Here is a 144,179-nt window from a genome sequence, read left to right on the forward strand (position 1 = left end):
ACATCACTTTGCATTGCTAGCCCTTTATAGGCTTTCGGGCGGCACATTGGCGCAGCGGTAGAGTTGCTGCTTTCCAGCACCGGAGACCCGGGTTCGATCCCGACTGCAGGTGCTGTCTGGATGGAGTTTGTGACGCGCGTGGGTTTTCTCCAGGTGCTCCGGTTTCCTCCCACACTCCAACAACGTGCAGGTTAGTTGACGTTGGTAGAATTGTAAATTGTCGCCCGTTTGTAGGATAGTGTTTGTGCACCGGGTGATCACTGGTCGGCACGGACTCGATGGGCTGAAGGGCCTGTTTCCGCATTGTATCTATAGAGTCTGAAGTCCTGGCACCTCACATGATTTCTAGTATATCTCTGGACATTGCTCACTGATCCTTGCATGCTTTAAATAATACAGCACACAGCTGTATAACATTTCTGCCAGATGATTAGTGTCAACTACATGACCCAATTTGAGATCTTGGTCTCTTCTTAAAATAGACACCCCATGTTTAGGAACTCTTTGAGAACAATTGTGGTTCTCTGCAGCATGTGGAGAAGCACTATGAAAGAAGCAGGGATTTAAGGGTGATGCCAGAACTATGCAATTATTCCACAGCAAACACAGAACAAGGATGTGATCTCTGTTCACCATAGTAGAAAGTTATGTGGCGGTGTAATAGTTATCTTTAAGACTACAGAAGTGTTTGACAGGATAAACAAACGATACTGTTTGTTTATTCACAGGGAAAGGACAGACAACAGGCCAACAAAAGAGCTTTGCCAATAAATCCAAGAGGAAATTTGGTAGCGAGTTCCAAATTCTGGCTAAAGAGTCGTTATGGATAATAAATCCGTTTCATGCAAGGGGTAACTAGGCAGGTACAAATGTGAGAAAGTAAGAAACGCTGACAAGATTCGAGGAAGTTGGTTTGCGTGGAGTATAAATATTGACATGGGCTTTGGCCCGGAATAGTCTGCCTCGCAGAATTTACAGCGTTAACAACGTGCTGGCAAGAGGGGAACACGTCTCTGAAGAAGGGTCTTGACTCAAAACGTCACCTATTTCTTTTCTCCAGAGATGCTGCCTGACCCAGCTGAGTTACTCCTGCATTTTGTGTCTATCTTAGGCCTTCCTCCGAGCTTAGACGTTGCCTTATCCTGTATCTGCACTGTAAATGGCTCGATTGTAATCATGAACAGTCTTTCCGCTGACTGGTTAGCACGCAACAAAAGCTTTTCACTGCACATTGGTACACGTGACAATAAACTGAGCTGAAGTTCACCATTTTGATACAAGGAAAAGTCCAGACTTCAAAGTAATGACCAACCAGACCATACTTTAATGTTGATATTTAAGCTACAATTACAAAAAGAAACCATTAAAAGGCGAAATTGTGATCCATAAGGTGCAGAATGCAAATCTCTGCAGCATGTTTACAGTATGAATGAGATATATTCTACGTCCCTTACAGACTGCTGCAGTATGTGATGATGCACTTAATTTAGTTCCAATACATTTTGTATTCACTCCCATTCTGCTGCAGGTGCTTTAGAAATCACACTATTTACATTTTACAGCAAACGCCCGCATTACTCAAAACGCCTCGCAAACACGCACTTTTTTTTCTCTTCTTAAATGTCACAGTTATCATTCTGGTACAAAATACCAACAAAAGAATAGATTGCTGCCACCACTGCCACTGACCTGCCCTTGCAATGAGGTTAGAGTGCATTTAAAGTCATGTGTTGTACAGTGAGTTAGGGGAACACAGATAGCAAGTTCATCACCTTTCAAAAAATAAAACCTTAGCACTTATTACATACAACAGCAAGGCCCAAACCTAAAATAAAACAAATCTTTTTTCTCATTAAGCATATTAGCATATACATTTCTCGATTGAAATGAGGTAAAGCATGGTGCCAAGTGCAATGCTCAAATCGTGCTACATGTATACAACAGCAACAGGACAGGAGGGGGGACGACTGCGTTTTGTGTCTTGACAAAGACAGGGAGGAAATAAGTTGCAGCATTGATTAGGACTTTAAATCAGAAGGCTGTTACAGTGGAAACATAGGATTTCATAAATGAATATAAATGATAGAAATAGCCCACACATCTCTGGATTGTTTTGAAAAGTGTGATGCACTGTCAATACTGAAATAATCCCAAATTGGTGACATTCTGTTTGATGTCAAATCCTTTGTGACATTTCTAGCAGAGTGTGTTTCGTTTGAACGTATGATACGTGGAGACGAGTACTTGCCTTGGTCGATGCCTATACGACGGGGATATTTAAAAAGGGGTTTGGGGTAACAGTGTGTGGAAACAGGAACCGATCCATTTTCTGGACCATGGTGCAGATTAAAATGAAATTTAGGAATGGATTGCCATTCCGTACATGTGTCAGCAGTGTTAAAAACATTTACTCATTTTCCCCAGTTTGTACATTAATAAAATGTAGCTATATTTCTTCAGTTGTTAACTTTGACAGATTTAAAAGGCTTTACTTTTGCAAGTGACAGGAACGATGCAGCCGGGTGGGATGTTAAAACCGTACACACGCATGCCTTTCACGTTCATGCCTCCCAACTCACATTAACCACAAAAGCGAGAAAGACGTGCTTTCAAATGTGTGCACCTCATCGCGGTGGTGAAGGTGGGTAACAATTGTAGGGGACTTGAGAGAGGATTTTTCTGGAGAGCATTGAGACAAAGATCCCAGATGTAATTATTTTTAAAGTAAAATTAAAAGAGGTATTATAGTTACAGTGCAAAAACAATTATTGAAACATTTCAAGCATAATATAAAAACATAGCACCAAAAATAACGAGAAATCAAAAACGCATGCAAATAAGAACTGAGGTATTCAAAGGGAAGAACGCCTAATTGGTTTCTACTGAAAACATAACCACGACCTCGAGCTGAGCCAAGTAGGATGCATCCTCTCTTTACAAGCTTGAATGCTGAAGGCTGATTAAACAAGATCATGTTTTAATCACAGGATTTTCTGTTCCTTGCCTGTGCCATGTAGGTTTTAACTTTTATAAAAAACGATGCAAACATGAACAGGGTTTCTTCACAAACACACAATTTTGGTGTAAAAGTTAGGTGCTTTTGGCCAAGCACAGAGGACGTGCATGTGCTGCTCTGTGCGTGCTTGTTTGTGTGTGCGTGCGCTCTTGCATATACACATTGTGCGCTGCATGGACTCGCGCCTGTGTAGGTTTGTGCACGTGCACCTGTGCATTTTTACTCCAGCCCCATCTCTTAGAAATGGAAAGGTGCTGGTCAATAATAAAATAACCCTTCCGATATTTTACAAAAACATTCTGCAGCATATTTTACGAATGATACGTCTAAAGTCACCGTGTCGTCAGAGCGACGGTTCCTGTACTGCAGCACCAAACTTGTGTTTGGAAGCACCGCACTCACACCGCCAGCACAATGCACACTTCCCCTAAAGACAACCAAGTGGAAATACAGCCACTTCTTGCAGCGAAACGAAAACTGTCAACACTTCAAATCTAAGTATCCGAAACCATTGTATCTGTATTAAAATATACGTGTAGCTCCCTCTCGCTCGACAATAAGTTACACAACCACAGCTCCGATGGAGGTCAGTCGATGGCTGCAGTTAGTTATCATACAATGTGTATTAAATGGGAATGTAAAATCAGCCATAAAAATGTATCAAAAGGTTCAAGAAAACAAAACAAGTGGGGGTTATTTTTAATTAAGGCAAAACCCTTTTTGATTAAATGCAAGAGACTCATTGTGTGGCATTAAGTTGAACATATGCTACTCACTGTAAATGCCAGTTGCTTTAAGTGAAACCTGTTCCTATTTAAATTAAGTGCAAAAACAAGGAATGGGAATGTCACCTCTAAATGTGAATGGATGACAAGGAAACAGGACAATACTGGCACACTCGTTTGCTCTCACCAGCTCATACAAGACAGTTTTACACACTGCTGCTGGACTGGCACTAGTGCACAGGTCAAGAATTTCAAGATTACTAAAAATGTGCAATCTAATAACTAATCACTTTTCCAGCATAAGCTTCCTGGCTCACTAAACACCAAGCAAAAAGCTATATTAAAAAAAAAATTAAGTAAACATCATAGGGAAACCTGACAACTGTTAAAATGCTTGCAAAAATGAATATAAAGCACTCTTGTGATTAATCTAGCAAAATAGGGCAGGAGGGAAGGATTGTGTTCGCGCAAGAGCTTACTGTAGTCTACAATTAATCCTAAATTATTATACTACTGTAGTACAAACACTTTACACCTTTATAGAATAACTGGCTCACGCTCGACGACCCAGTCTTGTTTTCTCGTGACCCCAGGTGAGCTTGTGGAGAGGTGCGGGCCGGGCCGGGCTGGGGTGTGGGAGTAGGATGGCTCCTCAGCTGTTTTGCAACGGAGACTGGTTTGCCTTCAGGCTCCTTAGTGCTCTGCGAGCTGCCGCAGACTTGGCGATCCTGTAACTGCGGCCGACTCCTTTAAACTTTCCTTTGCCAACCACCTCCACCGTGACTCGGACTTTGCCATCGTACGTTCTCTCCGCGGGGCTTGAAAAGGGGACGTACAGGTCAGTAAGAAACCCATTTAAATGGGGACATTTCAGTCAAATCACCAGCAAAAATATTTGGGAAGAAGAAACAAAGAACTGCAGATGCGTAGGAAGGAACTGCAGATGCTGGTTTAAATCAAAGGTAGACACAAAAAGCTGGAGTAACTCAGAGGGACAGGCAGCATCTCTGGAGAAAAGGAATGGGTGACGTTTCAGGTCGAGACCCTTCTTCAGTCTGATATATAGATAGATATAGATAAATAGATACAGATGGATATATAGTAGATGTAGAGGGGGTAGAGGCATGTTCTATAACATCATTTAAAAGACAATTCCTTCTCTCCAGAGATGCAGACTGTCCCGCTGAGTTACTCCAGCACTTTGTGCCCACCAAAGAACTGCAGATGCTGGTTTACAAAAGAGTCAAGAGTGTCTTAACTGTCACATGTCCCAAAAATGAAATTCTCACTTGCAGCACAACAGAATATTTAAACACAGTACTCTGTAAACAATATAACAAAATAAATCTGTGTGAAAATATATCTACACACACACACACATATGTACACATACAAACACACACATAAAAACAAACAAACAATAATAGTGCAAATAGACAAAACCAATGGCCCCAGGTCTATGTAGTTCAGAGCTTATTTGGAGGTTGTAGTCTTTAAGACTGAGTGCTGGAGTAGATCAAGCAGGTCAGGCAGCATCTCAGGAGAACATGGACAAGTGACACTGCAGGTAGGGACTTTCTTCGGATAAAAATATTAAATATTTTACTCTGGAATAGTATGAATATAGTGCAGGATTATGTGTGATACGTGGAATACAGCGGATACAGCGTGGAAATAGGCCCTTCAGCCCAACATGTTTCATCTACACTAATCCCACCTGCCTGAGTTTGGCCCATATCCTCTGCCACAGAAGGCAGTGGAGGCCAATTCACTGGATGTTTTCAAGAGGGAGTTAGATTTAGCTCATGGGGCTAAAGGAATCAAGGGACGTGGGCGAAAAAGCAGGAACGGGATTCCGATTTTACATGATCAGCCATGATCATATTGAACGGCGGTGCTGGCTCGAAGGGCCGAATAGCCTACTCCTGCACTTATTTTTCTGTGTTTCTATCCCGTCAAATCTGTCCGATCCAACTGTCTAACTGCTTCTTAAACGTTGGGATAGTCCCTTCCTCAACTACCTCCTCTGGCAGCTTGTTCCATACACCCACAACTCTTTGTGTGAAAAGGTTACTCCTCGGATTCCTATTAAATAGTTTCCCCTTCACCTTGAACCTATGCCCTCTGGTCCTCAATTCACCTACTCTGGGCAAGACTCTGTGCATCTACCAGATCTATTCCTCTCATGATTTTGTACACCTCTATAAGATCTCCCTTCATCCTCCTGCGCTCCATGGAATGGAGACCCAGCCTACTCAACCTCTCCCTGTAGTTCACACCCTCTAGTCCTGGCAACATCCTCGTAAATCTTCTCTGTACCATTTTCAGCTTGGTCTAGCTCAAGTCTGTGCTGCTGTTCAATTATTTCTTGAGGTTTAAAAAAAAAATCATTTGATCACGGGATATGGTTGCTTATTGGCAATGTAAATAAAACTATGTATAAGTATTTATAAAAGGCATTTCTCAAACATGAAGTTTATTGTGATGGGATTCGAGCTTGATTTGCTGTCTTGGCCTCTGGAGACTAGTCACGCAGCTGTACAACACGGAAACACAGCCTTCAGCCAACCTCATCAATGACCCAGCTGCCTAACCAAGCTAGTCCCACTTGCCTGGGCTTGGCCCACATCCCACCAAACCTTTCATATCCATGGACTTCTCCAAATCTTCATCTCCACTGCTTCAATCTGGCAACTCGCACCCTGCATGCGAACAATGTGCTTCTCTTGTTCCTTTCAAACCTTTGCCCTCTTACCTTCATCCTATGCCCTGTAGCTTAGACGTCCCTGCTCCAAGGAAAAGACGGCAGCTATTCAACTAGTTTAACCAGCATAATCGCAGACCCACACCACCTTGGCCACACACTCATTTTACCCCTGCCATCGAGAAGGTGGTACAGGAACCTGAAAACTTGGTTCAGGAACAGCTTCTTCCCTACGACCATTTGGCTATTAAACACTACAAACTCCAAATAAGCTCTGAACTACATAGACTATTAATGTTATTATTGCACTATTATTGTTTATTTTTCAGCCCACAATGTCCGTGTCAAACATGATGTCAAGTTACACTAATCTGCTCTGCCTGCATATGATCCATATTTATCCATTCCGTGCATGTCCATAGAAACATAGACAATAGGTGCAGGAGGCGGCCGTTTGGCCCTTCAAGCCAGCACCGCCATTCATTGTGATCATGGCTGATCATCCACAATCAGTAACCCGTGCCAGCCTTCTCCCCGTATCCCTTGATTCCGCTAGCCCCTAGAGCTCTGTCTAACTCTCTTAAATTTATCCAGTGAAATTGGCCTCCACTGCCCTCTGTGGCAGAGAATTCCACAAATTCACAACTCTCTGGGTGAAAAGGTTTCTTCTCACCTCAGTTTTAAATGGCCTCCCCTTTTGAAGGAACTTTAATCTTTGTGTGTTGTGTTGCTTGAATAATAAAATGATCGCTGATTCCAGCACACGATGAAACCTCCGAAATTAAGTCTGGATGCAAAGTCAACAATAAATCTAAAGTGTTTTCAGTGCCACTTGCATCATCACATCTGGTAGGGAAATTGACTTTTTGGGACAGGTGATTTTTCCAGAATAAGGTGAGCCAGGGCTTGCTGAAGAGTTCCTTTTGGTTCACTTTGGAGATGAGGAGGGAAAATCTCAGCAGATTTGATTGCTGGGTCTAGCCAAGATTCAGAGCCGATAAGGATATCAGGATTTTCAATTTCAATAAATGAATTTATAGCAGCAGATTTTCCTTTTATACTGGGCTCCCACCACTCTGTGTAAAAGCTTGCCCTGCACACCTCCTTTACCCCTCCCACTTTACCGCCATGTTCTCTCAGCGTTGACACTTGCACCCTGAGTAAAGAGGTCTGATTGCCCACCCTATCTATGCTTCCCATAATTTTATCTACTTCTATCAAGTCTCCGATACTCCAGGAAAAAAAAGATAATTTACCAGGAGAATATATTTAGACCTGACTAAGTAGCCCCTTAGTGCTGTGAAGCTGGAGAAAATTCAAGGCTGGAAACTTGAAATTAAAAACTGAAATGCAGAACTGGACTAAAAGACATCCAAGAGAAGGACTGGAATGTGGCTGAAACACCACCTCAACCTTTATTTTAAATATTCATTGCCTGGCTGTTAAGTAACTCTAACCTCAGTGGTTTGTTTTTGTTTCATGAAAATACTATTCAATTTGCGCATTTAATCAGGATCACACATCAGCCCTTTGGCATATCGGGTCTGCACCATTAATTTCTTCTACGGGCTCTCAAGTTTAATCTCATTCCCTTGCTTGTCAGCTCTTAAACAGCAGATCCTATTTTAGTCAAAGGTTGCAGCAGAACATTCCACATTCTATTCACCCTCGGCTTAAATACTTATTTTGTTTGATATTTTAAAGTTGGTCACTTCTTGCCATCTTGTCCACAAGTACCGGGTACCGGATTAATTAATATTAAAATAGGAAGAATATCTATGAAGAGCATAATCACCATCAAACTGGTGGTTAATTTGCTCATTTCAAATGGGAAGTACCTTTACTTTCTTTCAACAACTCATTCCTGATGCTCAACTCAGAACCTTATCCGTTGCTTTTCATAATGCAAGAAGACTGTACTAACCACAAGTTCATATACATTGTCAGCTTTGTATTTCAGAACTTTTTCCCCCCAGCGTGGAAATATCAGACTAGAGGGCACAGCTTTAAGGTTTAAAGGGGCAAAGTTTACAGGAGATGTGCGGGACAAGTTTTTTTTACACAGAGGGTGGTGGGTGCCTGGAACATGCTGCCAGGGGTGGTGGTGGTGGTGGTGGTGGAGGCAGATACGATAGTGTTTAGGTAGGCATATGGATATGCAGGGAATGGAGGGATTATAGATTACGTTCAGGCAGAAGAGATTAGTTTATCTGGGCATCATATTCGGTACAGACATTGTGGGCCGAAGGACCTGTTCCTGTGTTTTATGTTCTATGTATTCAGAGGCTATACAGAAATGACATTAATATCTTGTATGAATCCTGAAGCACCTTTTCTTCCAGCCGTTCATATTTTTCCATTTGAGTCGAGTCCAAAACTTACTAAAAGATGATGTTTTAAATGTGTTTGAATTTGTCTGTAGTTCCAACTGTCCTTGGAGATGAAAAAGTGCAATAAAAATAAAAAATAAATTGCGTAAGATTACATAATTGGGTGTTTCGTTTCCTCTTGACAGTTGTGGTCAATCAGATTCTTCGCTTAGCGAAACACATAGTGCTGGAGTAACTCAACAGGTCAGGCAGCATCTGTGGAGGGAATGGTTAGGCAATGTTTCAGGTTGTGACCCTACTTCTGACAGATGCTGCTTGAACTGCTGAGTTCATATGGTGCAGGAGCAGAATTAGGCCATTCAGCCCAAGCCTACTCCACCATTCAATCATGGCTGATCTATCTTTAACTCTCAACCCCATTCTCCTGCCTTCTCCCCGTAACCCCAGACACCGGTACTAAGCAAGAATCTGTCAATCTCCACCTGAAAAATATCCATAGACTTGGCATCCACAGCCGTCTGTGGCACTTACTCTAACACAGTGTGTTTTACTCAAGATTCCAGCATCAGCAGTTCCTTACATCTCCAGACTCTTCACCTAGGTACTGACATGCAATACATCAGTCTCACTGTTTATTGCACAATTTGACGGCGTGCATCATCTTTCCAACTCTTTACCTAAATTTGGCCGTCTCTGGCTCCATCTCCAACAACTCACGAACAGGAGAGCGTGGTACATTCGCTGAAAACTTCTCTGAAAGGTGAAACACAATAAAAAGCATTAGTGTTGAACCATGTCGAATGCAGGAAGATGTCAACAAGAAGGAATTACCTATCAGGGGTCTCATCATGGGGTAGTACACCTGCCAAACCGTCTCCAAGGACATCCTGCTGTCCATGTAGATGGCTCCAGCCAGAGATTCAAAGATATCCCCCATGGCCTTGGGAACCTCAATATCTTCTTCTTTTTCTTCATCCTCTTCAGATCTTCTTAGCTTTTAAAAAAAATTAAAAAAATAATGTTAGACATTCCAGATAGATGAGTAACTTGGTGCGTAGGAACGGGAACTAGTGGCTAATGAAGAGTTTTCGTTAGTCACTTATTCCCATTTAGTTGAAATGGCAAAAAAAGGTTTTGATGTGGAATTCACATCCAGAGTTACATACAATGCTGATCGTCCTGTCAAAATTATTTCCCCTCAAGAAGACATTGCAGGTCAGCCAAACTATTCACATTTGGACTCTTGGGTGTCCCAGCATGGTGGAATTTATTTCTTGGTTCATTCAATTGCAGAAGAAATGGCAGCCTTTTGTGCCTTGGACAGCTGACTATTCATTTCTGATAATTGCCTATTCCTTGCCCACATGCTATTCATTGTAGTTAGGGTTGCCAACTGTCCCGTATTAGTCGGGACATCCCGTATTTTGGGCTAAATTGGTTTGTCACGTAAGGGACCTCCCTTGTCCCGTATTAGGCCCGCTATCGGCCGGGACAGTGTAGGCTAACGGAGTGTGTTCGGGGAGCGGGGCCAATGGCATGAACATTGAATTCTCCAATTTCAGGAAATCCACCCACATCCCCCACATGAGGGGGGGGGACGGACCTAAAGTGATGATAATGCCAGGGAACGTCAAGTTGGTTATACTTTAAGAGATGATTATACTATTACAGATGGTTTTACTTTTTGTTCGAGATGGCCATTGTCTTTGGGCTGCCCTTTGGACCAGGGCTGTAATGGGGGCTGGAGCTGAAATCCAAACTGGCCATTGGTGACTAGGTGCCACATGATAGCATTGTCAATGGCAGCTTCTATTGCTTTCGTGATGATTAAGGGTAGTCTGGAGGCTTTTGGATAGACACATGAATATGCATGGAATGGAGGGATACGGATCACGTGCAGGCAGAGATTAGTTTAACTTGGCATCTTGTTCGGCATGGACACGGTGGACCGAACGACCTGTTCCTATGCTATACTGTTTATGTTATGACTGACTGGGTGGTGCTTAGCCAGAACTGATTTGTCCTGCCATTTGAGAACAGGACACACCTGGGCAATCTTCCATCTTGTCAGATCGATGCCAGTGTTGTTGCTGTATTGGATCAGCTCCACAAGAGTCGCAGCTAGTTTTGGAGTGCAGCTCTCCAGAACTGTAGATGAAATGAAACTGCCGGTTTCAATTTCCAGCCTGATGCAAAACAGACTGGAAACAGTCCATGTTCACACCCAGCTAGGGGTGAGGAGGCAATTGGAGTCTATTTCAATTCCATAACTCTGAGTGAACCAAAAAAGCATTACGCAATTGTTTCTCGAGACTACAGACAGCTGGACTCTTGACCCTCATGCCTCCTATTTTTGAAGGGCTGCAATCCATCAAAGTTTTTAATTTTCACTGCCAGTCTTGTGAACCATAAGCCATATTAATTGAAGAAAGGCCATTAAAGCAATATGATCAACAGCACAAATGCACTATGATAAAGATAGGCACGAGAATGGATATGTGTAGGAAGGAACTGCAGACGCTGGTTTTAACCAAAGATAGACACAAAAAGCTGGACTAACTCAGCGGGTCAGGCAGCATCTCTGGAGAAAAGGAGTAGGTGACGTTTTGGGTCGAGACCATTCTTCAGATCCAGAATGGGTATGTTAGTTTAGTGGATCAGTATCCAGAGTATTCAGTGATGTGGACACAAGTTCACATCTCACCCAAGCAGCTTGGAATTCCAATTGAACTAAATAAATAAAGCTGGAATATAAGATTAGTATCTGTGGCCAGATTGCCATCACGCCCTCTGGTTTACTGCTGCACTTCAGGATATCTGTCATCCATGCCCTTTTAATGTGACCACTTTGGCAAACTCTTAAACTACTTAATTCAAGGGAATTAGGGTGGAGAGTGACATCATGATCCCAGGAATGAATAAATATAACCATACAAATTGAGAATTACTGATTTTTGATGGGCAAAGTGGCCTACAACAAGGAAGCAGCAGTCATTAAATCATGAATTTGATCCACTCTATGGGATTAGCTTCAGAGACAATTATTCCACCAAAGAATAATCAGTGATTTGGAATAAAGACCATTTAGAAAGAACATAGGTTATGCAGAGAAGGCAAGAGAATGGAAGATAGAGGGGAAGATAGATCAGTCATGATTGAATGGCGGAGTAGACTTGATGGGCCGAATGGCCTAATTCTGCTCCGATCACTTCTGAACATAAAAAGTGCAGCAGAGGAATCGGCCCTTTGGCCCACAATGTCCACGTTGAACACGACACCAAGTCTATTTCACTCCTTCCATCAGGAAGAAGGTACAGGAGTCTGAAAACTGTGACCTCCAGATTCAGGAAAAGCTTCTTCCCAACAACCACCTGGTTCTTGAACATTACCAGCTGCAGCTGCACAATGAACTGCAAATTGTCTTGGTCGCAACTAGGACTTTGGACATTTTTTTACACTATTATTGTGTTTTTTAAATGTATTGATTTTTTTGTTTATTATGCTTTACAATAGACAAGATTTACAATATTTACAATAGACAAGAGGTGCAGGAGGAGGCCATTCGGCCCTTCGAGCCAGCACCGCTATTCACCATTTTCATGGCTGATCATCCACAATCAGTACCCCGCTCCTGCCTTCTCCCCATATCCCTTGACTCCGCTATCTTTAGGAGTTCTATCTAACTCTCTCTTGAAAGCATCCATACAATTGGCCTCCACTGCCTTCTGAGGCAGAGAATTCCACAGATTCACAACTCGCTGGGTGAAGAAGTCTTTCCTCATCTCCGTCGTAAATGGCCTACCCCTTATTCTTAAACTGTGGCTCCTGGTTCTAGACTCCTCCAACATCGGGAACATGTTTCCTGCTTCTAACATGTCCATTCCCTTAATAATCTTATATGTTTCAATAAGATCCCCTCTCATCTTTCTAAATTCCAGTGTATAGAAGCCCAGTTGCTCCAGTCTTTCAAAATATAACAGTCCCACCATCCCGGGAATTAACCTTGTGAACCTACGCTGCACTCCCTCAATAGCAAGAATGTCCTTCCTCAAATTAGGAGACCAAAACTGCACACAATATTCCAGGTGTGGTCTCACTAGGACCTGTACAACTGCAGAAGGAACTCTTTGCTCCGATACTCAACTCCTCTTGTTATGAAGGCCAACATGCCATTAGCTTTCTATGAGTACCGTGTTTGCAGACCTGTTATACAGTTGCAATAAGAAATTCATTTTTCCATTTTCGGTACATATGACAATTAAAAGCTCTTGACCAAGTTAAGTTGAACTATAATATATAAAGATATTATCCATATCTCCCCATTCCCTGCAATAATAAGATGCCTATCCAAAAGCCACGTAAAACCACCAACACATCTGCCGATATCACCACCCTTGGAGGACGCTCCTTGAACCCGCCACCCTCTGTCACTAAACCTGCACTGCTCATCTCTCCTTTACACTTTGCCCCTCTCACCTTAAAGCTATGCCCTCTAGTCAATAGACAATAGGTGCAGTAGGAGGCCATTCGGCCCTTCGAGCCAGCACCGCCATTCAATGTGATTATGGCTGATCATTCTCAATCAGTACCCCGTTCCTGCCATCTCCCCATACCCTCTGACTCCGCTATCCTTAAGAGCTCTATCTAGCTCTCTCTTGAATGCATTCAGAGAATTGGCTTCCACTGCCTTCTGAGGCAGAGAATTCCACAGATTCACAACTCTCTGACTGAAAAAGTTTTTCCTCATCTCAGTTCTAAATGGCCTATCCCTTATTCTTAAACTGTGGCCCCTGGTTCTGGAGTCTGTGACATTTATCATTTATAATAAATAACCAGAGTAGGATATTCCGAGTGAGTTCAACATCTCTTCACATGTTTAATACTATCCCAAATATCCACTTTTTCCTCAGCCTGCATCGAAACTACCAGGTCTCAACTCAGCAACATCTCACAGCGACGCATCTAGAGTGAAAAGCCCTTGGTTCACCGCTACAATAGCCAATGCACTGAAATCGGCTTTCATAGTCTCACCGGGTTTTCTCGTGTTTTGCAACTCTTCCAATATCAGAAGATCGCTGCACATTTTGATCTTTGGCCCTCCATCATTGAAACATAGAAAATAGAGGCAGGAGTTGGCCATTCGGCCCTACGAGCCAGCACCGCCATTCAATATGATCATGGCTGATCATCCAAAATCAGTACCCCTATTCCTGCTTTCTACCCAATATCATACCCTTCGATGTCTTTCAAACCTAAACTGACCACCATTTTCACTGTTCTATTATCTCCTTATGCCTCAACAGCAATTTTAATTTTGATTGACACCCAGCCTTTCACCCTAAATGGTCACCATGTCCACTACCTACACTGAGTGTGTGCCATCTACCAAATGCACTACACGCAGAGAGTTGTGAATTTGTGGAATTCTCTGCCTCAGTGGGCAGTGGAGGCCGATTTACTGGATGCATTCAAATGAGAGTTAGATAGAGCTCTTAGGGCTAACGGAATCAAGGGATATGGGGAGAAGGCAGGAACGGGGTACTGATTGTGGATGATCAGCCATGATCACATTGAATGGCAGTGCTGGCTCGAAGGGTCGTATGGCCTCCTCCTGCGCCTATTGTCTCTGTATCTATGTATCTAGCAGCTCAAGTCTTCTTGAACAGCTCTTTCCAAACCTGTGACCACTACCACCGAGATGAGCACGAACCATAGGCATGTAGGGCGAGTGCACATTTACTTCAAAGTCACACCTTGTCCTGACCTGGAAATGCAGTATTCTTCCTTGATTGTCACTTAACCAAAACACAGGAGTTTTCTACTCAACGGCACCTACAGCTCACGGCCAGCAGCACATAAGATGCCGGCTACACCATCACCTCCTCAAGGAAAGTTACAGTTGCTTTATAAATGCAGATTTGTTAGCCATGGCCACATCCAGTAAACTTAAAGAAACATCCATTTTCTGAAGGATCCCGACCCAAAACATCCTCTGTCCATTTCCCTCCACAGATGCTGCCTGAGCTGCATAGTTCCTCAGCACATTGTGCTTAGTCCTTTGGCTTTGCCCTGCTGTGTTTTACTAAAACTTGTGCTTTTTTCAAAACAATCCTCAAAACCCTTCCCCCCAGAGACCGCAGTTCTCAACCCAGCACTTGTAGATGATACAGAATGCAAGTACTAACCTCGGAGTCCATTCCTTGCATTTCGTTCTTTTCCAACTGGAACTGGACAAAGTCGTCTATAACATGGAACAACTCGGGCGAGATGGCTTTAAAGTACTTGTGGTAGTCGTATTTCACAGCTAAAGAAGCGAAGATGGTGTTATTCACAAGAGCTGAACGCAGGTCTGTCAACACTCCAGGGGAATGCTGCCGGGGATCTTCGTAAAGGTGCTTGGTAATGAGGTAGTCCAAAATTGCATCTCCAAGGAATTCCAACCGCTGGTAACAATCTGAAAAACAAACATTTAAACGTGTTTCAAATAGAATAGAAGAAAAATAATGCAGGTGAAGAAAATCAATTAAACATCACAGTCTGGTTTGGGAACAGCTCTGCCCAGGACAGGAAGGCCCTGCAGAGTAGTGCGTTTGGCAGAACGCACCATGGGAACTACACTCGCCCCCCTGCAGGACCTAAACATTAGGAGGTGCAGATCGAGAGCAAGCAAGATTATGAGGGACCCCTACCACCCCAGCAACGGACTGTTCCAGCTGCTACGGTCAGGCAAACGCCTCCGCTGTCGTGCTGTAAAAACGGAGAGGATGAGACGGAGTTTCTTCCCACAGGCCATCAGGACTGTTAACTATTATAACTCCAGGGACTAAATTTTGTCTTTTTTGTATTAACTTTAATTTATATGCTGTAACTGTAATTCTTTTTTTGCACAATCCGCAGGCATTGCCACTTTCATTTTACTGCACATCGTGTATGTCTATGTGACAAATAAACTTGACTTGACAACACATGGGTGGAACAAAGGGGCAGCACAGTTCCGCAGTCGGTAGACGTGCCGAATGCGGTGAGTCAAAGAGCCTATTTCTGTGTGTATGATTGTATGACAGGCTTAAACAAAGATGTCAATGTCAAAATAGGTTTCTGTAGCTAAAAAGCTTGGCACATTTAAAACTATTCACTCAATCACCATGCCTTAGCTCATGGTGGAGGTGAGAGAACAACTTATGGTTAACTGATCTACCTTTTCCCATTGTTTACAGAGGAGGTGAGAGGAAGAGAGATTCCCATTGCAAATAAACCAAATGCCATCTAACTTTATTTAATGCGTTTAGACCTTGCCTTTTGAGCATTGGGCCAGGTTTAAATATCGCCAGTCTAAATCCCCAAGATATGCTCAAATGAACTATGCCCTTGAACAAAACACAAGGACTGGAGCAACCAGCATCTGTGGAGGGAAATAAATAGGTGACATTTCGGGTCGGGACCCTTCTTCAGACTGAAGTTCCAACATCTGCAGGCCCTTGCGTCTCCACTGAACTATTCTTTAGTCAGAGGGTGGTGAATCTGTGGAATTATTTGCCACAGAAGGCTGTAGAAGCCAAGTATTTTTAAGGCGGCGATAGATGGATTCTTGATTAGTTCGCGTGTCAGAGGTTATGGGGAGAAGGCAGGAGAATGGGGTTAGGAGAGATAGATCTGCCATGATTGAATGGCAGAGTAGACCTGATGGGCCGAATGGCCCAATTCTACTGTTCCTTATGACTTTATGTCCTTCACTGAAGATACACAAAGTGCTGGAGTAACGCAGCGGGTCAGGCAGCATCTCTGGAGAATATGGATAGGTGACGTTTCACAGAGTGCTGGAGTAACTCAGTGGGTCAGGCAGCATCTGTGGAGAACATGGATAGGTGACATTTCGCAGAGTGGTTATAGTAACTCAGCATGTAGGCAGCATCTCTGGAGAACATGGATTGGTGAATTTTCAGAGTGCTGGAGTAACTCAGCGGGTCTGGAGAGAAGACTGGGTGATGTTTCGGTTTGGAATCATTCGTCAGACTCCTTCACTGGTTCCTTAACAACCCTGTACACCTCCACAGCAGCACGGCAAACTTATACAGTAATGGTAAAAATAGGTAGAATAAGTAGCAGAACTTTTTACCTGTGATTGTATTGTAGTGGTAGGAGGCATGAGTAAATGCCTGCAAAAGGTAGGCCTTGTTTTTGAATCTGTAGTTTATTTTATTTTCAAAGTTTTCATAACCCGATATTAGGTGGCCCAGCGTTCTGTCGGCATCCGGGTGATCAAACATGCATCTTGGGGGAATCTGAAGGTGTCCGTATTCCTGACCTTTGCAAGGAGATTTCAAGTGGGACAAAGTAACAATCTTAATCCCTCCTGCCTTATCGTTCAAATGAAAGGTGCCCTGCTCCTCTGGCGGCCGTTTTCTCTCTCCCCCCTGCTTCTCTTCTGCTGGAAGGACTTTCAAACCCAGTGAGCAGAGGAAAAGCTGGGCAGCTCTCTCACCGCAGCTGGTCAGGTAGCAGCCCAGTAAAGCCTCCACGCAATCAGCAATGCTCTTGTCTGCTATGCATTGCTCCGTGTGCAAGTCGTAAGAGATGCTCTGCTTGCCCGTGTCAACGCCACCATTCTCTTCGGACGGGTTCCAAAAACCCACAACAAAATCATCTTCGTCTGTGGCCTTGCTGGGGTCCAGGTAGCACATGGCATCCCACGAGCTGTAGTCAAACTCATCACCAGAGAAAGAATGGCCATTTCCTGGGGCAGCTTTTTTCGGAGGCTTCCATTCGAAGGTTGGATCAGCGGGTGGGAAAGCAGGCAGAGAGATCTTCTTCCCAAATGCCCCGGACCCCATTAGCATATTGTCGATGAACTTTATATGCTCCTGATCGTACTCTGAGAAGTCATCGTCGTATTCTGCTTCCTCCTTCTTTGCTTTCCACAACAGATCTTCAGGGAAATCAGGGTCATCCTCCTCCTCTTCCTCTTCCTCATCGTCATCATCATCATCATCATCATCATCATCATCATAGGGATCACCATTAGCCACTTGCCCTGTTTCAGCCTAAAACAAAAATAATATCGTTAGGCAGAAATTTTATTTGTTTCCTATGTCACGTAGGCAGGTGGAACTAGCATAAATGGGACATCTTGGTCGGCATGGGCTAGTTGGGCCAAAGAGCTGGTTCACGTTCTATATGACTATGAATCTAAGCCATACACAAGTAACGCAGGGGGTGGGATGGAGGAAAGAGCAGCAGAACACGAGGTAGAGGGAGACTAAGCAGTGGAAAGATTTGCAAACAGAATTTCCAAGCTGTGTTTATCTGCAAAGACATGCTGGCCAGAAGGGAGTTAGCGAGGCAGCTTGTGAGCAATAAAATTGTATACGAGCTGGATGCAAGGAGATTAGGTTAGCAAAGACACTAAAGAATAGGCTAATGATATGGATAAGAATCAGAATTTTACAACATTGAAGGATATTTGGTTCGTCTCATTCGATTGTTTTGCAGGGCAAAACAGTTAGTCACATTCCATCATTCTTTCCCCACAGCCACATAAATACTTCTACCTTCTGATATTTATACAATTCCCTTTCAAACAAAAACATAACCTGCAATCACCACACTTTCAGGCAGAGCAATCCAGATTGCAGAGCTCTAGGGACCCAGGGTTCGATTTTAATCTCTGGTGTTGTCAGTTTGGAGTTTGCACATTCTCTCTGTATCTAATAGAGAGTTTCCTCTCTGTATCTAACAGATGTGCTCAAATTTCCTCCCATGTTCTATAGTTGTACTGGTTGGTTAATTGGCTAAATTTTGTCTTAGAATAGGTTTACGGCAAAATGAGTTAAAGGAGTGTTGATGGACATGTGTGAGAGAGAATAAACTACAGGGATACAAGGAAATTAGAGAAGGAATATGATTCAAGAAACTGTAGATGTTGGAATCTTGAACAAAACACACAAAGTGCTAAGGGAATTCAGCAGGGCTGGCAGCATTTGGAGAGGGAAACTAACGGGTGACATTACAACACCAGAGACTTGGGTCCGATCCTCACTACAGGTGCTGTCTGTACGGATTTGCACATTCTCCATGTGACCGGGTAGGCTTTCTCCGGTGCTCTGGTTTCCACCCACACTCCAAAGACATACAGGTTTGTAGGTTAATTGACTTAGTTTAGTTTAGAGATACAGCGCGGAAACAGGCGCTTCGGCCCACCAGGTCCGCGCCGACCTGCGATCCCCGCACATTAACACCATCCTACACCCACTCGGGACAATTTACAATTCTACCAATCCAATTAACCTACAAACCTGTACACCTTTGGAGTGTGGGAGGAAACCGAAGATCCCAGAGAAAATTCACACAAATCACGGGGAGAACGTCAAACTCTGTACAGGTAGTACCCGTAATCAGGATAGTTCCTGAGTCTCTGGCACTGTAAGGCCGCAACTCTACTGCTGCGCCACTGTGCTGCCCCCATAAGCTGTAAATTGTCCCTAGTGTGTAGGATAGCTCTAATATACGGGGTGATTGCTGGTCAGCGTGGACTCAGCGGGCCACGCTGTATCTCCAAAATCTAAAGTAAAGTTTAAAATCAACCTCGTATCTTTTGCCAATCATGTTAAACCCAAGCCGCGGCTAATGCAAAGACTCTCACTTCATTTACTCTATCCAAATCAATTAATATTTTGAACACCTGCTTCAGAACTTCTCCCAAGTTTCTCTTATCCAAGTAAATCCATCCAGATTCGCTGGTCTAACCTTTCATCCAAAACCCCTTTCACTGTATGTCAAGTAACTTAGGTAAGCGTGGGAAACTTCTATAAAAATAGAAGTCAGGAGTATCTATTATGAACATCATGGGATGGTTATAATGTTAAATATATTCTACATGAATGCACGCTGTTTTTGTGGGCAGGATATACATTGGAACCAGCTTTGGGTGGAGCGCAGATGCTGTGTAAACACCTGTAAAACGTGTTTCTGCACTGGAACAGGAGTTAAAAGCAACTGGACATGTTTTTCACCGGGGCCTATTGCTGCAATGTTTTCTACGCACACGGACTTCCTCCATTTATTCCATATTGGGAGAGTGGAGTGCAGGAGGGAGCTGTCACATGAAAGAGACCTGGGAATTGGGGAAAAGAAAGATTTGGAAGTTCCCCCTTTTCTTTATCAGATACCTATTTGGTCAACCGATTTTTTTTCAAGAATTCCATTCTAAGGAACATTTACATTATCCATTGGGAAGGCGAGGAAAATTGCATTGTACTCCAGGCATGGTTTTACTAGAGCCTTGTACAAGCAAATGTAACCATCTCTACAATTACTAATACTTATCAACAGAAAGCTCTCAAACCTGCAGATGAAGATATTGCCAAAATGTTGCTCAGCAACAAAATGTTTACTGTCCATTGTGAATTCAGGCACTGGTGCAGATTCAAATAAGTTGTTTTAAAGTCGATGTGGAAAATATTACTTCATAGTAACATGGATCTGGGAGGCCCCCTAACCCGGACAGATCCTGTTCTTTTTAAAGAAGTGCTTTATGCACCTCCTTTATCTATAGTAGGTTGCACTCACCATGTCTTTCATTTCGCTCTTGTCTGCATTGTACTTGTCCTGGTTAACCACGTAGCCAGGAGGGAGCCAATTAACGGGTGGGTCAAATATCGAGACAACCATTCGACTAGGAAGACCTTTCTTCTTTCCAAGGCGATAGAGATTGCAGTTACTGACCTGATGAAATGCAGCAAAAAAATTGGTTATTAATTTTAACCAACAAAGCTAAAACCACCGAGAAAATTTTATACCAGAAACGGAAATACCCAGAGCCATCACACAGTGGGCACTGATTTCTTTCAACTGCTTGCCTTAAAGGAATGGGGATATTATTAGTTAAGCAACTGGTCCTGCATTAAGACAGTTAAATTGACTGCAGCGTTCAAAAATTACTCCAAAGCAATTTTCTCGCAATCCACTGCAAATCATTTCAATACGTTTTGTACAGCTTTCTATCGCCTGCTATCATTTCAGACGTTTACTAGCATTTCAGTCATCAGCTGTCATTTCAGATGCCTGCTGCCATTTTAGACGGGCAAAATGATCACAAAACCACTTCAAAGTTCTAATTTAAAAAACAGTCAAGCAAACAGGATAGGAGACACTGAGCAGCTTTAACATTTCACAACTATATAAAATGTGAATGTTCAATTACATATCACAATATGTATTTATTGGGGTCATGACAGTGCCCTCATCTGAGTGACCATTTGGACACCCGTCCACTCACTAACACAACCACACCACTTGCATTTCTGTTGGACACATTGGTGATCTGCACCTCAACTTCATCTGCCACACGACTGCCCATTCTACCAGACCGTTATATGTTCTGCTGTAATTCACTGCTACTTTCTTCACAACTGCATCGTAACCATCATCTTGAAATAAAGATTAAAACCAGATGGACCAACCATTGTCCGCCACGGTTACAATATTGGTGCAAAGTTGCCCCCAGCCCATTCAACTTTGCAAAGTTCTCCTGTGCAAACAGAAGAGGCATGAGTCATTGAAATAGTATGCAGGGAAAGATGGAGATTTGTACCACGATTTTGAAATAAATACAAGTGGGAATAGGGGCCAATCAAAATGGAAAGGACGGGAATTAACTTAAAAAGGAAGCTGTTTTTAACAAGTTTCCATTCCAAGGACTTGCTAACAACATAGGTGTGGACAAAAGTAGTGTAACCATTATACAAATGAAAGCGGAGCACTTGGCCACGGTTAGGTCATCCAAAGTTCAGGGTGCATTCCAAAGGCACTAGGAAAAAGTTAGCAAGGGCTGTGAGGTAAGGAGTCCTCGGAAAAGGAAAGCAAGAGGGTGTACACGTTGGCAACCGCTGAAATAACAAAATGCTAAATCTTTTTGCATTTTGTTTGGAGATAAAACTGAAGGGACAACTGGTGCGAAACACAGCGGCAGAATGAGTTTAGAATCAGAAAATAAAAATGACCGAGCCGCATCGGCAGCAGACAACTGGTGCAGCAAAATGTCAGCGGTTGAGAACTGGACTGGATAAAGCCTAAAGAACAAAAACTTTTATTCAGATGATGCCAGTTCAGTGATTTTCCACAATGCAAACGCCAAATTGAAAACTGCACAAGAGCGATTAGTCACTGGACAGATCTAAACCAGGCCAGACTTTAAAATCCCAAGAGGAACAGAATCTTGCCATTAGACCTATTCCTCCAAAAAACTTTTAATGAGTGTTGAAATAAACGAACTCAGGCTCAGGCTCAAAACGTACCTCATGGAAGATCTAATGATTATTCAGAAGAAAGAAAACGGGGACAATGTAATTAAAAAATATAACCATGCAAAAGAAAGACCATGCCATTTCTGCCAGAATCTTACTAACATTAGTTACATGTTGTGACTTGAATACTTGACCTTCAGTCAAAAGGCGACAAAATGTGGCCACATTTATTGTGTGTGATGGCGATATCTGGGTGGCACTCAGAGGGTGGTGAGTGTATGGAATAAGTTGCCAGAGGCAATAGTTATACAGTTACTATAGCAACATTTAAAATTAATTTGGACAGGTGCGTGGATAGGAGAGGTTTAGAGGATTTGGGCCAAACGCGGGCAAATGGGAATATCTTGGTCAGCATTGACGAGTTGGGCGGAAGGGCCTGTTCCCGTGCTGTACGACTGACTGCATCCATGTGGATTTCTACTCCCTTTCAGAAAGAAATTCTGTAAAAACCATGCTAAAATGGCGCTGGTTCAGCACCTGCCACAGCACAAGTTACTATCAAAGAAGATATCCTGACTACGGGCGCCGTCTGTATGGAGTTTGTACGTTCTCCCCGTGACCTGCGTGGGTTTTCTCCGAGATCTTCGGTTTCCTCCCACACTCCAAAGACATGCAGGTTTGTAGGTTAATTGACTGGGTAAATGTAAAAATTGTCCCTGGTGTGTGTAGGATAGTGTTAATGTGCGGGGATCACTGGGCGGCGCGGACTTGGTGGGCCGAAAGGGCCTGTTTCCGCGCTGTAGAATCTAAATTTAAAAAAAATCTAAATCTAAGATGCACAGCGACTATCACTAATCCTAGTTCGGCCACACTTTTATACAAGAGTAACTGCATGTTAGTTCCAAAGTTCCACAAATAGGAACTGCTTTAAAATGCTCCAGCAGAGCTTCTCGAGCAGCGTTAGGAATTCCTGTCACAGTTTTGCTGCTGTTTTAAGTTTAAGTAGAAAATCAGCTTTGGAATCAGTCACTATACATTTGGGATGTATAAATGGGATGTACACCAAGCAGAACAAAATGGACAGAGCAATATGTTCAGGAGCAGGTAAGGCACAATTTTTAAAAAATGACAGTGAAAGAATAGAGAATACATGGATCTTTATTAAAAATTGTCTTTTTAAAGGGAGATAAGAACATTTTGGAATGAAGCAGATGGGGGGGGGGGATGAATACTGAATTAATACATAAATTAGAGAAGCATATTCAATTAAAATGGAATCTTGAACCTTCCTGATATTCTCCCCTTGCTGTAGTTAAAATGTATCCCTTTTTGTGACGATTTAAGAAAAGCTTTCACATTAATTTAAAAAAAACAGAAATTGTATGAGCTTTCAAGCTGATGTGAATGTGTGGAAGTAAGAAAATGACAATAAGGCATTATTGCCTTTGGCATAATAATGTAAATGGACAGCATTTTAAAAAGCTGAAATCAGTTCCAACTCATTCCTCTGAAATGTAAGAAAATAACTGCAGATGCTGGTACAAATCGAAGGTATTTATTCACAAAATGCTGGAGTAACTCAGCAGGTCAGGCAGCATCTCAGGAGAGAAGGAATGGGTGATGTTTCGGGTCGAGACCCTTCTTCAGACTGAAATAGTTAAAATCCTACTATCGCCTTTCATTTAAACTATGATCTAAATGTACCAAAACATCCTGAGGTACATTAGAGAAACTGTTTGTTGAACTTTTGTAACTTTGTCGGCGTTAGAAATGTGGCAAATCCTGTGTACTGCTTACGTGAGGTCTGCTGTATGATTTTACTGGGTTGTAGGGGAAACTAAGCATTTCATCGCATCTAGGTACACGTGACAATAAAGTATCATTGAATCAATGAATATAACGGAGTAAAAGGAGAGAATACAAGCAGTGACTAAAAGTTTGAAATAATTAGTTTCAAGAGGGAAAGAATTGGAGAGTTCAGACTAATAGATATCCTGGAACTTAAATCATGGCCACTTGAAGATCCTCCCAGACACAAAAAAAAGATCAGCACCCAGTTAAACTTGTTTACTTTTCAATCACCCAAAGTAATACCAGGAATCATAAAGAAAGCATACGTTTTCAAGAATAAATCTTAAAACTTTAATATGCAAACATGCTGACCAAGGTCACACAAGCACATGACACAATTCAATTCAACTGCTGAATGCTAACTCTATTTAGTTTTTTTTATGTAGGAAAGAACTGCAGATGCCAGTTGAAATCGAAGATAGACACATTAAGGTAGGAGTTACTCAAGCATTTTGTGTCTACCTTAGTTTCTTTTTAGATTAGTTTGGAGAAACAGAAAGGAAACAGGCCCTTCGGCCCACCCAGTCCACGCCGACCATCGATCACCCTAGCACTAGTTCTGTGTTATCCCACTTTCTCATCCACTCCCCACACACTAGGGGCAATGTACAGACACAACAAACCAACATGTCTTTGGAATATGGGAGAAAGCTTCACACAGACAACACCCAAGGACAGGGTCGAACCCAGGTCTCTGGTGCTGTGAGGCAGCAGCTCTACCAGATGTGCTCTGGGCCACCCGTGCTTTGAGAGTAGATTTAGTTTCCAGTTCGAGGAGGAGAAATTTGCAAACTATAGATCTTTCACAACGGGAGCTGTAATTTTTTCATTCAATATAGTAAAAACCACAAATTGTGGAACAAAAAGTATCGTTACAGAGCTGGACACTGCCAGGGGTTTGCCAGTAGCCTACAACGTTAACCTGTCTCTTCAGAACTTCCAGTCTTTTGAGTTTTTATTTCACTGCATCCTTGTGACTGTGTCAATTTAGTTCAGTGCATCAATTAACTAACAGCACACCCGTCATATTTAAAGCCAGAGGCGACTATTTAGGCAGAAACTGGTAATGTTTTCCAGGTGCCCCCCTCTCTATTTTCTTTAAAATTGATTTATTAAGGAAACAGCTGCAATTACAACAATATAATTTAGAACACATTTCCTGCTAAATCATCCATTTTATTCTTTACACACCACACTCTGAAATAATTAAACACTGCAACATTCCCCCCAATCTGAAATTATTCTGTCAGAACATGGGCTTCGGAACATTATTCCCAATGTATTACAGCATAATGTATAAATATGCTTCTAACAATCTGTCATTATGGTGACACCTAGAAGACTCTCCAGGATTGATGCTGGCAGACTCTGTAATCATTCAGTAACCCAAATGAAAAGTACAAGTGTCGAGATGTTTGGAAATATTGCATTGCACTTATGAAATAATAATTACTGTTATGACATTTGATTTCTTTTGACAATTTGGAACCGATGGGATTTTTAAAAACATTCTCCAAATCTGATTTCCTTACATTTTCCTGTCGTGTGGCTCAATGTGCATCAAAAGCCTTTTTTTATCCTCCCCTTCTCCCTTTCTATTGAGTCTAGCAATTTAAGACGATGGACAGGGTTAATTGTCCCTGGCGATGCTTGCATGAGCACAAAAAGACTTTCGCGGGAAGACCATGAAACCTGACATTTAATTTCACTTGCCCAGATTGGCACTTGTGACAATTAAACAGTACCTGTCATTTCAAAAGTGCTATTTATTTCTTAAAAGGCCGATAACCTGCTTTAAAGTAAATCTTAAAAATTACACACATTAGCTGCAATTCAATATTTGCTGGAGGAATGGGCCGAGAGCTCCATTTGCAAGCTTTTAAGGGTGCTGCACTTGATTGACTTAACAAGTGAGGACCCTGTTTGGATGATGTTGAAATGATAGGGCAATATTTTCCTATTCTGCAGCAATCTGCAGCAACAATTTCAGAAATAAAAAGTGTAAAATACTGAAATTCCAATATACTGTGATTGTTACAACTTGGAATGTGTAGGGGAATCGCCTTCCTGCAAAATTCTTCTTCAATAACGGTGAACATTAAGTGCCGTGATTTATAAGTTCGGGGGAAAAATAATACATGGACGCTCATGAAGGAATAATCCAATTGCTAATCATGTGAAAATGTGCATTTAAACAGAGAAGCAGCTCATTACTTACATTAGTTACTGTTCCTTGTCTCGCCACCAGGCTGGATTGACATCAGTAACTACTTTAAAGGTGTTCACAGCATATTCTCCTTAGACTGGAATGTGATGGAACTATCTATTCTCTCTCTTTAGACAATAGACAATAGGTGCAGGAGGAGGCCATTCGGCCCTTCGAGCCAGCACTGCCATTCAATGTGATCATGGCTGATCATTCTCAATCAGTACCCCGTTCCTGCCTTCTCCCCATACCCCCTGACTCCGCTATCCTTAAGAGCTCTATCTAGCTCTCTCTTGAACGCATTCAGAGGATTGGCCTCCACTGCCTTCTGAGGCAGATAATTCCACAGATTTACAACACTCTGACTGAAAAAGTTTTTCCTCATCTCAGTTCTAAATGGCCTACCCCTTATTCTTAAACTGTGGCCCCTTGTTCTGGATTCCCCCAACATTGGGAACATGTTTCCTGCCTCTAGCGTGTCCACCTTTGCAAGGTTACGGTTGATAGTTAAACGGGAAAGGAGGTTTCAATCACAGTAGAAATCTAAACATCCCACCCACGATCCTGTGCTCGAATTCTCTTTGCAAAATCATCCTCCCATCTCCCTTGGCTCCCTTGTTACTAGAAATCTATTGATTTATCTTTAAAATATCCAATGACTGAACATGCACAGCCCTCTGGTGTACTAAATTTACTAAATATTTACAGAGAAAGTTCTCATCCCAACCAGATAACCTTTATGAGGCTTCAGTTCTGGGCACCCCAATACAGGAAGGATGTGGAGGCTTTGGAACCTCCCAGAGGAGGTTTACCAGAATAGACAATAGGTGCAGGAGTAGGCCATTCGAGCCAGCACCGCCTTCAATGTGATCATGGCTGATCATTCTCAATCAGTACCCCGTTCCTGCCTTCTCCCCATACCCCCTGACTCCGCTATCCTTAAGTGCTCTATCTAGCTCTCTCTTGAATGCATTCAGAGAATTGGCCTCCACTGCCATCTGAGGCAGAGAATTCCACAGATTCACAACTCTCTGACTGATGCCTGGATTAGAGGGTCACGACAGACATAGATAGGGCAGACAGTCAGAACCTTTTCCCTCCAAGAGTGGAAATAGCAAATACTACAGGGCACAGCTTTAAGGTGTGAGGGGCAAAATTTATGGATATATGTAGGACAAGTTTTATTTTTGCACAGAAGGTGGTGAGTGCCTGCAACATGCTGCCAGGAATGGCGGTACAGGCATTTAAGGAACTTTTGTAAAGGCACATGGATATGCAGGGAATGAAGGGTCATGGATTATGGGCAGGCAGATGAGAATTGGTCATGTTATCATTTTCAGCACAGACATTGTGGGCCAAAGGGCCTGTTCCTGTGTTCTACATTCTAAGAGCCTGTGGCTATCAGGCACACATAAGGTTATTTAAATAGGATTCAAACAATTATTGAAATTGTAAGTAACTGTGGCTTACTTATATTCAATAATACATGAATGTAAGAAGAAATGGAAGAGAGAAACTAAAGATCTGCAAGCAAAGAGATTTCCTGACCCTGGCTATAGTGATTACATTTCACATTGCAGAAGGCTACATTTTCACACACAACATTCATATTTCAATCTTTGAGTATTCAGATGCTAGTAAGCGAGGGGGAGAAACAGCAGAGACCACGGCTGGCACTAAGTTACAATACGCTTTTCAATGCCCGTGCCTTTAGAGAGGAAATGTTTACACTTACCTTCTTACTCCTCATGTAAGACAACCGCCCTTCGTGGGCATCTGGGTATGTACAGAAGAGATACGTTGTGATGGCGTGCTTCAGAAACGAATCGCCAAGCATCTCCAGGCGCTCCAGGTTGAAGCCATCACTGGCATTTGACAAGGTCAGGGCTTGGAGAATCAGACCAGGGTTAGGGCCGAGGGTTTCAGTTGTATACGTGTCAGGGGGGCAGTCACCCGAATCCAAAATCCATTGCGGAATTGCCAGAGGCTCTGAGGAATTGCAGGAAACTGCCTCGTTTGAGCAACAATCTGAGGTAGATTTGTTAGTAATTCCGTCTAGGTTATTACTTTGTAGATTACATTCAAAACTGGGCTTGGGCTGGTTCTCACTGCGATGCGTGTTATGCTCGGGAACTGAGGTAGCTGGTTGTACGAATAGGTCATGCCTGTAAGAGTTCATTTGATTCTGATGGCAAATGCACCCTTGGTTTAGCAGTTCAGCACTTCCGTTGGTTAGGCTTTCGGTACAAACGACACCATTAACTGGCGTTGTGCTCTTGGTGACTTTGTCAGCACCGAAGAGCTTTTTGGGCGACAGGATCTTGGTGGTTTTGTTCACAGACATCTGGTGAAGGTTCTCAATTGAGGAGCTCTCGTCGATAGCACCTCGATGTGCAGCATCTTCAGGGGCTACAGTTGTGCTGTGCTTACAGTAACACTCATTCTCATCTCTACAGGAGCTGGCAGCCAGGATATAAGCTTTGCTGTCAATAGACTTTTTCCACCCAAAGTCTAGGTTGGAATACCTAATAAAAAAGATCACAAGTTTACAATAATAAATTGGTAAATTCCACAGAGAGAAGAAAATTATAAAAATGTACACAGGTAAATTAAATACAAGTAGAAACAAGGAATTGCAGATGTTGGTTTACAAGAAAAGAGACATCAGTCTGAAGAAGGGTCCTGTCCCAAAACGTCAACTATTGACGGCACGGTGGCACAGCGGTAGAGTTGCTGCCTTACAGCGAATGCAGCGCCGGAGACCCGGGTTCGATCCTGACTAAGGGCGCCGTTTGTACGGAGTTTAAACGTTCTCCCCGTGACCTGCGTGGGTTTTTTCCGAGATCTTCGGTTTCCTCCCACACTCCAAAGACGTACAGGTATGTAGGTTAATTGACTGGGTAAATGTAAAAATTGTCCTTAGTGTGTGTAGGATAGTGTTAATGTGCGGGGATCGCTGGGCGGCGCGGACTCGGTGGGCCGAAGGGCCTGTTTCCGCCCTGTATCTCTAAATCTAAAATCTAAACTATTCATGTTTTCCTGAGATGCTGACTGACTCAGAGTTGCTCCAGCACTTTGTCTCTTTAAGAAAAAAAATTAGATACAAGCTCATCTTTCCAGGAGCGGAATTCAAAATCCTACTTGTACATTAATGATTATGTCTTAGAATTTACCACTGTAATTCATTTCAAGTAAGGATTAACCATGTATACAGGAACGTATTCATGTGTCAGAATCAGCAAGGCAGCTCCCTGGGAATGCACAAGTTCCAAGTTGCTACATTTATCAAATTGAATTTCTCACCTTGCCATGCCAGAATTTTAATGTGTTACTTCTAAGTTGCTGGACTGTGGTATGGTCATTCTTCCCAGACCTGTTTTATTTTATAACACTCTAAGCTCTTCACTCTGGCTCTTATCCTATCAGAGAAGCAAAACTGCACAAACCCTTTGTCTTCCTTATACAATCTACACGATTTAAAATCCAATCACTGCTATTTATCCCATCCTTTTCAATTTTGATGTTGTCCTTGATACTTACAACAAACCAGTTTTTTAGAAAGGAGATGTAATTATAATTGCTGCCTCTTGGATAGGGTTAGACACTCAAACCAACTTACGTTTGGATAGAAATGCATGCTTTCAGTTTTTGGAATGCAAAAGGACAGATTACATTTCCAAATTAAGTATAAGAAAATAACTGCAGATGCTGGTACAAATCGAAGGTATTTATTCACAAAATGCTGGAGTAACTCAGCAGGTCAGGCAGCATCTCAGGAGATCCAAATTAAGAACGGTATAGAAACATTTATTTAGACATAAAATGCTGGAGTAACAGCGGAAAGGCAGCATCTCTGGACAGAAGGAATACTCCAGCATTTTGTGTCTATAGAGTCATAGAGTCCTACAGCACAGAAAGAGGCCCTTCGGCCCATCAAGTCCGCCCCGCCCGTTACCAAACACAGTCTAATTTTAATCCCATTTTCCCGCATTTGGACCGCAGCCCTGAATGTTGTAGCATTTCAAGTGCCCAACCAAATGCCTCTTAAACGATGTGAGTGTTCCCGCCTCCACCACCACCCCAGGCAGTGAGTTCCAGACTCCAACCACCCTCTGGGTAAAAAAGTTCTTTCTCACATCCCCCCGAAACCTCCCTCCCTTTACCCTGTATCTATGTCCCTATCTTCGGTGTAAACCAGTATCTGCAGTTCCTTCCTACACATAGAACCATTATTTAATGTTTTATAAAATGATTCTGGGTTTTACCAAACTAAAAATCTAAATTGAAACTAAAATTCTTTGTGACGTTTTTCAACAACCCCGTGCACAGAAGAGAAAAACAAGGACAACAAAGAAAAACAAGCTTTGCGTTTTTCAACAAAGGCATTGTGTTTTTGAAATTATACACTTCTCATAAGACAGTTTAACTCAATTTGCAAACTAAAGTTCATTATCCAGTTGGCATAAAACACATTTTCTAACGATACTCAAACCTAGTCCGCATTTGATATACAGATCAAACTCCCCAAAATAAATTAGCGTTAAAATAGAAGATGCTGCTAAATAGAAACGATTAATGTTTCGGGATCTTTGACCATTAAAACAAATAGTTTCTTGTTCCTTGGACGTTACTAACATGCTGAGCCTTTCCAGAATAAAAAAAAATCAAACTGAGCATCTGTGGTTTATTAATTTTCATTTACCTAGAAACTAGGCCACCGGGTAGCGCCAGCAATGGCTGCCTCGCCAACAGTCTGTCTTGTCCTTTCCTTCTTTGTGTTTTAACAGTATGTGTTAAATGTATATTTTTAGTGTTCTTTAGCTTGTTTTTATGTGGAGGGTGGGGGGAACTTTTTCTAATCTCTTACCTCGAAGGAGATGCAATTTTTCCCCGTATCGTATCTCTGTCCGCACTGTGGCCTAAAATCAAGGAGTTGGCGGCCTTTGCTGGAGACAGACTTTTGAGAGCTCCACCGCGGGGAGCCCACAGGATTTTAACATCGCGGAGCCCACGATCTCTTTGCCAGGGACCGACCTCGAAGCTCCAACCGTGGGTGCTTGCGGAATTAACATCACGGAGCCCACGCGCGGTCTCTGGTCAGAGACTGACTTCAGGAACTCCAAGCTGCAGGAACTTCGACCGCCCCGACGCGGGAGTTTCGACCGCCCCCGATGCGGGAGTTTCGATCGCCACGACGCGGGGGCTTCGACTGCCGGCTGCGGGAGCTTCAATCGGATGGTTCGACTGCCCCGACCGTGGGAGAATAAAGAGGAAGCAGTTTGGACTTTTTTTGCCTTCTATCAGTGAGGAATGTGGGGAATCTGCTGTGGTGGATGTTTACGTTAACTTTTATGTAGTTGTCTTCTTGTTGCTTTTTTTCCCTCTCTGGTGTGGCTGTATGGTAATTCACATAATCCCGTCTGAAGAAGGGTCTCGACCCGAAACGTCACCCATTCCTTCTCTCCCGAGATGCTGCCTGACCTGCTGAGTTACTCCAGCATTTTGTGAATAAATCGATTTGTACCAGCATCTGCAGTTATTTTCTTATAATCCTGTACCTTAATTGGTACATGTGACAATAAAAGACCTTTGAAACCTTTGTTCTCATGTTAACGATGCATGAATGAGGCGACAGCTGTAGGAGTCTTTAACAAAACTACAACATTCAGAGACGATGCAGTTAATTAGCAGGAGGGGGAAGCAGAATATTGTTGCCTGGGGTGTCAGGCAGGAACTAATTTGCCTCAGCTCTGCAAAACCGGTTGGCACTGTTCTCCAAATGAAAATACCTTCTTCCTACCATTGAATGGAAAGCACTATGACATCTACACCTCACTCAACATTCAATGAACCCACAGCCTTCCACCACTGTCACATTGACTGCTCAGCCCTCAGGGGCACTTCAGTGCAACCACTTAAGTGAGCAAACATTTATACAAGGAGTCAGGATTTCGCTGTAATACAATCTTCAGATTGGATGACTAGATGACATTGTGTTATTGCCTCAAGCTAAACTGTATAAATGCCACCGATAGATCCTTCCTGAAATTTGTAGCAAGTTATTCACAAAATCATTCTCACACGGTCACAAAGATGAAAACTTCTCAAACCTTACAGCACGAGGACACAAATTCATCCAAAAGCTAGTATTTCTAATTTAAAAAGCATACCTTACGCATTACATAATCAGACAAAGGATGAAGTTCAAGAGTGCAATCAAATCTCAGGGTTCAGATGACGTTATATACCACTTACTATTTGCCTTCACAGTTTCATGACATCTGAACCCTTTCTATTAGATTAGAGCTTGTAAATTCCTTCCCAAGAGAGTCGCTATTTTGTATAATGCAATAATCACTGTAAAAATGATTGCATTGCTGGTGTTTACTCTGGACTGTTACCAGCATTCCTGATCTGAACTTCACCTCTTATGTCAACTGTATATGATGTTTCGTCCAAACACAGTTACTACGATGTGATCCGATATCTCCAAAAGCTGCAAGTTAGATTCATAGTCTCTAAAGGATTCAGGGTTGACTAAATGAAGCGTCCTACTAATTCTGTATATACATATGGTCATTAATCCCTACTTGGAAACCGAATAGACAAATATGGCTTTTTAGAAATTTAAAGGCATCACTGTTTATTCTCTTCACTCAAAGCACTTGATGACATGAAATCCTCATTCTTTATTGCAGTTTCCATTCATGCCAAGGGAACAAATATCAACACAAAGTGCTCGAGGCACTCAGCAGGTCAGGCGGCATCTGTGGAAGGAATGGGCAGACGGTGGTTTGGGTCGGGACCCTGCTTCAAACTGCATCCCAACGCGAACTGTTGCCTGTCCATTCCCTGCACAGATGCTGCCTGACCCACCGAGTTCCTCTAGCACTGTTTCGTTCAGCAACCAGCATCTGCATTTTTTTGTGTATCTCAGTGTAGGTTTACTATTCTCACATATACTAAGGTGCAGTGAAAAGCTTTGTTTGCATGGTATTCAAACAGACCAGATCTACCATACATAGATACAATCAGATTAAAATCAGGTACAATATACAGAGCAAAGGGGAAGATACAGAGTGCAGAACAGTTCTCAGCATTGTAGCGCATGAGTTCCATAGACAAAGTCCAAGGTCTTCAATGGGATAGAGATTAATTGAACAGTGCCCTAGCTTATAGGAATGACCTTACAGAAGTTGAGGTCCTGGCAACATCCTCTTAAATCTTCTCCGCACTCTTCCCAGCTCATGCAAGCAAGGTGGTGGTGGGAGTGAACGTTTTGTGCGCCCAAATAAGATTTGCTTGTCACTGTTCATCAACAGATCTAGTCATGGGTTACAGTAACCTCGGCTACCCCAACATCCCCAGATGATTGAATGCAGCAGCATTTATTTCTGATCCAAAATCAACGTCTCCAAGATCTAGATACATTGGCATTCACTATTCTGCACCTCACAAATAACAAGCTTTTAAATCTGATTGAGGTTTAACTTTTTTAAAACACGTGACCTGGGTTCTGGGTCTGAAGAAGGGTCTCGACCCGAAACGTCACCCATTCCTTCTCTCCTGAGATGCTGCCTGACCTGCTGAGCTACTCCAGCATTTTGTGAATAAATACCTTCGATTTGTACCAGCATCTGCAGTTATTTTCTTACATGACCTGGGTTCTGTGGTTGCAACAATGGTTCAACTACTAATGATCGCCATTTGTGTTTCATAAAAAGAACAGCAATTTGGGGTTTAATGTGGAAATCCTGATGCCGCCAGTGATTCTGCCCTCCTTGACAGGTTCAGTCATATTCTCAGTCAAAATGTGTTGAATTGATGAATGACGTGTAGTCTCGTCTCAATGAAAATGTCGTCTCACTGCCACACGAGTTCAGTGAGGGTTACTGGCAGTGCGGCATAACTACTGGCTAGCAAAATAGCCAGCTTTTGAATTCATTTTGCACTGAGATTGCAATTCCCTCAGACACAATACTAATCTTATTTCAAAATATAATCACATATAATAATCAACTATTAAAATCAAATCTTAAATTTTATTATTCATATTTCTGTATCTGAGTTCCATGTAAAATATTTTATGAAACATGCATAAATTCCATTGATTTTAGACTCTAAAATGTTTTAAAAGTTAATGAAAAATTGTGCTCTCTCACTCATGGTTTACTGTTTATATAAAGAGTCTTTAACGGGAATTGTTCAACTTGCTTGATGTCATTGCAGCTGGAGGCTAGCAGTTTGCTTGAATAATGCCCGACAGAAACAACAATGGATAAAGGAGCGGGTAGTTTTCAGTAGGTTAATGCCAACCTCTATTGCTTTGCACTGATCACAGAATCCAGACAATAGGTGCAGGAGGAGGCCATTCGGCCCTTCGAGCCAGCACCACCATTCAATGTGATCATGGCTGATCATTCTCAATCAGTACCCCGTGCCTGCCTTCTCCCCATTCCCCCTGACTCCGCTATCCTTAAGGGCTCTATCTAGCTCTCTCTTGAATGCATTCAGAGAATTGGCCTCCACTGCCTTCTGAGGCAGAGAATTCCACAGATTCACAACTCTCTGACTGAAAAAGTTTTTCCTCATCTCAGTTCTAAATGGCCTACCCCTTATTATTAAACTGTGGCCCCTTGTTCTGGACTCCCCCAACATTGGGAACATGTTTCCTACCTCTAACGTGTCCAACCCCTTAATAATCTTAGACGTTTCGATAAGATCCCCTCTCATCCTTCTAAAATCAGGTGGCAAGATATTTCAAATTAAAACAAAAAGGATTCAGAGATTGAAAGGTAAAGGGAAAGGCACACTAAACACCAGATCCTGCTACCTGATGTGAAGGAGTCTGCGTAAGCAGCTCAAGTGAACGTGGTTGAGCTGTTTGGCATGTCTGCTGTAGACAGTCCAGGTCTCACTGGCATAGAGAAGAGTGGTGAATACCACTGCCAATATACGACCAATTTGAATAAAATTTGTTTTGAACAGTCGGCAGGAGAGTGGTAATTAAGGTGGCGCAAACATTGTGGCGCTATGGTTTACCGTTTTGGCTGTAGGTGCACATTTTCAGACATATATATATATATATATATATATATACATACAAATATATATATATATATACAAAATGCTGGAGTAACTCAGCAGGTCAGGCAGCATCTCGGGAGAGAAGGAATGGATGACGTTTCGGGTCGAGACCCTTCTTCAGACTGAAGAAGGGTCTCGACCCGAAACGTCACCCATTCCTTCTCTCCCGAGATGCTGCCTGACCTGCTGAGTTACTCCAGCATTTTGTGAATACCTTCGATTTGTACCAGCATCTGCAGTTATTTTCTTATACTTATATATATATATATATACATACACACACACACTCAAGATCTGATATATAGATAGACTACACAATTGCAAGTCTTTCTTTTTACAATAAACATTCACACACCTGAAGTTTGATGGGAGAGCTTCGATTCCAACACCTGCTTCTTTTGCTGTTTGGGCTCGCATCTCCTCTGCTGTTAATAGACAGTGCAGTCGATAAAGAATACTGGGAAGGCATACGGCCTTTCTCCACAAGGAAGCTGGGATAGGATGAATAGCGCAGAGTTCTGGGACAAGAATCTTGCAAGGAGAAAACAGATGAGTTAACTAAGCATCACATTTTATCTCCAACTGAACAGTGATAACCGATTACTGACTTATCATAACTGAGCAACATGAGGAAAAATTAGACGCACATATGATCGTTCACATGAAACACAAAGTGCTAGAGTAACTCAGCGGACCAGGCAGCATCTGTGGAGGGAATGGACAGGCAATGTTTCAGGTCACGACTAGAAACATTAACTGACTTCTATTCCACAGATGGTGTAGGACTAGTTGGGTTTTTAACCTCAGCCATTTTTTGTTTTTGTTCAGTTATCTAACATCTGCAGCATTTTAGTTTTGCTTATCAACAAATCTGAAAGGCGACAGAAAGCAAATAGTGCTGTGCTAATGGGAGTGTGTCTACAGTGCCAACATATCTGCTCCTCATTCCTCTGTAACTTTTTTCTAAAGAATAAAATATAATTTCAAATTATGCCTTTGTTAAATCAGTAATCTTACGAACATACAAATTAGGAGAAATCGGTCATTTAGCTGCCAGGGGAGGTGGTGGAGGCAGATACGATTGTGGTGTTTAAGAGGCTTTTGAATAGGCACATGAATATGCAGGGAATGGAGGGGTATGGATCACATGCAGGCAGAGATTATTTAACTTGGCACCCAGTTCGTCATGAACATTGTGGGCCAAAGGGCCTTTTCCTGTTCTGTACTGTTTTATGATCTATGAACGCCACAATGATGCTAGAAAGGACCCAGAATCTTTCTTGTCCTATGTTAGATTGAACATCTTGGCGACAGAGATGAATATCCAAGGAGAGGAACATACCTGCTTGTTTTGCAGACTCTCCCATTTGGCCTTGCGCTTCTCCGCGCTACTTAAAGGAAGTGCTTTTCCTTTCTGATTCAAGTGGCGAGGGGTGAGAAGATTCAGTCTGGAGGGATAGAAATGGATCCGCTAGTTTTGTTTTTAAGCGAGTTGAACTCAAATATAACCGTAAAGGCATAAAATAATGCAATACATTAACCATTGCACATTTGACTGGATCCCATGAGATCCAACCGTCCGGACCAGCCTACCATGTGGAATCTTGTCAAATGAGGGAAGTAAAGCAGCTAAAAGTCATGTTACTGAGATGTCCTTTGCTCCATTTTGTGACATGTGTACATGGCACTCAATGCACCACACAGCTCACACAAAAGGAAAGAAATGCTGGAGACATGATACTAGAAGAATGGAGGCTTTGGAGAGGATGCAGTAGGTTTTGAGAATGCTACCTGGATCAGGGGATATTAGCCTCAAGGAGAGATTAGACAGACTTGGATTGTTTTCTCTAGAACACTTGAGGTTGAGGGGAGACCGGATAGAAGTAAATAAAATGATGAGAGGAACAGATAGCATAGATAGTCTGGACATTTTTCCCAGAGTGGAAATGACGAAGCCTATAGGTATAGGGCATAGCTTTAGGTGAGAAGAGCAAAGTTTAATAGAGATGTGTGGGGCAAGTTTTTAAATAGAGTGGTGGTTGCCTGGAACACACTGCTGGGGGAGGCAGATATGATAATGGCATTTAACAGGCTCAAGACAGGCACATGGATATGCAGCAAATATTGATCATGTGCAGGGGGAGATTAGTTTATCATGGCATTATGTTCAGCAAAAACATTGTGAGCAGAGGGCCTGGTCTTGTGTTGTACTGGTCCATGTTGTGTGACACACTTTTACTTCATGGCAGTGAGTGCATAATTATCCCACCACTGGGTGGCTCCAGTGGATTCTCTAAACGCCTCACAGCAACACTTTCACAATCCTGTTCCAACAGTGATCGGAAAAAGCACAGGCGGCTTCGCTCAAGATCCTTCTTACCTGGAAGATGTGTGGTCCACGTCCAGCAAAGGCTGGTTCAAGTTGGTCAGATCCAGATTGTACTTGGTTTTATAATACTCCGCAAATGTTTCATACTCGGGAGATGGGAATTTACTGAGAGGGGTGAGATCTGTGTACACATCGGCCACGTAGAAGCGATGAGGCTGGTCAAAGTTTCGATATCTGTCCCACATGGAGGGGAATTATACAGCTGGTTAGAAATCTAGTATAAAACAGGCCAAGGCACCCCCCCCCCCCCCACAACCACAAAAATGCACAGCATAATTTGACTGGATAGCATGCAAACAAAACTTTTCTTAATATCTCGGTACATGACAATAATAAACCAATACCAACACAAGTACTCGATCAATTATAATTCAAAACGGGCTTTAAGCAGTCACAAATTAAACAAAATGTGCTCGAGTAGCTCCTAGCCCATAAGAACAGAACTTGGATACCCTATCCTGGAAGTTAACGATACGATACAATACAATAGAACTTTATTCATCCCGGAGGGAAATTGGTCTGCCAACAGTCACAACACAAAAGGCACACAAAAACTTCAAAGTAAAATTAAATTAAAAGTGAAAACACAAAGAAAAAGACAAGCGACTGCCGGCAGGCTGCCGTGTGCATCGCGCCTTCACCGGAACAAACAAACAAACAAATGCAGGCTTATCCCCTGTGTAGGGGATTCTAAAACTAGAGAGCAACCCCCCTCCCCCCCACACTGGGCCCCCCTTTGTTCTCCCACCGTCCCTCGCTGCGGTCCCCCCACGCCGGGTCCCCGTTGTTCTTCATGGCGATTCCCCCCCCCCCCCCCCCCCCCCGTCCCCATTGTTCTTCACGGCGATCCCCCCCCCCCCAGTCCCCATTGTTCTTCACAGCGTTCCGCCCACCGTCCCCATTGTTCTTCACGGCGAACCCCCCCCGTCCCCATTATTCTTCACAGCGATCCCCCTCCAGTCCCCATTATTCTTCACGGCGATCCCCCCCCCCCCGTCCCCATTGTTCTTCATGGCGATTCCCCCTCCCCCAGTCCCCGTTGTTCTTCACGGCGATTCCCCCTCCCCACCAGTCCCCATTGTTCTTCATGGCGATTCCCCCCCGCCCAGTCCCCATTGTTCTTCACGGCGATTCCCCCCCCCCCAGTGTTCTTCACGGCAATTCCCCCCCAAACAACAAAAAGTTTGTAACTTTGTTTGAGTAACAAACAAAGAGGGTTTCCTACCTTGGAATGATAACTGCATCCTGATAATCTTCCAGATTAAAGGTAAACGGCTTGTCCTTTGTGTACTGCGTATTGGGAATGCCTGTGCGAGCTTCTGACCTTTCTATATCTTCCATAAAGGTGAAGTCAATATCCAAATGGCTGGAACCATCAACTACAATGGAAACATTTCACAAACATTCCTTTTAAGATGAGTCATCCAAACTCCCCAATCATTGAGCGCATGGTATAGCAACTGCCTCAAAGTGCCAGAGACCCGAGTTTGATCCTGACCCCGGGTGCTGTCTGTCTTTGCACGTTCTCCCTGACCGTGTGTGTTTCCTCCGGGTGCTCCAGTTTCTTCCCACATCGCAAAGATGTGCAGGTTAATTGCACTCCGTAAATTGTCCATAGAGTGTAAGGGGTGGATGCGAAAGTGGGAATGACATAGAGGTAGTAACCAGGTGACCAATGGTCAGTGTGGACGCACACGGTGGGCCGAGGGACCTTAACTATCTCTAAACTAAACGCTAGTATGAAACTGTGGACATTTAGCTTTAGGATTTAGGATTTAGCTTTGAATGATCAGAGATGAGAGTTATGCATGAAAGCATTGGGGAAAAGCTATGAAGGCAGCAAAGCAGATCTTTTTAAATGAATATGTCCTTTACCATGGAGAGTGTATCAGGGAAGCAATCAGGGGTTCTCTATGCTAGCCGTATTATATTTAGATCACCCAAGCATCCTTTTTGTGGATATTTAATTTGATATCGAATTCTCCCATCTCACGGCCAGTAATACATCTATACTCAAGGCAGCACATTGGTACAATGGTAGAGCTGCTGCCTTACAGCACTGGAGAGCCAGATTGATCCTGACCTCGGGTGCTGACTGTAGAGTTTATACTTTCCGTGATAGCGTGGGTTTTCTCCGCGTGTTCTGGTTTGGTCCCACACTCCAAAGATGTACAGTTTTGCAGTTTCATTGGCTTCTGTAAACTAGTCCATAACGTGTAGAGTATGGGTGATTGTTGGTCGGCATGGACTCGGTGAGGTACAGGGCCAGTTTCCACACTGTATCTCGAAACTAAACCACCCAATTGTAAGCAGAGCTTGAAGAGCAGAGTCAGTAATTGCAAGATAAATTGCTACAATTGTTCAATAAAAGGACTATACCCTGAAATATCCCACTTTATCCACCCACCATTACGCTTTATTGAAAGACCAATGGCAACAATGGTTACCTATATCGAGAGGTAGAACACAATAGGCTGCATCAGCTTCTGTAGGCTTGAATTCTAGTGCAGGTTTCTCCAGACGAAGAATGTGAGAGAAGATATACTGGTGTAGCCTAGTGATCAGCTCCAGCTGCTTGGTACTCAACGTGAAGTCCAATTTGCCCAATTCAATAGATATGGTAACCTCACCAGAACGTGTATATACCGGAAAATGTGGAATCTGCCAAATGAAACATGACATGCAAATAGAATTAAATAATTATTCTTTATAGAATTGTTTCTTAGCGTTTTGAGATTCATTAAAACTGTAGACTTTGCAAACATGATACTTTCAAAAGGTTAGTATCTCCTAGCCTTGTACAAAAAAACACAGAGTGCTGGAGTAACTCAGTGTGTCAGGCAGCATCTCTGGAAGACATGGATAGGCGATGTTTCAGGGCGGGACCATTCATCAGACTGATTTTTCAGCACTTTGTGTGTTTTTAACCAGCATCTGCATTTCCTCATCTTCAGCCTGGAACAAGGCAAGAGATTTAGAGGGAGTTGGATGGCAATAATGCATGAGGTGCTGTTCTATTTCCATCCTCCCCAGGGCATCCTCCTTTGCAAGAAATGGATCTGAACTGCAGGAGGTGGCATTGAGGGTTTGGAGACGTCTCCAAATTGCTTACTTGAACAATTTTATCTTGCTTCCATCATAAAACATATAACATGTGGTTCCTCTTCCCACACATATTATATGTTATTTCACACAAAGAAAACATTTTAAACCATCTTTTACACAAGTTATTTTGTCTTTGTTTTTTTAAATTTAGAGATGTTGCAAAATAATAGCACCATATCTTTTTGGAATTTCCTGATGCAATCCTAAAGTCAATTAGCTTCTCCCTCCAATGAAAAATATGTAATTACACTTTTCCTTCTCTGAAGCTGAAGAAATAATTCAAATTTGCATCAAATAACCAAGCCCTGAACTATGGAATGCTAACACACAGCGTTCCTTTCAATCAGATTTAAAAATCTGTAATCCTTTACCATGACTGTCATAAACACATTTATGCCAATATAAAAATGGAAAATTTAATATCAGATCTCAACATTTCTATTACTTGTGATTAAATCTAAAAGCTTCCGATGAAAGGTCATTGACCTGAAACATTAACCTTTATGTTAATTAACCCCATTGAGATCAGGCCCCGTCTCCAAGAAAAAAAAATCAGTCTATATAGATCCCTCTTTATAACTCAAAATGAAATTTGGAAATGTTTAGACTTGGATAACTGAAAATAATTGTTCACCCATAAGCTCTCCCTACTCTTGCCTCTTTTCTTGTGTCAGGGCAACACAGTGGCGCAGTGGTACAGTTGCTGCCTTACAGCACCAGAGGCAGGGGTTTGATAATGACTCCAGTTGTCTGTGCGGCATTTGTATGTTCTCCCTATGACTGCGTGGGGTTTTCTCCGGGTGCTCCGGTTTCCTCCCACATCCCAAAGACACGCAGGTTAGCAGTTTAATTGGCTTCAAAAAAATTTGTAAATTGTCCCTAGTGTGTAGGATAGTGCTCGCATATGGAGTGACCATTGGTCGCCGTGGACTCAGGGGACTGAAGGGCCAGTTTCCACGATGTATCTCTAAAGTCTAAAGAATTGTTCATGGGTTTCCCAACCAGCTGCAAGACGCCTAAACCTGAAGTGTAATGAGATGACGAAAAGTACCTGCGGTATTGGTTTGGCAGTCAGAATCCCGAAACATCTGGTTGTATCTTCTGGCGGGTACAGCTTTCTCCTTCTGAAGTTGAGCTCATCAGGAAGAGGAGTGGTCAACACCATGCCAATCACGTAAAGGTAGCAAGGTTGATTTGCTTTGGGGTAACTGTTCCTCAGACATTCAGGAATCTAATTGAAGTGATAGGGAGGGATATAGACAAGAGAAAAACATCTGTAAGAAACAAATGATTTGCAATTGATAGTAACGTTTTTGAGGCAGAGGAAGGACACTGCTTGTAGGTACTTAAAAGCTCAGAGAGATAATAGGTAGCTAAACACCCGACATGCAAATCTCAAGGGAATCAAGGTTTTTGGAGAGAACGTGAAAAATGGCATTGAGGTAGAAGTGAAACCATGACCATGATGAATGGCTGAGCAGTTCTAGGGGTTCAGGGTGGTTCACTCCTGCTCATCCTTCTTATACACACACTCATAGAACAGGAATGTGCCCTTCATCCCACAATGACTGTGCCGAAGATGGTGCCAAGATAAACTAATCTCCTCTGCCTGCACATGATGCATTTCCTTTCATTGGCTGTATTTCCAGGTGCCTATCTAAGAGCCTCTTAAATGCCACTATCATATCTCCCTCTTCCATCACCCCAGGCAAGGCATTCCAGGAACCCAGCACTCTCTGAGTAAAAATCTTACCCCACACATCTCTTTTAAACATTGCCATTTTCGCCTTAAAGCTATGTCCTCTAATCCTTGACATTTCAGCCCAAGGGGAAAGGTTCTGACCATCTACCCTATACATGGCCCTCATCATTTTGTAAACATCTATCAGGTCTTCCTCAGATTCCAACGCTTGGAAATTAATCAAAGTTTAACCTTATAGCTAAAATACTCTCTGTCTGAAGAAGGGATCTGACCCGAAATGCCACCTATTCATGGCCTCCAGTGATGCTGCCTGACCCGCTGAGTTACTCCAGAACTTTGTGGTTTGCTCAGCATTCTAGTAAGCCTCTTCTTTCCAGAAGTGGATTTACTCACTGCTTTAGGGTAGCATTGTCTCCGTTTTGTGGAACCGGGTCTCCCAGGAATACTGGTTTCTTCTTCGTCATGCAAATCAAGCTCTTCCTCATACTTCACGGTTTCTTTTCCGACCGGCATCAAGTGATCGTCTAGTTCACCTGCATCAAACGAGAAGCTGTAATACCGCAAGCGTTTCTTCCAGGGGATCAAATGCAAGAGAACGAGTCTGTTTATCACTTACCTATTTTGTGCAGCCGTTCACAGCAAAGGAGGGCTGCTGCTTTCTCAGCCAATCTCGTACAGGGCATTGGAAGACCCTAGGTTTCAAACAGAAATTAATGAGAAACATCATCTTGAACGGATGTGGTTGATTGGAAGAGCTACAAGTTGACATCATTTTAGGCAGGCCAACTCTTGCAATTTCAATGCATGGGGAGTCGGGGGGGGGGGCAAGAGACGTAGTAGGGAAATCAAACAAAATTAATTAACCTAAGTGGCTGTCAAGGCTTAGTTGCAGCACAATCACCTAAGCCTTGAGACAATAATCTAGCTTTTACCATTGGGGGAGTGCTGAACTGTCAGTAAGTGCAACTGTAAACTGAGATACCATTTTTCATTTCTGATGTCATGAAAGGTCAGAAAGTGTAAGCTGAGAGGAGATTTCCCGGGCGCTGTTACCAATATTATCTCTCCAATCAACATCATAATTACCTCATCTTACCCGACTGTTGTGTGCGACTTAGCTGTCACTTTCTCTACACTGTAACAGTGCCTCTACTTAAGGAAGCCCTGAGGTCATAAAAGGCACTTTATAAATCAAAGTTCCTTCCAATACAAACAAAATGTAGGAACTATATAAACTATACAATAAGTCATCATTTGAAGGGGAAAGACAAGCAAGGGCCTGTCTTTTGTCCTCACAGATGCTGGTTGATCTGTGTATTTTCAGCACTTTGTGAAGACTGATGGGTTTCAGATTTATTTTTGGAACTCGAGCCACCCCCGTAATGGTGGCAGAGGGGTTACATCTTGCAGCAATAGTATTGATTATAAAGCTGGAATACACTCCATCAATGATTCAGCTCACAGCCATTTAGAAAGATGTTTACGCAATAGGACTAGTTCCTTTTCTGAACATAATTGCTTACTGCAGTTTCATCAACTAAAGGATGGCATGGTGGCGCAGCGGTAGAGTTGCTGCATCAGCTTCTGTAGGCTTGGACTCAATGGGCCAAATGGCCTGTTTCCACGCTGTACCTGTAAACTAAACTGGTTAGATTGGAAAAACTGCTGGGATATTTTTTACTGGAATGCAAATCATTAAAATAATAATAATAATAATACATTTAATTTATATAGCGCTTTTCTGGAAACTCAAAGACGCTTTACAGAGCAAACAAAACATAAAAACAAACAAAAGATTTATCCAGACGGAGAAGCAGGAAAGGATAATCTACAGTTGAAACTATGAGCAAGCATGGCAATCTAAAGGTCCACATTATGCAGTCGAGAATATTAAAAATTTAATGTTTACTCACAGTTACTGGGATGCGGAGGGGCGAGTTGATTGGAAGGTAGAGAGTTGACTGAAAAGTGCCATCTAATAGTTCTTGAGTTTTGCACTTTGGAGCCAGATGTGTGAAGGGATCACTGGGTAATCTGGCACAGTATCTGTAGGGAAAACGCAAGTACATTTACAATGAGCATTTATTCAAAAGACCAAATCTGACACTTAGGGGAAAAAATTGGAAGTTTTGGAACACAGAACAGTACAGCACAGGAAGAGGCCCTTCGGCCCACAATGTCTGGGCTGGACATGATGCCAAGTTAAACTAATCTCCTCTGCATGCACGTGATCCATATCCCTCTATTCCCTGCAAATCCATGTGCCTATGGAAAAGCTTCTTAAATACAAAGCACTACCACATTGCCTCACCATCACCCCTGAGCAGCGCGTACCAGGCACACACCACCCTGTGGAAACATGTACCTCGCAGTTCCCCTTAAACTTCCTACAAAAGATGTTCCCTACATTTATTGTTTTATTTGTATCATGGCACAAAATAGATGAATATATAAAAACACACAGCCTTAAAAACCATGGAATGGAATGGATCATAAAATAACAGAATTGGTTCAATGGTAAAAGTGTCAAAAAAATAATTTCACAAGCTATTTTATTCAATTTATATTTCAATCACCCCCCCTCCAACTACATGCTAACTTCAGATGATTTAAATAGAAAATGTTTCAACCTTTGAAAATGACAACCAGAAATATTTTGGGTCAAAGGTTAACCTTATTTGTAAATCTACGTAGCTTTGTTTTAAAATTATGGTCATTGTGATAATTTTGGGTACAAATCTACCCATAATGTTTCCATAGACTAGTGCAATCAGTGGGCCATTTCCAGAGCAAGCAGACTGAAAGGTAAGAATATAATGCACAGTTCATCTTGGACTTTCCCATTCGGTTTCTGAAGCTCAGATTATATATTTTTTAATTCCTCTCTCTTGCCATCTCTACCTCACTAAAATGACAACTACATGCTAAATGAACCATAGCCTCCCTAGAGTCATACGGCACAGAAACAGCCCCTTCGGCCCAAGATGTCTGTGCCGAGCAAGTTGCTTATCCCCAGTTAGCCCCATGTGCCTGCATCAGGCTTATATCCCTTCAAACTTTCATATCCACCTACTAAGTAACTTTCAATTGCCATACTTGTAGCACATCTACCACTTCCTCTGGCAGTGCGATCCATGTAGACACCATCATCTGTGTGGAGAAGGATGCCCCTCAGGTCCCTTTTAAATCTTTTCCATTCTTGCTTTATATCTACGACCTCTAGGTTTTCACCCCATACCCCCTGGAAGACTGTGACCATTCACCTTATCTGTGCCACTTGTGATTTTATGTACCTTTATTAGCCAGGGAAAAAGAGACCCAACCTATCCAGCTTCTCCAGGGAGGAACGGCCTAACGTATCCGACCTCTCCTTATAACCCAAGCCATGCAAGCCCTAGGTCTAAGCAAAAAATGTTACTCAAAGCAATGAGGATACATTATTGATGTATATATAACCAATGCAAATTCAATGAATATTAAAGTCTTTGTCTTGCATGCAATCTAACGTTGCAACGCAATGCACTGCACGCAACAAAAGCTTTTCATTGTACATGGGACAATAAACTAAACTGAAACATTGAAACATTCAAGGGCATAAAGTACAGATTATATTTTGCTGACCACTGGGAGATTACTCAAGTGGGCCTCTCTACATTTTCCACCTTTCTTTGTCCTATGCTCATGGAAAACCATGGGAAGATTTAATCTGACATGCTTTCATTTAAAAGGAACTTTAAAAAAAAAACCCCACTGAAATAAAATAGTTGTGTTTGGGAACACTGTCAAATTGAGGGAGAATCTCTGGAGTGCTCTATCCATCCTGATCATGATATAAAGGGCACAAGGCTCACCATTATTTATTCTTGGTACAAGTGAACACTGTCATAGTTGCAAAGTATTGTTATATCTTTGTTAGAACTTAACTGACATGAACTTAAGAATATGTGGAACCTGTCCACTTTTATAATGAAAACTGGCTGTAGTTTGCTTGGCCTAGAAATTGTTCAGCGCTTTTCAAAAGGACATTGAAGAATTCTTACATTGCACATCAATGACAGTTTTGGTTATGGACCTGCTCCTGATGAATGCTCATTGTGCAGTTTCCTTTGTGCACTGATGTCTGGCAGGCAGGCAGGCAGGCAGGCAATCAGGGGCCTGACTGAAGCACGAAAGGGAGCGGCCAGATCCCTATCGGTTGTGTTGGGATGCTCAAGTAGCAAAGCACTGGAATACCCCTCCCTATCGCCAGCAATCTTCATCTGTGGCACTGATGTGGAATGTATTTGTGACTAAAACTGTGAGAAGAAACTTTTTCCCACAGAGAGTTGTGAATTTGTGGAATTCTCTGCCACAGAAGGCAGTGGAGGCCAATTCACTGGATGAATTTAAAAGTGAGTTAGATAGAGCTCTAGCAGCTAGTGGAATCAAGGGATATGGGGAGAAGGCAGGCGCGGGTTACTGATTGTGGATGATAAGCCATGATCACAATGAATGGCGGTGCTGGCTCAAAGGGCTAAATGGTCTCCTCCTACACCTATTTTATGTTTCTAAAGGTTCCTGCTCAAATTTCCAGATTGCAGCAATTTGAATTAACAGTTATAATTGCTTTCTACTTCAGAAATGAACAATCCTCCAAGTCGCTAGAGTGAGAAGCTTAGAGTGAGAAAGTGTTTCCGAGTTTTGTTGGAATTAAGAAATGTGGTAACTGTGGCACTATAGCACCATCACAGGCACGAAGTTGTAATTGCAATAAGTTTAAAATACGCATACAGGAATTTTGTAAACGGAATGAGAATGGCGGTGGTCTGGAAATGGCCAGTCCAGCACCGTCCCAAATGTGCTGGATTAGGGGAATTTCCAAATGTCCATTTAGGTCACAATTTAGGGTGGCACGGTGGCACAGCTGGTAGAGCTGCTGCCTCAATGTGCCACAGACCCGGGTTTGATCCTGACATCAGATGCTGTCTGTGTGGAGTTTGTACGTTTTCCCTGTGACTGTATGGGCTTCCTCCAGGTGCTCCGGTTTCCTCCCACATCCCAAAGATGTGCAGGTTTATAGCTCAAGAGGCTTCTGTAAATTGCCTTTTGTATCGGGAGTGGATGAGAAAGTGGGATGACAATGAACTAAAGTGAAAGGTGGTCGGCGTGGACTTGATGGGCTGAAGGGCCTGTTTCCAGGCTGTATCTTTGAACTAGATACTTTTGGGGTTGGGTAATTTGGGTGCCTGTTTAGTGCTTTTATTGTTGGACTGTGGGTGATTGAATTAACATTTTGTTCAAGATGGCCGCGCCGTTGTGTTTGGCTGCCTGCCACTGTATGTTTCTTTTTTTCCTAGTCAGATGTGCAGCACTTTGGTCAACGTGGGTTGTTTTTAAATGTGCTATACAAATAAATTGACTTGACTTGACTAGACTATAATGCTTGCAAGCTGTTTGTGTGCTTGGTTATTAGTTCATTTTAGATACAGTATGAAAACAATAAAACATAAGCATACACATCAAGAGAAGTCATTGAATGCTTGAATACATTGTGTAATGAATGCTTAGCCTCACCTGTTCACATGTCCAATGGCAGTGTTGATAGTGACTCGCGGGCTGCTGTCTTCTGGTCTCAATACATACGGAGGAAGCAGTTCATCGTCATCAGTTACAGGTTCTACCTCCACTTCAGCGGAATTCGCAGACTTTGAACATTTGTTTCGGAGAATCTTAAGAAAGTATCAATAGAAAAATGATCCTTCCAGAAGATAAAGATACAGAGTAATGTTTTACTGTCACTGTTAAGTCATTATACATTTTTGGTGATAATTGCCCAAGGCTTATTCTCCCCATCTTTTAGAGGACTCTGATGATTGGCTTCCCATGTCATGGTCATAGAGCACGGAAACAGGCCGTTCCAACCGACTTGTCCATGGCAACCAGGAAGGCCCATCCACACTAGTCCCACCTGTCCGTGTTTGGCCCATATGGCTCCCAATCTTTCCTGTCCAAGTACCTGTCCATATGATTTTTTAAATGCTATTATAATAATAATTATAATAATGCATTACATTTACATAGCGCTTTTCAAGCACTCAAAGACACTTTACAGGGATTACCAGAACATAGAGAAGAAAATAAATAGATAAATAAGTAAGCGAACAGAAAAAGGAGACAGAAGGTGAGGTGACGGTCAGTGGTTGAAGGCAGTGCTGAACAGGTGAGACTTCAGTGATGTTTTGAATGTGGTGAGTGAGGAGGAGTCTCTGACGGTTTGGGGTAGTGAGTTCCAGAGGGTGGGAGCAGCGATGGAGAAAGCCCTGTCCCCCCAGGATCTGAGTTTGGTCCGGATGGGGGGGGACAGAAGGTTGGCAGCAGCAGAGCGGAGCGTGCAGGTGGGAGTGTGCCTGTGGAGGAGGTCAGTCAGGTAGGATGGGGCCAGGTTATGGAGGGCTTTGTAGGTCATGAGGAGGATTTTGTACTGGATTCTCTGGGGGATGGGGAGCCAGTGGAGCTTGCAAAGGACGGGGGTGACATGGTCACGGATCGGGGAGTGGGTGAGTAGACGGGCAGCGGAGTTTTGAATGTATTGAAGTTTACTGATGATTTTTGAGGGTGAGCCATAGAGGAGGCTGTTGCAATAGTCCAGACAGGAGGTGATGAAGGCGTGGATGAGGGTTTCTGCAGCTGTGGAGGAGAGGGATGGACGGAGGCTATTATAGCCTCAACTACCTTCTCTGGCAGTTCGTTTCATATACCCTGTGTGTGAAAAAGTTGCCCCTTAGGTTCCTATTATATCTTGTCCCTCTCACCATAAACCTATGTCCTCAAGTTCTTGATTCACTTACTCTGGGTAAGTGCCGAAGGGCCTGTTTCCGCGCTGTATCTCTAAACTAAACTGTGGAGGCGAAGGGGTGGTTGCTGTTTTGGATCAAGATCCTGCACTTAGGACTGGGATCATAGCTGCAGATTTGACTACAGAGGTCACTCGGTAATGAAGAGGAACATGAACGATCCGGTACTGAGAACATTGGCAACCTGTACATGTTCAGCTGCCAACATGGCTAAAACCAGCTTACTTTGGATTGCTGGAGAAAGAGTTCTCATTTTCCTCTTCAAACCTGTCAGATGAAACTAGTGGGGGGGGGAAAAAATCTAAAATGCTCAAGTCAGCCAGACCAGAGCTGTCTCTGCAAATTTGCTGCTTTTAGTGAAAAAGAATAAAATCACTGGCCCCAACTTTCGTGGGCTGGGATGTGCGTGCGGCAGCTCAGCCTGAATTCGCCTCCAGATGTTACCTAGGGACATTCGCTGGAAGGGCCATGCGAGTGTCGGCAGAGGTTGTACCAAGAAACAATGAGTACCAATTAACTTGGCTGAAACTTGAAGAGCAATCAATTGTGATGTGATAGCGCAATGGACTGGAAACCCAAAAGTTGTCAGTTCAATTCTAATCATAACAATTGGAATAATGCAAGCAATTTAGCAGTTGGTCTTCTACCGTAAGAATATATTGTTATCACTAACAAGAATTCAAAAGCAATACACTGTAGATGCTGGACATCTAAAATAAAAAACAAAAATGCTAAAAACAATGTTTTAGTAGCATTTATGGAGCGATCGAGCTTAAGTTTTGGGCGAATATTTTTCAAAATACTGATGAATAAAGGTAAAAGAAAATAGTAGAAAAAGGCAGCTGTTTCGTGCACACCAAAATAGTCGCCTGGCCAGACTGACTGCTGCAACACCAACTGCATCTGGACAACAGACCATTAAGGTCAAGTTAAGACACTACATTTTTAAGAACTTTGAAACTTGAAGAATACAAGATGGTGCCAGAAACATAATGATTCCTATGCACTGCCTAGTGTCATCGACTATTCTTACACTCTTGTACTCAAGCATGATTGTGCTGATGATTGTGCAAGATTTTTACTGAATCGTATGGAAAAAAAGTAATTTCATGTATCGAGGTACATGTGACAATAAAGTACCATTGAACCATTTCATTCCTTCACCTTTCCACCCTTGTACTTCTAGTCTAACAGATCCTGTCACCAGTGTAATAAATATCGATTTGGCATTATGTCCTTCAGCCCAAGAATAAAGTTGCTAAAGGACACCAAGTGCTGGAGTAACTCAACGGGTCAGGCAGCATCTCTGGAGAACATGGACAGGTGATGTTTCGGGTAGCGTCCTTTCTTCAGACCAAAAACGTCACCTACCCATGTTCTCCAAAGATGTTGGCCGACCTGCTAGAGTTGCTCCAGCACTTTGTGCCTTTTTGTGTATGTAGCAGCATCTGCAGTTCTTTGTTTCTACTGATAGAAGTTGCCACATGTTTGTGCCTGCAGAGGTTGCATCAAAGAACCATTATGTACCAATTAACTTGACAGGAAGTTAGACCATATTTTCCTTCCCTATCTAGGTTTATTAATGTCATGTGCACCGAAGTACAGTGAAAAGCTTTGTTTTGCATTCTATTCAATCAGATCAGATAAAACTATACATAAATGCAATCAAGTCAAAATTAAATAAATAAGTAGAGCAAAAGGGAAGATGCAGAGTGCAGAATGTAGTTTTCTTTATTGTAGAGCACCAGTTCCAGAGATAAAGTCCAATATCCGCAATAGGGTAAAGGTGAATTGGACAGTACCACAGCTTTGCAAAATGGTGTAAATTAGTAAAAAATTATTTATAACCTATTTTTACTGAACGTTAAGTTGCACTTATGAAACAAATAGCCAATGGTTGGTACCTTTTCAATTGCTTTGTAGGTTTTGAGATCCTCTTTGAAGTCTTCAATTTTGTCAGAATCTGACAGCATGATGTAGTTTGAAATGGGAGCTCGCGCTCTGCCTTTAGACTGCACGTAGGAACGATATTCTGTTGGCAAATCAAACCGAACTACCAGATTGCATTTTGGAACATCAACTCCCTCCTCAACAACGCTAGTTGCGATGAGTAAATTGGTTTCGTGTGCACGGAATTTTCTCAGCACCTGCAATAATGTTTTGGAGAAACAATAATTATATTAAACTTTGTGGCAGATTTTAAGGGTCAACAATGTGGGAGATCACAATTCTTTCCTTTTATCAGAAACGAGTTCGTGAAACGGTTCACAAATAAAAATAGTTACAAATACCTTCCCCCTCCCTCCCTCCTCTTGTCGTAAGAATACATTCCAGTTTGGTATTGGCTTATTATTAAAACTTACTGATAAACAAAAAGTCCTCATGTTATTTCTTTTACTGATTTAAGGTCTTTGACTCTTTTGCCTGTCATCTTAAGTCTATTAAGGTTACCAAATCTGCCACCAAATAATTTCTCCTCGTTCACACTGTTTTTGAATAAATTCGCACAACACTTAAATCTCCTGCTTACTTTTGCCGCTCTGCTATCTTTTGCTCTTAAACAATGACTAGAAATTAATCTAATATTCCAACAAAATATCAAAACTCAATCGGAAAGATGTAAAACTAACAGGGTTGTCGTAAAGGGTGACTTCTCCAATTTTGATTGGGAATTGCTCAGTGCAAGAGGCTTAGGCGGGACAGAAATTATCCAAGAGGCTTTCATGAAACAGAATGGGGATAGTCCCTACTACAGGGAGGTCCATACCAGGCTTGCACTGGGAAATGGCCCTGGCCAGGTGACTGGGGATTCAGTGGAAAATTTGTGGAAAAGTGATCGCAACGCTTAAGTTTTTAGTTACGAAAAAGGATAGGTTTGGACCTTGGGATAAAATTGGGCAGGACAAATTACAATACTGTTAGGTAGGAGCTAGGGAGAGCAAACTGGGTGCCGTTGTTATTGGGTAAGTGCACATTAAACATGTGGGCAGCCATTCAAAGCGGAACATTATAGCATTTTCCAATGCTGAGGAGGAACAAGGATGGCAAGGTAAGGTAACCCTGGATGTGAGTGGTTGTATCTGGACTCTGGATGATGCGGACATGGATAAAATTAGGTTTTGGGTTGGGACACTTCTACAGGAAGTTCTAACCTGACCTGAAATGTCACCCTTTTTCTCCAGAAATGCTGCCTTCCCGCTGAGTTACTCCAACATTTTGTGCCTATCTGCAGTTCCTCGTTTCTACAAAATCTATCCTCATGTTCCTGCCTCCACACCAATTAGATAATTGCGAGTCTTCTACAGTCCAGAGTGCATACAAGTCTTGCTAACTTACAATATTCAGTGTGCTGAACTCAGTGATTGAGACTTACTGTTACTCCACAATAGCCTCCAAAAGATTGAATTTCATTATTTCATCCATGTGTTTCCACTGAATCTACTGACAGGTCTACTCAGTTTATACACTTCTGCATCATTGAGAACCAAGGGTGATCTGATTTACAACTCTGAGGTCGTGCCCAGTGGGAAAGGCAGCACATTGCATGGCCGCGTTTTGAAAAAGTTAGATGATCGTACCTCTTCTTGTTTCCTGAATTCAACTTCCATCTGCTTATTACGAGGTTGGTTCTTTCCGATTCCATGACCAGTTATAAAATTACTGCTGACATAAGACAACTCCAGATCTTGTTTACCAGCTTCCTTTATTAATCTGAGGATTAAATAATTAAATTCAGTCAAACTCTTAAAAGTTTTACATGGAAGGGAAGAAAAAGATCACAATGGGAAGAATTATTTGAAAAACTGTTACTATCATTAACTTTAAAACTGCCTGCCTCCCCATCTCCACGCTGGTAGGCACACGATTCTCCCACCAGTCCCGTGATCCTGCTCCTTCCACTCCTCCATATGCCCATCTCCCACCCCTCCCATCCTCGAACCTCATTTCCATTATATTCTCCCATATCCCTCCCTCCAGCTTTACATTTCATTCCTCTTCTTTCCTTATCTGACATCCTTGTCCCCTTTTCACTTCTGGCCTTTGACACTTACTCCACTCACCTGCCAATGCAGGCTTTGTGTCAGCCCCACTAACCTTTTCCAGCTTTCTCCCCCAATCCATCCGTCTAAAGAAGGGTCCTGAACAAAAGTGCTGTCTGCCCATTTCCCACCACAATCACTGCCTGATTCACAGAGTTCCTTCAGCACTTTGTCAATAGACAATAGGTGCAGGAGGAGGCCATTCGGCCCTTCGAGCCAGCTCCACCATTCAATGTGATCATGGCTGATCATTCTCAATTAGTACCCCGTTCCTGCCTTCTCCCCATACCCCCTGACTCCGCTATCCTTAAGAGCTCTATCTAATTCTCTCTTGAATGCATTCAGAGACTTTGTCATTTTGCAAAAACCAAACTACCGCGTTCCTCCAGAGGTTTTTTTTGTTGTTGTGCATTTAAAAAACACGCACAGACCTTCATTCAATTCCAATACTGAGATAATGTAGGAAATAAGAACAAAGTCAAGAAGCATTTAAATTTGCAACGTTAGGACGGGAAATTATACGATAGGATAGAACTTTATATTTATCCCAGGAGGGATATTGATCAGGAAGGGAAACCAACACAAAGACTAACGACCGATTTCCCAGAGTCAAAATCTTGGACTCCACAGCATTAACTCAAGTATAAGTGGCCCATAGATAGACACAAAGATCTGGAGTAACTCAGCGGGTAAGGCAGCATCTCTGGAGAACATGGATAGGTGATGTTTTGGGTCGGGACCCTTCTTCAAACTGACTCCAGAAGGGTCCCGATATGAAGCGTTACCTATCCTTTTTCTCCAGAGATGCTGCTCGACCAGTTGAGTTACACCAGCACTTTGTGTCTATCTTTGGTATAAACCAGCATCTGCAGTTATTTGTTTCTACACAATGAGTGGCCCATGCTACTTATAATTGTCCACAAAAACCTACAAAATGCAGTCCCACAAAATGCATGTTGTGAAGTCATTGCATATGCTCCGTGGCAAATGGGCACATGTTACATGCGCAGACACATTTATCTTTGGTTGGTGTAGAAACATTTGGAAATAATAATATGGGACAAATGTAACAATCGGTTTGACAGGACAAATTAATTCAAATCAGCAGAGATTTCGAAAAGGCAAATCATAACTGACTAAGCAAAGTTAATCATCTAATGAAGTAACAGAAGATTGTTGTCATGACTTCCAAAAGGCAGATAAATTCCAGGTTAATGAGTGAGATTAAGTCACTCGAGATGGAAAAGGTTAAATATTAAATGCTCAAAATTATTAGTAATTGGTAAAGGAAGTTAAGGGGGTAAAAATTCAAACAAGCCTGACAAAATTACTCTGCAAAACATTAGAGACGTGCGGGTTGATAGGTTAATTAGCTGCTGCAAATTGTTCCTTGTGAGTAGGTAAGTGGCACAATCTGGGGGGTAATTGATACCAATATGGAGAGAATAAAATTGGATTAGGTTAGTGTAGGATTAGTGTAATGGTCAGTGTGGACCCGGTGCACCAAAGGGCCCATTTCCATTCTGTACCTCTTATCAAAAATAACTTCCATATGAAACTCTGAAAGCATGTTACAATTAGGGTGGAGGGTGGAGGATTATTTCAATGAATTTCAAGGGGCTGAATGGTCTTGCTCAACCATATCTGTCTGGGAAAATCTACTGAAACGTTTTGTACTGCTGGACATTTTATTTTTACTCTAATAAAATCTCAGGAACCTTTTCCCAAAGTAATTATTTTTACGGATATTTTTAAGGCAGAGATTGACAGATTCTTGATTAGTACGGGTGTCAGGGGTTTGGGGGAGAAGGCCGGAGAATGGAATTTACACATGCTCCCTGTAACTGAGTGTTTTCTCTGGGTGCACCTGTTCCACCCCATCCCAAAAATGTACTAGGTAGTCTGAAGAAGGGTCTCGACCCGAAACATTGCGTATCTATGTTCTCCAGAGATGCTGCCTGACCGGCTGAGTTACTGTGTCCTTGATTTAAAACCAGCATCTGCAATTCCTTGTTCCTCTCAATCAGTTGGTTAATTGGTTAATCCGAGTTACGACTAACCTGGTGCTTGTCAAAAGAACCAAGGGGAGGTTGGTGTGCGTGAAAGAGGAGCAGCTTATCAAGGGGTTGAAAGGGAAAGATAGATCAGCCATGATCGAATGGCAGAGTAGACTTGATGGGTCGAATAGCCTAAATCTGCTCCTTTCACCTATGAGTTTATTCTCAGCTCACTCTTGCCATTCATCTCTGGATTCTTTCTGAATACAGGGTTTAACGAACTGCACACAAGATTGCCAGCATGCTCTTACCTGTTTAGAACAACTGCTGTGTAGCGTCTCTCCACAAAAATAATCCCACAAAGTATGTTAGTAAAAGGAGATGGAAAGTTAGTGTCAGCCTTTTCTTTCTCCTCTATTTCTTCGTCTTCATCCTCAGAATCACTCCACGACACATAATTGTCCTGGTTCCTGTTGTTGTACCACTCGACACTTTCAAACTGCTGCCGCTCAAAAGGTTTGTACTCGTGCAAGATTTCCAACAGTTTGCTAACTTTCGGGGTCACGTATTTCAGATCGAGAGTAGCAGGTGAGAAGTGTTCTTCACAGAGTGCATGAATTTTCCTCAGAAGAGTATCTGTAAACAAAAGGAACTTCCTGTTCAACTCCTCCTGCTCATGTTTTATGTATTTCTGGAGTTCCCTCACCATCATCCCAGCCACTTTATCAGCACACCATGGCCCCAGAACGGTTAGCACAGCACGGCAATCCACCAATACCTACAGTGAATATAGAAACACAAAGACTCACTGGATGAACTGACAATTCATTATTCCCTTTAAGTAATAAACCATACAGATTAATTTAATATTCATGGTGTACAAAAATAATATCACATGGGTCAATGCTGGATATCTCATTCTAGCCTAGTAGCATCTCACAGCCATGGGAGCTGACTAATTGTCTCAGGGGTTTCTCCCATATGAAAAAAAAACTGTTTTTGACACAACATAACCAGTTAGCAATCATCTCACCATGTTGAGTTGCTGGGAAAGGTTACTGATTTTATAGCATGCTGAAATTACTGAACCCATGCGCGCCGCCGGTCTGCAAAAAGCCGACTCAACCTGCTACTGAAATCTCTATCGACAGCAGACAGATAATGGGAACGGTCTCCTGTTACAACGTGGGTCACGAGGGAACTGCTGCTGGGGATTAGACCAGAAGGCTCGGCCGACTGGGAATATATCCTTCGGTGGGTGTAGAAGGGCGGGGCATTGAGAAGGCATGTGCATAGATTTACAATCTTTTCCTTCACTGAAACTCTGAATCAAAGCCCCGTAAAACTATTCACTGAGGTGATATAAAACCAATGCATACAAGATGTCCGTTCAACACTCCCTGTTCAAATGTCTTTGTTGATTTGGCGTATACACAAATAGGGCAAGTTGCCATTTCATTCAAGTCAAGGGTGATTGGGTGACTATCAAATGGTGGTACTAAGGGCCATGGGGAGGAGGGTGATACTAAAATGACCAATTGTAACAAATATTTAGTAAGCACACATTAAAACTAAGATCTTCCATTTTGTTTGGAGGGCATCTACAACACACGATGCCTCAGAAAAGCCACCAGCATCCACAAAGACTCTTCACACCCCTGCAACAGTCTGTTCGAACTTCTACCATCGGGCAGACGATACAAGGCCTTCTACGCCCGCACCTCCAGACTCAGGAACAGCTTCATCCCCAGGGCCATAGCTGCTATGAACCGGTCCTGCTGAGCCCGATGGTCACATTGCACAGTGATCCGGCACAGATCTACTTGCACTTTATTCTGTTTTAAAACTGTTACAATTTGTTTCATTGGGTTGTTTAAATTAATACTGACTAGCTAATTAAATTATTGCATCGTATGGGAGGCGCATTCCCAATCTCGTTGTACCCCTGTACAATGACAATAAAGATATATTGTATTGTATTGTATTTGTTTCGACCTCAATTGTTCTGGGAGAAAACATTACAATTTATTGTACAATTACTATTGAATTTTTATAATAAACAGGCAAATTTACTTCAATTAATGTCATAAATTTAAATTTGTAATGCAGTTCATCATTTAGTAAACAATAAAAAGGCAAAACAGCACAGATGCTGGAAACCTGTAAAAAAAATAAAAAATGCTGAAACTACTTAACAGGTCATCAGTAATTATTCATCTTTCCACAGTTGCTGCCCAACCTGCTGAGTATTTCCAGTATTCAATTTATTAAAATCAACTAGTTCCCAGTGGGATCAAAAATTAAAGTCATGAGTATCCAAGAAGGTAAAGGATTTAGAAATTATCCAAAGTTATACTGATAAACTAAACCTTATCGTGGTAGTTTCGTAGTACACTAAACATAAGCTTGGCTGTTAATAAAAAAATATCATCAATATAAATGAAAAAATATCTGCATCTGGTTAGCTTTGGTTAAAATTAAACAAAGTTTCACATTAATGGATCTCAGAAGTGATTTGGATTGTCAAGCTGACCTTCCCTGCTAAAAAGAAAAGCATTGCACCATGAATGTACATTTTACCTTAAGGAAAAAAATAATTGCCTAAGACCCAAACTCACCAGCTCACAGCAATCTTCATTCCACATGTCACGTAAAGGTTTCCCAGGATATCCCACTCGACTCAATAACTAGCTATGTTAACAGCAATTGTGGGATGCACAAGTGGTAGTTCTCAGAAAACTAATTTAGAATGCAAAAAATGACCTGGTTTTCATTAGGTACCCCTGCCTCCAGCACTAAGAAGTTTGATGCTTTTTAAATCCCCACTGAAGTGTCGTGCCTCCTTCTTCAAATCTAAACAGGGCTCTCAGAAGCTGGTGCCTCTATCCGACTGGAAGGGATTTCTCACAAACACATCACAGGAACCTGCCAGGCTTCACTCAGCAACTTCGCTCAAGTAAATAATGTTTGAAACCTTGTCAAGTGCGACAAATTTGTAAACAATTCATAGAAAACCGCAGAACTGGAACACAAAGAGTACAAACACATACCTGCTTAGGGACTGAAGTTGGGCCTCGATCATCACAGTGCGCAGATACATTATTGAAGTCATTAATAAAATTAAGTGCTTCGTCCAATTCTTTTAAAAGCTTTTTATATAATCCACTTTTATCCTCATATGGGCCACAATCGAGCACAACTTCATGAGGCTGAGAAGAATACCTATTAGGTAGGAGAGAGAGAATAAATGAAGCATAAATTAATGAATTAAATTAAGGGAGTGAGTATGGTGCAGTAAGAATGTAGACAAATTGAAGACAGGTAGAATCGGCAATAAATGCTGGCCTAGCTGGGAGGACCCTTATCCTGAGAAGTGAATAAATCTGCAAAAACAGGTAAAATTAGCAACAGAAACAAAGCAAATGGAATATAATGAAGCCAACTGTGAGAACAGAAAGGCAGACCTATTTCAACTGTGAAAGGTTAATGAATGCTGATATGAAGAGAAAGTTGACTGCTTTCATGCAAGAAACATTGAAGGTCAGCAGTAATAATGAAGTGTAGGATTAGCATGTCGGGTGGCATCTGTAGAGAGGGAAAGAGTTAACCTTTCAAGTTGATCGAGTCCAGTAGCTTTCACCTAAAAAGCTGACAGTTCCTCTCCCTCCACAGATGCTGCTCGACCCTCCATGTTCCTCCAGTAGACTGTTAGAGATATGAGGGACTGCAGATACTGGAATCTTGAACAAAACACTAAGTGCTGGAGTAACAGCAAGTCAGACAGCATCTATGGAGGAAATGGATGGGGATATTTCAGATTGGAACCCTTCAGATTGTTTATTGGTTAACATTAGCTAAAATTAGCTTAACGTCAATGGGCAGTGAATCAAACCAGTAGTGGCCATCTAATCTTGCAGCAGATCAAATAATTATGTTTCACACTGGACTACGTTCATAACCAAGTTGAAGTTCAGAAGAGTTCAGGTGAGGGTGAATACTTGCTCTCAGAAAGGAGAGTTTTCATTTAAAACAAAGTAAATATTTCAGAAATCAGTTTATAAAGGATGGCACTATAGCACTGCAGGGAGTCTCAGGGTCAGTTCTGACATATGGGGACTTTACACATTCTTCCTGTCACAGAGTTTTCTCTGGGTGCACCTGTTCCATCCCCTATTCCAAAAACACACTAGGTAGTCTGATGAAGGGACTCAACCCGAACGTTGCCTATGTTCGCCAGAGATGCAGCCTGACCTGCTGAGTTACCCCAACACTTTGTCTCTTTTTGTTTTAAAACCAGTATTTGCAATTCCTTGTTTCTCCTAACTAGCTGGTTTATTGGTTCGTCCGAGTTACCACTGACCAGTTGCATGCCAGGAGAACCAAGGGGAAGTTGATGTGGATGAAAAAGGAGCAGCTTATCAAGATGCAAGTGGAGGCAAGGGATTGCTGAGCCTGGTCCGAGAGCTGGCCTTCTGTCATTATAGACAATAGGTGCAGGAGGAGGCCATTGGGCCCTTCGAGCCAGCACCACCATTCAATGTGATCATGGCTGATCATTCTCAATCAGTACCCCGTTCCTGCCTTCTCCCCATACCCCCTGACTCCGCTACCCTTAAGAGCTCTATCTAGCTCTCTCTTGAATGCATTCAGAGAATTGGTCTCCACTGCCTTCTGAGGCAGAGAATTCCACAGATTCACAACTCTCTGACTGAAAAAGTTTTTCCTCATCTCGATTCTAAATGGCCTACCCCTTATTCTTAAACTGTGGCCACTTGTTCTGGACTCCAACATTGGGAACATGTTTCCTGCCTCTAACGTGTCCAACCCCTTAATAATCTTATACGTTTCGATAAGATCTCCTGTCATCCGTCTAAATTCCAGTGTATACAAGCCTAGTCGCTCCAGTCTTTCAACATATGACAGTCCCGCCATTCCGGGAATTAACCTAGTAAACCTACGCTGCACGCCCTCAATAGCAAGAATATCCTTCCTCAAATTTGGAGACCAAAACTGCACACAGTACTCCAGGTGAGGTATGAAACAGGAAAACAATTATGAAAATAGCAATGTATATTTACAACTCACTTGTCCAACACCACTAGGTCAGTGGCAGTCTCTGCACTGCTCCTGAGAATCTTTTCCAGCTTCAGAATCTTCTCCTCCAGTTCAGAAGGGTCACATTTCCCGTTTAAAATGGAGGCAGTTAATCCCAAGATACGAGGGCACGAGGGATTTTCCTCGCACATCTGAGAAGCAGGAAGATAAAGTTAGGATAGTGCTCACACAAAAAGAATGAATCAATCTAGATGTTTATTTACTTTTAATTATCAAATTCAGATCATGAGAGTCACCAGTTGTAAAGTTAAACGTTGATTTACAACCGGCTGCAGTCCTTACATTGAGGGAAGTAAAACAATCCATTGAACCCAGAGCCCTTTATTCAGCAGCTATTCCATGAAATATCCCAGTAAACCCATTGATAACAGACATGGAGAGGGCCTGGCTGGTTTGCCATTCATCCAGCACCATGCAAAGAATGACCAGCAGAAAGATGCCAAGGAAGAACATATCTTCCCAGTAGCCACAAAATGCTGGAGTAACTCAGCGGGACACGCAGCATCTCTGGAGGGAAGGAATGGGTGACGTTTCGGGTCGAGACCCTTCTACATATCTTCCCAGTATGCAGCCTGCTTCGGCTGGTCATTTTCTAAAGAGGAAAATATTTTCTCCTGAAAAATCCACTTTTAGCTGTCAAACATATCCTTTCAGAATTTATAAAATCTAGTACAATAATAATTCCAGCACTTAAAAAAACGAAAATTCCGAAGTAATAGTCATATCGAATTCCTAAGTAATAATCATCTGAATTCCAAATTCAGATTACAGATGAAACAAAATATTTTAACGATGCAGCATTTGTTATTCAGTTTAGTTAAGTTCAGAGATACAGCATGGAACTAGGCCCTTCAGCCCACCAAGTCCACACCGACCATCGATCACCCATTCGTGCTAGTTTTAGGTTATCCAACTTTCTCATCTACTCCCTATACACTAGGGACTTTTTTTTAAATAGAGAGGCCAATCAACCCTGAAATCCTCACATCCTTGGGATATGGGAGGAAACTAGAGCAGCCAGATAAAACCCCTGCTGTCACAGGGAGAACATACAAAAGTCACACAGACAGCAACTGAGGTCAGGATCAATCCGGCTCTCTGGCACGATGAGACAGCGGCTCTACCAGCTACAACATCATGGCACCATTATATGGTAGTCTCATTTGTTTTGGAGCTGCTTAATTTTTTATGCCAGTAGTGACATATTGGGTAGCATCCTCATTAAGTCAAAGGGTTCTGGTTTTGTGCACTACCCCACTAATGTAGACACAAAAAACCCACACTGACATTATAGTGCAGAAGAAAGAAAATGCTTTATTGTCAGATTGGGTTGTTTGGAAAAGAGACCTGATTAAAACACAAGATCTTGAGGGGTCTTGATGGGAGGGATGAGGCAAGGATGTTTCCTCTTGTGGGGAATCTAGAACTAAAAGGTCACTACTGTATTCAGAAATAAGGAGCTTCCCATCTACTAAGGTTCTAGTCTTTGGTACTCTCTCCCACAAAGGGCTGTGGAAGAAGTTGTCATGCAGAGGTAGGTAGATTTTAGATCAATAAGGGATGAAAGGTTATGCAAAGTAAACAAGAACATAACAGTTGAAAGTTATAAATCAGATTAATCACGTTAAACTCCAGAGCAGCAACAGGGTCCAAGTGACCTACCCCCTGGTCTTAATACACACGGTTGCATGTGCTGACGTTCAGGTGAGGCATTAAACCACCAGTCTTACTGACGGGGCCCAAATAATGTCACTAGTTCACTTTTCCCCTCATTCTGGCTAAGATTTACTACTCTATTGATGTAACCAAAAAACTTTTCTGCTGCTGTCTGGGAGTGCTCTGTGTAAATTGGCTGCTAGATTTTAAAATTTCAAAAGATTTCATTGACTGTAAAGCACGTTAGGATATTTGGAATGAGACCAACAAAAGGCACCATTAAAATCAATCTCTATCCTTCTACTGTTTAAGCCAGGCAGGGTCAAGTAACGAGTAACGTATCCACACCACTGATGTAAACTTTTACAAAGTAATAAACAGTTAAAATTACAAGTTCTACATGTCAGATGGATAATGGTAAAACTGCAACATTAGCAATTTTACAGATGACAGCACTTGTCATTCCAAGATCTCTTATTTTTAGAAAAGTGAATGGTGAACACTCTTTGGCACAATACACCATGTCATTAAAAGTTCAACATGTGACCCTGCCAGCAGCGAACCGATCAAAATTTCCCGACTTAAAGATGACTTTTAAGTGCATCTGAGTAAAAATGTCATTTTACAAATATTTAAATCGTTTAGGCTTTATCAGAGGAAACACAAGTCTCTGCAATTCTTGCCAGATGCAATAAAAATTCCAATAAATACTCCATAGCCTCTCCACCCACAGGATTAGACAAATCAATCAAGTTGACAAGTTCAATAACACAAATGAACTCCACTTTTAACAAAGAGCAATAATGGCGAACAAAGCTCAGTACGAAGCCTTTCGTCTGAAAAATTGCCTCCATCATGCCACAGGGAGGTAGCGTGGAGAAAGTAAAAGAGAAACAGCTGCTACATTTCTATAATCAATTTGGACATTTTCACTATCGAACATATTCATGGGATGAGCTGAGTGAGATAGAGATACAGGTCTAGATTGGTGCCATACACTCCATAGATAGGCATTCTATTTTCATTTTACTTTGACATCATATATCCGTGAATTTGTGTATTGTTCATCTAGAAGATTTGACTGCTTGACTAATACTACACCAGACAGCTAAAAGGAAATATGACTGACAGTGATTTGTAGAAACCAGATAATTACGTTGTCACAATATTTAAAGAAAGTATAAACAATACTCATGCATCACACACAAGTATTTGTTGCCGTCTTACGTCAATCTGCCTTGGAGGAACAATTGAATGAAAAGAGAGCCCTCAGAACCTGCAGGTGGCAATGTTTTTTGGGGGTTAATGGTTATTGGTTACTCCTGTAGGTGGATGCTGGAAAAATCAGGGGGGATTCGCATAGGCAATGGAGCCAAAATAAGTTACAAGGAAGAAATGAAATGATGGGCTAGCTGAGAGTTGACTTCAACAGTTGCCTTCTATGTCACTATGAAATTATGAAGATGAAAAATTGTGTACACTTTCTTCATTGTTAAGTCCCAATGTTTACTGAAAAAAAGGAAACAATGCGAAACCATTGCAGGGAGTCACACAGACAATAGTGTTGTTTCAATACCCCTAAATCCCTCTCAAACATTATTTAAACCTGAATTTTAAAGAAAACAAATATAGGAGCTGGGAACATCAAATCAAATTGCCCAGTACCCACCACATCACCACCCCCGCGGAAACAGGCCCTTCGGCCCACCGAGTCCGCGCCGCCCAGCGATCACCGCACATTAACACTATCCTACACACACTAGGGACAGTTTTTACATTTACCCAGTCAATTAACCTACATACCTGTACATCTTTGGAGTGTGGGAGGAAACCGAAGATCTCGGAGAAAACCCACGCAGGTCACGGGGAGAACGTACAAACTCCGTACAGACGGCGCCCGTAGTCAGGATCGAACCTGAGTCTCCAGCGCTGCATTCGCTGTAAGTCAGCAACTCTACCGCTGCGCCACCGTGCCGCCCATATCATGGCCGATTTATTTTTCCTTCTCAACCCCATTTTCCTGCCTTCTCCCCATAACCTTTGACGCCCTTACTAATCAAAGAACCTGTCAATCTCTGCTTTAAAAATAAGCAATGACTTGGCCTCCACAGCAGTCTGTCATACCTTCATAATTTCCTGATAGGGATGGTCTTTAATTGCAAGGTGACATTCATCAAACACCAGCAGGTTGATATTCGAGAGGAGAATGTAGCCTCTCTTCAATATGTGCAAGAAGATGTGGCAAGTCATAACTAACACCTGTGCAAACACAACAAAGGGAAGAACAAGATCAATCTCAGTGGATTTTAGATAAAAAAATCATTAAGCCCAGTTAAGATAGGCTACTCGCTATGCGACACAAACCGCACTCTCTCAAAAGTAAGAAATTACCAATTGTATTGTGTTTTTATGGATGGTCAATAAATACTGGCCTTCCCAGCATCATTCAGGTCCTGACAACGATTAAAGAAATAACACGTCAGAATACCTGCTGTCCACTGAAGCGTTTACACCATTCTTCCCTTGTCCATGACTCAACGTTCTCCATAACAGAATACTCCCCAACCTTCAGATCAGAATGAGTCTTGACAGCTGCTGCTAGTTGAGCCACAGAGGATGCTAGGATACAAAATCCTCTGTGTTACACACTGCACACTCTTTCCAGAAACACAAATATCATCTCTATTTAATTTCCCAACGTACAGTTGTATTAGTCATAGAATCATATCGCACAGAAACAAGCCCTCCGGTCCAACACGTCCATGCTGACCTAGTTGCCCCATTTATGTTGGAAAAGGACAGACTGTACAATTTAAACGTTGTCATTTCAGAAGGTTGAAGTGGCTGCACTACTAGATAAATGATACTTACTTGAACTAACTAAAAACACAGTCTGTGAGCCATTCTTGTTGAACTGTCCCCTGATCTGATGAGATAACTCCTTTGTGAGTAGCACTGCAATAAAAGTCTTCCCTGAGCCAGTATTTAAACAAACGATAGTATTATGTTCCAAAGCTGCTTCTAGAAGTTCAACCTGTAAAAGACAACAAATCTTTCAGTTTTCAAGCAAGATATAATGGCGAAACTTTGTTAATGTACTCTCCATTCTCGGCAGTGATTCCTCAGTTGAGTTCAGTACAGTTTAGTTTATTGTCACTTGTACCGAGAGGTACAGTGAAAAGCTTTTGTTGCGTGCTAACCAGTCAGCAGAAAGAGAATAGATGATTACAATCGATCCATTTACTGTGTATAGATACATGATAACATTTAGTGCAAGGTAAAGCCAGCAAAGTCCGATCAAGGATAATCCGAGGGTCATCAAAGAGGTAGATAGTAGTTCAGCCCTGCTCTCTGGTTGTGGTAGGATGATTCAGTTGCCTGATAACAGCTGGGAAGAAACTGTCCCTGAATCTGGTGGTGTGCGTTTTCACACTTCTATACCTTTTGCCTGATGGGAGAGGGGAGAAGAGGGAGTGGCCAGTGTGCGACAACAAACAATTAAACAACTAACAGTCGGCTTCCCATGCCATACTTGAGCAAGAGTCAGAATTGCCAAGTCCTTTTGGTCATGGTATGCATTGTGGCTGAGTATAATCTTATGCCCAAGCATAGTCTACATGGAAAGACCATTTGGCCTTATTTCTACGCTGTACAATTCTATGACTATCAAATAGTAGTTTGGCTTGCAATGACAGTACTAAATGGATTGCAACGACTGTGTGTAGTTCTGGCTGCCACATGGGAAGGATGTGATTGCACTGGAGTCTCAGAGTCATAGGACACAGAAACAGGTCCTTCAGCCGACCAAGATGCCTCATCTACACCAGTCCCACCTGCTTGTGTTTGGCCCATATCCCTCTAAACATTTCCTATCCATGTACCTGGCCAAGTGTCTTTTGAATGCTGTTATAATACCTGCCTCAACTACCTCCTCTGGCAACTTGTTCCACAAGCCCACCATCCTCAGAGTTAAAACTTTGCCCCCCAGGTTCCTATTAAATATTTCCCTTCTCACCTTGAGATAAAGATTCTTGATTCTCCTACTCCTGGTAAATGAGGGCACACAGAGGTTTAGCTTAGTCTAATTTATTATTGTCACGTGTACCACGGTATCGTGAAAAAAATATTTTTGCATGCTATCCATTCAGCGAAAAGACTACATGACTTCACCAAGATGTCGCCTGTGAAGAGTTAAGTTGAGGGAAGATGAGATAGGTTGGGTTTATGTTTTTTGGAACAGAGGAGGCTGAGGGGAGGACCTGATTGAAGCTTTAAAAAATTATAAGGGGCATCCATGGGGAGAAATCTCTTGAGTACCTCCATCTAAATGGAATCTAAAACCAGAAGCCATGAATTTAAGGCAATAGCTAGGAGATTCCGAGGATATCCATGCAAGATGTTTATTTTACCTCACGAATGGTTAGAATCTGGAATACATTGCCTGTGGGGCAGAGACTCTGAACATTTTAGTATTTAGACGAGCACTTGAATTACTACGGCATGGAAGGCTATGGGCCGGATGCTGGAAAATGGGATATTTCCTTAATGGACATGGTAGGATGAGGTGTTTCAATGCTGTACGAATGTTTTGACTTTGAAGTCACACTAGCTCCGGTGGGATGCAAACTCATTTACAGGTCAAGAATCAATTACTCTAGACACCAGTCCGGTTTCATATCCACAATGCTAATGGAAAAGGGATTGAGGAACAAAACAAAGTCTATAATTTAACTCATTTTGTCTGTTCAGGGCACGAGGTTTAACGATTGGTCTTAGCAAGTTTAACAAGGGTTTACTGCTTTCCTCATTCTATTTTGCATCATTTACATTTGCCATGAAACAACACATACCTGATATTTCCTTGGTGTAAAAATGTTATCATGGATAGCTTCCTGTTGCCACGGCAGTCCAAAAAAAGGGCCCATTGGTGATGAAGCAGGCGTCATGAGCTGTAATCCTGCCATGCTGAGATTTCACAAGACAAGTCCTCTCATACATCCAGTGTTTCTGTCATTTCATTTGTTCCAGCAAAGACTGTTGGGGTAACCATTCAGAACAATGAATCATCCATTGTCAAAGAAAACTTCTTTACAATCCCAAAACATGAAGTGCCAGTGTAAACTTCAAAATCGACTAGTACCACTTTATTTGGAGATAGAGCCACACAGCAGGAAACCAGACCCTTTGACCCAACTCGTCCATGCCAACCAAGATGCCCCATCTAAGCTAGTTCCATTTGTCCCCGCGTTTGGGTCATACCGCTCTAAACAGTTCCTATCCATGTAGGCCAAGTGTCTTATGAATGCTGTTATAGTACCTGCCTCAACTACCTCCTCTGGCAGCTCATTCCATATACCCAATGAGTGAAAAAATCTTGCCCATCGCACCTTATACCCGTGTCCTCCGGTTTGATTCCCATACTGTGGGCAATAGACGCTCTGCATGTATCCTATCTATCCACCCCCCCGATGTTTTTTTAAATTCACCTCTATAACTCCTCAGCCTCCTGCGCTCCAAGGAACAGAGTCTGCCCAACCTTTCCCTAAAGCTAATCCCTCGAGTACTGGCAATATCCTCGTAACTCTATACGTTGGTTCCAAGTGTCTGATAAGAAACATAATTAGAAGTATGGTATTCGTCCACACAAGCTTGCTCTGCCATTCAGTAAGAGCATGGCTGATCCAAGGAATACAAGAAACTGCAGATGCTGGAATCTTGTGCAAAACACAGTGTTGGAGGAACTGGTTGGGACCCTTCAAACTGAAGAAGGTCCTGACCTGAAACGTTGCCTATCCACATCCTCCAAAGATGCCTCCTGTCCCGCTGAATTCCTCCAGCACTTTTGTGTTCTATGGATGATCATCAACATCATTTGGCCTCAACAACATTTTCCTGCATTCTCCACATACCACTTGATAATCTTTGGCACAGAGATAATTTTTCTGCGCTCTCCCAATATTTCTTGACTCACTTGTAATTTAAATGTTTCAGTCTTTATATTCAATGACCATCTTGCACTTCTCTGGAGAATCCTTTTAAAAAATAAATTCCTTAATTTGCCTGAAATTCAGGTTGAGTCCAGCCTGAAGGAGGGTCCCGACCTGAAACGTCATCTATCCGTGTTCTCTAGAGATAATGCCCAACCTGCTGAATTACTCCAGCATTTGTGTCTTTCTTTGGTATAAACTAGTATCCGCAGCTCCTTGTTTCTACAGTTGTTTACTTCTGGTGACACGGGTTAAGTCAGGAACAAAAAAAGAGCAGCATAACTTTCCAAGGCATGGATATGATCTTTGCCCAGATTTCTTGTCAGTTCCTGGTAATGACAGGGATGACTTTTAAAAGTACCATCATTGGTTAGGATTTACTTGAAAAAATCCAAAAATCTTCTAGCATTCCTGACACAATGAGCCTCATCTATTGTAACCATTTAAGGACACAAATAAACTAGCAAGGTTACATCTGAATTTTCAGGATCTTATTAGTTGATATCAAACCAAATTATTGAACTGAAACAGTTTTGGTTTGTCGATAAGTGAATGCTCCTGATAATGCCCCAGAACTTGAAAAACAATCTTTGGTTGGTTTCTGTAATTGTATGAGAAAGTAAAAAAGTGGGTCCCTTTTCTGTTCTGCCTCCCACTGCACGAGTCATTTAACCTTACTGCCTAATCGGCACAACTTTCATCTCTCCCCGCAGGGCGTTTGATGACTATATGGACTTTAGTAAGGCATTTGACAAGGTCCACATGGTAGGCTGATCCAGAATGCACCTAGGGTCCAAGGTGAGTGGCTAATTGGATCCAAAAATGATTTTCAATAGGAGGCAGAGGTAATGGCCTAATGGTGCTTTCTGATTAGAAACCTATCACCAGAGGTACACGAGGGATCAGTGCTGGAATCCTTGTTGTTTGTGATGTGCATTAACAACTTGGATATGAATGTAGAAGGCATAATTAGTAGGTTTTCAAGTGATACAAGCAGTGAGGGGGGTAAGGAAGGTTGTCTAAGGTTAGAGAAGGATATCATTAAGACAGAAATTGGGGAAGGTTTTTGGCAAATGGTATTTAATTCCGACAAATGGGAGGTCAAAGAGAGTACAGCATTTATAGTAAATGGTAGGGCACGGCTTCTCCGTGGATTGTCACCTTGTCGTGGAGGAGAAGCTCGTGTGGTCCTGAGATCCTGAGAGCGATGCCGTCTGGAGCTATGCTCCTGGTAGGGTCACCCATGGCAGTAAGGTCGAGGGGGAGGTCTCTGACAAAGAGCAATCCAACCAAGACCTCAGCGGTGGAACAGGTGGAGGATGACGGCTGACTTTAGTGGAGCGTCACAACGGCTGGGAAGGCGGATGAAGGCTGCAGCAGAAAAGGGTCCCCGGTCGTCTTGGACTCCATGCCACTGGATCCTGACCCCAGATCTGCCAAGGACCGTGTGGTGGCTGTCTGTGCATGTCTGCCCACGTTAAACAACGTCCTCCATGGACAGTCATACTCGCTTCGAGTGACCGCCGATGATGATGAGGGCACTGAGAAATGTTGATAAACAGGGAGTTGAGGTTTCATGTGACACCATAGGTAGACACATGACATGTTTGTCTTCGTAGTTTGAGCATAGAATACAAAAGTTGGGATGTTATTTTACAACTTTACAAAACACTGGTCAGTGCATTTGGAGTATTTATTATGTGCAGTTCTGAATACCACACTACAGGAAGGATGTGATTACACTGGAGTGAATGCAGAGGAGATTCACCAGGATATTGCCAGGATTGAAGAACTTCAGTTAAGGGGAGAGTCTGGATTTGTTTTCCTTAGTCAAGGAATCCTTACAATCTGCTGTGTATAAAATTAGAAGAGACGTTGATAGAATTCATATTTTCCTAATCTTTTTCCAACAGTAAAGGCAAGAAATCCAAGAGGGCATAGGGTTTGAGGAGAGAGGAAAGAAATTTAATGGGGATATGGGAGGACGAGGACACACACACACAGATGGTGATTGAAAGCTGGAACTCAATGCCAGAGGAGATGTGGAGTCAGATACAATCACAATGTTTAAGAGACATTTTGACACGTACAGAATGATTCGGACCAACTGCAGGCAAATGGGATGAGTGTAGATAGGCATTCAGGTTAGTGTGGATGTTGTGAGCCAAAGGACTTGTTTCTGTGTAAAGTTCAATGGCTGGGTGATAATACAATGACAGATGGGAGAATTATCTACAGAAGAATAACTTGAGGTACAAATAAGAAATTGTCAAGATAGTCTAATGAGGGGAGATGTGATGTTGTTGGGAAGATATTTTCCTTGGAGGGGAAGTCTATGAACATGTTCTCAGGATAAAAAGGTCCACATTTAATACTAAAATGAGCACTTCCTTCTCCCAATCCTTGGAATCCGCTACCCCAGAGAGCTGCAGATGCTAAGTCGTTAAATAAATTGAAGGTTGAAAGAAAGATTTTTGAATGTAGATCTATCAAAGATTATGGGATCAGGCAGGGAAGTGGAATTGAAGCCAACAATCACATCAGCCAAGATCTTATTGAATGCCTAAACATGCTTAAGGGACCAAATGGACATTCCTGTTCCTATTTCTGTGTTCCTATTCAATTTTCAGACAGAGCCTCTAGGGTACAAGTGACATGAACTCCAGCTCTTTTTTCAACTTTACCAGGAATATTTTCTTTAGCTTTTAGCATTCCATTGTTATTTATGCAAGAACAAAAACCTTTCTGGACAGGATCAATCCAATTATACATGCTAGAAACTACTGTTGTGATAACTGAGAACAGACATCAATGTCTAATATTTCTCTGCTTTTTAATGAAGTGACCAATCCGCCAATTAAATAAAACTTACATTGCGATTATAGAGAAAATGCTGCACAGATGTGTTGAGTAGTTCTTTAGTTCTGATTGACAGCATTTTTAGCCAAGTTTTTAAAAGAAAATATGGAACAACGTCACAGGATCGAGACACAAGACATTGCAGAGGCTGAAATCTTGAGGGAAAACACGGTGTTGGAATAATTCAGCGGGTCAGGCAGCATCTGTGGAGGGAATGGACTGATGACGCTTCGGGTCAGGATGCTTCATTAGACTGATGCAGTGGGGAAGGGGAGAGAAAGCTGGAAAAGAGCTCTGGGAGGGACAAAGCCTGGCAAGTGAAAGGTGGAATATAGACACAAAAGGCTGGAGTAACTCAGCGGGTCAGGCAGCATCTCTGGTAAAAAGGGGTATTTTGATTGACAGATGGGTGGAGCAAGGAACAAGGTTTTCAATGTACACAATAATCAAGCTTTTAGAAATAATCAGGATAGCGGATTCTAAATATGTACCATCTCTGAAGGGTAAGGTGTATGTCATTTATGACCAAAACTCCTTCTCTTAGACATAACCACCTACCTCTTATTCTCAAACTGCGGCAGATTCCTCACTCAAGGGAAACATTCTCAATGACCATTAAGTTCTGATTTTTTTTTTTAGAGTTTCAATGAGATTGCCTCTCATTTCCCTAAATTACACAACCTGGAGTACCTGCCTACTCAAATCTCACTTTATACGACAAGCACGTCACCAGTGTGGTACCAGCCTGGTAAATTACCAGTGTACTTCTTCTACGGGCTGGATGTCTTGTGTTAGACAAGGATGACAAAACTGTACACAATATTCCAAGTGTAGTCAACTAAGGCTGTATACAATTACAATCAGACATTTTTACTTCTGTAATCAAATCATCGCACAATAAGGCCATCGTACCATTAGCACTCCGAAACATTTGCTGCACCTGGACATTGGACTTCTGTGTAGAGGTATGCCCAGGTCCCTTTGAAATCAACACTACCCAATCTCTCACTGTGTAACGAATGCTGCTTTCGGTTTTGCACCCCACAATGGATGATCTCACGTTTGTCAACATTATATCCTATCTGCCATATGCTCACCTATGTACTCCGCTTGTCCATATTTCCTTAAAGTCTAGGAAGGAACTAAAATGCTGGTTTACGCCAACGTTAGACACAAAATGCTGGAGTAACTCAGCAGGTCAGGCAGCATCTTTGCAGAAACGGAGTAGGTGACGTTTTGAGACGAAACCCAAATCGCTACAAATAGTAGCGGTATGGGGGAAACTGGCTGCATTCCTTGTCATCTTCAACATTCCATTAATTTTGGAATAGTTTAGTTCCCACAATTTAGAAGGCAGCAAATGTATACACTGGAATTTAGAAGGATGAGAGGAGATCTTATCGAAACGTATAAGATTATTAAGGGGTTGGACACGTTAGAGGCAGGAAACATGTTCCCAATGTTGGGGGAGTCCAGAACAAGGGGCCACAGTTTAAGAATAAGGGGTAGGCCATTTAGAACTGAGATGAGGAAAAACTTTTTCAGGCAGAGAGTTGTGAATCTGTGGAATTCTCTGCCTTAGAAGACAGTGGAGGCCAATTCCCTGAATGCATTCACGAGAGAGTTAGATAGAGCTCTTAAGGATAGCGGAGTCAGGGGGTATGGGGAGAAGGCAGGGACGGGGTACTGATTGAGAATGATCAGCCATGATCACATTGAATGGCAGTGTTGGCTCGAAGGGCCGAATGGCCTCCTCCTGCACTTATTGTCTATTGTAAGCCCACCATTTGATAAAGGAAAAGAAAATGGGTAACTGTAAAGCTGACAGCAGCAGTGCAGATAACCCTGCCATTCATTATTAAAGGATCAGCAACTGGTAGAAAGCAATAGGACCAAGCACAGATTTATCAAAGAGAAAATGTTTGATAAATGACTAAAATTTATTTTAAGATTGTAACTAGCTAGTAGGATAGGGGTTGACTAGTGGATATTATGTGTTTGGATTTTATAAATGGCAAAATTAGAACACATTAGAACAAAATTAGAGCATATGGGATTGGGGGTAATATAAAACAGAACAGAATGGAATGAGAATTGGTTGTACACCATAAGAATAAACAGGTCAATTTTACTTAGGGTGACAGTAACTATTTGGACCATTGCTTGAGCTCTCACCTGTTAACAATTCACATCAATACTTGGATGAGGGGACCGAGCATGCTGGGTGATGGGCAACAAGACTTGCGGAGGATGAAGAGAGGATTCAAGGGATAGGTTAGGTAAACGGACACATTGGGTGAACAAAAGCACAACATTAACGAGGGCACAGCGGGCTAGTTACTGCTCGTCTTTAATTGGAGGGAGGATTTGAAAACAAGGGAAAATTGCAATTACACAGGTCCCCAATGAGAATGCATCTGGAATACGTTGCACAGGTCTGGTCTCCCACTGCAAGGAGGATATATTTGTGATTGTAGATTCACCAGACTGATTGTTGGGATTGGATGGATGGGTGGAGGCAAAGTCATCTTAGGAAGAGATGAAGCACACTAGGCTCAGGTTGAGAAGTATGGTAGCTAATCTCATTTAGATGTGCTCAGTTCTTACTGGATTTGAGGGAAGTGTTTCCTCAGGTTGGGATTTCTCAAACCAGGTAAGCCTCAAACTAAGGGCTTGCTCTTTCATAATTCAACCGAAAGGAAATATCTTCAACCATTTCTTAGATCTCTCATTTTTGTTTAGTGGATAAATAATTTACCTAAAAAGTCAGATTCCGAAATGGTCATGGGCCTGATTTAGGTATGCCGTTCTTTTAAAATCTGAATTAAATAAGGACGAAAGTAAAAATCACTCTAATAAAGTCTGTACTCCATCACTGTTCCCTTAAAATAATTCACTTTTTAATCAGCTACTTACAGTTTCACAGACGTCTACATTTGCCCTGTTTGTATAAAATGTTAGCATCGTGAGATCCATGCCCTCGTGCAATCACATCATTCCTCAACCTTTAATTCCTGGTTTGATGGAAGAAGAGAAAAGATAAGGTAAGGAACAGATGAAAAGAGCAAAGGAAGCCAAATACTGCTCTTTGTAATAAACAAAGTAAACCAAGCAATATTTTGGAGAGATGTAGCAGGTCTAAAATGATAATTGTTAAACCTTGATTTCTCCTGATAACTGGGGAAAAGGGAAGCTTTCTTCCAGCTCACCAATAAATCTTCCGTATATTCAAGTACCTGTCTCACCCTGGTCACTCCATTTTCTCCCCTCTCACATCAGGCAAGAGGTACAGAAGTTTGAAAACATGTACCTCCAGTACTTAGCTAGTCCAAGTCATTCAAAGGCATTTGGCCCATTGCAACGAAGTCCGTATTAACTGCTGATATAAAACCACGTATATTCTCACAATACTACCTTAGAGATGTTTTATAGCCTTTTATTTTAAATACAGATCCACTCAATTCTCTGCTTAAATATTGAGTCATGAAGCAACATCCTCGGCCCCAGTATTGAAGTACAAATTTTATTTCTGTGTTAACTTGGGCATCAGCTTGCCAACCCGTGGAATTAACCTTGCACTACTGCCATTCTCTAAACTTATATTGCCATCCATAATCTCCTTCATTTGTGAAATAAGCAATATTTCAAGCCCTTCTTAGTGATTAATACTCATTCTTGGCACTTTAATCGGGAATCTTTGCTGTGCCCTCTCATAGATGTTGTTGGTTCCTCAGATCATAGATCTTGAAATGCATGTAGTTCAATTGTCCAAAGCCATTCCTTGTAAATTTGTCATTTTGCTTTTCCTAGTTTTGTACTCAATATTCAAAAATAACAAAATCTTCAAAGTAGCTTTCAACAACTTTCCAACATGCATTCTCAACGTCTCAGATTCATTGCCTCGAAATTGGATTGTGCAGCACAATATTTCTGTGCACCATAATAGTCTACTTTAATGAAAAATAAAGTGGAAAAACATGGAATTACTATGAATTGCAAGATCTATTATTTTTCTTCTGTGTTTGATGTGTCCCCGATGACTCTGTAATCTCCGTAACCAAGGCCGACATCAGAAGACTCCATTCCTGAGGGCGAAGCCTGGGAAAGTTTCTTGTGCATCTGGCCGTGTTCTCAAAACCTGTGCGGCAAACTGGCTGGAGTTTACGTGGAAATCTTCACTCTCTCTACTATGGTCCGGGGCCTCCACCAACTTTAAAAGGACACGCACAATACCAGGAACATCAAGATGCCATGCCTCAATGACTCCTGACCAGTGGCACTCACATCCATTATGATGAAGTGTTTTGAGAGGTCAGTTATAACACAAATCAACTCTTACCTTAGTAATGACCTGGACCTGCTTCAGATTGACAGCAGACATGATCTCTGGTTTTCACTCTATACTGGACTACGTGGATAACAGGAACACATGCATCATGTGATGTTCATCGATGACAGCTTGGTGTTCAATAGTTATCTCATGTCAACTCATTCAAACTCGAGGAATTGTGTCTCTGATCCTCACCGTGCAACTGGATCCTGTCCCTTGCTCTGTTCTCTCAATCCCCATGATGTGTGGCCAGACAGCTACAACTTCATCTTTAAATGCATCCGTCTTTAAATACCACAGTGGTTGGACAAAGATCAGGTAGCAATAAGTCAGAGTACAAGACGAAAATCAATAATCTGCCAGAGCATCTCAACGTTAGCAAAACCCAGGAGCTGATTGTTGACTTCAAGGAGGGAAAGCAGATGGACTTTGCACATATCTTCACTTGCAGGACAGAGGTGAAGAAGCAACAACCTCCAATTCCTGTGCATACGCGTTTCTGATGATAGCTCATCATACTGATGCGATGACAAAGAAAACTCACCAAGGCCTCTATTGTCTCAGATGTGTGAGGAGTTTCGGCATTTCACCGAATACTCTATTGAACAACCGGGGAGCACACTAACTGATTGCATCACAGCCTGTTCAGTAACGATCAGATAAGGGGATCAGTAACCTGATCCGATAAGGGGACTCGAGGTAAAAGAGCCATTAGGAGGCAGTGATCACAATATAAGTTTTACTCTACAAATTGAGAGGGAGAAGGGAAAATCAGAAGTGTCAGTATTACAGTATAGCAAAGGGGATTACAGAGGCATGAGGCAGGAGTTGGCCAGAATTGACTGGCAGGAGGCCCTAGCAGGGAAGACGGTGGAACAGCAATGGCAGGTATTCCTGGGAATAATGCAGAAGTTGCAGGATCAATTTATCCCAAAGAGAAGGAAAGATTCTAAGGGGAGTAAGAGGCACCCGTGGCTGACAAGGGAAGTCAAGGACAGCATAAAAATAAAAGAGAAGTACAACATAGCAAAGAAGAGTGGGAAGCCAGAGGATTGGGACTCTTTTAAAGAGCAACAGAAGATAACTAAAAAGGCAATACGGGGAGAAAAGATGAGGTACGAGGGTAAACTAGCCAATAATATAAAGGAGGATAGTAAAAGCTTTTTTAGGTATGTGAAGAAAAAAAATAGTCAAGGCAAATGTGGGTCCCTTGAAGACAGAAGCAAGGGAATTTATTATGGGGAACAAGGAAATGGTAGACGAGTTGAACCGGTACTTTGGATCTGTCTTCACTAAGGAAGATACAAACAATCTCCCAGATGTTCTAGTGGCCAGAGATCCTAGGGTGACGGAGGAACTGAAGGAGATTCACATTAGGCAAGAAATGGTGTTGGGTAGACTTATGGGACTGAAGACTGATAAATCCCCAGGGCCTGATGGTCTGCATCCCAGGGTACTTAACGAGGAGGCTCTAGAAATTGTGGACGCATGGTGATCATTTTCCAATGTTCTATAGATTCAGGATCAGTTCCTGTGGATTGGAGGGCAGCTAATGTTATCCCACTTTTTAAGAAAGGAGGGAGAAATTATAGACCAGTTAGTCTGACATCAGTGGTGGGGAAGATGCTGGAGTCAATTATAAAAGATGAAATTGCGGAGCATTTGGATAGCAGTAACAGGATCGTTCAGAGTCAGCATGGATTTACGAAGGGGAAATCATGCTTGACTAATCTTCTGGAATTTTTTGAGGATGTAACTAGGAAAATTGACAGGGGAGAGCCGGTGGATGTGGTGTACCTCGACTTTCACAAAGCCTTCGACAAGGTCCAACATAGGAGATTAGTGGGCAAAATTAGAGCACATGGTATTGGAGGTAGGGTACTGACATGGATAGAAAATTGGTTGACAGACAGAAAGCAAAGAGTGGGGATAAATGGGTCCCTTTCAGAATGGTAGGCAGTGACTAGTAGGGTATCGCAAGGCTCGGTGCTGGGACCGCAGCTATTTACAATATACATTAATGACTTGGATGAAGGAATTAAAAGTACCATTAGCAAATTTGCAGATGATACAAAGCTGGGTGGTAGTGTGAACTGTGAGGAAGATGCTATGAGGTTGCAGGGTGACTTGGACAGTTTGTGTGAGTGGGCGGATGCATGGCAGATGCAGTTTAATGTGGATAAGTGTGAGGTTATCCACTTTGGTGATAGAAATAGGAAGGCAGATTATTATCTGAATGGTGTTAAGTTAGGAAAAGGGGACGTACAATGAGATCTGGGTGTCCTAGTGCATCAGTAACTGAAAGGAAGCATGCAGGTGCAGCAGGCAGTGAAGAAAGCCAATGGAATGTTGGCCTTCATAACAAGAGGAGTTGAGTATAGGAACAAAGAGGTCCTTCTGCAGTTGTACAGGGCCCTAGTGAGACCGCACCTGGAGCACTGTGTGCAGTTTTGGTCTCCAAATTTGAGGAAGGATATTCTTGCTATTGAGGGTGTGCAGCGTAGGTTCACCAGGTTAATTCCCAGAATGGCGGGGCTGTCGTATGTTGAAAGACTGGAGCGAGTAGGCTTGTATACACTGGAATTTAGAAGGATGAGAGGGGATCTTATCGAAACATATAAGATTATTAAGGGGTTGGACACGTTAGAGGCAGGAAACATGTTCCCAATGTTGGGGGAGTCCAGAACCAGGGGCCACAGTTTAAGAATAAGGAGTAGGCCATTTAGAACGGAGATGAGGAAAAACTTTTTCACTCAGAGAGTTGTGAATTTGTGGAATTCTCTGCCTCAGAAGGCAGTGGAGGCCAATTCTCTGATTGCATTCAAGAGAGAGCTAGATAGAGCTCTTAAGGATAGCGGATTCAGGGGGTATGGGGAGAAGGCAGGTACGGGGTACTGATTGAGAATGATCAGCCATGATCACATTGAATGGTGGCGCTGGCTAAAAGGGCCGAATGGCCCACTCCAGCACCTATTGTCTATTGATCAAGAACGAAGGACATTGCATAAAGGAGTGAACATTTCCCAGTCCATCACAGGTACTGACCTCCCAACCATTGAAGGGGTTCCACAGGAAGCGCTGTCTCAAGACAACAGTTAATATCATCAAAAACCCACACCACCTGAGCCACGTTCTCATCTCACTGAAGCCATCAGGAAGGTGGTACAGGAGTCGGAAATGTTACCTCCAGGTTTAACAACTTTTTTCCATCCACCTTCATGCACTTGAACTACAACATAACCCTAACCACAAGACTACTCTGGCACTAAACTGCTATGGAAAACTAAGGTTGCATTATGTACTTTGGCTTGCACTATCATGAATTTGTCTACTTAGAATAATTGATAATATATTGTATGTTAATGAGTTGTGATGTTACATTTCATGTGCCTGTAAAGATGCAGCAATTAAGAATTTCATTGTTCCTGGTCCCAGTATCTTGACTCATGAAATGGTACTCAACTCTTGCATGAATTCCACTTCCAGTATTTTCATCCATAGCCCATGCTACCCGCGGGCTACTCATGCAGAATCCATTCTTCATAATCCTTATGTCACCCTGACTGACTAGTCAGGCCTCGTAGTGAGCACCTCCTCCTACCTCAACGCATCCCCCCACCACACGAGTGGTTTATTTTCTAAACAAGTAACCTACTTACTATATCATATTCTAGGCACACAGAAATGCAAATGCTGGTTGACAAGAAAAGTGCTGGAGTAACTGGATTAGGCAGCATTTCTGGATAACATGGATAGGCAATGTTTCAGATTTGGACCCACCTTCAGACTGATTAGTGAGGGGGTTGGAGAGGGGAGGGGAAGCTGGGAGGTAGATGGGGGTGGGACAAAGTCTGGCAAGTGACCTGCGGATGGGGGCGAGAATGGTATTTGATTGGCAGATGTTTGCACAAAGGTCAGAGATGAAAACACAAAAAGAGGACAGAAAGGTCAATGTGGGAATGGGAAGGGGGAGTTAAAATGGTTCGCAACTGGAGGATCCAGCAGGTCTTGGCAGACCGATTGCAAATGTTCGGCAAAACGGTCCATAGTCTACACTTGGTCACGCCGATGTAAAGAAGGTCACACCGGGAGTACCAAAAGCAGATGGTGAGATGATCTAAGAAAATGTTATTTTCTTGTGAATTTTAAGCTTTTAATGTCTGAAGATTGTACTAATTTCAAAAAAAGAAAACACATATTCTATTATATCTTCCCCAACTGCTCCAAATAAGCTAATTCAATTTATTTTCAAACGTTGAAGCAAATTATTAATAGCCATCCCATCATTTTCTCAGATAACTCTCTTCATACTATACATATGCAATAATGGTCAATATACGAATTGCCCCTTATATTAACGTTTTTCAAAATCTCTCACCTTGCAATCTTATTTTTAGGAAATATCTACATTTATCGTTTTGAGTTTATTCTGTCGTCAATTTTATTGCTGTCACTGACAGCTAAGTTTCAATGCAATGTTAAATTACAACCAGGATTCTTTACCACACAGATAACCACTTCAATCAAATAGACAATAGACAATAGGTGCAGGAGTAGGCAATTCGGCCATTCGAGCCAGCACCGCCATTCAATGTGATCATGGTTGATCATTCTCAATCAGTACCCCGTTCCTACTTGCCCCCCATTCCCCTTGATTCCTGCCTGCTCCGCATACCCCCTGACTCCGCTATCCTTAAGAGCTCTATCTAGCTCTCTCTTGAATGCAATCAGAGAATTGGCCTCCATTGCCTTCTGAGGTAGAGAATTCCACAAATTCACAACTCTCTGACTGAAAAAGTTTTTCCTCATCTCAGTTCTAAATGGCCTACCCCTTATTCTTAAACTATGGCCCCTGGTTCTGGACTCCCCCAACATTGGGAACATGTTTCCTGCCTCTAACGTGTCCAACCCCTTAATAATCTTATACGTTTCGATAAGATCCCCTCTCATCCTTCTAAACTAAAGGAATAACTAAATCCCGCACATATCCAAGCCTGAGAGATTAGTGAATTCGTTTATATTGTGCCATAGGAATCCAAGCTTTATACTGAGGCAAAGACATCAGTGACTCCACAGCCTCTCGCTCCACAGCCTCTCACTCAAGGTTTTTAAGGAACTGGTAAACCAAAACTGTGACAAAGTTTTTTTTTTTAAGGAATCCACACCACAACTGTGCTTTGAAAAAATCCACATCTCTCAGCATGATCTTCAGAAGATACAGTCTAATGTCACACCACTACCAAAAGTGATATGTCATACCAAAATTTGACGAGACAGTTTTCACAATTCAAAGTTTTGTAAAATTCAGCCTTGATTCTGTTCACAACCATAAAACAGTTCTTTCACTAACACCAGTGAGAGATCCGTAACCTCAGAACTTTAAATTTTCAAGTTAAGCTCATAGTGTTCTATCTAGACAAAATACAGATTTGGAAATGTGTCTGAAGAAGATTCTCAACCCGAAAAATCACTAATTCCTTTTCTCCAGAGATGCTGCCCGACCCGCTGAGTTACTCCAGCATTTTGTGTCTATCTTTGGAAATCTTAAATTGTAATGTTAGGCGATTCATTAAACAAAAGACAATGTTCTAAAATTTCAGAACATTATCAAAATGCTGAAGACAAAAGAGCAGTTGATGATACACATGCTGTCTTTAGCTATTGACATACCTCGAACATTGATGCTTTGCTAGTTTGAATCCAAGGTCAAGCTTCTTTGAACAGGAATAGCCGGCGGAAGAAAAGAGCTCAATTACGCTCTGCTCCCACTGACAGACTGCCTCTGGATTCTGGACATTGACGATTGTTCTAGGAACATGAGTAACAAGCTCACCAAACGAGTTATCACATTTGTTTGTTGGACAAGTAAAGGCTTTGGATGACACAGTAGTGTCAACAAAATGTCAGCTCAACTTAGTGGTACAAGCTTATGTCAAACAGAAAGCCAAGATTCTAAACCCACACCAGGACTTGAGCACTTAAATTAATCTGACACTTAAGTAAATCAGTGGAGTGAGGGAAATGCCGTTCAGACATGAAACTAAACTAAGACTTGATCGAATTCATACCATAATCCAAAGATCAGTTTTCCCAGATCCTCTCCATAGCCAATACTGCCACAAGGTATAAGCACACCAAAACTCAATACTGCATTTAATCACACAACTGTTACCAAGCATGGCAAGGGATTCTTTATTGTGTCTTTTGATGTGCCAGTAGGAGAAATACTGCATGAAATAAACAGTGAAAAGCTGAACATAAGTGAAAACTCTCTGAATCTGTACCCTGGGAATTCTACCTAGTGCTACTTTAAATTATCCATATTCAATCCAAGCCTAAAAGAACACTAAACTAATTATCGCTACATTGCAATTACCTATTAATGTCAATGCTTTATTAGGAAAATGTTAACACTCTGTGTAGAGTAATGAATAACAGATTTTAAAGATCAGAAACGTATATTTAACATCTAACTGCTGCATAGCACATTTCAATATCACTACAATAGGCAATATAGAAGGTTTCACTTGGGCAGTAATAAACAATAACAAAAATACTGAGTTTAGGCAATAGGTGCAGGAGGAGGCCATTCGGTCCTTCGAGCCAGCACCGCCATTCAATGTGATCATGGCTGATCATTCTCAATCAGTACCCCGTTCCTGCCTTCTCCCCATACCCCCTGACTCTGCTATCTTGAATGCATTCAGAGAATTGGTCTCCACTACCTTCTGAGGCAGAGAATTCCACAGATTCACAACTCTCTGACTGAAAATGTTTTTCCTCATCCTAAATGGCATTTCCTGTGAATTTACACTTCCTTCTTTCATTTCTTATAAATATTACTGTTCAAAATATCCCATTGACCCTTTCTAGCCCTTTGTTGGCAGTGGCAAGGATATCAGAATTTAATAGTTAAATACGGCTTCAAATGTACTGTAGGCGAATTAGATATTTCAACCACGCCGGCCAAATAACTGCAACAAAATAGTATTCAGGGGCTAAATCTCAGAACTGCTTGCCTGTCTGCAGTAAACACAAAGAACTGCTTAAAGGACCTACCGCTTCCTCTTAATCTTCTGTGAGAGCGCCCCATCCCTGGGATGCCACTGATCCCTATCACTGGCTGAATGACCAGGAGAGGACAATCCCCAGCATTATTGGTAATAGATGGGACCAATTAGCTGATATTAGTTGGCCACTTGAACCATGTCAGCCTATTTCATATAAAATCAAGGCACTCTAGTTAGAGGGGAAAAGGTGAGAAAAGCAGAATAGAAAGAGGAAAAGAGGAAGAAAGAAGAGAGGGAGAGGAAGAGAAAGTGGGTTGCCTCCATTAGCTGTGTTCCCCTATCGCGGGTTCACAGAAGACTGAACCACTGGCACATACCCAAGACCGCCAGTGCCACTGTGAGGTCAAGACTGAGCTGCCGGGAAGAAGCCCTAGACAGCATTTGCCTCTATTGAGGCTAAGACTGAGCGGCCGGAGCAAGCCCGAGATGTCAATGCCTCTTCCTGCCTGCCACGGAAAATAAGGAACTGTGCCCACACACAGCGGCAAAGGAAGACCGAGCTGTCAGGATAACTCAGACCACCTCTTCAAGCACAAAGTTGAGCTGCCAGGATAAACCCAACACCGCCAGCGTCTCCTCTGAAGGCAAGGGTAAACATTGGGAAAAGCCTGCGATCACTACACCTCCTCCTATAAAGACCTGCACTCAGCTGCCCAGACAAGCCCAAGATCGCCTGTTGCATGGCGCATACGCCCTGACAGCGAGGGACGATGCCCCCTTGTGGTCGTGGACATTCTTACAACTGTAAATAAAATGTATCACATATCATATCATATCATATATATACAGCCGGAAACAGGCCTTTTCGGCCCTCCAAGTCCGTGCCGTCCAGCGATCCCCGCACATTAACACCATCCCACACCCACTAGGGACAATTTTTACATTTACCCAGCCAATTAACCTACATACCTGTACGTCTTTGGAGTGTGGGAGGAAACCGAAGATCTCGGAGAAAACCCACGCAGGTCACGGGGAGAACGTACAAACTCCTTACAGTGCAGCACCCGTAGTCAGGATCGAACCTGAGTCTCCGGCGCTGCATTCGCTGTAAAGCAGCAACTCTACCGCTGCGCTACCGTGCCGCCCATGAGTTCACCCTGGCCCTGGGTAGGTGAAGTTTACCCCCTGGGTAGGTGAGGTTTACCCCCAGGGGGTAAATTTTACCCCAGGTTGGGAACCCAGGGGGTAAACTTCACCTACCCAGGGGAGTAGATTTGTTGATTTGGGATTTGTACATATTGACTAACTGTGTCTGGTTCTGGTATACCGGTATCTGTTCATCATCAGCTGTTCATAAATAAGTGAAATAACATTGTTATGTGCCATTATTATTGTTATTTGAACGTAAAATAATGTTAAAAACAGTATTATAAAATTTCCCCTTTGTCGGTTGCTTTATTGTGGTAGAAGTGTAAACTCAAATTACTGAACAAAACAGGGTGGAGGTAAATTTACTTTCGAAATGTTGCAACGGGGTAATTGAGACGAAAAAGGTTGGGAACCCATGGTCTACTATGAGTGTTAGTGTGGTCAATACCGAACCTGGCATCATCCCCGATGACACGTTTCCCATAAGAGAACAGCAAAGGAACAGGCCCATTGGTCAACGAGATTTGTGCTAAACATGGTTTCTTTATTGTTATGTGTACCAGGTTACAGTCCCAGCTGCAGCTGTCCACTAAGCCTGTTGCACCCATCGCCTCAATTTTGATCGTCCCGCGATCCGATGTCCCTCTCCATGCCTGACCGTCTTCAGCCCTCGTTCCCCAGGGGTACCCGCGGTTGACCTCGAGGGCGCAGAAGGTATCTACTTCTCTTCGGGCACATTGTCCCGCTTCTGCTGCCATCGCCATTTCCTTCCACCCCCTCTGATTCCCAATCCACGGGGCGAGCAGGGGCCAGGCTCGGCGGCCTACCCTCTCCAATTCTGACACAGACGCAGCTCGTCAGACCACATGTAGAGCCCCAGGCTGCAGCCGGGCCTACAGCAGCCCTCTTCACCACCAAGGCCCTGCAATGTCTCCCGCTACCTGCCTGCTTGCCGGACCGCTGTCTGACTCCCTCGTCTCCGGTGCACAGGGTGAGCAGAGGCCGGGCTCGGTGGCAACCTCTCCAGGCTGCTTCTTGTTACCGGCAGCGAGCCAGGCCTATTGCTGGGCATGGTCGCGGCCCGTCGGGAACTTAACCTGACATTCTAAACTCTTTTCACCTTAACGACATCCTTCCTATTGCAGTGACTAAAAACAATACTCATGCAGCCTCATTAATGTCTTCCATAATTGTAAATAACGTTCCGCCTTCCACGCGCAATACCCTTACCAATGAAGGCCAATTTACCAAAGGCCTTCTTTACCACCCTTTGAGGCCACTTTCAGGGAATTATTATCCTGTACTCCTTGAAAGATCAAGGGTTAAAGGAGATGATTCCATAGCTACAAATCCCACAAGCTGTCAGTTTATAGCAATGAGCCATACTACAGCAGAAGAAATAAATCAATTTGGTACCAGAATAAAGTTTTGTAATATGAACACAATTCCATAGAAACCAAATTTGAAATCTGTCGGATACTGTTGTCAGAGGCAAGTCAAGTCAAGTTTATTTGTCACATGCACATTCACGATGTGCAGTGAAATGAAAGTGGCAATGCCTGCGGATTGTGCACAAAAAAGAATTACAGTTACAGCATATAAATAAAGTTAATACAGAGAAGACAAAATTTAGTCCCTGGAGTTATAATAGTTAACAGTCCTGATGTGTTTTTACATTGTTAATCCTTGGACCTTAGGTCTCATGCAACCAGGGAAACCTCACTGCAACCTTGACATATTTGCTCAATCTTAGTTGAGAAATACTTTTTATTTGCTTTCAAAAACATAACACTGATACCAATGTACAAAGGCACACGTTATCTAGAGAACCTTGTTTCAAGGATGTTTCTTATTCACTACAGTCTATGTATGATACATGGTACTTTATCACATGTACCTAGGTTCATTAAATTCCTTTTCTTGCATACAATTCATTAATTAAAATCTCACTAACATAAGCACAATCATACTGGAGAACAAAAATGTAAGTATAGTAGATTACACTGAGGCACTACACAAGAGTCACCGGGTTTCCAGCACAATCCTGTATTCCTCAAGTATCAAAGTTCTTAAAAATGTAGAGCTCACTCTATATGCCTTTACCATTCTGTAGCCGTTTTCCCTATCCTTACACGATCTATATATATCTATTGAGGAAAATTGGGGGGGGGGGTTTAGGGAATGGCCACACGATTACATACAGTTTTGGCAGCACTGCGCACGTTGCAGGCACAAGAACTACACACACTTAGGGGAAGAATGGAACAAGTGGCAAGCTATTTAAGGCACAATTTTTGTCCCATCTCCACATTCCTTCCTGCTTACAGTTAAATAAGGCTGCCTCGTCAAAAGTGATTTTAACGTTGGTAGATAGCGTGCATTAAAAATACTGCAATGTTTCTCGAAGAGTGGAAATTACATACCGCAATTAAAAACAAAACGGGCAAAAAAAAATCATGGTATATTGAACATTAAAATAGCGTCTAGCCAGACAGGCCACATCTCACACACTTTGTCAAGTTCAAAGAGCGAACAGTTAGCGTAAGCCATATTAGCATGTTAATGGCGCACAGCACCTACTGGAACAAAGCAGTTTGCCTGTAAACGGTCATCTCTCACATTCTGAAGGCCAAAGGCAGCTGCGGCTTCCCGTGTGGATGCCAAACAATGGAGCACAGTGAATGGTTACTGCAGCAATGAACGTGACCTTTGCAATTTTGTCGTAGATTCCGGCACCGGCAGTCAAGCAGCCAAGGGCCAAATAATTATCTGAAGAAGGAATATATATTTTTAATTCTTGTGAATTAGGATCAGACTACTCACCACAGATATGTGGACGGAGTGAATGTGATTCACCCCAGGAGTTTAGGAATCCAAGGTAAAAAATTATGCCGGCATCACAATTTGCGCGTCTACCCGAGCTATCCCTGCACATCAACGCCCCCCCCCCCCCCCCCGCTTTAAGATTGTCAAAAACCTGTCAAAATCTTAAAATGCAAACTTGCATAAAACAAAGAGCACAAATCTGCAAAAGAAAATTAGAACAATAAAGTGGATAAAAATAAAAGCTACAGAAGACAGCTGCTCCCTCTGAACAAATATGGCAGCAGACTAAATCCCCCCCCCCAATGACTTTGACAGTACTCAACAAATTCCCACCTTACAATTCAAAGCATACTCTTCACTGAAATGAGCCACTAATTAGCTGCAAGCTTCTGCAATCATGGGCAACAATAACTCCTTTGATATCCTCAGACAGTAACGCAGGATCATGCAGAACATTCACAGAAGCACTGTCCTCAAGGATAGCTGCATCAACACCAACAGTCACAGTGCATGAAACACATCAGCATCCTGCTGGTCAATTAAACGGCATGCCGCTAATCGCCTGTACAAAAAATGTCTTGGAGAATTAATTGCACCAGATTAAATAGTACAAAAGTGAAAGGCTGCAGAACACGCATTTAGTCACCTATTCCAGCTTTTCAAGAATTACAAATGGCGTCCAATCTCAGCCACAGTTGAAATCTTCGGAATTGCTTAAAGCACGTGGGTACAACCTCTGAACCCTCTGGGTGAAATACATCCTCCTTGGAATAGAAAGCACTGAACAGAGATTGCACTGAACACAACTTCTCATTGGACCAACATATAACTGATTTTTAAAATGTTTTAATATGCTGTAATCTGAATATAGCACCCCTGGTGCAAAACTGGAAATAATGACAGCAGAACGTTTCACTATCTTTTTGGAGCAAATTGGATTATATTAAGAAATTTTAAGTAGATCTGGATCTTTAATTAAAATACATGCTTCTGTTAGTCAATTACTATGTTGAATCTGGAATCTCTTCAAGGAACAATCCATTTACTGTATTTATGATCTAAATGCTACAAATCAAAAATGCACAACACGGAGGACTTCAATGAGATTGAGATTAACTTTTAATCAGGACAGCGAGAACCGTCACAACAGTAGAGTACTTCTGATTTCACAGAATCACCAATCTCAGGGGACCAAACCTAGGACAAATATCTTCACAACAAAAGTTTAAAATCAGGATTCTCAGGGAGGACACAGTGGGAAAGGTATTCACAGGTTACATCTACCACCAAATATTCTGCTACCTTCCCGAGCCTCCCCAAATCACCCCCCACCCCCCAATTAAAAAAAACAAGGAAAAGGGAATTTAATACTCTGTACCATGTTGTTTCTGGATTATTGTCACCTTGGACATCCCCATTAGCAAAAACAACAACAAAAACTATGTAAAGGACTACACAGGGTGCTGGAGTAACTCAGGAGGTCAGGCAGCACCTCTGGATAACATTGATAGGTGACATTTCAGGTCAGGACCCTTCTTTGGTCTTGACCAGAAATGTCACCGATCCATGCCTGACCCACTGAGCTACCCCAGCACTTCTGTGTTTTTTAAAAATATTTGAAGCTACATCTGCAGTTCCTTGTGTCTCCATAAAGGACTAGTTCCGGACATAAAATGCTGACAAACTAACCTCTCAGCATATCCTCAGAGAATTGCTTTCCTCACTGTTAGATTGTTCTTACAGTAATCACAGTGACAAAGCATGGAGCAACAAGAATGTTAATCTCGGATACATAGATTCCTTTCATAGGCATTTCATGGAGAAGTGACAGAATACAAACCATGAGCGTTATCCCAAAGGAGGATGGAAAATCTGATTGTCAATTTGGCTGGAGTATTCATCTCCCTGGGACTACAGATCATTGTTAATAGCTGCCTTATGCCAAATCATCTACTGCTGTTTCATTGAGGAATGGAAAACAACATCAGAATCCCAACCAGACAGTTCAACATTCAGCTGTTTCTATCAAATGTGTGATATCACTCCCTGTGAAAGCTCTATTAACCATCACCACCATAGCATTATTGTAACTATCACACTTCACTGATAGAAGACCAGAATCTGGCAAGCCAATGCACGGTTTATTCACAATAAAAATCGCAAATTAAAAGGATCATCAGCTACAAAATGTGATTTGAGAGAGAAAAAAACAATCAGGGTGCACAATATTTACAAAAGCTGAAAGCAGAGTTTTGGTACAAATGACATTTCATTCTCAGATGCAACTGACTTGTGGTTTTTCTACACAAAAATCACCAAGAGTTAATACATTTCTGTCCAGCAACTCCCTCGTGGGAATATTTCTTGCCTCTGACTTTTTTCAGGTTTGCAATATTCTGATCAACAGGTGCACAAGACAACTTGAAATATTTTACTTTAAATAACTCCAAATAACCAATCCTAGCAACACTGCTTCTTGCTAGTCAGTAATAAAAGTATATTCTATTACAACTATGAAATCAAATGTAGACTGAGACAACGATACCTTACAGCTATTCCTGCTGCTTTTGTAATGGTCAGTGATCAGGAAAAGTTGGTTAAAAATCAAGCCCCAGAAATCAGTTATGAAAAGGTCATGCATGCAGTTGCTTTCCATTTTGGGAACAAAAGTACACTAGTTCCTATCAGCATGTAACATTGCAAAAGACAACTGCTCATGCAAGACAACTTTTTGGCATTGAACCTGTGCTAAAGGATGAGAAAGCAGCACAGGTTATCTATTACATTTTACAAATATAATATATAATAAAATGGACGTATTGACAAACAGTGGTCCAGATGAAGACTCCTGACCATTTCTCCTCACAGATATTGCTCGGTCTGCTGAGTAATGGTTGATTGCTTTTAGTTCGTATGATCAAAGATTTTTGCATGGGTGAGGTCTTGGAACACTCCTACATATATTAATATGAAATAAAGAATACTAGACATTTTCAAATGGTGGTATCACAAACACAGTTAAAGTTCCTGATGTGAAATACCACTTATTTTTTGTTTCTGAAAGAGGGCAATAATGAACAGCAAATGCTATTCTTGATTTAATTCGTTACTTGTTAAGATCTGGGTTCAATCGTGACACCTCTTCCAGGTGCTCTAGTTTCTTCCCGCTTCCTAGAGACATGCGGGTTGGTAAATTAAATGGCCTCTGTGAATATATCCCAGTGTATAGAGGAGTAGAAGAATCTGCAGGAAGGTTGATGTGAATGTGGAGAGAATAAAAATAGGATTACTGTCAATAAGTGATTGATGGTCAGCATGGAATCAGTGGGCCAAAAGGCCTCTCTTTCTGTGCTGTACATCTCAGTGACTATGACTTAATAGAACAAAATATATTTTTATCAAAGTTAAAATTTACAGAGAAGAATGCCAACTCTCAACTAAAGTCTGATTTGGCTGCTCCATTATACATGTACATAAAAATGGTATAGTTAATCCTGTCAAGCCCAAGCACACACTATTCTAAACCTGTCAGAAAAGTTATTTTAAGCAAGTACAGAGCCAAAATAATTTGCCCTGCCAGTAAATAGTTTTTTGTAGCTATTAACCACTTATGGCAACAATCATCTGCATGTTATGGTAAAGCAATTGAGTAAGTCTGAACCCTCAAAACCCCATAAAACTCATTTACAATACCATTTAAGCGTATGTAAGCCATGTAACCATTTTATTAATAAAATATGTTGAATACAATTTAATCTGGAAGTTAAATAGGTAAATGAGGTAGTTAAGTTGATTGAAGAATTCAGGAGGGTAGGCAGCACAAAGTATTTTTACTTGATAGGAGGTGGTGAAGGAGGAATCTGGAACAGGAAGGTCATCTTAAAAATAGACCATTCACCAGTGTTAGCAAGGATTTCAATCAGAGTCAATGTTAATTCAAAATCTGAAAAAATGGGAAGCAATTAGGTCAAGAGCATAAAGCAATAAATCAAGGAGGATAATAGCCCCAGATAGGGGCACTACTAGGCAATCTCAAAACCTACACTAAATGCATTCAAATGTATGTGATTTGGAGTTACGTAACTTTGACCTCCCTCTGAACATGAAATTTCTAGTCGTGTCAACTAGGAGTGGACATGGGAATTGTGAATCCCTTACATTTAAGGGCAATTATGAATAAGCTACAAATTCTGACTTGGCTGGCAACACCCACAACCTTTTATCACAATCAATGGGATACCACAGAATGTTCTATGGTGAACTGGGAATTGGTGTAGGTCAGTGATGATTCCAAAGTCGATTGAACAGAAGTTCATACCATATCAGTTGTGCTCAGCTGGCCACATTAAAAGTTAAAACAAAGTTGCTTTTGTTTACATCTCACTCCAGACAACCAACGCAAGTTTCAGGCTAATACACAGTGGAGTACTGAGTGAGGTCTACGCTATCACTTTCAGATGAGACTTTAAACCAAGATATTGTTTCCCAGCTCAGGTAGATGTAAAACTTTGAGGGGTCAAATGTCCAAGACTTACACAGTAGATGTTAGGAGCCCTAAAGCACAATGGGATCTTGGGGTGCAGGTCCATAGCTTCCCCCAAAGTGGTAATATGTGGATTGGGCGGTAAAGAAAGCGAAAGCACAAATGTTAGAAAGTCATGTAGGAGCTTATAAAACCTTGGTTAAGCCACATTTGGAGTATTGTTTGTTGTTCTGGTCACCGCATTGCAGGAAGAATGTGGAAGCTTTGGACAGGGAGCAGAATAGGTTAATAGAAACATAGAAAAATAGGCGCAGGAGAAGGCCATTCAGCCCTTTGAGCCAGCACCGCCATTCAATATGATCATGGCTGATCATGTAAAATCAGTGCCCCATTCCTGCTTTTTCCCCATATCCCTTGATTCCTTTAGCCCTAAAGCTAACTCTCGCTTGAAAAAGAGAGGTTCACCAGGATGTTGCATGGATTACAGAGTATTAGCTGTAGGGAGAGTTTGGACAATTTGGATTATTTTCTCTGGAGTGTGAGAGGCCGAAGGGCAACCTGATACAAGCATATAACATTATATATGCAGTGTTCTCCAATAGGTAAAAATATCAAATAATAGAGGGCGTATTTATGTACCTGTCCAAATATAAACAGTAACCCAGATAATGGTCTTGACCAGCATGCTAGAAATGCCGCTTGACCTCCTGAATTCCTAGCCATTTTCTTGGCCAATCTTTCACTTGTAAATATTTATCTACTCATTCTTTAAAAGATAAAAAATCACTGGTGTAGGTTGTGGCTGAAGCAAAGCATTTAAAACTTGGAACAACCCGAGTAATAAAAAAATCAAAATGAAGAATATTGGCCTGCCATCAGAAGCAAAATCTGTGCAACTTTAATAAATGTTAAATGTACAAATGTTGGGTACGACAATATAGCAAAGTTTAAAATTTGCTGGCGAGTTATTAAATATACATAACACCTGCTTAAAACGCCTGCTGAATTGCTATGTGTGAATACATCTTCACTTTTCATTCGGACCCATTCCGCCTATAATATACAAAATGTGTGGTTGACCTTTGGCAAAGGAACTATAGTGCATCAGGAAAATAGGCCAATTAATCCTCTAATTTTGTTACTGAATTATTCAAGCTTCGCAGTGGCAATACTAGTAAGGCGGCTGGATAACAGCTACAACCATCCAGGCTCAATCCTGACCTCCCATGCTGTGTGGAGTTTGCACATTCTCCCTTTGACCATGTGGGTCTCCTCCGGGTGTTCTGGTTTCTCAATTGCAGAGAGATATAGAACAAACGAATGAAAGCTATGCAAAAAAAGTAACAATGATAAAGGAAACAGGTCATTGTTAGCCGTTTGCTAGGTGAGACTCAACAAGACGACTTTGAAGCTGGTACGACTTGGGTGGGGGAGGGATGGTGAGAGATGCATTTACTGTATATATCCAAGACCACTGCTTTACACTGAGATACTTAGTTTCTGGATATATAAACTTGACATGAATTGTTCTGCCAGTGTCTCATAGTCCTTCTGAGAGTTCTACAAGTATGGAATTTAAGAAAAATTAAACCCATGTTCAGCTCTAATGTTGTAATGAGTTAGTGATACATTACCTTTGGTCTTTGGTAGCAGTTGGATACCTGGCAATGAGTGATGCTGCTAACAACCAGGATGATCATAGTTCAAGATTTTCTTGCAACATGTCTAAATCTTTGTTGTAATGACTAGTCTTGCCATGAATACCCACAACACTATTCCTAGATTTATTGATTTAACTAAGGTCTCAATAGGATTAGATTGTATTGCTGGCCAGTGTCTACTGAAATCCATCTACACCATGCTGCCGTGGAAAAGCAGCAAACACAAATCAAAGTGTTGTCCCACCCCAGTCATTCGTCCTTCTCCTCACTCCCATTCGGCAAAAGGTACAGAAGCTGAAAAACAAACATCACCAGACTAAGCAAGTTTCATCTCCATTGTTATCAGGAGTATGAACGGTCTTTCCATAAGCTATCCGATTCACCTCTATCTGTTTGCGGACATTGGACTTGTCTATGCAACTGGTGCGCCACAACGCTGAGAACTATATTCTGCACTCTGCATCTTCCTCTTTGCTCCAGCTATTGTATTTGAGTTTGACTTGATTTATTTCTGTATGGTATATCTGATCTGTTTGGATGGCAAGCAAAACAACGCTTTTCACTGCACCTTGGTACATGTGACAAAAATAGACCTAAACATAAAAACAAAAAGAGAAAGAGCGACCAGAGTCCAAATTGAAGGTTGTCAACTTAGTGGCAACTTCCACAAAATGTCTAAATCCCTGTGTCTGTCAAAAATGGAGCATGAATGCCATTTGGATGAGGCCAGTACAAGGAGCTCCTCAAGAAACGGGGGGAACTGGTGAGATGCGGGTGGAATTAGCATCTCCCTTTTGTTTTAGAAACAAGCAGGAAAGAATAACATCTGCTCGATGCAGAAATGAAATTAGATTTGTCTCCTTGAAGAATGTTGAATCATAAATCACCAAGGACTTTATAATTTCTCTGTTATCCTAATGGGTGGGCACAGTTATCAAACTGGTCAGTCATTACAGATTTGTAAGGTAAATATTAGTATGTATGGGATTTTTATTAATTACATATTCTTCATATTGTATTTGTAAATTTATGAACACATAAATACAAACTATATTTGTTCAGACAATATTGTGAACTTCTAACTGATGCACAAAATCCAAGACATTAATATGTCAACACCACAATCATTACATTCCCCTCTTAACATGCTGGCTAGACAGAATCCTCAGGGAAGGAGCAAATGCATAATTCATCCTGTTCCCTTATGGTACCTTCAATACAAAATAATGACCATGTTTAAAAGAGCATAGAGACGATAAAGGATCAAGCCAAACCCTTGGAGTTTCTAACTTTAAAAAATTGCATATGGATACATTCCCACTTAATTTACCTATGGAAAGTACTGGGGTATGTTTATTATATTCCGATCAAGGGAAGGATCCGAAATGTACAATGCCCAAACTCTAGGACAAAAGATGTAGCTTTTTTCCCCCTCTTAAACATGAATTTAGCTCAAAGCTTAATACAATTTAGATTTACTAGTATATTTACTTCACAAATGTGGCAGAGTTACTCTGTAATATGCAAGCAGGATACCACAAGTGCTCTCAGCCTGAAAACACTTCTCTACTGTCAAATAACTTCAAAGTAATGGTGTGTGATGTCCCATGTCCTGGGTCAGGGTGAAACACTGATTGACGATGTTTCTGGTGGACTGCTACAGACTCAACATTACTCTAAAGGGTAAGGAAAATCTATTATGGGAGTGCAGGGAGAAGAGAGATATTTTAAGTAAGAAATGAAAAGTGCAAGACCAAAGGCCATTTATCGTGCCCTCAAACACAATTGATAATAGTCGTCTGTATAAAACAGAATCAAAAACCTACTTCAAAATTGTTTGTTTTATCTCAGCGAGAAGACATTCAAAACTTTATTCATCAAGATGACCAAGAGTATAAAATCAAATCATAGGCAGTGCAGCTGCTCAGTCTGATTTGTTTAGTATCATTTTAGTTAACACAAGAACTACTACATCAAATAACGAGACCAAAAGGACAGATTTTTTTAAACATGTTTGCGCAAAATCCTTTTATTTGTTGCTAAAGAAGCTGAGTGTTTAAAATGATCAGAGTTGGGGAAATTTGATCGTAATAATGCTGCATAATAACATTTTCTTTCCAGCTACAAGTCTACACAATATAACAAAGCAAATTTCTTACATAATTGATTCATTAACTGTATAAACCTGAGAACATACCAAGAAAATGCTTAAACTATTTACTGTCGGTAGATATCCTGCAGATTAACAAGCACAACATGGTTTTAGGTTCAGGCACCTACTTGTAATGCCAATTTAGCCAATTATCACACAATCAATTGTGCAACACACCGACAGCTCAACATGGAAATGCATAACGCCACATGCCACACCCAGATTGCAAATATAACATGAAGAGGTTTCTGCTCCTACGCCTGGGAAAGAAGATAATAAAAGTCAAGGGATCAGTCACTAGCATTATTCTATTTTTATTGCAGGTACAGAGCAAAACCTGCTAAATCAAATCTTTCAGGAAGCATTGATAAAACAGAATCTTTCAATTGTTTGGTTAGTATTTCAGGTGAGGCAGAGGTTCACTTACACCTCCCCAACGTCATCAACCATATTCACTGTTCCAGGTGTAGACTCCTGTATATCGGCGAGACCAAGCGCAGACTGGGCAATCGTTTCGCTCAGTCCACCTTCGCCTACGCGGTCTCCTGGTTGCCAAACGCTTTAACTCCCCCTCCCATTCCCATACTGACCTTTCTATCCTGGGCCTCCTCCATTGTCAGAGTAAGGCCAAACGCAAATTGGAGGAACAGCACCTCATATTTCACTTGGGCAGCTGACAACCCAGTGATATAAATATTGATTTCCCCTCTCTCCCTGTCCCTAATCATCATACTAGTTTCACTGTTATCCTGCCGAGTTTCAGTTTGTATCATTCGTCATCACCTTCCCCACAGCCGACAACAGACCATTGTGGGCTCCACCTGTCCTTGACCATCGTTGCTTTTTGCATTTCTTTCATTGTCCAAGTGAATTTGAAGGGAGGATGGGATTTATATTGGCACTACCTCCAGCACTCGTGGAACTCATCAGTTTTTTTTTTGTTTTTTTTACTTTATTTTATTTTATTTTTTTTTTACATACATACAAACACAAACTAAACAAACATAGGAGATGCATATTGAATGTAAATACCCTTACTTTAAGTTCCCAAAAACGGAAGAGACTCGAGTCCCGGCATTGCCTGTATTAATAATGACCATCTTTTATCAAACATGTCTGTTGTCAACTGTAACCTTGCTGTGATTTTTTCCATTATATACACATTTTTTACCCTATCTCTCCATTGCATTATGCTTGGAGGCTGTGGTTTCAACCACGAAGTTGTTATCGTCTTCTTTGCTATCAGCAGCAGGATTGTCAGTAAATGTTTCGAACTCTTATCTGTCATACTGTCAGGAATTATACCCAAAATGTAAAGTGCTGGTTCCAGAGGGAAGTTAATGCCCATAATCTGTTTAATTTCCTTTTGAATATTCTTCCAGAAATCCTGTATTTTTGGGCAATCCCAGAATATATGAGTGGAGTCCCCAACTTCTCCACACTCCCTCCAACATAAATCAGTTGTATTACTATATTTCGATGTAATGAATGGAGTATAAAAGTAACGCATTTTAACTTTCCAGTCAAATTCCCTCCATGTTGGGCTCTTAGTTAGTTTATGTCCCTCTTTAAATGATTCCTCCCACCCTTCTTCTGATATTATGATATTCGCTTCCAGTTCCCATTTTTCTTTGATATGTAAGTTGTTCTCTTTGGATTCATGTTGTAGTGCTTCATAAATTTTTGATATAATCCCTTTTTTTGACTTGTCTTCCGAGAACCCCCACAACACTTCCTCTAATTTAGATGGAGTCTTGCAGATGTTCTCCCATTCCTGATGTTTCTGTAGGTAATCTCTTAGCTGTAAGAATTTGTAAAAGTCATGAGCAGGTAAATTGAATTCTTTTTGAAGTTGTGTGAATATTTTCATTGTTTGTCCCTGAAACATTTGATCTATGTATATTAGCCCTTTGTCAGCCCATCTGTCAAATCCTGAGTCCATGGTAGATGGTACAAAGTCTGGGTTTTTTGCTATTCTAGTAGCCCTGCTTACCGAATTTGACAGCTTCAGCTTCTTTCTTACTGCTGACCAGATTTTCATTGTTACCCTAATCCACTCGTTGCCCATCCTGAGCCTCTTCAGGGCCTTCTCGTTTAAAAATGGGAGTGATTCTAAAGGCAAATTTTTACAAGCGTTTTGCTCCATCTCCACCCACATTGAATCTTTCTCTTTAGTGGTCCACATGATTAAGGCTCTGAGTTGCGTTGCCCAATAATAATTTCTTAAATTAGGCAAGTTCAACCCTCCCTTTTCTTTTTTGCTAAGAAGCGTCTTGTATTTAATTCTTGCTTTTTTACTTTGCCATAAGAATTTCGATATAATTTTATCCAGTTTTTTTAGAAAAGCTCCCGAGATCATAATAGGCAACGATTGGAACAAAAACAACAGTCTTGGCAATATATTCATTCTGACTGTTTCTACTCTTCCCACCAGAGTCAACGGTAAAATCTCCCATCCAGCCAAATCATCCTTTATCTCAGATATCAGTTTCCCATAATTAGCTTCAAATAGCTGTGCTGTATTCGAAGTGATAATTATACCAAGGTATCTAAACCCTTTTTTGGTCCATTTAAAATGGACTTTTTCTTTAAGTTCCACTGGACAATCTCCTGAGAGCATCATTGCTATTGATTTGGCTTCATTTGTCAAATATCCTGATATTTCACCATATTCTTTTAGGTTATCTAGTAGAGCTGGTATAGACGTGGAGGGCTCCACTATGTATGTTAATAAATCGTCCGCAAATAATGACGTCTTGTGTTCTATGCCCCCTTCATCTTTTATTCCTTTAATGTTTTTATTTTGTCTTATTGACTCTGCTAACGGTTCAATACTTGCAGCAAACAGTAGCGGGCTCAGGCAATCTCCTTGCCTGACTCCTCTTTTGAGGTAGAAGAAGTCTGAGCAGCAGCCATTAATTCTGATCCGTGATTTGGGATTTTTATAAACAATTCTTACCCAGTCTATAAACGTTGAGTGAAACCCAAAAACCTTCAATGTTTGATATAAAAAGTTCCATTTCACACGGTCAAACGCTTTTTGTGCATCTAGGCACTGCTAACTTCCACCCCACACACAAATTCACTTGGACAATTTCTGACACTTCTTTGCCTCCAAACTTCCCTCACCTTGCTCTCCCTCACCATTTTTCAGGGAGTTTTTTTAATCTCTCATTATTGGTTTCTATCCATCACTCCCAGCTGTTGTCTCTCAATTCCACTCCTCCCCAAAAGGCCCCATCTGCCCATCCATCTAGCAAGCCATGGCTCACTATTTTCTCTCACCTTTTTATACTGCTATCTGTATACATGAGTACATGTAATTCCCATCTCTTTCCGAGGATGTGCTAAGTGCTTGGAAGAACAGTCATGACCTGAAACGTCACTTATCCATGTTCTCCAGATGATGCCTGACCCGCTGAGTTACCCCAGCACTTTGTGTCCCTTTATGTGCTAAATGCTCCACAACTAATGAATTATTTTCAAGTGAATTCACTGTTACGTAAGCAAATGCAGTTCTCAATTTCCACACAAATGCCTCAAACTGCAAAGAGGTAAGTGAGCCATGAATATGATTTTGATTAAAAGGATCCAAGTTCTACACTCGCTGTAAGAATGACTAATTAATGGCAAATGTCATAACAGCGCATTAATGAAAAACGGCTTCCTCAGATCACCGCTGTATTATTCCGAGTCTCGTGCTTCAATCTGTCTGCAAGCTGGCAGAACCAGATCTGACAGAAAATCAGACTGCCTAAAATGAGGGAGCGGGACAGTGTGATTAACGGACTTGATGGAGGTGCAGCAGCACTCAAGAGACTTAACACCCCAAGTGGGGCAGATGGTATTTGGGGAGTAAGTTTCTCAGTTAGCTTGATTGAAGTTACTGGGGGTGATGAACAGGGTTTGCTATCTCATCAGCTTTGACAACTAAGCATAATTTGTTCAGTGCCACCTTGGCACTAGTTTGGGTGGTATGTAGATGGTCATCAAGATGGGAAAAAATAGTTCCCTCTTTTTTTAAACAATTTTGTCATTTTATGAACAAGTATTCTACATCTGGGGAGCATAATTGAGCTAAGCCAGTCACATTGGTGTACCTCAAAACTTTGATCATTAAGCAGATACCATCACTTTTCCCCTTGTCTGAGGATCCTGTTCAGTCCGTACTTCGGTTGTATAGCTGTGCCAAGCGAGTCAGAGGTAAGCAAGCCATCCTTCGGTGAAACAATGAACCCAAACTTGCACTAAGTTCGTTAAGCTTGTTCTTGAATGATTGAACACGAGTTAGAAGTTGGGGAGGGCGGGTGTTGTGTTGCCCATCGTTTCAGCTGCACATGGAGCTACCTATCCTCTACCAGCAGCCACACCTCCATGTTTTTCTCACACTCATCTCTGCGGTAGCATCAAGCATAATAAAGATCAGTCATCCACGATTTCCTTTGAAATGTGATTGATAAAACTTTCAGCACTGGAACTAATGACTTTCACAGTGCTGGAATGGATAAATAAGCAAAAAAACTATCACAAGAGGAGCTTCATGTAAAGTGTTGCCATTCTGCATCACCATCTTGATCTTCCAAATAATGAATGGATTGCTTATTATAAAGTAACTACGTTTAGATCATGGAACAGTTTAGAATTAATGAGCATAACAACCTCATCTCAAATATATACATTTTTTTCATACACATAAAGAAATATACATATTTGGGACAGGAATAAACCACTTGACGCCTTAAGCCAATTGCCAGTCCCAAGCTACAGGGATTTGGACAAGATAGGACTTTATTCTATGGAACGCAGGAGGCTGAGGTGAACTTATAGAGGCATATAAAATCACAAGGGAATTAGATTGGGTGAATGCAGAGTCTTTTATCCATGGTAGTGGAATCAAGAACCAGAACATACAGGTTTAAGGTGAGAGGGAGAAAATGTAATAGGAGTACGAGGGGCAACTTTTTCCACATAGATGGTAACATAGTGGGTAACATAGTGGGTATAAAGAACGAGATGCAAGAGGAGGAAGTTGAGGCAGGTACTATAATAACATTTAAAGGACATTTGGACCGGTACAATGGATAGGAAAGATATAGAAGGATATGGGCCAGAAGTGGGCAGGTAGAATTAGTGTAGATGGGACATCTTGGTCAGCATAGAGAAGTTGGGCCAGAAGGTCTGTTTCCATGCTGTATGACTCTTAAGCCAGTTCTGCAATTCAGTAAAATCATGACTGATTTGATTGCCTCACCTTTACAATCCCAGCTACACTTGATTATCAGAAAATATTTACCTCTGCCTTAAAAAGTTCAAATATAATCTGCCTCTACTACCCCCACAAAGAAAAAGAACTTTCACATAATTTACCTTAAAAAGATAACCCATCATTTTTATACCTCCAGCTTTAGATCATCGCACAAAATATATCTTGTCCATATCCACCCTGTCAAACCCTCTGGATCTTGCGTTTCAGTCAACCCCCCTAGCCCTTTAAAACTCCAGTAGATACAAACCAAATCCACCCAACTTATTCACATAAGGTAGCGCTCCCATTCCAAGTATCAATGTAGAAAACCTCTGGAGTGTATCGAATGCAAATACATCTTTCCTTAGTAGGAAATGGTACAACTAGTACTGTACACATATTCCAAATATGGCTTCACCAATGCCACAAAAAAAAAAAGCATAACCTCTTTAATCAATCAGTTCATCTTGAAATAAACAAGAACAGTTTGTAGCTTTCCTGATTACCTAATATATCAACAAGGCATTCTCGTCTCAATTTAATCCATCTACAACAACTGCTTTAACTATTGCATGCTTAGTTTACTGTCTAGTTTATTTATTCAAGAATATGACTGCTATCGTATATAGTCCAGTCCCAATTGCTCCCAATTAGGGGAGCTGGGTCAGAGTTAACCATGTTGGTGGATCTGTACATGTGGGCCAGACCAGCAATGGAAGGCAGAATTCCTTCCCTGCACACTATAAGTGAACCAGATATTATTTTGGGAGGGGGAAAAAGTAATTTTATGGATTCTGGCCTGAATATAACTTTTTCAAATCCTAGTCCTACCACATGAATTTACGTTTCCCAGTTACCATGGTGGAATTTGATCAATGTCCCTGAATTTATTGCTAGCCCAACAACGTAACCACCATGCTGGTATATTCAAATATCCATATACTAAAACTCTCGTTTGTTTGTTTGTTCCTGAACTGCAGCCAAAACGGTACACGATAGCGCGACAATTTTAGGCCCACCTTACTCACCGTCATCCCTTTGGTGCTAATGGAAGAAGTTTCATTGAAATCGGTGTTATATTTTTAAAGTTATTCACATTTTAAAGTTTAAATCTATCTCCTAGGGAGGGAGGGGGAGAAGGGAGGATAAGGGGGGGCGCGGAGGGGAAGGGGGTGGTGAGGGGGGAGGAGGGGGCAGGGGAGGTTTGGGCCCAACGGGTCCACTTGGTCTAGTAACCTCCTAAAAACCACACATTATCACTGAGGTGTAGGGAAGCTCCACATTGTTTGCTCAGTTGTAATTACATTACCAGAACACCAGTTGGTGTTCTGCAGAGCCAACTTTGTGAATCAACCCCTTGCCATTCACTTATCACATATGTGGGCATTTCAAAATGCCGATAGCAATTGGAAGAATCCCGCGACAGCATAATGAACTAATTAATTTCAATATAGAAACAACGAACTGCAGATGCTGGTTTACAAAAAAAGACACAAAGTGCTGGAGTAAACTGTTTAAAGATACAAAGCGCTGGAGTAACTCAGTGGATCAGACAGACCTGCTGGAGTAACTCAGCAGGTCTGTCTGATCCACTGAGTTACTCCAGCGCTTTGTATCTTTAAACAGTTTCAGTCTGTGAAACAGTGATTATTGAATGCAAAATATCTGGGTCAAGAAACCACATCAATGCCTCTACTCCCTCATAAGTCTAAGAAACTTTGGCATGTCTTCAATGACTCTTACCAATTTCTATAAATGCACCATCAGGATGTATCACAGCTCAGTTTGGCAAATACTCTGTCCAAGACCACAAGAAATTACACAAAGGAGTGAACGCTGCTCATTACATCACTCAAACCAGCCCCACCACTTCCCCATCGACTATCTAGACCATGAGGCCTCGGGAAAGCAGAAAATATAATCAAAGGACAACGGCACCAGAGACCTGGTTCGATCCTGACTACGGGTGCCGTCTACACAGAGTTTATACTTTCTCCCGTGATAACCCAGTTGCTCCGGTTTCCTGCCATACTCCAAAGACATGCAGGTTTGTAGGTTAATTGGTTTCAGCAAAAATTATCCCATGTGTGTAGGATAGTGCTCGTGTTCGGGAATCACTGGTCGGTGTGGACCCGGTGGGCCGAACGGACAGTTTCGCACTGTTTCTCTAAACTCACACCTCAGTCATTCCTTCTTCCCTTTCCCGTCAGGCAGCAGAAGGTCATAAGTGATAGAGGCAGAATTAGGCCATTCAGCACATCAATTCTACTAAAGAAATTAAGCATTACGACGTGGCTACAAGAGGATCGGAACTGGGAGCTAAATATTCAAGACTACACATCCTATCACAAGGGCGGACAGGTGGGCAGATGGGGGTGGGGTAGCACGGCTGGTAAGGAATGAAATTCAGTCCAGGGTGACATAGGATCAGATGGAGAGTCGCTGTGGGTAGAGCTGAAAAACTGCAAGGGTAAAAAGACTCTAATGGGAGTTATTTACAGGCCCCCAAACAGTAGCCAGGATATAGGGGACAAGCTGCATCAGGAAATAAAATCGGCATGTAGGAAAGGAAATGCTACGGTGGTCATGCAGGCAGACTGGGAGAATCAGGCTGGCACTGGACCCCAAGAGAAAGAATTTGTAGAGTGCCTCCGAGATAGTTTCTTAGAGCAGATTGTAGTGGAGCCTACCAGGGATAAAGCAATTCTAGATTTAGTGTTATGCAATGAACCAGATTTAATAAGAGAATTTGAGGTAAAGAAACCACGAGGAGGTAGTGACCACAATATGATAAGATTTAACCTACAATTTGAAAGGGAAAAGTTGAAATCGGATGTGGCGGTATTACTGCTGAACAAAGGGGACTACCGAGCCATGAGGGACGAGCTTCCAAAGATTGACTGGAAAGGGGTTTTAGTAGGAACTAGACCGAGTGGGCCCGTTGGGCCCGTCCTCGTAGGGTTTCCATTGTAACCGGGAGGGGAGGAAAGGGGGAGGGTTGGGGGAGGGAAGGGGGAGGGAGGAGGGGAGGGAGGGGGGGAGGGGAGGGGGGGAGGGAGAGGGGAGGGAGGGGGGTAGGGGGGAGGGAGGGGGGAGAGGGGGGGATGGGAGGGGGGAGGGGAGGGGGGAAGGGAGGAGGGAAGGGGGGGAGGGAGAGGGGAGGGAGGTGGGTAGGGGGGAGGGAGGGAGGGGGACCTCCCCTTTTCCCAGTACCCCTCTTTCCCCGTTGGGCCCGTCCTCGTAGGGTTTCCATTGTAACCGGGAGGAGGGGAGGGCGGGAAGGGGGAGGGAGGGAGGAGGGAGGTGTGGAGGGGAGGGGAGGGAGGGGAGGGAGGGGGGTAGGGGGGAGGGGGAGGGAGGGGGAGGGAGAGGGGATGGGGGAGGGGAGGGGGAAGGGGGGAGGGAGGGGGACCTCCCCTTTTCCCAGTACTCCTCTTTCCCCGTTGGGCCCGTCCTCGTAGGGTTTCCATTGTAACCGGGAGGGGGGGAGGGAGGGAGGAGGGAGGTGTGGAGGGAGGTGTGGAGCGAGGAGGGGAGGGGGAGGGAGGGGGAGGGGAGGGGGAGGGGGGAAGAGGGGTAGGGGGAGGGGAGGGAGGAGGGGAGGGAGGGGAACTCCCCTTTTCCCAGTACCCCTCTTTCCCCGTTGGGCCCGTCCCCGTAGGGTTTCCATTGTAACCGGGAGGGGGGGAGGGAGGGTGGAAGGAGGGGGAGAGGGGTGGAAGGGTGGAGGGAGGGGGGGAGGGAGTGGGGGAGGGTCGGATGGAGGGAAGGAGGGAGGGGTGAGTTAGGGGCTGAGTGGTGATGGAGGTTGGGATTGAGGGGGGAGAGAGTGGGGATGGAGGTGGGAAGGAGGGGGGAGGAAGAGGTTGAGGGGGAAGTGGGACCTCCCCTTTTCCCAGTACCCCTCTTTCTCCCACCACCAAGCCCCCACCGCAACGACCCCTGTTGTCCCCCTCCCCAGTCCCCATTCTCAGACCCCCCCCATTCTCTTGGAATAAAAAAAAATACTTTTAAAAAAAAAGTGCTTTTTAATTGCTTGTTTTGAAACATTCGCGGTTAAGTGCTTTTTTAAAAAACATTCGCGGTTAAGTGCTGGTTTTGAAACATTCGCGGCTACTTAGTGCTTCTGTCAGTTGCTTTTCGAGGGAGGGAGTAGGGAGGTGTGGAGGGGGGAGGGGAGGGGGAGGGAGGGGGGAGGGGAGGGGGGAAGGGGGGGAGGGAGAGGGGAGGGAAGGGGGTAGGGGGGAGGGGGAGGGAGGGGGGAGGGGGGAAGGGGAGGGAGGGGGGAAGGGGAGGGGGAGGGAGGGGGGGAGGGAGAAGGGAGGGAGGGGGGAGTGAGGGGGGAGGGAGGGGAACCTCCCATTTTCCCAGTACCCCTCTTTCCCCATTGGGCCCGTCCTCGTAGGGTTTCCATTGTAACCGGGAGGAGGGGAGGGAGGGTGGAAGGAGGGGGGAGGGGGAGAGGGATGGAATGGTGGAGGGAGGGGGGAGGGAGTGGGGGAGGGTGGGATGGAGGGAAGGAGGGAGGGGGGGAGTTAGGGGCTGAGTGGTGAAGGAGGTTGGGATTGAGGGGGGAGGGAGGGGGGAGGGAGTGGGGATGGAGGTGGGAAGGAGGGGGGAGGAAGGGGTTGAGGGGGGAAGTGGGACCTCCCCTTTTCCCAGTACCCCTCTTTCCCCCACCACCAAGCCCCCTCCGCAACGACCCCTGTTGTCCCCCTCCCCAGTCCCCATTCTCAGACCCCCCCCCCCATTCTCTCTCTCCCCCAGACACACTCTCAGTGCTTTTTTCGAAACACTTGCCCCGGTGGCCCACGAGCATAGGGGCCCAATGCTGATCTGTGTATGATAAGTGACTTGCAATAAAAAAAAATACTTTAAAAAAAGATAAGTGCTTTTTAAGTGCTTGTTTTGAAACATTCACGGTCACATAGTGCTTCTCACTGCGATCTGTTAGTGGTGCTTTTCGAAACAATGTAGCACCCATCTCAAACAAGCATTGGGAGGATGGGAGGGAGGGAAGGGGAGGGAGGAGAGAGGTGTGGAGGGAGGGGGGAAGGGGAGGGGGAACGGGGGGGAGGGAGAGGGGAGGGAGGGGGGATGGGATGGGGAAGGGGGGAGGGAGGGGGACCTCCCCTTTTCCCAGTACCCCTCTTTCCCCGTTGGGCCCGTCCTCGTAGGGTTTCCATTGTAACCGGGAGGAGGGGAGGGAGGGAGGAGGAGGTGTGGAGGGAGGAGGGGAGGGGGGGAGGGGAGGGGGAGGGAGAGGGTTAGGGGGGAGGGGGAGGGGGAGGGGGGAGGGGAGGGGGGAAGGGGAGGGAGGGGGACCTCCCCTTTTCCCAGTACCCCTCTTTCCCCGTTGGGCCCGTCCCCGTAGGGTTTCCATTGTAACCGGGAGGGGGGGAGGGAGGGTGGAAGGAGGGGGGAGGGGGAGAGGGATGGAAGGGTGGGGGGAGGGGGGGAGGATGGAGGGAAGGAGGGAGGGGGGGGGAGTTAGGGGAGGAGGTGTGAGGGAGGTGGGGAGGGAGTTGGGGAGGAGGGGGGGAGGGAGTGGGGATGGAGGTGGGAAGGAGTGGGGAGGAAGGGGTTGAGGGGGGAAGGGGGGGGAGGGAGGGAATAGGGGCCCCATGCTGATCTGTGTATGTTAAGTGACTTGCACAACTTTAAAAAACTGGCAGTTGCTTTTCGCAACAATGTTGCAACAATCTCACACAAGCATTGTGACGTCACAAGCTGAAGATGTAAATTTAAAACCGAGCTGATCTCTCATTGGTGCACGGGTGCCATTGTGACATCACGCACTGAAGCCCCTTCAAGAAAAGGGTTAGAAATGAAAATTTATACTTTAATATCTCTCTAGCTTTAAAAAGGTAGCTTCAATTTGAACGAAAGTACTTACAATAGTTGCCCATGTTAATGGTGAATACGGCGGTACAAAAATCGTAGCGCTTTGGTGTACCGTCTGGGAGGAGTAGGGTTTGGACCCTTCAAGAAAAGTGTTAGAAATGAAAATTTAAACTTTAATATCTCTCTAGCTTTAAAAAGGTAGCTTCAATTTGAACAAAAGTACTTACAACAGTTGCCCACGTCAATGGTGAATACGGCGGTACAAAAATCGTAGCGCTTTGGTGTACCGTCTGGGAGGAGCAGGGTTTGTAAGTTATGGACAGAAATCTTCGGAATCTTCCGTATATACATACGGAATCTTCCGTATATACATACGGAATGTTGGACCGCAGAGTTTTAGTATTATACTAGAAAAGAGGGCCCGTTGGGCCCGTCCCCACACCCCCCATTCTCACTCCCCCAGCCCCACTCTTACTCTCCAAGTGTGCCCGTTGGGCCCGGAAAAGAGGGCCCGTTGGGCCCGTCCCCACACCCCCCATTCTCTCCTCCCCCAGCCCCACTCTTACTCTCCAAGTGTGCCCGTTGGGCCCGTCCTCCTGATCTGTGTATGTCAAGTGACCACTATAGCCTTCATTCTTTTTTTTTTTCCCTAATCAGATGTTTGTTTGTTTTTTCCTAATCAGATGTGCAGTACTTTGGTCAACGTGGGTTGTTTTTAAATGTGCTATACAAATAAAACTGACTTGACTTGACTTGACTTGCAATAACAAAAAGACTTCTTGGAAGCTTTTCGAAACAATGTAGCCGTCACAAGCTGAAAACTAAATCCTTGCTGAAAACTAAATCCTTTTCTGTAAACTTTTGGAAACAAATGTAGCCCCTTGAAGAAAAGGGTTAGAAATGAAAAATTTAAACTTTAATATCTCTCTAGCTTTAAAAAGGTAGCTTCAATTTGAACGAAAGTACTTACAATAGTTGCCCAGGTTAATGGTGAATACGGCGGTACAAAAATCGTAGCGCTTTGGTGTACCGTCTAGGAGGAGTAGGGTTTGTAAGTAATCTTCCGTACATACACATATACATACATACATACGGAATGTTGGACCGCAGAGTTTTAGTATTATATAGATAGATAGATAGATAGATATAGATAGACTAGACCGAGTGGGCCCGTTGGGCCCGTCCTCGTAGGGTTTCCATTGTAACCGGGAGGGGAGGAAAGGGGGAGGGTTAGGGGAGGGAAGGGGGAGGGAGGAGGGGAGGGAGGGGAGGGGGGAGGGGGGAAGGGGGGAGGGAGAGGGGAGGGAGGGGGGTAGGGGGGAGGGAGGGGGGAGAGGGGGGGACGGGAGGGGGGAGGGGGGAAGGGAGGAGGGAAGGGGGGAGGGAGAGGGGAGGGAGGTGGGTAGGGGGGAGGGAGGGAGGGGGACCTCCCCTTTTCCCAGTACCCCTCTTTCCCCGTTGGGCCCGTCCTCGTAGGGTTTCCATTGTAACCGGGAGGACGGGAGGGCGGGAAGGGGGAGGGAGGGAGGAGGGAGGTGTGGAGGGAGGAGGGGAGGGGAGGGAGGGGGGAGGGGAGGGAGGGGGGTAGGGGGGAGGGGGAGGGAGAGGGGAGGGGGGAGGGGAGCGGGAAGGGGGGAGGGAGGGGGACCTCCCCTTTTCCCAGTACTCCTCTTTCCCCGTTGGGCCCGTCCTCGTAGGGTTTCCATTGTAACCGGGAGGGGGGAGGGAGGGAGGAGGGAGGTGTGGAGGGAGGAGGGGAGGGTGAGGGAGGGGAGGGGGAGGGGGGAAGAGGGGTAGGGGGGAGGGGAGGGAGGAGGGGAGGGAGGGGGAACTCCCCTTTTCCCAGTACCCCTCTTTCACCGTTGGGCCCGTCCCCGTAGGGTTTCCATTGTAACCGGGAGGGGGGGAGGGAGGGTGGAAGGAGGGGGAGAGGGGTGGAAGGGTGGAGGGAGGGGGGGAGGGAGTGGGGGAGGGTCGGATGGAGGGAAGGAGGGAGGGGTGAGTTAGGGGCTGAGTGGTGATGGAGGTTGGGATTGAGGGGGGAGAGAGTCGGGATGGAGGTGGGAAGGAGGGGGGAGGAAGAGGTTGAGGGGGAAGTGGGACCTCCCCTTTTCCCAGTACCCCTCTTTCCCCCACCACCAAGCCCCCACCGCAACGACCCCTGTTGTCCCCCTACCCAGTCCCCATTCTCAGACCCCCCCCCCATTCTCTTGGAATAAAAAAAAATACTTTTTTAAAAAAAGTGCTTTTTAATTGCTTGTTTTGAAACATTCGCGGTTAAGTGCTTTTTAAAAAAACATTCGCGGTTAAGTGCTGGTTTTGAAACATTCGCGGCTACTTAGTGCTTCTGTCAGTTGCTTTTCGAGGGAGGGAGTAGGGAGGTGTGGAGGGGGGAGGGGAGGGGGAGGGGAGGGGGAGGGGAGGGGGGAAGGGAGGAGGGAGAGGGGAGGGAAGGGGGTAGGGGGGAGGGGTAGGGAGGGGGGAGGGGGGAAGGGGAGGGAGGGGGGAAGGGGAGGGGGAGGGAGGGGGGGAGGGAGAAGGGAGGGAGGGGGGAGGGAGGGGAACCTCCCATTTTCCCAGTACCCCTCTTTCACCATTGGGCCCGTCCTCGTAGGGTTTCCATTGTAACCGGGAGGAGGGGAGGGAGGGAAGGGGGAGGGAGGGAGGGAGGAGGGAGGTGTGGAGGGAGGAGGGGAGGGGGAGGGGAGGGGGGGAGGGGGGAAGGGGGGAGGAGGGAGGGAGAGGGGAGGGAGGGGGGGAGGTAAGGGGGAGAGGGGGGAAGGGGGAGGGAGGGGGATCTCCCCTTTTCCCAGTACCCCTCTTTCCCCGTTGGGCCCGTCCTCGTAGGGTTTCCATTGTAACCGTGAGGAGGGGAGGGAGGGAAGGGGGAGGGAGGGAGGAGGGAGGGGTGGAGGGAGGAGGGGAGGGGAGGGAGGGGGAGGGGAGGGAGGGGGGAGGGGGAGGGAGGGGAAGGGGGGAGGGGAGGGGGAAGGGGGTAGTGAGGGGGACCTCCCCTTTTCCCAGTACCCCTCTTTCCCCGTTGGGCCCGTCCTCGTAGGGTTTCAATTGTAACCGGGAGGGGGGAGAGAGGGTGGAAGGAGGGGGGAGGGGGAGAGGGATGGAAGGGTGGAGGGAGGGGGAGGGATTGGGGGAGGGAGGGATGGAGGGAAGGAGGGAGGGGGGAGTTAGGGGGGAGGGAGTTGGGGAGGAGGGGGGGAGGGAGTGGGGATGGAGGTGGGAAGGAGGGGGGATGAAGGGGTTGAGGGGGGAAGGGGGACCTCCCCTTTTCCCAGTACCCCTCTTTCCCCGTTGGGCCCGTCCCCGTAGGGTTTCCATTGTAACCGGGAGGGGGGGAGGGAGGGTGGAAGGAGGGGGGAGGGGGAGAGGGATGGAATGGTGGAGGGAGGGGGGAGGGAGTGGGGGAGGGTGGGATGGAGGGAAGGAGGGAGCGGGGGAGTTAGGGGCTGAGTGGTGATGGAGGTTGGGATTGAGGGGGGAGGGAGGGGGGAGGGAGTGGGGATTGAGGTGGGAAGGAGGGGGGAGGAAGGGGTTGAGGGGGGAAGTGGGACCTCCCCTTTTCCCAGTACCCCTCTTTCCCCGTTGGGCCCGTCCCCGTATAGTTTCCATTGTAACCGGGAGGGGGGGAGGGAGGGTGGAAGGAGGGGGAGAGGGATGGAATGGTGGAGGGAGGGGGGAGGGAGTGGGGGAGGGTGGGATGGAGGGAAGGAGGGAGGGGGGGAGTTAGGGGCTGAGTGGTGATGGAGGTTGGGATTGAGGGGGGAGGGAGGGGGGGAGGGAGTGGGGATGGAGGTGGGAAGGAGTGGGGAGGAAGGGGTTGAGGGGAGAAGGGGGGGGGAGGGAGGGAATAGGGGCCCCATGCTGATCTGTGTATGTTAAGTGACTTGCACAACTTTAAAAAACTGGCAGTTGCCTTTCGCAACAATGTTGCAACAATCTCACACAAGCATTGTGACGTCACAAGCTGAAGATGTAAATTTAAAACCGAGCTGATCTCTGATTGGTGCACGGGTGCCATTGTGACATCACGCGCTGAAGCCCCTTCAAGAAAAGGGTTAGAAATGAAAATTTAAACTTTAATATCTCTCTAGCTTTAAAAAGGTAACTTCAATTTGAACGAAAGTACTTACAATAGTTGCCCACGTTAATGGTGAATATGGCGGTACAAAAATCGTAGCGCTTTGGTGTACCTTCAGGGAGGAGTAGGGTTTGTAAGTTATGGACAGAAATTCTTCGGAATCTTCCGTACATACACATATACATACATACATACGGAATGTTGGACCGCAGAGTTTTAGTAGTATATAGATAGATAGATAGATAGATGACGGTAGAGCATCAATGGCAGGAATTTCTGCGGATAATCCGCAAAGTGCAGGATCATTTCATTCCAAAGAGGAAAAGATTCCAGGGGGAGAATAAGATGATCATGGCTGACAAGGGAGGTCACGGACAACATAAAAGCAAAAGAGAAGGTATATAGCATTGCAGAGATTAGTGGGAAACCATAGGATTGGGATGTTTTTAATGAACAACAAAAGGTAACTAAAAGGATAATACAGAGAGAAAAGATGAAGTACGAATGTAAGCTAGCCAATAATATAAAAGACGATAGCTAGAGTTTCTACGGATATATAAAGAGTAACAAAAAGGCAAGTGTGGACGTTGGGCCGCTGGAGAATGATGCAGCAGATGTGATAATGGGAAATCAAGAAACGGCAGAGGAATTGAATATAGACACAAAAAGCTGGAGTAACTCAGCAGGACAGGCAGCATCTTTGGAGAGAAGGAATAGGTGACGTTTCGGGTCGAGACCCTTCTTCAGACTAACTTTTTTGCATCAGTCTTCACAGTGGAAGAGACCAGCAGTGTCCTCTGGCTTCCCACTAATCTCTGCAATGCTATATACCTTCTCTTTTGCTTTTATGTTGTCCGTGACCTCCCTTGTTAGCCATGGTCGTCTTATTCTCCCCCTGGAATCTTTCTTCCTCTTTGGAATGAAATGATCCTGCACTTTGCGAATTATCCGCAGAAATCCCTGCCATTGATGCTCTACCATAATTCCTACTGAAGCCCCTTTACAAGGAGATTCACAAAATCACGCCATCAAATCTTCCGTCATCTCAGAGCACCAACTGCCATGAAACAAGACAAAATACCGGTCCCTACATCACCAACTCGCTAAATTTCAATAAACGTTGCTACCAATATTCCCTTTACCCTAGGACGATAAGGGAATGGAATATGTTACCACCCAACACATGTGCCGCTCCCAATGTTCAGTCACTTAAAAAGGGGATTGAGCAACTAGATCTCCTCAACTTGGTCACAAAGACCCACTGCAAAATTTAATCACTACTCTACTCACTCCGACCTGCGCGTGATAACCACTTATGAGGTGTTTGCACAGTAATCAACCAGAAGTGTGCCTGCAATCCTCGAGTCAGGCAGTGAAAAGTAGTGGAGTGGTGATTACGAAGGAGAAGGTGCTAGGAAAACTGAAAGATCGGAGGGTTGATAAGTCACCTGGACCTGTGGGACTGCACCCGAGTTCTGAAGGAGGTGGCCTCAGAGATTGTGGAGCCATTAGTTGTGATATCTCAAGAATCACTAGAGTCAGGTGGTTCCTGAAGATTGGAAAATTGCAAATATCACCCCGCTGTACAAGATGGGAGCAAAGCAGAAGAGCGGAAACTATAGGTCAGTTAGCCCGACTTCGGTAGTTGGTAAGATTTTAGAGTCAATTATAAAGGATGAAGTTACGCCACACTTAGAAGTTCACAATAAAATCAGCTGGTCAGCATGTTTTTATGAAGGGAAGATCTTGCCTGCCGAATCTGCTGGAGCTCTTTGAGGAAGTTAATAGGAGGACAGAGAGAGGGGAGGCTGTAGATGTTATTTACCTAGATTTTCAGAAGGCCTTCGATAAGGTGCCACACATCACGCTGCTAGGAAGATACTAGCATGGATAGCGGGTTGGCTGGATGGCAGAAGGCAAAGAGCTGCATTAAAAAGTGCTTTATCAGATTGGCTGCCAGTGACAAGTGGAGTTCCGCAAGGGTGGGTGCTGGGTGTAATGTAGAAATTACAGCTGTGTTTATACATAGTCCCCCCCCATTTCAGGGCACCATAATGTTTGGGACACATGGCTTCACAGGTGTTTGTAATTGCTCAGGTGTGTTTAAATGCCTCCTTAATGCAGGTATAAGAGAACTCTCAGTACCTAGTCTTTCTTCCAGTCTTTCCATCACCTTTGGAAACTTTTATTGCTGTTTATCAACACGAGGACCAAAGTTGTGCCAATGAAAGTCAAAGAAGCCATTATGAGACTGAGAAACAATAATACAACTGTTAGACACATCAGCCAAACCTTAGGCTTACCAAAATCAATTGTTTGGAACATCATTAAGAAGAAAGAGAACAGTGGTGAGCTTACTAATCGCAAAGGGACTGGCAGGCCAAGGAAGACCTCCACAGCTGACGACAGAAGAATTCTCTCTATAACAAAGAAAAATCCCCAAACACCTGTCCGACAGATCAGAAACACTCTTCAGGAGTCAGGTGTGGATTTGTCAATGACCACTGTCTACAGACGATTTCATGAACAGAAATACAGAGGCTACACTACAAGATGCAAACCACTGGTTAGCCGCAAAAATAGGATGGCCAAGTTACAGTTTGCCAAGAAGTATTTAAAAGAGCAACCACAGTTCTGGAAAAAGGTCTTGTGGACCGATGAGACGAAGATTAACTTGTATCAGAGTGATGGCAGGAGCAAAGTATGGAGGAGAGAAGGAACTGCCCAAGATCCAAAGCATACCACCTCATCTGTGAAACACGGTGGTGGGGTGTTATGGCCTGGGCATGTATGGCTGCTGAAGGTACTGGCTCACTTATCTTCATTGATGATACAACTGCTGATGGTAGTAGCAAAATGAATTCTGAAGTGTATAAACACATCCTATCTGCTCACGTTCAAACAAATGCTTCAAAACTCATTGGCTGGCGGTTCATTCTACAACAAGACAACGATCCCAAATATACTGCTAAAGCAACAAAGGAGTTTTTCAAAGCTAAAAAATGGTCAATTCTTGAGTGGCCAGGTCAATCACCCGATCTGAACCCAATTGAGCATGCCTTTGATATGCTGAAGAGAAAACTGAAGGGGACTAGCTCCCAAAACAAGCATGAGCTAAAGATGGCTGCAATACAGGCCTGGCAGAGCATCACCAGAGAAGACATCCAGCAACTGGTGATGTCCATGAATCGCAGACTTCAAGCAGTCATTGCATGTAAAAGATATATAACAAAACACTAAACATGACTATTTTCATTTACATGACATTGCTGCGTCCGAAACATTATGGTGCCCTGAAATGGGGGGACCATGTATAAACACTACTGTAATTTCTACAAGGTGAAACCAAAATGTATTAAAATGGCCTTTATTAAAATCTGACATTATGCACTTTAACCACGTGTGATTTTTTCTATTACAAATCTCAAATTGTGGAGTAGAGGCAAATAAATAAATGATGCATCTTTGTCCCAAATATTATGGTGGGCACTGTTTGTGAGGAAGGATGTGCTGGCTCTGGAGAGGGTCCAGGGGAGGTTTACAAGGATTATTCCAGGAATGAGTGGGTTTGCATATGATGAGCGCTTGACAGCACTGGGCCTGTACTCGCTGGAGTTTAGAAAGTTGAGGGAGAACCTAATTGAAACATACAGAATAATGAAAGGCATATAGAGTGAATGTGGAAAGGATGTTTCCACTGGTGGGAGAGTCTAGGACCAGAGGTCATAGCTTCAGAATTAAAGGGCGCTCTTTTAGAAAGGAGACGAGGAGGAACTTCTTTAGTCAGAGGGTGGTGGAAGCCAAGTCAGTGGATATTTTTACAGCAGAGATAGACAAATTCTCGATTAGAGAGGATGTCAAATGTTATGGGGAGAAGGCAGGAAATGGGATTAGGAGGCAGAGATCAGCCATGATTGAATGGCAGAGTAGACTCCATGGGCCGAATGGCCTAATTCTACTCCTATAACCTCCTTCTCATCTCTTTTCTAAAGGAACATCCTTTAATTCTGGGGCTATGACCTCCGGTCCTAGACTCTCCCACGTGGAAACATTCTCTCCACATCCACTCTATCCAGGCCTTTCACTATTCGGTAAGTTTCAATCAGGTCCCCACTCATCCTTCTAATCTCCAGCAAGTTCAGGCCCAGTGCCATCAAACGCTCATCATGTGTTAACCCATTCATTCATGGGACCATTCTTGTAATCCTCCTCTGTACCCTCTCCAGAGCCAGCACATCCTTCCTCAGATATGGTGCCCAAAATTGCTCACAATACTCCAAATGCAGCCTGACCAGCACTTTAGAGCTTCAGCATTACATCCCTGTTTTGTATTCTAGTCCTCTTGAAATAAATGCTAGCATTGCGTTTGCCTTCCGAACTTGTAAATTAACATTTTGGGAATCCTACACCAGCAGTCCCAAGTCCCTTTGCGCCTCCAATTTCTGGATTCCCTCCCCATTTAAGAAAATAGTCTATGCCTTTATTCCGACTACAAAATGCATGACTCCACACTTTGCTACACTATATTCCATCTGTCACTTCTATTAATGCCTCCACAATCTCTAAAGCCACCTCTTTCAGAACCCTAAGGCACAATCCATCTGGTCCAGGTGATTTATCCACCTTCAGCCCTTTCAGCTTCCCAAGCACCTTCTCCTTAGCAATAGCCACTCCACTAATTTCCACCACCTGACTCTCTTGAATTTCAGGCACGTCACTGGTGTCTTAAAGCTTGAAAGTAAAAACTTTAAAACATGTATGTCCAGATTCAGGAGCAGCTTCTGTTATCAGCTCTTGAATGGACCTCTCACAAGTTAAGGGTGTGAACAACATTTTCACCACCGAGTCAGAAAATTCATATTCAATTTCATTCCCATTCTGGAGACTTGATTACAGAAATGGCACGATGAAGCGGGTGAACATTCCCAGGGCTCCTGTTTCAAAGGAAAGCAGGGGAATGCTGCCCTGTGTTGGTCAGTATTAACAACAGGCATTAATTGCCCATTCTTACCTGTACCTTTTCAGTTATATTTTCAACTGTACTTTTCCTCACTGTTCGTAGTGAACTACACTTCTGGTGAAAGTGCATTCAACAAGAGGCCTAAAAAATCTATCATACCCTCGTCAGTCAAAAACAGCTACCCAATCCAGTCTTTTAGCTTGTTGTTATTTTCTAAGTGAGTAAGAAGCATTTTCTAAGTGAGCTGCTGATTTCTGCCTCTACCAGACCTTTAGGCAGCAAGTGCCTGACCCTTATCACTCTCAGTGAAAACATTTTTCCTCACCTGTCATCCTTTGATCAATTGTTATAATTAAATCTATGCACCTAGCTTTGGATTCCTCAGCTAAAACCAATAGACATTTTATCCAATATATACCTCAATAAAGTCTCCTTCAAACATTCTTTTCCAATGATTCCTCATTGCTACAATTTTACAGCCTGAGGAATCATTGCAAATCTCCGCTGCACTCTCTCTTATGCAATTATATTTACGCAGCAATGAGATGGCATGAACTGTACACTGTATATGAACTGGGATTTAACTAGTTTTGTATACATTTTAACATTACCTTCCTGCTCCTGCAGTCTGAGTGTCACAAATTTCTGACTGTAATTAGTCCAGTGCCTGTGCCAATCAAACTAGCACCCAGCCTAATTCCATCTTTCAACACTAAATCTATAGATTGCAGGTTATGCTTAAATACATTCTCAAGCATCAAGTTCCAGATTCCTGGAATGGATTAATAAATCCCTTATCTGCCTGATAACCCCCAGCTCCATGTGCTCTATCCCTGTTGATCAACATGCTGTATAAAAACTTATGAACCATCTCCCAAAGAAAACATACCAAATCCACAGGGTCTTCAGTCATACAGCACAAAACAGGCTCTTGGGCCAACCTGTCCATGCCATCCAAGATGTCCATCTAAATTAGTCCTGTTTGTTCATTTTTGACCCATATCCCTCAACTTTTCCCATCCATACATCTGTCCAAACGTAGAAACAAAGAACTGCAGACGCTGGTTTAACAAGGAAAGACACAAAATGTTGGTGTAACTCAGCAGATCAGAGAACAATCCTGGAGAAAAGGTTCGGGTTCCTGTTTCAGTCTTTTAAATGCTCTCTCGCTCCTGATTTATTAACGTTAAGAAAAAGACTGCATCGATCCTATTTATGCCATTCGTGATTTTATACTCTTCTGAAAGATCATCCCCTCAGTCTCCTACTGTCCAAGGAATAAAGCTATCCACTGCACTGGTTCCACCTCGGATAACTCCTCATATGTTTATTTCCTATTAAATTCATCCCTTCTTCTCATCTTTCTCTATGGCAATAATTTTACCATCCAGCAACATCCTCACATCTCTGCACTCTCTCCTTTCCAAATGCATTTTCCAGAGATTGCATGCTGTATTCATGCTGCAACTGAAATCGCTACTCTACTATTAAATGCCTTCAGTTATTAAAAGGAAAACCTTTTAACCGTTTACCCCCCCCCCCCCCCCCCCACTGTGACGTACCAAGGACTTTCCTTCCGTGCTGACCCCAGGCCCAACCTTCTCTAGCTGCTGGTGGTGGGGGTGCTACCCTCTCTCAGGTTGCCAACACCACCAGCAAGCATTCTCTCCATCTCCTGCAGGCCCCTCTCCCCTATTCCACCAACTCCCTGCCCCAAGTCATTTCCCTCACCATCTCCTACCCAGGCTATCTCCCCTACCACCCCCCCTCCCCAACCTCCACAGCCCACTCTCCTCTTCTACCACCCCAGAGGCCTTCTAGCCTGACCCCCACTCCACCAGCCCCTCTTTTGCACCCCCCATCTCCTCTCCCCTACTCCACCCTCCTGGCCCACATTCTAACCATCTCCCAGACCCTCTCCTCTACCCTCCCCCCCACCAAACCCCCCCCCCCCCCTCTCTCTCTCTCTCCCCCACCCACCTGTCCCCACCAGTCCCTCTTTCTCGCCTCCCAAGCACTCTCCCTACCTCTTCTTATCGCCACAGGCTCCCTCTCCCATCTCCCACAAGGCCCCCTCCTCGATTCCACCCAGCCCCAGCCCTCTCTCCTACCCTCCCCAAATCCTCTCCCACCTCCCCAGCCCTCCCACCTCCCCAGCCCTCTCCCCTCCCCAGCCCTCTCTCTCCCCCCACCCCTACTCTTAGGCCACGTTCACAAGTTATAGGAGTAAAATTAGGCCGTTCGGCCAATCGTGTCTAGGCCGCCATTCAATCATGGCTGATCTAATCCCGTTTTCCTGCCGTCTCCCCATAACCTTTGACACCTGCTCTAATCAAGAATATGTCTATCTCTGCCTTAAAAATATCCACTGACTTGGCCTCCAAAGCCCTCTGAATCAAGATGTTCCTCCTCGCCTCCTTTCAAAAAGAGCTCCCATTAATTCTGAGGCTATGACCTCTGGCCCCAGACAATCTCACCAGTGGATACATCCTTTCCACATTCACTCCATCTTTGCCTTTCATTATTCTGTATGTTTTAAAGAGGTCCCCCACTAACTTTCTAAACTCCAGCGAGTAGAGGCCCAGTGCTGACAAATGCTCATCATATGCTAACCCACTCATTCGTGGAATCAACCTTGTAAACCTCCCCTGGACCCTCTCTAGAGCCAGCACACCCTTCCTCAGATGTGGGGCCCAAATTTGCTCACAGTGTCCTATCATTCACTCCAGCCCCCCCCCCCCCCACCATGCAAGGTCCCCCCGCCCTATCCCCCCAAGCCCTCCGCCACCACACCCAACCAACCCCCAGGCCCTCGCCTCCCATCCCCACCACTTATGCCATCTCGCCTCTCTCTCCCCCCATCCCCATGCTCTCTCTCTCCCCCCACCCCAAGGCCCTCTTTCTCTCTCTCTCCCCCACACCCTCAGACCCTCCCTCCCACCCACCCCCAGGCCCTCACTCTTGCCCCCCACTCCCAGGCCCTCTCTCTCCCCCCACCCTCAGACCCTCTCTCTCCCCCCCATCCTCAGACCCTCTCTCTCCCCCCCCCACCCCTAGATCCTCTCTCTCCCCCCCACCCTCAGACCCTCTCTCTCCCCCCCACCCCTCAGGCCCTCTCTCTCTCCCCCCCCCCACCCTCAGACCCTCTCTCTCCCCCCATCCCCAGACCCTCTCTCTCCCCCCATCCCCAGACCCTCTCTCCCCCACCCCTCAGGCCCTCTCTCCACCCACCCTCAGGCCCTCTTTCTCTCCCCCCACCCCTACACCCTGTCTCTCTCCCCCTCCACTCTCAGACCCTCTCCCGCCACCCTCAGACCCTCGTTCTCTCCACCCACCCTCTCTTTCTCCACCCACCCCTAGACCCTCTCTCTCTCCCCCACCCCTAGGTCCTCTCCCCCCCCACCCCTAGTCTAGGCCCTCTCTCTCTCCCCCCACCCCTATACCCTCTGTCTCTCCCCCCCCCCCCCATAGGCCCTCTCTCCCCCTCCACTCTCAGGCCCTCTCTCCCGCCACCCTCAGACCCTCGTTCTCTCCATCCACCCTCAAGCCCTCTCTCTCCCTCTCTCCCCCCCCAGGCCCTCTCTCTTGCCCCCCACCCCAGGCCCTCTCTCTCCCCCCACCCACAGGCCCTCTCTCTCCCCCCACCCACAGGCCCTCTCTCTCTCCACCCACCCTCAGACCCTCTCTCTCCACCCAACCTCAGACCCTCTCTCTCCCCCCCCATCCCTAGTCTAGGCCCTCTCTCTCTCCATCCACCCTCAAGCCCTCTCTCTCTCTCTCCCTCCCTCCCTCCCTCTCCCCACCCTCGAGCACGACCTTGGCCGTGGCGCATCTCGGGGTCTGGGGGCCTGCCGGAGAGGCTTCATTTCACCCCAGCACAAACGGCTCCCTCCACCACCTCCACGCCGGCCCGGCCCGGCCCTGCCCGGCGCACGGGTAACGATAAACATACCAACGCCGATCGCTCACACACATGGCAGCAGCGGCCCGAGCCCCCTCACCCTCCCTCACCTTCTCTACCTCCCTCTCCCCCCTCACCCTCTCTCCTTCACCCTCCCTCACCTTCTCTACCTCCCTCACCCTCCTTCTCCCACTCACCACCTCTACCTCCCTCACACCCCTCTCTCACTCTCACCCTCACCACCTCCCTCCCTCCCTCCCCCTCCCTCACCTTCTCTACCTCCCTCTCCCCCTCACCCTCTCTCCTTCACCCTCCCTCACCACCTCTACCTCCCTCACACCCCTCTCTCACCCTCACCACCTCCCTCCCTCCCTCTCCCTCACACTCCCTCCCTCCCTCACACTCCCTCACCTTCTCTACCACCCTCACACCCCCCCTCCCTCTCTTCCTCTCCCTCCCACACCCCCTCCCTCACCCTCCTTCTCCCACTCACCACCTCTCCCTCCCTCCGTCGCTCTCCCGCCGACCACAGGCGCTTACCCCCGGGCCGAGCGGAGCATGGAGCACGACTGTCCTTGGGGCTTGGTGCCGAGGACGGGGAGGCTGTCCCCAGGGCCGGGGTGCTGGGTTGTTTGGGTGTGGCGCTAGCGGCGGGTCGTTGCTGCTGTTGTTGTTGTTGTTGTTGTTGTTGTTGTTGTTGGTGCCGCCGCCGCCCGTCCTCAGGCGCTCGCGCTCCGCCTCCTCCCGCGCTTCCAACCGCCGCCCGCCCGCGCGGACCTACGCATGCGCGACCCGGCATCCCACGCCCCTCCGCGCACGCGCACCTCCGGCATATATCGCTCCACTTACGCGCATGCGTGACCCGGCATATCACTCCTCTCTCCGCGCATACGCGGCCCCGGCATTTCCCTCACCGCGCATGCGTGGCCCCGGCATCGGCTCCACTAGTATCTCCACTGGGCATGCGCGACCCCCACATTTTTTTTTTCTCCCTCCTCCTCCGCCTACCCCCGCGCATGTGCAGCGCGGCATACTTCTCCCACCAGCAACCAGCCTTTCCATTGGCTCACACAATCCGACCGCCCAATCAGCGGGCTCGTCTCATCCGCGCCTCGGGCCTCCGCCCCCAGCCAAGGGGATAGGGCGCATTAACAGCCGCCATCGTCCCTCCCCCTCCCCCCTCCCCTCCACCCCCTCCACTAATAATTGCTCTTATTGTTGGACTGTGGGTGACAAAATCTCGTCCAAAAGACTTGTTTTTTTGGATGACAATAAAGGTTATTCTGATTCTGGTCATTCAGATTTCACCGTACCATAATTGGTGCACGTGACAATAAACTGACTTTGACCTTGAAACCCTGGGTGACCTTTTGGGTCAGAAAAAGCATCTCAACCCAAAACGTCAACTATCCATATTCTCCAGCGATGCTGCCTGACCTGCTGGGTTACTCCAGTCTTTGTGTTCTTGTGCACCTTCTTGCCCGATAGATGGTGCCAAACCCAATGAGTTCCTCCAGCGATCCATTTTATTGCTCCATTTTCCATATTCCAAACTATGCACCAAATTCCCTTACATGTGCACCCCTCCATGAAACAAAACCTTGCTAGTTAAAGCATTTTTATTTAGTACTAGACCAAGTGGACCCATTGGGCCCAAACCTCTCCTGCATTGGTGCAGCACCCTCTCCTCCCCCCTTTCCCTCCCCCCCACTCCATCCCAACCCCCCTTTTCCTCCCTCCTTCCCCTCCCTCCTTCCCCTCCCTCTATTCCCCCCCTCGGAGATAGATTTAAACTTTAAAATGTGAATAACTTTTAAAATATAACATCGATTTCAATGAAACTTCTATTAGCACCAAAGGGACGACGGTGAGTAAGGTGGGCCTAAAATTGGTGTGCTTTCGTGTACCGATTTGGCTGTAGTTCAGGAACAAACAAACGGGAGTTTTAGTATATAGATTACAATTAAATGGAGTATTGTGTGCAGTTTTGGTCTCCTAATTTGAGGAAGGACATCCTTGCAATTGAGGCAGTACAGCGTAGGTTCACGAGGTTAATCCCCGGCATGGCAGAACTGTCATATGAGGAAAGATTGGAAAGACTGGACTTGTATTCACTGGAATTTAGAAGGATGAGAGGGGATCTTATAGAGACGTACAAAATTATAAAAGGATTGGACAGGCTAGATGCAGGAAAAATATTCCCAATGTTGGGGGAGTTCATAACCAGGGGCCATAGTCTAAGAATAAAGGGAAGGCCATTTAAAACAGATTAGAAAATACTTTTTCACCCAGAGAGTTGTGAATTTGTGGAATTCTGCCACATGAGGCAGTGGAGGCCAATTCACTGGATGAATTTAAAAGAGAGTTAGATAGAGCTCTAGGAATCAAGAGATATGGGGAGAAGGCAGGCGCAGGTAATTGATTGTGGATGATCAACCCTGATCACAATGAATGGCGGTGCTGGCTCGAAGGGCCAGATGGCCTCCTCCTGCACCTACGTTCTATGTTTCTACGTTTCTAAATATTGCGAATACGAGAAATACAAAATAAAATATACTCACCACTTCGGTCAGGATCAGCGGACTGAAACTGTTAATACTTCAGGACCACACGTTTTCAACATAAAGATACAAGAGACTAGAGGCTGGTACATGGAGCAAAATACAAACTGCTGGAGGACTGTGGGTGATGAAATCTCATCCAAAAGACTTGTTTTTTGGATGACAAATAAAGATATCCTGAACTCAGTGGGTCAGGCCGCATCTGTGGAGAGCATGCTTCAGGGCAAGAGTGTAGAACGGAATTGAGTTGAATTGAATTGATTGAGTACTTTACTTGTATAGCTTGCCAATACTGCTATTGATGGAGTGCAGCATAGGTTCACCAGGTTAATTCCCGGTTGCTGGGACTGACATATGATGAAAGAATGGGTCGACTGGACTTGTATTCACTGGAATTTAGAAGGATGAGAGGGGATCTTATAGAAACATATAAAATTCTTAAAGGTTTGGACAGGCTAGATGCAGGAAAAATGTTCCCAATGTTGGGGGAGTCCAGGACCAGGGGCCACAGTCTACGAATAAAGGGTAGGCCATTTAGGAATGAGACGAGGAAAAACGTCTTCACCCAGAGAGTTGTGAATCTGTGGAATTCTCTGCCACAGAAGGCAGTGGAGGCCAATTCACTGTATCTTTTCAAGAGAGAGTTAGATTTAGCTCTAAGGGCTAAAGGAATCAAGGGATATGGGGAAATGCAGGAGCATGGTACTGATTTTAGATGATCAGCCATGATCATATTGTAGGGAGTAGATGAGAAAGTTGGATAACTTGGAGCTAGTGTGAACGGGTGATCAATGTCGACGTGGTGGGCCGAAGAGCCCGTTTTTATGCTGTATTTCTAAATTTTTTGATCGGCGAAATGTCGTACAATAATGCACACGCTATATAAAAGTTTAAAGATTTTTATTTAACGGCTTAAAGAAATTCTTTTTCCACATAAACTATTTTTTTTTACACAGAATATTCCAAAATTGGACTGAAAATGTATACCATCTTGTGGAACTATTATCAATATTTTTGTGTGAAATTACTTTGATTTTAAGACATTGTATAATTTGACTCCATCATGTACATGAGTGCATCCTCTAATAAAATAGTGGGTTAAAAATCTGCAAACTATCAAGAACTAAGACTGTTTTAAGTCTCTATATATTTCTGGGGTAAGGAAGTATGCTCCCTACGGAAGCCTAAACTTTAGGTCACACTTATGGTGTCAACTGCCCCATGTTTTTTAAGGGTCTTCCCTTATTTCAAGGGACCATAAGGCCTTTTCTTACAGAAGGAGATGGTACAATATAATCATCTCCCTTATTATTTCACTGACCAGGCACCTGACCAACTCAGGGGAGTCCTGAACCACAGGATTACGTCGACTTTGAAACATTCTCGCGCGTGAGACACGCAGGGAACTGCAGATGTCTGTTTACAAAAAAAGACTAAAAGTGCTGGAGTAACACAGCAGCATCTGTGGAGGACGTGAATGGAAGTTTCGAGTTGGGACCATGGAGCCCCAGGCTGTTTCTTTGGAATGTGTATACATGCATGCGCGTCAGGGGTTTTGGGGAGAAGGCAGGAGAATGGGGTTAGGAGGGAGAGATAGATCAGCCACGATTGAATGGCGGAGTAGAGCTGATGGGCCAAATTCTGCTCCTATCACTTATGAGCTCATCAGTGTCCAAAGATAGACACAGAGTGCTGGAGTAACTCAGCGGGTCAGGCAGCATCTCTGGAGAAAAAGGATGGGTGATGTCTGAAGAAGGATCCTGTCCCGAAACGTCGTCCGTCGTTTTTCTCCAGAGCTGCTGCCCGATCTGCTCAAGTTACTCCAGCACTTTGTTTCTATCCTCAGTATAAACCATCATCTGTGGTTCCTTTCTACACATTATCAGTGACCAAACCTGATGTAGCCCCTCTTACAAAGGACGCATGTAAGATTGCGGTGGACAGACGGGGGGGGGGGGGGGGGGGGGGATGATCGTTGCCAGTGAGCGGCTCTCTACTCCAGCGCCCGAGGTGGCGGTCTGGGGGTTCAGAGGTCGGCTGCGGGAAGTGAGGGGGCGGTGCGTTCGTGGGTCGAGGTATCGGTGGAGAGGGCCGCTGGGGGCCCTGCAGCAGCCTGGGGCTCCTTTAGACTGGGGGCCGCTGGTCCTTGCAGCAGCCTGGGTCTCCATTAGACCGGGGCCTGCTGCAGGCCTTGCAGCAGCCTGGGTCTCCATTCGACCAGACCCTGCTGGAGGTCCTGCAGCAGATTGGGGCTCAATTAGACCGGGCCCTGCAGCAGCCTGGGGCTCCATTAGACCGGGGGCCACTGGAGGCCCTGCAGCAGATTGGGGCTCAATTAGACCGGGCCCTGCAGCAGCCTGGGGCTCCATTAGACCGGGGGCCACTGGAGGCCCTGCAGCAGATTGGGGCTCAATTAGACCGGGCCCTGCAGCAGCCTGGGGCTCCATTAGACCGGGGGCCACTGGAGGCCCTGCAGCAGCCTGGGGCTCCATGAGACCGGGCCCTGCTGGAGGCCCTGCAGCAGCCTGGGGTTCCATTAGACCAGGCCCTGCAGCAGCCTGGGGCTCCATTAGACCGGGCCCTGCTGGAGGCCCTGCAGCAGCCTGGGGCTCCATTAGACCGGGACCTGCTGGAGGACCTGCGGGACCTGCTGGAGGCCTTGGGGCTCCATATGGCCCGGGTGCCGCTCAAAGAAGGCCGAGCTCGCGGATCGGACGCGGCCTGCAGCGGCACAGAGCAGTGGATGACATCGACATCGCCTGGCCAGGCCGACCCCTGCAACTCTGGCCCAGTGCCGTCGCCAGGACAACTGGCCTTTAAGGCCAAGGTAAGACTCTACATTTCTAACAACTTTAAACTAGAAGGATGTAAGATAGCGCCTGACACATGGCGACTCTTTTGTATGGCCTCAGTGTCATCTAGTCTTCCTACACTCTTGCATTTAATTATAATTGTGCCTATGTCTCGTCAGAATTTTACAAAACTGTATACAAAAAAGGAATTTCACTGTACCGAGGTTAGGGTTGCCAACTGTCGTATTAGCTGGGACATCCCATATATTGGGCTAAATTGGTTTGTCCCGTACAGGACTGCCCTTGTCCCTTATCAGGCCAGGGGGCGCTGTAGGCCCGGACACTGTAGACCCGGACACTGTAGGCCCGGACACTGTAGGCCCGGACACTGTAGGGCCGGGGGCCGCTGTAGGCCCGGACACTGTAGGCCCGGGGTCCGCTGTAGGCCCGAACACTGTAGGCCCGGGGGTTGCTGTAGGCCCGGACACTATAGGCCTGGGGGTCGCCGTAGGCCCGGACAGTGTAGGCCCGGAGGCTCGGGCGCCGCCTCACGGAGTTTGCGTAGCAACCCGCCTCCCAGCCCGTGCGGCCACCATTGGTGGAGCGGGAGCACGTGGCCGCTGGCTGGGTGAGGTCACGTGGGGCGCGGGGCGGCGACGTCATCCTTTGTCCCTTATTTGGGAGTGAGATAGTTGGCAACACCTAACCTGGGTACACCTGGCAATAAAATACCATTGAAGATTTTACGGAAGAAAAGTGGATTCTCTATTTCCATCCAGCGGATACAATTAGAAAATTTGGCTATTAAAGGTTTGTCCAAAGACATTGGAATGTCAGCACTCAATATAGAATATTCTTTATAATAATGTTTAAAAATGTACAATTGAGATAAAAATCTGGCGTTGCAAAACGAGTCATTGGAAAGGCAGCTGTAAACGGGTGGGTCACTGCGACTATTTGATAGCTTTTAGCTGGAGAAGAGGTGGCCCAGTGACTCCAGGTCGAGGTGTAGAAGGACGATCACCCCGTAGACCACCATCCACAGGATGATAATCGTGTAGGGCAGCTGAGGAGATCCTGGAGCCATCTCACCTCGCTGGTCTACGCCCGCACCATCACAACCAAACGTCGACAGACGTGGTCCCTGAGACTGCAGTGTTGACCTGCGGGAGATACCAACACATGTCTTTGGAGTGAAACATAGAAACATAGAAAATATGCGCATGAGGAGGCCATTTGGCCCCTCGAGCCATTCACTGTGATCATGGCTGGTCATCCACAATCAGTAACCCGTGCCTGCCTTCTCCCAATAACCCTTGATTCCGCCAGCCCCCAGAGCTCTATCTAACTCTCTTTTAAATTCATCCAGTGAATTGGCCTCCACTGCCTTCTGTGGCAGAGAATTCCACAAATTCACAACTCTCTGGTTGAAAAAGTTTTTTCTCACCTCAGTTTTAAATGGCCTCCCCTTTATTCTTAGACTGTGTGGCCCCTGGTTCTGGACTCCCCCAACATCGGGAACATTTTTCCTGCATCCAGCTTGTCCAGTCCTTTCATAATTTTATACGTCTCTATAAGATCCCCTCTCATCCTTCTAAACTCCAGTGAATACAAGCCCAGTCTTTCCAATCTTTCCTCATATGACAGTCCCGCCATCCCGGGGATTAACCTGGTGAACCTACGCTGCACTGACCCAATAGCAAGGAGGTCCTTCCTCAAATTAGGAGACCAAAACTCCAGATGTGGTCTCACCAGGGCCCTATATAACTGCAGAAGGACCTGTTAGATGAACACAAAAACCTGGATTATCTCAGCGGGACAGACAGCATCTCCGGAGAAAAGAAAGACGTGACATTTCGGGTCGAGACTCTTCTTCAGACTGAGAGTCAGGGTAAAGGGAAACGGGAGATATAGACGGTGTTGTAGAGTATCTTTCGATAGTGATATTTTTGGTGTTTTGCGTGCAGTTCCTGTGGCTCCATTATAGGAAGGAGTCTGAAGACGGGTCTCGACACAAAACGTCACCTGTCCATGTTCTCCAGAGATGCTGCCTGACCCGCTGAGTTACTCCAGCACTCTGTGAAATGTCACCTATCCATGTTCTCCACAGATGCTGCCTGACCCGCTGAGTTACTCCAGCACTCTGTGAAACATCACCTATCCATGTTCTCCAGCGATGCTGCCTGACCCGCTGAGTTACTCCAGCACTCTATGAAACGTCACCTATCCATGTTCTCCAGCGATGCTGCCTGACCCGCTGAGTTACTCCAGCACTCTGTGAAACGTCACCTATCCACATTCTCCACAGATGCTGCCTGACCTGTTGAGTTGCTTCAGCACTCTGCGTCTATCTTAGAAACATAGAAAATAGGTGCAGGAGTAGGCCATTCGGCCCTTTGAGCCAGCACCCCCATTCAATATGATCATGGCTGATCATCCAAAATCAGTATGCCGTTTTTTCCCCATATCCCTTGATAAATCGTTAGTATAAACCAGCATCTGCAGTTCTTTCTTTCTACAAGAAACATGTACGTACACGATGAGAGATTACAGCTTCATATTTGAATGTTTTCCATGAAATGTGTTTGTTGACATGGCCTATAGTGTGGGTGGGAAAAGCCGGCTTTGTCCCTGCCAGATGTACCCAGATACAAAGAGGTGAATTTAGTTTTTTTAATTTAGAGACACATTGCGGAAACAGGCCCTTCGGCCCACCGAGTCCGCGCCGTCCAGCGATTCCCGCACACTAACACTATCCTACACACACTAGGGACAATTTACACTTATACCAAGCCAATTAACCTACAAACCTGAACGTCTTTGGAGAGTGGGAGGGAACCGAAGATCTCATGATAACTTTTAATCTGCAATTTGAGAGGGAGAAGGTGAAATCGGATGTGTTGGTGTTGCAGCTGAACTATGGGGAATACAGAGGCATGAGGGGGGAGCTGGCCAAAGTTGACTGGAAAGTGACCCCTAGCAGGGATGAAGGTGGAACAGCAATGGCAGGAATTTCTGGGAATAATCCGGAAAATGCAGGATCTTTTCATTCCAAAGAGGAAGGAAGATTCTAGGGGGAGAAAGAGGCGACTGTGGCTGACAAGGGAAGTCAAGGACAGTATAAAACTGAAAGAGAAGGCGTATAACATGGCAAAGATTAGTGGGAAGCCAGAGGATTGGGAAGCCTTTAAAGAACAACAGAGGGGAACTAAAAAGACAATAGGGAGAGAAAAGATGAAATATGGAGGCAAGCTAGCTAATTATATCAAAGAGGACAGCAAGAGTTTCTTCAGTTATATAAAGAGCAAGAAAGAGGCAAGAGTGGACATTGGACCGCTGGAGAATGATGCAGGAGAGGTGATCATGGGGAATAAAGAAATGGCAGAGGAGTTGAATCACCTTTCTGCATCAGTCTTCACAGTGGAAGACACCAGCAACGTGCCTGAAATTCAAGAGAGTTGGGGGTGAAGTTAGTGGAGTGGCTATTACTGAGGAGAAGGTGCTTGGGAAGCTGAAAGGGCTGAAGGTGGACAAGTCACCTGGACCAGATGGGCCGCACCCTAGGGTGCTGAAATTTTAGGGTTTTGAGATTGTGGAGGCATTGCTAGTGATTTAGTGGAGTTGAGTATAGGAGCAGAGAGGTCCTTCTGCAGTTGTACACGGCCCTAGTGAGACCGCACCTGGAGTACTGTGTGCAGTTTTGGTCTCCAAATTTGAGGAAGGATATTCTTGCTATTGAGGGCGTGCAGCGTAGGTTTACTAGGTTAATTTACCGGAATGGCGGGACTGTCGTATGTTGAAAGACTGGAGCGACTAGGCTTGTATACACTGGAATTTAGAAGGATGAGAGGAGATCTTATCAAAACGTATAAGATTATTAAGGGGTTTGACACGTTAGAGGCAGGAAACATGTTCCCAATGTTGGGGGAGTCCAGAACAAGGGGCCACAGTTGAAGAATAAGGAGTAGGCCATTTAGAACTAAGATGAGGAAAAACATTTTCAGTCAGAGAGTTGTAAATCTGTGGAATTCTCTGCCTCAGAAGGCAGTGGAGGCCAATTCTCTGAATGCATTCAAGAGAGAGCTAGATAGAGCTCCTAAGGATAACGGAGTCAGGGGGTATGGGGAGAAGGCAGGAACGGGGTACTGATTGAGAATGATCAGCCATGATCACATTGAATGGAGATGCTGGCTCGAAGGGCCGAATGGCCTCCCCCTGCACCCATTGTCTATTGTTATTTCAAGAATCACTAGAGTCAGGAGTGGTTCCAGATGAATGGAAAATATCTGACAACATTACCCCAAGAAGGGAGTGAAGCAGAATAGTGGGAACTATAGGCCGGTTAGTCTGACTTCGGTGGTTGGTAAGATTTTAAGAGTCCATTATAAAGGATGGGGTTACGGAGTACTTAGAAGTTCACGATGAAATAGGCGGAAGTCAGCATGGCTTTGTGAAGGGGAGGTCTTGCTTGACAAATCTGCTGGAATTCTTTGAAGAAGTCAACAGCAGGACAGACAAAGGAGAGTCAGTGGATGTTGTTTACTGAGATTTTCAGAAAGCCTTTGATAAAGTGCCACACGTGAGGCTGCGAAGGAAGATGAGAGCCCACGGTGTCAAAGGGCAGATACTGGCATGGGCAGCAGGCTGGCTGGATGGCAGAAGGCAAAGAGTGGCAGTAAAGGGGGCTTTCACTTGGTGGCTGCCAGTGACTAGTGGAGTTCCGTAGGGCTCGGTGCTGGGGCCGTTACTCTTCACGTTGTATATTCATGATTTGGACGAGGGGATTGAAGGCTTTGTGGCCAAGTTTGCGGATGATACGAAAATAGGTGGAGGGGCAGGTAGTGTAGAGAAAGCAGGGACTCTGCAGAAGGACTTGGACAGGTTGGGAGAGTGGGCAGAGAAGTGGCAGGTGGAATATAGTGGAACAAAGTGTGGAGTCATGCATTTTGGTAGTCGGAATAAAGGTGCGGACTATTTTCTAAATGGGGAGGGAATCCAGAAATCAGAGGTGCAAAGGGACTTGGGAGCTGGTGCAGGATTCCCAAAAAATTCATCTGCAAGTCGAATCGGTAGTAAAGAAAGCAAACTCAATGCCAGCATTTATTTCAAGAGGGCTTGTGTACAAAAACAGGGATGTAATGCTGAGGCTCTATAAGGTGCTGGTCAGGCCATATTTGGAATATTGTGAGCAATTTTAGACAATAGACAATAGGTGCAGGAGGATGCCATTCGGCCCTTCGAGCCAGCAGCGCCATTCAATGTGACCATGGCTAATCATTCTCAATCAGTACCCCGTTCCTGCCTTCTCCCCCTGACTCCGCTATCCTTAAGAGCTCTATCTAGCTCTCTCTTGAATGCATTCAGAGAATTGGCCTCCACTGCCTTCTGAGGCAGAGAATTCCACAGATTCACATCTCTCTGACTGAAAAAGTTTTTCCTTATCTCAGTTCTAAATGGCCTACCCCTTATTCTTAAACTGTGGCCCCTTGTTCTGGACTCCCCCAACATTGGGAACATGTTTCCTACCTCTAACTTGTCCAACCCCTTAATAATCTTATACGTTTCGATAAGATCTCCTCTCATTCTTCTAAATTCCAGTGTATACAAGCCTAGTCGCTCCAGTCTTTCAACATTCGACAGTCCCGCCATTCTGGGAATTAACCTAGTAAACCTATGCTGCACGCCCTCAATAGCAGGAATATCCTTCCTCAAATTTGGAGACCAAAACTGCCCCATTTTGGGCCCCATATCTGAGGAAGGATGTGCTGGCTCTGGAGAGGATCCAGAGGAGGTTTACAAGAATGGTCCCAGGAACGAGTAGGTTAACCTATGATGAGTGTTTGTCGGCACTGGACCTGTACTCGCTGGAGTTTAAAAGAATGAGGGGGAACCTCTTTGAAACATACAGAATAGTGAAAGAATACAGAATGTGGAGAGAACGTTTCCACTAGTGGGAACTTCCATCACAGTGAGAAGGTGACTGGAGGAGACTCACTGGGATGGATGTTTCTTGCTTATTTTTATTGGTCTTATTGTTGGACTGTGGGTAATCTTTGATTTCACTGCACATTTATGTGTATGTGACAAATAAATTGACTATTGACTATTGATTAGAGGCCAGAGCCTCAAAATTAAACGACGTTCTTTTAGGAAGGAGGTGAGGACAATTTTATTTGGTCAGAGGGTGGTGAATCTGTGGAATTCTTTGCCACTGAAGGCTATGGAGGCCAAGTCAGAGGATATCTTTAAGGTAAAGATAGATAGATTCTTGATTAGTGCGGGTGTCAGAGGTTATGGGGAGAAGGCAGGAGAATGGGGTTAGGAGGGAGAGATCAGCCATGATTGAATGGCGGAGTAGACTTGATGGGCCGAATGGTCTAATTCTGCTCCTATGACGTATGGCCTATCTCGGGGATAGCCCGTGCGGTAATGGGGAGAACGTACCTGGATCGGAGACAGGTTTGCTCAGTAGTTTGTGGTTCGTTCAGCATCGGCAGACAATCTGTAAACTGTTGTTCAAAAATGTAAATGAAAGATGGCTGTAGTAAAAATAACAAACTCATTTTCACACTGTTGCTAAATTCACGTTTCATAACCACGGCTCTCTGGCAGAGAACTAAACCCTCGCATTGTCTGCTGACCGCTCTGAACTAAGGTTTACTGGGACCAATGGTCTGCCACTATCGCTGCACCACCCTGCAACCCCATGCATGATTGCAGTCGAGCCGTCGACAGTGTACCGGCACAGGAGAAAGTGAGCAACGATTAATTTAGAGATACAGCGTGGAAACAGGACCTTTCGGCCCACCGGGTCCGTGCCGACCAGCGATCCCCGCACACTCACACTATCCTACATCCACTAGGGACAATTTTTACATTTACCAAGCCGATTAACCTACAAAACTGCACGTCTTTGGAGTGTGGGAGGAAACCGAAGATCTCGGAGAAAACCCACGCAGGTCACGGGGAGAACGTACACACTCCGTACAGACAGCACCCGTAGTCGGGATGGAACCCGGGTCTCCGGCGCTGCATTCACTGTAAGGCAGCAACTCTGCCGCTAGACGTACAGGTTTGTAGGTCAATTGGCTTGGTTTGGTGCATGTGAAAATTGTCCCTAGTGTTTGTAGGATCGTGCTGGTGTGCAGGGATCGCTCGTCAGTGCGGACTCGTCGGGCTGAAGGGCCTGTTTCAGCGCTGTGTATCTGAAACTAAACCACACAACAAAAACAAAACGAAAAAGCTTGGTACAAGTGACAATAAACTAAACTAAAGTCAGGGTACCACTAACACGTGATGATGGGCTTTCAGAAGGTACTAGGGGTGCCAACTATCTCACTCCCAAATCAGGGACAAGGTGACATCACCGCCCTGCGCCCACATGACCTCACCCAGCCAGCGGCCACGTGCTCCCGCTCCACCAATGGAGGCCGCCCGGGCCGGGAGGCGGGTTGCTATGCAACCTCCGTGAGGCAGCACCTGGGCCTCCGGGCCTACAGAGTCCGGGCCTACAGCATCCGGGCCTACAGCGTCCGGGCCTACAGTGTCCTGGCCTACACTGTCCGGATCTACACTGTCCGGGCCTACAGAGTCCGGAACCACAGCGGCCCCCGTGCCTAATACGGGGCAAGGGCGGTCCTGTAGGGGACAAACCAATTTAGCCCAAGATAGGGGAGGTCCCGGCTAATACGGGACAGTTGGCAACCCTACAAGGCACCACTGTGCTCTCTACCTTGTGCGGTGCCTCTTGTTCATTGGTCCATGTTGGGGGGTCTGCATCTTGGAAGTGTTCTTCCTGCAGTTGCCCAGGTTCCTGCCAGAACTCCATGCCATCTTGCTTCTCCACCTCCTCCTGCCAGGAGCTTACATGGTGCTCATCCTGAGTACAAAGGGAAGCACGAGGCTCCTGTTAGTTTGGAGAACTTTGGCGCAAAACAGCGGCGGAGACCCCCAGTTCGATCCTGCCCGCGGGTGCTGCCTGTGTGTGTGTGTGTGTGTGGAGTTTGCACGTTTCCCCTGTGAGACCGCATTTAGAATATTGTGTTCAGTTCTGGGCACCATGTTATAGGAAAGATATTGTCAAGTTTTAAAGGGTTCAAAAATGATTTACGAGGATGTTGCCAGGACTAGAGGGTGTGAGCTACAGGGAGAGGGTGAGTAGGCTGGGTCTCTATTCCATGGACCGTAGGAGGATGAGGGGTGATCTTATAGAGGTGTACAAAATCATGAGAGGAATAGATCGGGTAGACGCACAGAATCTCTTGCCCAGAGTAGGGGAATCAAGGACCAGAGGACATAGGTTCAAGGTGAAGGGGAAAAGATTTAATAGGAATCCGAGGGGTAACTTTTTCGCCCAGAGGGAGGTGGGTGTATGGAAAAAGCTGCCAGAGGAGGTAGTTGAGGCTGGGACAATACCATCGTTTAAGAAACAGTTGGACAGGTACATGGATAGGACAGGTTTGGAGGGTTATGGACCAAGCGCAGGCAAGTGGGACTAGTGTAGCTGGGACATTGTTGGCCGGTGTGGGCGAGTTGGGCCGAAGGGCCTGTTTCCACACTGTATCACTCTGTGACTCTATGAAGGGCCTGTTTCCACACTGTATCACTCTATGACTCTATGAAGGGCCTGTTTCCACACTGTATCACTCTATGAAGGGCCTATTTCCACACTCTATGATTCTATGACTCAATAATGTTGTTTAACTCTGCAGAAGGCATTTTGTAAAGCCTGGTGTATTGGTCCTAGTAACCGAAACTAAATTAAACTAAATTTAGCCTTCAGGTCCCTAAATGCGTCCCTGTTGATGATGTGCCTTGTTATGTTATGTTAAGTGTTTTTGTATGCTATTCGGAAAAAGAAATAAAAATATTAATTTTTAAAAAAAATTAAATTGTAGTCGTTCCTCTGACTAGATAGCATGGAACAAAAATAAAACGGAAAAGCTTTTCACTCAACCTCGGTCTACGTGACAATAAACTAAACCGGCGTCAGGGTAGCACTAACACGTGATGATGGGCTTTCAGAAGGTACCACTGTGCTCACTACCTTGTGCGGTGCCTCTTGTTCGTTGGTCCATGTTGGGGGGCCTGCATCTTGGAAATGTTCTTCCAGCAGTTGCCCAGGTTCCTGCCAGAACTCCACGCCATCTTGCTTCTCCACCTCCTCCTGCCAGGAGCTTACATGGTGCTCATCCTGAGTACAAAGGGAAGCACGAGGCTCCTGTTAGTTTGGAGAGCGTTGGCGCAAAACAGCGGCGGAGACCCCCAGTTCGATCCTGACCGCGGGTGCTGCCTGTGTGTGTGTGTGTTGAGTTTGCACGTTCCCCCTGTGAGACCGCATTTAGAATATTGTGTTCAGTTCTGGGCACCATGTTGTAGGAAAGATATTGTCAAGTTTGAAAGGGTTCAAAAAAGATTTACGAGGATGTTGCCAGGACTAGAGGGTGTGAGCTACAGGGAGAGGTTGAGTAGGCTGGGTCTCTATTCCATGGAGCGCAGGAGGATGAGGGGAGATCTTATAGAGGTGTACAAAATCATGAGAGGAATAGATCGGGTAGATGCACAGAGTCTCTTGCCCAGAGTGGGGGAATCGAGGACCAGAGGACATAGGTTCAAGGTGAAGGGGAAAAGATTTAATAGGAATCCGAGGGGTAACATTTCCACACAGAGGGTGGTGGGTGTATGGAACAAGCTGCCAGAGGAGGTAGTTGAGGCTGGGACTATCCCATCGTTTAAGAAACAGTTGGACAGATACATGGATGGGACAGGTTTGGAGGGATATGGACCAAGCGCAGGCAAGTGGGACTAGGGTAGCTGGAACATTGTTGGCCGGTGTGGGCGAGTTGGGCCGAAGGGCCTGTTTCCACACTGTATCACTCTGTGACTCTATGAAGGGCCTGTTTCCACACTGTATCACTCTATGACTCTATGAAGGGCCTATTTCCACACTCTATGACTCTATGACTCAGTAATGTTGTTTGACTCTGCAGAAGGCATTTTGTAAAGCCTGGTGTATTGGTCCTAGTAACCGAAACTAAATTAAACTAAATTTAGCCTTCAGGTCCCTAAATGCATCCCTGTTGTTGATGTGCCTTGTTATGTTATGTTAAGTGTTTTTGTATGCTATTCGGAAAAAGCAATAAAAATCTTAATTTAAAAAAAAATTAAATTGTAGTCGTTCCTCTGACTAGATAGCATGGAACAAAAATAAGACGGAAAAGCTTTTCACTCTACCTCGGTCTACGTGACAATAAACTAAACCAGCGTCAGGGTAGCACTAACACGTGATGATGGGCTTTCAGAAGGTACCACTGTGCTCACTACCTTGTGCGGTGCCTCTTGTTCGTTGGTCCATGTCGGAGGGCCTGCATCTTGGAAGTGTTCTTCCTGCAGTTGCCCAGGTTCCTGCCATAACTCCACGCCATCTTGCTTCTCCACCTCCTCCTGCCAGGAGCTTACATGGTGCTCATCCTGAGTACAAAGGGAAGCACGAGGCTCCTGTTAGTTTGGAGAACGATGGCGCAAAACATTGCCGGAGACCCCCAGTTCGATCCTGACCTCGGGTGCTGCCTGTGTGTGTGTGTGTGTGTGGAGTTTGCACGTTCCCCCTGTAACCGCCCATGTGGGTTTCCACCCGGTGCTCCGGTTTCCCTCCACATCCCAAAGACGTGCGGGTTTATAGGTTAATTGTCCCTCTGTAAATTGCCCCTAGTTTAGTTTAGAGATACAGCACGGAAACAGACCACAGGATCAAGGTGAAGGGGAAAAGATTTAATAGGAATCCAAGGGGTAACTTTTTCACACAGAGGATGGTGGGTGTATGGAACAGGCTGCCAGAGGAGGTAGTTGAGGCTGGGACTATCCCAACGTTTAAGAAACAGTTGTACAGGTACACGGATAGGACAGGTTTGGAGGGATATGGACCAAGTGCAGGCAAGTGGGACTAGGGTAACTGGGACATTGTTGGCCGGTGTGGGTGAGTTGGGCCTAAGGGCTTGTTTCCACACTATATCACTCTGACTCTATGAAGGGCCTGTTTCCACACTGTATCACTCTATGACTCTATGAAGGGCCTGTTTCCACACTGTATCACTCTATGACTCTATGAAGGGCCTGTTTCCACACTGTATCACTCTATGACTCTATGAAGGGCCTGTTTCCACACTGTATCACTCTATGACTCTATGAAGGGCCTGTTTCCACACTGTATCACTGTATGACTCTGTGACTATATGACCAAACATGGGCAAATGGAACTAGCTTCGATGTGGGATCTTGGTTGGCATGGAGGGGGATGGGCCGAAGGTCCTGTAGCTGTGCTGTGTGACTGTAAAAGGCACATTGGGGCCAGATTCGTGTGTGTGTGTGTTACACACTGACTGTGCCTCACCTGGGCATCCAGGCTGTGTCACTTACCGCCAGTGTTGCTAGACAATCCTCCTCGGAACCTTGCAGGTCGCGGCTGTTTGCGATTCCCACATCTTCAGCCTTGCTCGTCGCCGTTGAGCTGGAAAAATAACACACAAATCAAATAGTTAGCAAAGAAAGATGAAGGCCAAAGGAACTGCAGATGTTGGTTTACTTATTTAAAAAAAGGCACAAAGTGCTGGAGTAACTCAACGGGTCAGGCAGCATGTGCAGGGAAAAATACTGCAGATGCTCGTTAAAATCTCAGGTAGACACAAAATGCTGGAGGAACTCAGTGGGTCAGGCGGCATCTCTGGAGAAAAGGAACAGGTGACATTTCTGGTCGAGACCCTTCTTCAGACTGAATGTGAGGGGGGGGGTGGGGGAGAGCTGGGAAAGGGGAGAGGCTGTGTAGGTGGGGTATATGTGCATAGTCCTTTACCCAGTGACTGGGGTATCAAGGATCAGAGGAATGGCGGGACGGTCATCTATTGAAAGACTGGAGCGACTAGGCTTGTATACACTGGAATTTAGAAGGATGAGAGGGGATCTTAATAAGATTATTAAGGGGTTGGACATGTTCAAGGCAGGAAACATGTTGGGGGAGTCCAGAACCAGGGTCCACAGTTCAAGAATAAGGGGTAGGCCATTTAGAACGGAGATGAGGAAAAACTTTTTCAGTCAGAGAGTTGTGAATCTGTGGAATTCTCTGCCTCAGAAGACAGTGGAGGCCAATTCTCTGAATGCATTCAAGAGAGAGCTCGATAGAGCTCTTAAGGATAGCGGAGTCAGGGGGTATGGGGAGAAGGCAGGAACGGGGTACTGATTGAGAATGATCAGCCATGATCACATTGAATGGCGGTGCTGGCTCGATGGGCCGAATGGCCTCCTCCTGTACCTATTGTGTATTGTCTATTGACAGAGGCAGACACAAAATGCTGGAGTAACTCAGCGGGTCAGGCAGCATCTCGAGAGAGAAGGAATGGGTGACTTTTCGGGTCGAGACCCTTTGTCAGACATCAGTCTGAAGAAGGGTCTCGACCCAAAACGTCGCCCATTCCATCCCTCCAGAGATGCTGCCTGACCCGCTGAGTTACTCCAGCATTTTGTGCTTACCTTCGATTTAAACCAGCACCTGCAGTTCTCTCCGACACACCAAAGGACAGAAGTTGGAGGTGAGAGGGGAAACATCTAATAAGAATCTGAGAAACCACCCGCCTCTTCTCTCCTCGCTTTCTTCTCCCTCCCCCTACAATCGGTCTGAAGAGAGGCCCCGACACAAATCGTCACTTATCCATGTTCTCCACAGATGCTGCCTGACCCGCTGAGTTACTCCAGCACTCTGCGTCTTGTTTTTGTAAGCCAGCATAATGAAATGATAACTTCAGGAAACAGTTCTGAAGTCCTCTTTCCCTCAAATATCTAGGATATTGAGAAAAAAAACCCTCCTCCTGCAGGTTGTCCACTTTGGCAGCTAAAACAAGGAGGCAGATTATTATCTCAATGGTGTCAGATTGGGTAAAGGGGAAGTGCAACGAGACCTGGGTGTCCTTGTACACCAGTCACTGAAAGTAAGCGTGCAGGTACAGCAGGCAGTGAAGAAAGATAATGGCATGTTGGCCTTCATAACGAGAGGATTTGAGTATAGGAGTAAAGAGGTCCTTCTGCAGTTGTACAGGGCCCTAGTGAGACCGCACCTGGAGTACTGGAGGAAGGACGTCCTTGCTATTGAGGGCGTGCAGCGTAGGTCGCGGGATGCTGCTGCCACGCCCAGTGGCAGACGGTAGATGGAACTATTCCGTGAACTTCCGTAACTTTAAGTTCAATGTAGATATACAGCGCGGAAACAGTCCCTTCGTCCCACCGTGTCCGCGCCGCCCAGCGATCACCCCGTACACTAACACTACCCTGCACACATGATGGACAATTTACAATGTTCCCCAAAGCCAAATTAATCTACAAACCTGCACGTCTTTGGAGTGTGGGAGGCACCCGGAGAAAACCCATGCAGGTCACAGGGAGAACGTGCAAACTACACGCAGACAGCACCTGAGGTCAGGATGGAACTCGGGTCTCTGGCACTGCGAGGCAGCGAGTCTACCGCTGCGCCACCGTGCCGCCCCCGGTGCCAAAACGTGGCGACACGCATTCTGCTACATGATTTTACTGGGTTTTAGTCATAGAGTCACCTCTATAAGATCACCCCTCATCCTCCTGCGCTCCATGGAATAGAGACCCAGCCTACTCAACCTCTCCCTGTAGCTCACACCCTCGAGTCCTGGCAACATTCTCTCGTTTCACTGTACCTCGGTACATGTGATGATAAAGTATCATTGAATCATGGAGTTGACAGCGAGGTGTAGATACCAACCTTGAAGTCCCGGTGCCCAGCAACACGGCAGGCTGCTGGAAGCTGGCATCAAACGCCCATCCATCCTCACTGACAGGCCTGTGCGTACCTTCTCCAGTGCCCTCTGTACCACTGCCGGCTGTGCTTGACTGCAGGTCCCAACGCTGCCCCTCCACCTCCTGAAAGATCAACGTACACCCCTCGATCAGTCACCCCCACAGTAACACCCCCCCCCAATGATCACACAAGACCACTGATCACCTTCAACCAGACCTGCAAGGAATTACATGCGTTCACAACTGTTTCTCCAAGTGTTGTTTATTACAGGCCAAAGATTCATCATCAGTTTGATAGGTACGGGGTTATGGGGAGAAGGCAGTATCGTATCTCCATCCCCACTGCGGCCTAACATCGTGGAGTGGCGCGGCCTTTCCTGGCGACCGTCCCGGCGCTTCGTACTGTGGGCGCGGCGCGGACTTTAACATCGTGGAGCTGCGATCCTTTGCCGGGGATCGACTGTGGTGAGCTCCAACCGCGGGGCCTGTGGACTTTAACACCGTGAAGCCCACGGTCTCTGGTAAGAAGAGGCCGACTCGGGAGCTACGCGCCGCGGAGAGAGTTTCAACCTTCCCGACGCGGGGAGTTACGATCATCCCGACGCGAGGGCCTCGGACAGTCGGCAGTGGCGGACGGTTCAACAGCCCCGACCGCGGGTGAACAAAGAGGAAGCTGGTTGAATTTTATTACCTTCCATCACAGTGAGGAATGTGGAATCTGCTGTGGTGGATGTTCATGTTACATTTTATTTTATGTGGCTGTGTGTCTTGTTGCTTTTCACTTAGTATGGCTGTGTGGGAACTTCAATTTCACTGTAGCTTAACTGGTACATGTGACAATAATTTGATCTTGAAATCTTGAAATCTTGAGATAGATCAGCCATGATTGAATGGCGGAGTGGACTTGATGGGCCGAATGGCCTAATTCTGCTCGTATCACTTATGAACCGAAAAGTCTCTGTCCCAACAATATTATCACCAACAACCTCTCCTGGACCGCCCATATTGAAGCACCAACCAAGAACAACAGACAATAGACAATAGGTGCAGGAGGAGGCCATTCGGCCCTTCGAGCCAGCACCACCATTCAATGTGATCATGGCTGATTATTCTCAATCAGTACCCCGTTCCTGCCTTCTCCCCATACCCCCTGACTCCGCTATCCTTAAGAGCTCTATCTAGCTCTCTCTTGAATGCATTCAGAGAATTGGCCTCCACTGCCTTCTGAGGCAGAGAATTCCACAGATTTACAACTCTCTGACTGAAAAAGTATTTCCTCATCTCAGTTCTAAATAGCCTACCCCTTATTCTTAAACTGTGGCCCCTGGTTCTGGACTCCCCCAACATTAATAATAATAATAATAATGCATTACATTTATATAGCGCTTTTCATATACTCAAAGACGCTTTACAGGGATTTAGAGAATATAGGGAAGTGAATAAATAGATAAATAGGTAAACGAACAGAGAAAGGAGACAGAAGGTGAGGTGACCTTCAGTGGTTGAAGGCAGTACTGAACAGGTGAGACCAGTGATGTTTTGAATGTGGTGAGTGTGGAGGAGTCTCTGACGGTTTGGGGTAGTGAGTTCCATAGGGTGGGAGCAGTGATGGAGAAAGCCCTGTCCCCCCTGTCCATTGGGAACATGTTTCCTGCCCCTAACGTGTCCAACCCCTTAATAATCTTAATAACCTTGCCACGCCAACGCCTCTACTTCCTGCGAAGGCTGAGGAGGTTTGGCACATCCCAACAACTCTTACCAACTTCTACAGATGCGCTGCAGAGAGCATTTTATCGGGACACATCACAGCTCGGTTTGGGAACAGCTCCATCCAAGACCACAAGAAACTGCAGAGAGTCGTGAACGCAGCCCAGATCATCGCAAAACCCAACCTCCCTCCCATTGACTCCATCTACACCTCACGCTGCCTCGGCAAGGCCAGCAGCATAATCAAGGACCAGTCTCACCCCGGTCGCTCCCTCTTCTCCCCCTCTCTCATCAGGCAAAATGTACAGAAGTGTGAAAACGCACACCTCCAGATTCAGGGACAGTTTCTTCGTGGCTGTTAGCAGGCAACTGAACCATCCTACCACAACCAGAGAGCAGTGCTGACCTCCCATCTACCCCATTGGAGACCTGTAATCGGACCATATCTCGCACTAAACGTTACTCCCTTTATCCTGTCTCCGTGCTCTGTGGACGGCTCGATTGCAATCATGTATATTTTTCTCGCTGACTGTATTGCACGCAACAAAAAGCTTTTCACTGTGCGACGCATGACAATAAATGGAACTAAACTAGACAGGTAATTGATGGTCAGTGTGGACCTGGTGAGCTGAAGGGTTTGATGCCAGGCTGAATCTTCCCAAAACAACAAGAGCAACACAGTACACTTTCTACAAAGATACACACTGGACCTTGTTGTTTGGTGGCTCTCTGGACCATATATCATATCATATCATATATCATATATCATATCATATCATATCATATATATACAGCCGGAAACAGGCCTTTTCGGCCCTCCAAGTCCGTGCCGCCCAGCGATCCCCGTACATTAACACTATCCTACACCCACTAGGGACAATTTTTACATTTACCCAGCCAATTAACCTACATACCTGTACGTCTTTGGAGTGTGGGAGGAAACCGAAGATCTCGGAGAAAACCCACGCAGGTCACGGGGAGAACGTACAAACTCCTTACAGTGCAGCACCCGTAGTCAGGATCGAACCTGAGTCTCCGGCGCTGCATTCGCTGTAAAGCAGCAACTCTACCGCTGCGCTACCGTGCCGCCCGGTGGGCCCAAACCTCTCCTGCATTGGTGCAGCACCCTCTCCTGCCCCACCTGCCCCCCCTCCCCTCCCCCCCACTCCATCCTCCTCAACTTCTCTTATCCTCCCTCCGCCCCCCCCTCCCTCCCTCCCTCCTCCCTTCTCCCTCCACCAACGTATAAATGTAAAAATTGTCCCTAGTGTGTGTGTGTACACACATTTTATTACAGAACAAATGACAGATGATGAGGATTTATTTATAGGCAACGCTGCCTGATGTATGCACAAGCTAACATTCTCTTGTGCAAGTTTGATGCATGTACATATGGGGTGAAGATGTCTCTGTTCAGAGCATACTGTACACCACTCTGCACTGCACACTCGTGGTCAAACTATAAAACAGCTAGCTTACAGAGCTTTCAGGTAGCATTTAATGGTGCCATGAGGATATTACTTAAGAGACCTAGATGGTGTTTGTGCGAGTGAAATCCTTGTGGCTGCAGTAGTTAATACCCTTCAAGCCGTGCTAAGAAACTTAATGTATACATTTGTTTGCTGAATTAATGACTCTGAAAACAATATCATCTTGGCATTATCACTAATAAGGTCTAGTACTACACGCTACCAATCACAGTTGTGGAGGCATTGGTATAGTTGTCTCCTTGTTGATCACTGATGGCTGATGCTTTAAACCATGCATTGTGCTTCCATGTAATTTAGAAGGATGAGAGGGGATCTTATCGAAACGTATAAGATTATTAAGGGGTTGGACACGTTAGAAGCAGGAAACATGTTCCCAATGTTGGGGGAGTCTAGAACCAGGGGCCACAGTTTAAGAATAAGGGGTAGGCCATTTAGAACTGAGATGAGGAAAACCTTTTTCAGTCAGAGAGTTGTGAATCTGTGGAATTCTCTGCCTCAGAAGGCAGTGGAGGCCAATTCTCTGAATGCATTCAAGAGAGAGCTAGATAGAGCTCTTAAGGATAGGGGAGTCAGGGGGTATGGGGAGAAGGCAGGAACGGGGTACTGATTGAGAATGATCAGCCATGATCACATTGAATGGTGGTGCTGGCTCGAAGGGCTGAATGGCCTCCTCCTGCACCTATTGTCTATTGTCTATTATTGTGCTTTTGTTAGTAACTTACTGTGCTTTTGTATGTTTATTATAATGTAATGTCTTGGCTTTTATCTGGACTTTGAGTCTGTAATAAAGCATTGATTGATTGATTGATTGATTGTAGGATAGTGTTAATGTGTGGGGATCGCCGGTCGGCGTGGACCCGGTGGGCCTGTTTCCGCGCTGCATCTCTAAACATAAAGTAAAGTAAAATCTAAATTACCTCTGGATCTCCCGGCCGTTCCTCTTCATCTTGCCGACCATCTCCCTGGGACTGTTGAGGATCTCCATCCTTTGGTACTGAAGGCTTTTCTTCCCAACGGCTGTTCTCACCGTGCAGGACTGGCTGTTCACGAGACACCGCTGGGCTGTGGAGGGGCGCGCAGGCCCGTGCCGCGGATACGCACTCGGATGTCTCGGTACCTGGCTGGGTGTCCACTCCGGCATCACTCCAGGGCCCAGCTCCGTCAGAGTCGGGCGTGTACAATGTGTAGTCAGAGACGGTCGGACTCAGTCCTTGCAAGGAGAAGGCGCTGCCGAGCTCGGAGCACGACTGGTAGGCCTCGTCCGTGAGCGGCGACAGCTCTTCGTCGCGGTGGACCCCGGTGTCAATATCGTCCCCAGGATCGCGGCCGTCGGCGGTGACGGCGAAGGCGTCGAGCAGCTGGGACACCGGCACGTTGTAGTGGGGATAATAGACCAGGCTGAGTGGGATGACGGACAACTTGTCCTCGTTCAGGAAGGCCGGGTGGAAGAGGTTGCGCTGCTGATCGGAGGAGTGCTTCCCCTCTGTCTGCGTGCACGACTCCGAGACGGCCCGCTGCCGGGCGGGAGGGGCCTCAGGACACGGGGACTCGGGCAGCGGAGCTCGGGCGCGGTGGTGGGAGCCGCTGGAGAGCGTGCCCGCTTCGTCCGTGGGGACATCCCGGCAGGGGGCGCTCGGTCCTTGCCCGGAAGGCGGGGGCGATTCTCCGGCCACGACGCCACCATTTGCCGAGCCCGGCGAGCCGGCGAGCGGGGAGATCAGGCACGACGGGTCCTTCTCCAACACCAGGATCTTCTCGCCCATTGAAGACCTCCTCCTCACCGGGTGTAGCACCACGTAGATCTCCTCCACGGCCTCGGTGGACTCAGGGCTGGGCGGCACGAATCGGCGGGGGGCGGGTAACGGTGGGTGTTCTCGACCCTGAGGAGAAGGAGTGTTGGGTCGCGGGATGGCCGAGGGGTTCGTTGCTTCACCGAACACCTCGTTGCTCACGGGCGAGTGGACAGCCTCCTGGGGTCTCCATGGCGACGACGTGCCGTTGTTGACCACGTCCTCGCCCTCCATTTCTTGGCCCCTGTAGGTTTCTCCCACAGCTCGATCTGAGGGTGTAGCCGCAGAGTTGCTGTGTGGGTTCCCCAGCGGAGGTTCACAAGTGCCTCCCAGTAAATCCTTCTGTCGGGAAATACAAAGCAAGTACAGCAAATAGCAGGGTGCGGGGAGATCTTACAGAGGTGTGTAAAATCATGAGAGGCATGAGTCTCTTGCCCAGAGTGGGGGAATCGAGGATAGAGGACACAGGTTCAAGGTGAAGGGGAAAAGATTTAACAGGAATCCGAGGGGTAACATTTTCGCACAGAGGGTGGCGGGTGTATGGAACAAGCTGCCAGAGGAGGTAGTTGAGGCTGGGACTGTCCCATCGTTTAATCAATAAGATTATTAAGGGGTTGGACACGTTAGGGGCAGGAAACATGTTCCCAATGTTGGGGGAGTCCAGAACCAGGGGCCACAGTTTAAGAATAAGGGGTAGGCCATTTAGAACTGAGATGAGGAAGAACCTTTTCAGTCAGAGAGTTGTGAATCTGGAATTCTCTGAATACATTTGAAGAGAGAGCTAGATAGAGCTAGATAGAGCTCTTAAGGATAGCGGAGTCAGGGGGTATGGGGAGAAGGCAGGAACGGGGTACTGATTGAGAATGATCAGCCATGATCACATTGAATGGCGGTGCTGGCTCAAAGGCATGAACGGCCTCCTCCTGCACCTATTGTCTATTGTTTAAGAAACAGTTGGACAGGTGCATGGATAGGACAGGTTTGGAGGGTTATGGACCAAGCGCAGGCAGGTGGGACTAGTGTAGCTGGGACATTGTTGGCCGGTGCGGGCGAGTTGGGCCAAAGTCTATGCAGCCCACCGAGTCTATGCCGACCGTCAGTCACCTGTTCACACTTGGTTATCCCACTTTCTCATCCACTCCACTACACACTAGGGGCCATTTTACAGAGGTTATCCTGCAAACTCCTACGAGCTTGGGATGTGGGAGGAAACCGGAGCACCCGGAGTAAACCCACACGGTCATGGGAAGAACGTGCAAACTCCACACAGACAGCACCCGATGTCAGGATCGAACCCACGTCTCTGGCACAGTGAGGCAGACCCATTATAGTGGTAGAGTGTGGTGGGGAGTGTCGAAGAGCAGGGGGACGTGGGAGTGTAGTTACACAGTCCCTTGAAAGTGACGTAACAATTAGAAAGGGTGGTCAAGAAGGCTCTCGGTACATTGGCCTTCATCAGTCAGGGTATAGAGTATAGAGGTTGGGACGTTATGTCACAGTTGTACAAGATGTTGGTGAGGCCACATT

At 44.7% G+C, this 144,179-nt stretch overlaps 2 protein-coding genes across 4 annotated transcripts in view; both read right to left on the reverse strand.

Moving 5' to 3' along the window:
- Positions 1-1,310: 1,310 nt before the first annotated feature.
- dicer1 (dicer 1, ribonuclease type III) lies at positions 1,311-119,266 on the reverse strand. Of its 2 annotated transcripts, XM_078406958.1 has the most exons (28): positions 119,041-119,266; positions 73,760-73,857; positions 66,848-67,031; positions 64,869-65,031; positions 64,486-64,616; positions 64,122-64,256; positions 60,312-60,472; positions 58,277-58,448; positions 55,538-56,004; positions 52,768-52,900; positions 51,094-51,336; positions 47,910-48,064; positions 44,270-44,402; positions 42,973-43,048; positions 42,750-42,889; positions 41,706-41,885; positions 39,997-40,210; positions 38,775-38,928; positions 37,541-37,723; positions 36,503-36,608; positions 35,516-35,691; positions 27,809-28,598; positions 20,341-20,496; positions 16,892-17,816; positions 14,961-15,229; positions 9,607-9,769; positions 9,453-9,528; positions 1,311-4,559 (listed from the first exon to the last, which is right to left on the reverse strand). In XM_078406958.1, exons 3-28 carry the CDS (start codon positions 66,959-66,961, stop codon positions 4,394-4,396), a joined length of 5,781 nt encoding a protein of 1,926 aa, XP_078263084.1. In that variant the 5' UTR covers positions 66,962-67,031; positions 73,760-73,857; positions 119,041-119,266; the 3' UTR covers positions 1,311-4,393. The 2 variants fall into 2 exon arrangements, with proteins under 2 accessions (XP_078263084.1, XP_078263086.1); XM_078406960.1 differs by lacking the exon at positions 73,760-73,857.
- A 5,543-nt stretch (positions 119,267-124,809) lies between these two features.
- Positions 124,810-144,179, reverse strand: part of LOC144597496 (uncharacterized) — a 58,642-nt gene continuing 39,272 nt past the window's right edge. Inside the window, exons 9-16 of one of the 2 annotated variants that reach the window (XM_078406962.1) lie at positions 141,780-142,991; positions 137,631-137,788; positions 135,269-135,359; positions 134,177-134,323; positions 132,900-133,046; positions 131,586-131,732; positions 130,298-130,362; positions 124,810-125,016 (exon numbers count right to left, since the gene is read on the reverse strand). In XM_078406962.1, coding sequence (XP_078263088.1) covers positions 124,821-125,016; positions 130,298-130,362; positions 131,586-131,732; positions 132,900-133,046; positions 134,177-134,323; positions 135,269-135,359; positions 137,631-137,788; positions 141,780-142,991 — 2,163 coding nt within the window. In that variant the 3' untranslated portion in view covers positions 124,810-124,820. Of the gene's footprint in view, positions 125,017-130,297; positions 130,363-131,585; positions 131,733-132,899; positions 133,047-134,176; positions 134,324-135,268; positions 135,360-137,630; positions 137,789-141,779; positions 142,995-144,179 lie in introns of both variants that reach the window. The other variant, XM_078406961.1, reaches the window with a different exon arrangement.

The sequence above is a fragment of the Rhinoraja longicauda genome, chromosome 10 (assembly GCF_053455715.1).
Source record: "Rhinoraja longicauda isolate Sanriku21f chromosome 10, sRhiLon1.1, whole genome shotgun sequence".
Lineage (NCBI taxonomy): Eukaryota > Metazoa > Chordata > Chondrichthyes > Rajiformes > Arhynchobatidae > Rhinoraja > Rhinoraja longicauda.

Bases quoted from the DNA above. Each gene is read 5' to 3' on its own strand.
- dicer1 (XM_078406960.1), bottom strand. From the start codon at position 66,961: ATGGCAGGATTACAGCTCATGACGCCTGCTTCATCACCAATGGGCCCT. The intron at 37,724-38,774 runs GTAGGAAACCCT...CATGTGGGACAG, and splicing joins GATGCAGTTATCATTCCAAG to ATATCGAAACTTTGACCAGC. The intron at 20,497-27,808 runs GTAAGTGTAAAC...GCATTTCATCAG, and splicing joins CTTACATGAGGAGTAAGAAG to GTCAGTAACTGCAATCTCTA.